Raw genomic sequence first — 144,179 nt, forward strand, 5'->3', positions numbered from 1 at the left:
AATGATCATGGGTTCATGATTTTTCAAGAATGGATGGCATATCACATGTAGCTCTTTAGCTGAGGTTTCCACCCGTTTTTCAGAAAGCTTCACTTAAGTCTGTCAGAACAAATGATAGTCTTTCCAGAAAAAAAACACAGGGAACTCTTTATAATCAATGAGCAAATAGATATTATTCTTTGGTACCTATACTTACTAGCTGTGTGACCTTGGGCAACTTACTTAACCTCTCTGTGCCTCAGCTTCCTAATCAGTAATGGTGATAATTATGTGATGTAGCTCATAGGGATATAAAAGGCTTAATTGATTTAAGGCCTGATGTGAAGTAAGCACTTGATAAATATTAGATATTACTTGGCCCAGCACTGTGCTAAGGAAGCTATAAAATAAAGTCCTTACTTTACAAGGGTCTAAAAATCTAATAATAGCTATCACATTTGAAATGATGGTAGAACCCAACCTAGAGGAATGTCAAGTAAATACAAGTTCTTAGAATTTTTTGATGGGGTGGGTACAATCAGGGGTGTTTAGAATCTAAGGTCAGGTTTTGTTTTTGTTTTTTCAAATTTTCTACTTTTATTTTTAAGGTCAGATTTAACCTGTGGGCTTGGAACTAGAAGGCTAGACACAAAAATGCACACTTACCCAAGGATTCTGTCCCAGGGGATGGCTAAGGAAATACAAGAAACAGCCAAAAGATCAAAGTTGCCGAGAGCACATTCTTTGGAGACTGAGGGGCCCTGTCTTTAGCTTTGGAAGCTTTCTTTAACCTTTCTGAGGCTCCCTTTCTTGCTGGGTTGTTGCAAAGATCAGTGTTCATTTCTGCAGGACATGAAGCATGAACCCTGACCAACCATTAGGGTTTGCCTAGGACTGTCCCACTTTTAACACTGAACATCCTGTGTCCCAGGAAACCCTTCAGTCCCAGACAAACTCAGATGATCAGCCTAGAACTACTCCCTCCCTTGGGGTCCATTTTTAAGGAACTACGTTGACATGGCAGCTGTTGAGAATATACGGAGGGCGGGGGGGGAGCATGTGAAAGGACACCCGAGACCTTGGAGGAAGATGTCTCAGGAAGTGCCCACCTTTGATGTGCTTGATTTCCCACACACCCCCCCCAGGCTAATCTGGCTGCTATCTCAGCCTGACACATAGTAGGTGCTCAATAATGGTTGGGTCAATGATGGCTCTCCTTATGGGGATTGTCCTCAATACTGGGATTTACTTTTGTAATATGATGGCCTCTTCCACCTGCCAGTTTGAAGTGAGGGTCTGTTACAAGGGAGCAGGTAGTGTGGGGTGGAAAGCATCCACATTGAACAAGAGGCTTTGACAGCATCTGTGGATGAATAGGTTGGGGTGGGGGGAGGTTTGGGGAAACATCTGGAATACTTTTCATTTTCTTGTTTTAAAAACTTTAAATGATGTGACCCTCAGCTCCCAATGATCCCTGCCTCTTGGTATTCATGCCCCTTTATGATCTTCTCCCCTTGTGTTTGGGCTGGATCTAGTGACTTGCTTCTGAACAGAATACAGCACAAGTGACAGGACGCCTCTTCTGAGATTAGGCTATAAAAGACTGTGACTTCTCTCTTCCTTGCATCATTTCTCTCTGGCTCTTCTCATATGCTTGCTCTGATGAAGCGAGCTCTAAATCACAAACTGTTCTATGGAGAGGGCCACTTGGCAAGCTGAGCACAGCCACTGAGGAACTGAATCCTGAGAAGATCATATGAATGAACTTATAAGTGGGCCCTTCCCTAGTCCAACTTTCAGAAGAGACTGCAGCCCCTGCTGGCATCTTTTTTTTTTTTTTTTTTTTTTGCGGCACGCGGGCCTCTCACTGTTGTGGCCTCTCCCGTTTTGGAGCACAGGCTCCAGACGCGCAGGCTCAGCGGCCATGGCTCACGGGCCCAGCCACTCCACGGCATGTGGGATCTTCCCGGACCGGGGCACGAACCCGTTTCCCCCACATCGGCAGGCAGACTCTCAACCACTGCGCCACCAGGGAAGCCCGCTGCTGGCATCTTGATTATAGCCTGGAGAGAGACCCTAAATAGAGGACCCAGCTAAGCCATGCCTGGATTTCTGCCCCCAGACACTATAAAATAAATATATGTTGTTTAAGACACTTAGCAGTAAAAGATAACTAATACAAAACTATACACAGAAAAGCACATATGTACACAGCTTGATGAATTTTTATAAGCTGAACCTTCCTGTATAACTAGTGAGTAGATGAAAAACAGAAAATTATCAGAATCCCAGAAAACTCCACTCATATTCCCTTTTAGTCACTCCCTGTACTGCCCCCCTCCCCCTGCCAAGAATAACCTCTATCTTGACTTCTAACAGCATAAATTTGTTTTGCTTGTTTTCGTATTTTATATAAATGTGATCACACAGTATGTAAAACATAGCTTTTTAGTGGATTCTCAGAGAGATCCCTCAATACATTGAGAACTGCTGAGACACATGGAGAGACAGCCAGGGATTGACATGTCTGTTAGTAGTTATCTATCACAATCTTGGTCTGGAAGTGGGCGATCTGATTTTAGAAGAGAAATATCGGTTACTTGGACAAAAATAGGCCTAGAACAGGAGGAGCGATTTCTTGGCACTGTGGCTTCTCAGCCATGTGCTGTCAGTTAGTTCCTTTTGTCCTGAGTCTCCACCACCCATGCTCTGTCTGTCGGTAATTTGATTTCCTGAGAGGCCAGGCCCACAAAACAAAACCAAAAACTACTAAGCCATAAGTAGCCATTTATTTCTCTCCATGTCACCCCAGTGTCTGGGTTTTTACTTAGTCTCTCACAAGTTTGGTTATTGGGAGTCAGAGCCCCTGGAGTATGATCAACCCCAGATGCAATGATAATTCTGCATTTCTTATTTTTGTGGCCATGCTGCACAGCATGTGGGATCTTAGTTTCCAGACCAGGGATTGAACCCCCATGCCCCACAGTGGAAGCACCGAGTCTTAACCACTGGACCACCAGGGAAGTCCTAATTCTGCATTTCTAGATCTAGGTGCTAACAATTATTGAGCTATGCTCACTATGCTTTTGGTTCTATGTTAAACACTTCATATACGTTACATAATTTAAAAAACAAGCCCTAGAGGAAGGTAGTTATTATTATTATTAAATTTTATTTATTTATTTTTGGCTGCATTGGGTCCTTGTTGCTGCGCACGGGCTTTCTCTAGTTGCAGTGAGCGGGGGCTACTCTTCGTTTCAGTGTGTGGGCTTCTCATTGCAGTGGCTTCTCTTGTTGCGGAGCACAGGCTCTAGGCGTGCGGGCTTCAGTAGTTGTGGCACGCGGGCTCAGTAGTTGTGGCTCACGGGCTCTAGAGCCCAGGTTCAGTCGTTGTTGCACACAGGCTTACTTGCTCCGCGGCATGTGGGATCTTCCCGGACCAGGGCTTGAACCCGTGTCCCCTGCATTGGCAGGCGGACTCTTAACCACTGTGCTACCAGGGAAGTCCCGGAAGGTAGTTATTATTAAGACATTTTATAAATGAAGTTAAGCCACTTGCCTAAGAGGCAACTGAGGAGTCACATACAGGTTCCTTCGTTCCACTTTCTGAGTTTTTAGCCACCAAACTGTAGTACCCACAGAGCTCAGAGATCAAAGTCGGCTTGTGACAGTGAGGATGCACTTGGGTAGTCAGCTGGATTCCTTATCCCTGCCATTCATCTATCCACCCCTCCATCCACCCATCCATCCATTCAACGATTTGTCCAATCAACCAACTATTCATCTGTTACAGTCTGAATGTTTGTCCCTCCAAAATTAATTTGCTGAAATCTTAACCATCCAGGTGTTTATTAGGAGGTGGGGCTTTTGGGAGGTGATTAGGTCATGAGGACAGGGCCTTTATGAAAGAGATTAATGCACTTATTTATTTATTTTTATTTTTTATTTTTATTTATTTATTTTTTTTGTGGTACGCGGGCCTCTCACTGCCGTGGCCTCTCCCGTTGCGGAGCACAGGCTCCAGACGCGCAGGCTCAGCAGCCATGGCTCACGGGCCCAGCCGCTCCGTGGCATGTGGGATCTTCCCGGACCGGGGCACGAACCAGTGTCCCCTGCATCGGCAGGCGGACTCTCAACCACTGCGCCACCAGGGAAGCCCAAGAGACTAATGCACTTATAAAAGAGGTCCAAGAGAGCGCCCTTGCCTCCTTCTGCCAATGAGCATACAACAAGAATTGTGCAGCCTGGAAGAGGGCCCTCACCTGACTGTGCTGGCACCCTGATCTTGTACTTCCAGGCTCCAGAGCTGTAAGAAATAAATTTCTGTTGTTTATAAGCCACTCAGTCTGTGGCATTTTGTTCTAACAGTATGAATGGACTAAGACATCATCCAACCTTCCAACCATTCATGAAAACCTCTATCCATTCAGCACCAAATACCATGTGGCTATCCATTCCACAAATACCAGGGGCCTCTTCTATGCTGATCCTATGCCAGGAGGAGACAGAAGGCAGGGGAGACTAGGATACAACAGCACATGTAAAAGCTGGGGTCCCAGTATATATGGAACCCCCCCCCGAGGGCAGAATCTCATTTTTGTATTTGCCGTACATAAAATATGATTTGACTCCTGTCTTCCTTTCCAAACTTAGCTACTTATCTTCTTGCTTATTCCTATTGGTCTCTTCCTGTTTCTAGAGTAAGCCAAGCCCTCTTTGGCCACAGGACTTTAGCAATTGCTGCTCCTTTTGACCCAAGTGTTCATTCAGCAATGTCAATAGCTGGCTCCTTCTTATCCTTTGCATTTTAGTTAAAATGTCTTGTCTTCAGAGAGGTCTTTTTTTTTTTTTTTTGCGGCACGCAGGCCTCTCACTGTTGTGGCCTCTCCCGTTGCAGAGCACAGGCTCCGGACACGCAGGCTCAGCGGCCATGGCTCACGGGCCCAGCTACTCCGCGGCATGTGGGATCCTCCCAGACCGGGGCACGAACCCGCGTCCCCTGCATGAGCAGGCGGACTCTCAACCACTGTGCCACCAAGGAAGCCCCAGAGAGGTCTTTTCTGATCACCTTATCTAAATGAGACACTCTCTGCCCCTCCCCCAGCTATTCCCTATCACCTCACCCTGTTGATTTCTTTTATGGCATTGCTCATAATCTGTGAATCATGTTATTTATTCACTGCTTATTTTCTAGCTCCCTAACTAGAAAAATAACTCCAAGGAGGCTTTCATGTTCTTTCTGCATGGCTTCTGACTGCCTAGCCCAGTAACTGACATATAGTAGGCCTTGAATATTTATCTGTGGAATAAATCGATGAAAGATCTTCCCAGTATTAGAAAGCTTGAAGAATAGTAGAGAACAGACCTTGAAAGATAAAGTAGGAACAGAGAGGGCCTTGAATGACAAGCAGAAAAGGATACACTTGATGTGAACATAGGGAACCAGTAGAGGATCTTGAGTTGCAGGCTGAAAATGGTGATTTAGAAGGGTGACTTGATATGCCACCATCTGCTATAAATCCTTAATTTAAATGATTTACTGCAGCGTCTTGCAATGAATTACTGCAAGAGGTAATCAGGTCGTAGGACCTGAACTGTATTTTTCTCCATGTGGGATACTATACAATGTGGGAACTCAGTGTGGGTCTACAAGTTTCATAGGACTAAGTGTTATGTTTAATTAATTGATTATGTTGAAATATAGAAAATTGATCATGGCAAAAACTCTGTAAGGTGGGATCCATGCCTGTTTTCTGCAGACATCTAGCCTGCAGGGGATAAATTATTTGTTCAGTGGATGAGTGAAACAATCATGCACTTGGAAACACCTGGGTTCTATAGGATCTGCTGCTAGCTATCTGTGTGACTGCTAAGAAGACCTTTAACCTGGCTAAGGATCAGTTTCCTCACCTGTAAAAGAGGAAGACAACTCACAGGATTTTAAATGAGAGCTTATGGGAAAATCTCTGGTACAGAGTGGACACTCAGTAAATTTATTTCCTTCTGTTACTTTGCAGATGCTGATCCTGCCCTGACTGGGATTTCCTACGTGCCTTTCCCAAGAGCCCCAGGGCTTGAAATAGAGCATATGCTGATATTTACTTTTTCCCATTTTCAGTCCTATCAATGTAAAACTAGAATTTTTTTTCTTTTTTCTATTTTATTTTTTTAATTGAAGTATAGTTGATTTATGTGTTAGTTATAGGTGTATAGCAAAGTGATTCAGATATATATATAGAGAGATATATTCTTTTTCAGATTCTTTTCCATTATAGGTTATTACAAGATATTGAGTATAGTTCCCTGTGCTGTACAGTAGGTCCTTGCTGTTTATCTGTTTTATATATACTAGTGTGTATCTGTTAATCCCAATCTCCTAATTTATCTCCACCCCCCAAAAAAAACAAAACTGGAATTCTGACTATGCAACTTACTAGCTGAGTGACCTTGAGCACCCTTTTTGTGCCTCAATTTCTTTATTTATAAGACAGGTATAATAACAGTACCTGCCTTATAGGAGTATTGTAAGGATTAAATGAGGTGTTATACTAAATATTTGTACTAGTGCTTGGCACATAGGGGGTGCCCAATAAATGCTGGCTGTAATTAGTCTTTAGAATTTCATGTTTTACTCCCCCTCATGTTGGCAACTTTCCTCTCCTCGCTCCTGCAGGCATTCTCAGTGCTTACAGTCTCTTCTGGAGAAAAGGCTCACTCTGAGCCTTTTGAAAGAAATAGGTTCAGTAGATTCTTCCAGACAAATCAAGAAACTTAAAGTGGGAATAGAGAAGTAGAGGCATTAGGACGCTGGAGAGGCTTTTTGCACCTGTGGCATACGAGTGGCAAGGAAAGATAAAGGCTGAAGCAAGTAACCAGGTGCGACCACTTTCCAGTGAATTTGGGTTGAAAATTGGTGTTCACGTGGAAGTTCAGCAGTGCCTCTGTACTGCTCTCTGGAACATTCATCAGCTTAATCCAGTGTGCATGGTATCCTTCCTGTTTTCATTAGCATTTTCCTACTTTGAAATAAGTAGGTGCATTGTTCCTAGAAAGTGGAGAGAACTCAAGGAAACACCCCTTGTGTGGGAGCTGAAGTGGCTGCCATGAGGTTATGGAGAACGTCTTGCACATCATTCTATCCCCAGCACCTAGCACAGTTTCTAGCATAGGAGGAGCTCAAAAACTGTTTGTAGAATTATCTTCAAACTTTAGTTGTCCTTCCCAAAGAAGCCTGTCGTGCCCACACGCGGCTGCAAGCAGGTCCGCACCTAGAAATAACATTTATTCTAAGGACCTCTGCGCAGAGATTCTTGGGAAGCGGTTCCCCTCCCTCGTTACCTCGTTACTCCTCCCCTCCGTAGCCTTTGAAAGAACAGGCACGCCACGTGATTCCCTCCTTTATCCCACCTCTGAAACCCTGGCTGATAATGGGCAGGAGCATAGTCCAACCATAAGACTATATTTTCTCTTCCATCCAATAGAAAGAGGCAATAAGTATAAGGCTCAGCTTTTTGACTTCCCCCCGCCCCCTTTGAGCCCGCCCCCCACTCCTCCTCTAAGATTCTCCATTTGACAACTAGTCCGGCCAATGAGAAGTTCCTACTCTGTATGGGAGGGATGGACTGACTGGATGATAGACGTCCCCACCTGGCCAATGGAATATTGCAAGTGCGGGAGGGCTGTAGGACAGAACCAATGGCGCGGTGCCAATAACAAGCATCGGGGTAAGGGCGGGACAAAACTGTTCGCTGGAGGGAGGGGAAGGCCTAGGGAACCAAGCAGCGCTGCCGCCGCCGCCGTAGACTGAGTTGGAGGAGGCAGAAGCCAGGGAGAAAATGGCGGCCGTGGCTGCAGAGGCGGCAGCGACTGCAGCGTCCCCCGGGGAGGGGGGCGCCGGCGAGGCCGAGCCGGAGATGGAGCCCATTCCCGGCAGCGAGGCCGGCACTGACCCCCTCCCGGTCACGGCAACTGAAGCATCTGTGCCGGACGGCGAGGCCGACGGGCAGCAGTCCTCTCCTCAGGCCGACGAGCCGCCGTTCCCGCCGCCGCCGCCGCCGCCGCCGGGGGAGCTAGCCCGCAGCCCGGAGGCGGCGGGGCCGGAGCTGCAGCCTGAGGAGAAGCTGCCCGCCCGGGTGGTGGAGCCGGCGGCAGTCGCGCCACAGGAAGGGCCTGGCCTTTCACCTTCCCCTGCATCGCCGCCCGAGGAGCCCGCGGCTCCCGAGGAGCGCCAGGAACCGCCACTGCCCCAGCCCTCAGCCCCGGCGCTCGTGCCACCGGCGGGCGGGGACTCCGCGGTGTCGCAACTGATCCCCGGCTCGGAGGTGCGGGTCACGCTGGACCACATCATTGAGGACGCGCTCGTCGTGTCGTTCCGCCTCGGGGAGAAGCTTTTCTCCGGGGTCCTCATGGATCTGTCCAAAAGGTACCGCGCCCGCCCCCAGCACGCCCCGGCCCGCTCGGTCCCCGGGGAGGGAGCGAGCCCGGGCGGCCCCTTCACGCCGGGCTCCCGCCTCTCCGGCGCCCAGCCGCCTGCGCCGCCCTCGGGTCCCGCGCGGCGCGTGGCGCGCGCTCCGAGTGGGGCAGGCGCGCGAGGCTGTCAGAGGGCGGTCCCTGCCCCAGGTGGGCGCCTGCGAGGCAGGTGTGCCGCCGGGTGGGGGGGGGCGCGGGTGCTTGACGGGCTCGCGGGTCTCACCGCCCTCCAACCCCGGCCTCCTTCCGTGACCTGGCACTGGCTCACCCACACTGCGGCGGGTGGGTCAGTGCAAAACGCAGAAGGATTTTCGCAGAGAACGCGGTGCTGGGTAGGGGAGATTGCGCTGTTCTCAAATTAACCTTTAACTTTAATGAGGTCGGAGAAAGGGGTGTGTGCATTGGGGTTCCCAAAAGGTTAACTGCCACTCCTTATAAAGGGAAGAACATTTATTAAAAATGAGCTCTTCGACTGTTATTCTTACGGTTAGAACTAATTCCCCCTGGCACATTTGGCTAATTGGCTAATGATAACTTTAAGAAAGGTCTAAAGAAGAGATGGGATTTTTTTTTTTAAACCTTTAATTTCAAGATGGTGTGGTATAAAAGTGTTAAGATACTGACTTCTAAAACTGTAGATTCAGTTTAAATGGTTGAGTTCACCCACAGACCTCTTGTTTTAGCACATTTTCATTTTTTAATTTAACTTGTTTATGGGCATTGCTTTAAACAGATGAAGATACTGTGTTCTAAGTCTAGAGTTAAGTTAACCTTTTTATTCTCTTTTGCAGATATGAAGTTCAGAGGTTCCCATTCACGGCTCTCCATTCTGTTTCCTGCAACAGCACACACTCTGATGGTATCTCACCTGTTTAGAAATGGCTTATTTTAGTATGTTTTACTTGTAACTGCTTCCCCTCCCATCAAGACACAAGAATTGTCTCATTTGGGGAAGAAAGCCATTTAAAATACATAATTGAAGTATGGGAAAAGATGGGAGCCTTTACAGTTACTTCAAACATTGTTAAATCTCAAAAAATTTTTTTTAATTAGTTTTTTTTTTTTTAAAGAATTTTGGGTTAGGACTTTTGCACTTTTGTTTTCGGAATTAGAAAGCAGAATAAGACCAGTACTGATGTATTTAATAATAGCAAGAGACAGAATGTGTATGTTCAGTAGTGTGTATGCTATTGAATCAAACAGAAGCGAAGGCCAGTGATTGTGTGAGAATCTGGATTTCAAATCTGCAAAAGGAAGGTGCAAAAAGGTAAGTTGTTTCTGGAAATGGAATGGACAGTGCTGTCCTGTTTTGAGGTGCTCATTGTCTTGGTGTTTTGTTTTTTAAAATTTTCTTTCATAGGGAGAGCCATTCGTTTTTTGAGTTTTGGTCTGTTTTACCTACAGTGCTTATAAACAGCAGCTTCTTTTGTTGGGGGTGCTACTCTTATTATGAACCTTTTACAATTTAATGTTTTGAAGTGAAAGGATCCTGTCATTAAAGTATTTTTTAAAACGCCATTAAGGGAACCATATCAACTTTTCATTCAACAAATATTTATTGACCACATCTGTATAAGGCACCCTCCTAGCTATTCTGAATATTATATGTATGAGACAGTCTGTGCCTTCTAGAAGCTTATATGGGAGTCACACACATTGTGGAAGTGGTGAGGAAATAAAGCAGTGTTTTTAAAATTTAGCACTTCAAGGAATTATTATTGGACCAGTGATTGACTAGTTGAGTATCTTTTTTTTCATAATTTAATATAATTTGGAAAAATATATCTGCCAATATGTTTTGTAATCTGTGCTTACGTTGATTGCATACTTTCATGCACAGTTTTGGGGTTAACCGATGATCCAGGAGATAACTCTTTACAGACTTCACCAAGACCGTGACTGTAGTCATCAGTTGCTTTAAAAATAGTTTGTATCAGGAATTCCCTGGCGGTCCAGTGGTTAGCACTCAGTACTCTCTGCCCGGACCCAGGTTCCATCCCTGGTTGGGGAACTAAGACCCCGCAAGGCGGCACAGCCAAAAAAAAAAAAAAAAAGTTTGTATCCTATTTGAATTGGCCATTGAATGAAACCATTAGGTAGAAATAACGAGAGCTTCCTCTTATGGGAGATGAATATGAAAAAGAATAGACATATGTATATGTATAACTAAATCACTTTGCTGTACACCTGAAACTAACACAATATTGTATATCAACTATACTCCAATATAAAATAAAAATTAAAGCAAGAGCTTCCTATTGAGTGCCTGTTAAGCACCAGGCTTTGTACCACATGCTTTAACCTCCATAACTCTGGTGGTATTTTTCATTTATATAGGAGGAAATTGAAGTTCCTTCAATTTGGCTAGCTTGTAAATGGCAAAGTAAGGGCTCAAATGTAGGTTGATCTGATTCTAAAGTCTGTGCTTTTTCTAATTTCATATTAGGAAGGTAGTTGGGCTGGCAGATTTCCTGTTAAGCAGTAAGTAAAGAATTGCATATTTCTGAAATATAGTGCTTATCTTGATGTTAATAGCTATATGGGATAATCAGAGGTTGTGTATGGGTGTTGGAGGCAAAGAGATTCTTTAGTCAGCTCATAGCCATAGAAGCTGCTCTGGAGACTCCCCATTTCCTTAGCTGTCTACTGGGAATGTAGTAGGCTCTGAGGTCTTGGTTCTTGCCTCTTCAGTGAGATCATCAGGAAAGAATTAACATTTGGGAGGCTACTAGGGGCATCAATGTATGTGTGCTTTTCTCCGGTCTTCCAAGGGTCCAGTTATTGCTTTTATTTTTTTATTCTGACATGCACGATACAGAAATGTCTTAGGGTTGTCCAGCATGTAGAAAAAGTGTTTGATCTTAGAGTACAGGAGTTCATATACATGTGGATTGATCAAGAGTCTGCTTTTGTAAGCATTTGTTGGACATTCTTCACCTTCCTGTTAATTGTATTATTTTTTTGCCTTATTTTTAGAATTATTTGATTGAAGAACACATTTTGAAGAGACTCTTTTTGTGGAAAAAAGGAGCAGGACACATGTAATTAAAAAAAACCAAAACCTAAAGAGAAGAAAATGGTACTAAATAGTAGATTGATCTGGACAGTGTCAGGGTACTGGGTGCTGACTTCTAGTACCTGCCTCTTCAATTAACACCATGACTTTGAGCAAATCTCTGTGCCTCGCTGGGCTTCAGTCTCTAGTGTGTATGAAGCTAATTCATTTTGAGTTTAGGCAGTTCACTTTAAACACAAACAAACAAACTTAATGCCTCAGTTTATATAGATAAAGTGAATAGGGTGACCAGGTGGTCTGGTTTTCCTGTACCATCCTGGTTTGATTCTTACCTCCTCCTTTCTTTATTCAAAGTAGCTTGCTTTGGCAAATAAATGACTTGGTCACCCTAAAAATGAGGATATTTGAATATCTGGTTAAAAATGGATTTTATATAGTGGAGTATTTATTTGAATGCCTTTAAGTTGAGGTATGCGTTCTCTAGCTTATTCTAGGCCTCTCCACTATAGTTTTATACGCAGCCCTCTTAGGTAGTTTAAATTACCTGCCTACTCCTGAATTCATTAGCAATGTCTAATGACAGTAGTCTAATACTAGTAGATAAAGTAGATAATCAACTAACTCACAAATTCAGTTTGGTCTTCCTATTCTCTTTTCTTCCTTAACCTTTTTTGAAATTTTGACATAGGTACATTTGTTTCTTCATTTAGCATTATATAATAAGCATTCCTTCAGGTTGCTAAACTGTCTTATTTTAGACAGAATAATCAGTGGTTGTATCATATTTGTTTAATTTTCTTATGGTAAATGAACATCCATGTATTATATATTATGGTAAATGAATGTCCCTTGCTGCGACATTTATCAGCTGTTAGCCAAATGTGTTTCATCATATGCCCACCTCCAATGGATTATTTTGAAGCAAATCCTAAACATATAATTTTACCATAAGTATTTCAGTAGAGATCTGTAAAATGATAAGAACTTTAAAAATTTAATTGTACTACTGTTGTTACACCGAAATTAATAGCAACAATTCATCTACATCATCATGTACAGTGTCTCAAAATTAACATCTAAGTTTTGTTCAAATTAGAAATCAAGTAAAGTTTATACATTGCAATTGGTTGAGAAGTTTCCTAAGTTTTTCATCTGTAGTTCTCCTGCCATTACTTTTATTTCCTTGCAGTTGATTTGTTAATCCATAGACTTTTTTTGGTAGAATTTTCCACATTCTGGATTTTTTTCCGATTGCATCCCCTTGGATGCATTTCCATAACGTTTTAAAAATAGGCCTTTTCCCTCAAGAGCAAACAGAAGGGACAACTGTAGTCCCCTAAGGGCCTTGTTTTGGGTCAGTAGAAATGATACAATATCTCTTGCCTGCCTGCAAACTTCTAGGCCTATCCCTTAAACACACCTCCAACTTAAGTAATTCCAAACGTAGAAAAATTTAACCAGCCTTCAGCCCAGTCCTCTGAAATGGTAGTTTCTCAGTCTTCTCAATCTATTCTTGAAGGGACATATTTAATGGGACCTGTGGTTTCTTCCTACAAGAGGGATCATTTAAACTGTTTGTTACTGTTCTCCACATCTTTAAAGTTATAAAGCTGCTTTGAAATCCTGAAAAACCTTTCTGATTCCATTTTTTTGGTACGTGATACGAATTAAGGGATCATGAAGTAAATGCTTATGCTTAAAAACCCTTGTGCATTTTAATTTTGTGGTACATGCTTATTAAATGTTGTAGCTGGTTGTATTTCAGAATTGATCTTTCACAAATACTGCCTTTTCTGTGTGTGCATGCGGGTTGCATTAAAAAGAATTGAGGTGATTTCTTTAGAAATCTTCAGATTTCACTAAGTTCTTAAGACAAGTTGTAGATTTACTTGTTTTTTAAGGAAATATAAACCAAGACAATGATTTTTTTTCTTTACAGAGATCATGAAACGTATGGTGCAATAGCCCTACTTTTGGTGGGAAAAATATACAGCCATTCTGGTGAAGCAGTGAGTAGTGGTATGAGTAGCTTATACTAAGTGTCCAGGTTGAGAATTTAGGCCCTCAAGTAGTATGCTTGAATGATTGTGTTGAGTTGTACCTATTTAAAACACTTTTAATATTTTTTGATGATTATTCTGCTTATACCCCAAGGTGTTGATAAAAGGTTTCCACAGTGAAATAGCACTGAGACAAGTGCTAATCACCTTCTGACCCAGGCAGCTTTAGGACACCTACTGCTGTACTTGTATATACAGTATTGAGAGTGAGCTGTTGATCACTTGTTGGACTGCAGTGATTTATTTTTTTTGGAAATGATTAGTTGTTGGACATTAAAAGTCTAGTTTGAATGTAAAGAATCTGTGTAACATCACAGTATTAAATAAATTTCATGAACTAGGTAAGTAGATGTGTTACAAACAAATTATGCCAGGCATGTTTTATTGGAGTTGGGTCTCTAATGAGGTTAATTTTCAGCCTTTTATGTGTAAATAAGACCATACTTCACAGTGTACTGTTTTAAAGCAAAGCTGATGAAACTAGGTTTAATCTTCCTAAGATCAGTTTTTCTGTGGGGGCCATTAAAGAATTTGTGTATTATGTGTTCATCTTCTCTGTTATGGCTGAGTTAATTTCACATTGATTAAAAATGAAAGATGTTCTTAGTAGTTATTTGTGCCTCTGAAGTGCATCCTTATTTCTTGATATTTATTCATCCTGTTCTACCTTAATTCCCAAATTAATTCAGGCACACCAGCAGAACAGAGCTTGCTTTCGTGGCAGATCTTGCAGGAAAGTGGAGGTTAAGTTATACTCTGGGTGGATTTAATATAGAATGTTTTGGCTAAAAATCTTTTGGGCAGTTGTTCTCAAAACAAATGTGCTTAAGATTTCTGAGCTCCACTCCACCAGTTTTTTTTGGGGGGGGCATTGGTATTCTTGTTTTTAATTAATTTATTTTTGCTGTGTTGGGTCTTCGTTTCTGTGGGAGGGCTTTCTCTAGTTGTGGCAAGTGGGGGCCACTCTTCATTGCGGTGCGTGGGCCTTTCACCATTGCGGCCTCTTCCGTTGCGGAGCACAGGCTCCAGACGCCCAGGCTCAGTAGTTGTGGCTCACGGGCCTTGTTGCTCCATGGCATGTGGGATCCTCCCAGACCAGGGCTCGAACCCGTGTCCCCTGCATTAGCAGGCAGACTCTCAACCACTGCGCCACCAGGGAAGCCCCCACCAGTTTGTTTTTAACAAGGTGATTCCGATGCAGATGATTCTTAGAGCATATTTGGAGATAACTGACTTTTAGGGGATAGTTTTGCCAAAATAGTGGGACCGTAAATTTGTTAAACCTGTTTGTTTTTTGCAGTACTCGGGCCTGTCACTGTTGTGGCCTGGCTCAGTGGCCATGGCTCACGGGCCCAGCCGCTCCGCGGCATGTGGGATCTTCCCCGACCGGGGCACGAACCCGCGTCCCCTGCATTGGCAGGCGGACTCTCAACCACTGCGCCACCAGGGAAGCCCATTAAACCCGTTTTTTAAGTTATTGGGTAATTTGATTGGAATGTAATTGTAAAGTAAACAGTACATATGGGGATGGGCCACTTGGGTGGCAGATCCAGATACTTTTTGTAGAACTGGTAATTAGACTTGCAAATTGTTTCTTAAATCCAGCTGCCCACTAGAAATTTAAGTAGTCCATAATTTTTGTCTCTCTCCCTTTGTACCAAGTGGCCTTAAAACAGAATAATGTTTTTTTAGCTTTTTAAAACACATACCTTCCATAGTATTTGACTTCACTTTTCTGCCTATTCCCATCATCTAGGAAGGTTGCCAAGTTTTACTTTGTAACTAATAATACCTACTATGTATTTCCCACTCCTGTTTTAGGCACTGTGCACTTTGTGTACATTGTTTCATTTTACTCTAGAAAATCGAATGAAGTAAATTCTATTAATACCCATTTCACAGATAAAGACAGGAAGGCTCAGAGAGATTAAATTGCCTAAAACTATAAGTGGTAGATATTAGTAGGTGTATCGAGATGCCTTTTTGCCTATGGAATAAGATGAACAGCTGGGAGTCACAGCAGTTTGTGAGAGTTACATTTTGTGATTTGAAGAGGAAAGCACTGAGAAATTGAAGATGCTTTTCTGAATGATATACAATTCTCTAAGGTTTGAAAACAACCCTGTTCTAATACATTTCTGTATTTTGCCATTACCACGTAGCTTATGATTTTGGTGGGGAATTACCCTGGTAGGTAGAAATGGCAGAGCGCTCTATTCCTCACTCAACCAGGAATAGCTGCTTGGTTTTAAAATAAGAATTGCTCTTCAGTTCAATTTAGTGAATTCTTCAGGCATTTTTGAAAATGGGGTTTCTTCTTCATATATGGTCCTAGGTCTTAAATGTTTTGCCTTGGTTGGCCTGGCCCTGGCAACAGTGGAGTCCACTTCATCATGGGAGGAATCACAAAATGTCAGATTTGAATCTTGTTGAGCACGAGATCAGCATTAAGTGCTGGATGATTGAATTGGAAAATAATTTAAAGACTAACATATAGTAAGTTGTTGGACAACCTGTTTTTGGTAAAATAGAAATAGTGAAATAAATCGAATAATTTGCCTTTTAGAAAAAGTCCATCTGTTGAGAAATCACTTAGACCTCTGTGTGGTAGACTCTATTGGACATAATACAAAAGAAATATGAAAAGTACATAGAAATCATAATGGAAACATAGAGAACTTAAAACTGCTTATTGGTGTCTTAGGGCCAGGACCAAGGGAATTCTTTTCAAGTGTTTGAAAGCTGTGATGAGTATTTATTCTAATAATTTAAAAGATTCTTTTATATCAGTGTTCATTTTCTTGGGAAAATGTCCAGTATCTTTCTGTAAGTGATGTTGTACAAAAGTGAAGTCGAGATCTGTCTGCTCTTAAAAGTATTTTGCCACTTTGTGGTCATTATCATTTTCTTGGATGGTTATTTTAAAAGAAGAATTTACTGTTAGGGAGTTAAATAATATGAGTACCATACAGATGTTGTGACTATTTTTGCTTTTATAAAGGCTGAAGCGTCAGTGTTTTCTCTGTAGTTGTTTCCATCTTTATTTCCAAAATATCCAGGTAAGTTGTTTTTAGAGGATTGTTTGAAGGTACGTGAGTGGGAGCTTAAAATCTGAATTAATTCGGGTTTAACTTCTTTTTTCCCTCCCTCCAAAAGCAAAGCTATATTTATAAAAGGGGATTGCATAGACTTTTTAAAAGATTGAGTAAATTCTTACGGTTACAGAGATATTCTTTTAAGACTTTTATGCAGCCCACCCTCAGTTAATTTTGAAAGATACTTCCTGGCATTCTTGTTCATAATTGGTGGATGTTTTGTTTGTATGTTGATAAAGTCATCCTCCCTCCCTCCTCGCCCATTTGGGTACCCACAGTCCCTGCAGATTGCCCTTGTAATACTTGGGGCTTTTAATTAAAAACACCATCCATTCACTTAGTTAACGAAATTGAGTATGTTTTAATTTTACTCTAATAATAGTTACCATGTATCATGCCTACTTACTGTGTACTAGGCTGTATGGTAAGCAATTATGTATATTCTTAATTAATCTTGACAATTCTGTCAAGTTACTTAACCACAATTCCGATATCCAGAAAGCTCTGAAAACTGAACGTCCTGTTAATTTTTTGGTGGCAGACCCTAACCTGGCTGAAATTATGTGAGCATATTGTATTTATCCCATTTAGTGTGAATGTTCTTTCATTTCACTTTACTGCTGAAATAGTAACATGCTTGATCATAGGGTGCTTATTATCTTTGAAAACTGGGAAAATTCTGAATTCTGAAGCCTGTTCACCTCCATGGGGTTCAGAAGAGAGTATGTGTACCTGTCAGCTCCTCCACTTCCTCGGTGGGGCGTGGAGGTGGAGGGAGGGGCGTTAAGTGACTTGAAGTGAGGGGAAACAGTAATAGTAGTAGTAGTGGTTAAGAACCTGACTTTGGGCCGACTGCCTGGGTTCATGTCTTGGTTCTGCTGCTCACTAGCTGTGTGATCTTGGGAAGGCCATTACACTCTGTGTGCTTTAGTTTCATCAGCTACAAATTGTGATGATTAAATCATCTGATGCAAATAAGTACATATTTAGAATAGTGCCTGGCACATAGTAAGTGCTATATAGTTGTTAACTAATAATACTTGTATGAAGTAGCTACTAAGTGGCAGCACGAAGGTGACAGCAGCTATTATTGTCACTTCAATGGGTTTGCTTGAATAGCCACCCAACCTAAATGAATTGTGGCCTACAGTAGAATCTGCATCTTCAGAATACCTTGAAAAAGTCAGGTAATACTGGTGAAGTATAACTTTCCCCTTTTAATAAGGAAGGGTGACATTTATATTTTAGGAGGGAATGAGATAACTAGGAGTTTTGTGATGGATGGTAGGGGATGTGTCTCAATCTTTTCTTCCCAATACCCTTTGGGGGCAGATGGCTTATGAGGAAATTTTGGGCTTTGTCACGACGAGAAAGTTATAGTCTCATTAGGGCAATTTAGTCCTTACAGTCTCTGCTTCTTACATGCTTCTAAAACATAATTGAGGGACTTCCCTGGTGGTCCACTGGTTAAGAATCCAACTTCCAATGGAGGGGACTAGGGTTCTATCTCTGGTCGGGGAACTGAGATCCCACATGCCGCAGAGCAACTAAGCCCACACACGAACACTCTAGAGCCTGCTGGTCACGCCACAATTAGAAGCCCTTGTGCCGCAACGAGAGATCCCACAAGCCACAACTAAGACCCGATGCATCCAAATAAATAAATATTAAAAAAAAAACCCATAATTGAGAAGGGCTCACATTTGAGAATGACATACTTCAAAGTTAGGGAAAGGAAGATGTTTTTGTGTTCTTTGTACTTATTAAATGGTGGGAACAGACTAGTAGCTAAACTTTTTAACGAAGTGATGTACACTTTTGGTCTCATCGCTATATTTAATCAGAAGCCTTCACTGGTCTTGTCTTTTTAAGAGACTAGTAATTTTTTTTTAACATCTTTATTGGAGTATAATTGCTTTACAATGGTGTGTTAGTTTCTGCTTTATAACAAAGTGAATCAGCTATACATATACATATGTCCCCATATCTCCTCCCTCTTGCGTCTCCCTCCCACCCTCCCTTTCCCACCCCTCTAGGTGGTCACAAAGCACCGAGCTGATCTCCCTGTGCTATGTGGCTGCTTCCCACTAGCTATCTATTTTATATTTGGTAGTGTGTATATGTCCAAGCCACTCTCTCACTTCGTCCCAGCTTACCCTTCCCCCTCCCCGTGTCCTCAAGTCCGTCTCTATTCCTGTCCTGTCCCTAGGTTCTTCAGAACCATTTTTATTTATTTATTTATTTATTTTTGAGACTAGTATTCTTCATCCATCACACTCTTACCTACCCCTCCCTTATACACTCACCAACATGCCCTCTTTTTCCACCAGATGGTTATCTGTATTTTATTGCTTGTTTAAGCCTCTGAATCCTTACCTGTCTCCTATGGAGGGGGGCTGTTTGCTGACTGGTAATTCCTATGCTGCATCTTTTCACCTGTTGGCTTTTCTGCACCTGCTCAGTGTTTCACTTTTTTAAACTAACTTAAGTTGGTTACCAACATTCAGAAGTGGGCAACCACTCTCTGCCTCTACCGTTTTGCTCTTAATATGCTTGGACCCTTCCAGGTGTAGTCAGTTTCCTGCAAAGCTCATTGCCTAATCACTAATCCTCAGTGATTTCTTTCCCTCTAGTCTATAGCCTCTTTTGGCAGTGACTGGTCTCACCTACTACTACAGTTAGGTCCTAGGGTTGGGACCTAGTTTTATACTATATGACTAATTAGCATACTTGTATTTGAATAGATTTTGTGCTTAGTGGTACTTCAGGTGAGTTTGCTGGCATTTATGCTTAAGTAGAACAAATCTTTTTTTATATACTTTCTTTGCTTGAAAGTTTTTTTTTTCTTGGCCATGCCACAGCATGTGGGATCTTAGTTCCCCAACCAGGGATCAAACCTGTGCTCCCTGCAGTAGACACCCGGAGTCTTAACCACTGGACAACCAGAGAAGTCCCTTCTTGAAAGTTTTGGTGGAACTGAGGTGTAAATTAAATTTAAGATTATACTTTTTAAAATAATTTTTAAACTTTATTATGAAATAATTTCAAAGCAGAGAACTCACTCTTTATCTAGATGCACTGATTTTTAACATTTTGTCACATTTGCTTTATCATTCTTTATATAAACATGTTTTTCACTTGAACTATTTGAGAGTAGGTTGCATACATCATTCTCCTCACCCCTTAATACTTGAGTATTTATTTCCCAGGATCAAAGATATTCTCGTACATAACCACAATATAGTCTTCAAATTCAGGAAACATTGATAAGAGAAATTTTATCTGTTTTGTAGCCCATATTTCATTACTCTGTCAATTTTCTCAAAAATGTCCTTTAAAACTTTTTTCGTCCAGTAAAAGATCATGTATTGCATTTAGTTGCAATATAATATAGAATATATGTAATGGGGACTGTTTCTCAATTTAGGGTTGTCTGATACTTGCTTAGGAGAGGCTCAGGTTATACACACAATGTTGTGTGCTCAGGGCACCACATCTGTGGGCATGTGACCTTCATGTGCCCTCACTGGTGAATGTTCACTTGAGTCCTTCCTCAGGTCAGGGTGTTGTCCTGTTATTCTCCAGTGTAATTACTATTTCCCCTGGACTAATAATTCCTTTACTACCATGGAAATATACTGCTTCTCGTCAAACTTACCCCTCTTCATTAGGTAGATAGACAATTAAAAACATTTTTTAATTGTGGTAAAAAACACATAAAATATACCATTTTAATCTTTTTTTTTTTTTTTGCGGTACGTGAGCCTCTCACTGTTGTGGCTTCTCCCGTTGCGGAGCACAGGCTCCGGACGTGCAGGCTCAGCGGCCATGGCTCACGGGCCCAGCCGCTCCACGGCATGTGGGATCTTCCCGGACCAGGGCACGAACCCGTGTCCCCTGCATTGGCAGGCAGACTCTCAACCACTGCGCCACCAGGGAAGCCCCCATTTTAATAATTTTTAAGTGTATACAGTTCAGCAGTGTTAAGTACATTCTCATTGTTGTGAAGCAGATCTCCAGAACTTTTTTTTTTTTTTTTTAAAGGGATGTTGTTGGTTAGTTACAGACCCAGCCAAAGCTATTTAGCAAAGTATGTGATTGTCCTGCCTGATGGAGATTTTTTTTTTTGATGTTGGGGGTAGGAGTTTATTAATTTATTATTTTTGCTGTGTTGGGTCTTCCTTTCTGTGTGAGGGCTTTCTCTAGTTGTGGCAAGCGGGGGCCACTCTTCATCGCGGTGTGCGGGCCTCTCACTATCGCGGCCTCTCTTGTTGTGGAGCTCAGGCTCAGTAGTTGTGGCTTACGGGCCTAGTTGCTCCGCGGCATGTGGGATCCTCCCAGACCAGGGCTTGAACCCGTGTCCCCTGCATTAGCAGGCAGATTCTCAACCACTGTGCCACCAGGGATGCCCATCCAGAACTTTTTATCTTGCAAAACTAAAACTCTATACCCCTTAAACAAGTCCTGATTTTTCCCTCCCCCAAGTCCCTGGCAACCATTCTACTTTTTCTTTCTATAAATTTGACTACTTCAGATATCTTATATAAATGGAATCATACACTATCTTTTTGTGATGGACTTATTTCACTTAGCGTAATGTTTTCAAGGTTCATACATGTTGTAGCATGTGACAGGATTTCTTTTTGAAGGCTGAATAATGTTGCATTGTATGTATGTACCACATTTTGTTTATCAGTTTGTCTGTTAAGAGGCATTTGGGCTGTTTCTACCTTTTAGCTATGGTGAGTGCTACTATGTACATGGGTGTGCATATATCTCTTTGAGATCCTTTTTTCTCAATTATTTTGGCTGTATACCCAGAAGTGGATGTGCTGGCTTGTATTTTTAATTTTTTGAGGCATAGATATACATTTTATTTTGTAAAATTTTCTATTGCGTGTAGCTGACTATTGAACTAATTTCATTTGTCTTGAGATTAAACTCTGCCATAATAACCAATCTTGCAGATGCAATGTGAACCAGGATAAGCTTGCTTCACAGTTTTCCCTCCTTTATGATTGAACCTGTTGCTAATTTAAGGAGGGAGGGAGTTTCTGAAAACATCTGCTTGAAATGAAATACATCTAGATATTTTTTAAAATGAGTTAGTTGCATGTAATTTTTTCCTACTGTAGCTTCTTTAAGAGAAAAGAATTAAGAGAGGGAAAGCTTTCTTTTTGTCTTTCCTTGATATATTTAGTGGAGGGAGCTTTGGTCCAGAAAGAACACTGGGGCCTGTCTCAACTAACACGCCTGAACTTTTTTTCTGAGCATTTGTTTTCCATTTACATTAGCTGAAGATTCTTTTTCACAGTGATTTTCTCTTGCTTTGACACAAAATAACTAGTAAGCCTCAGTATTCTCCCTCCTCAGAATTTTGACACTCATTACTCCTAAATTATTAAGATGATAGCTAGTTTTAAAACTTTATAGATTCACAGGAATTTGCAAAGATAGTGCAGAGAGGTCTCTTGTATATTTTACCTAGTTTTCCCCAAAAGCTATTTTAAATTAAGCCATAATACCTGAGTAATTTTCCTTTAGAATTTTTGGGTACAAAAAATTGTAAATGGGTAAGGGTTAGAATGAGTCACTAATACATTAATAAATACCCTCTTGCTTCACAAAGAAGGGGAGGGGAAGGAGCAGAGATAGTTTGAGTCTTATTATTCAACTCATGGAGTATTTGTAAAAAGTTCTTTTAGGAAAAGCTCAAGCAAGGGACACTAGTCAGCTTTCCACATCTCCACTGATCATTAAAATCTTCCTCTGCTGAGGTCACTCTTTGGTGAGCATTCATATGGGACACAGATATCTTCACCTTAGAAAAAGCTAAAGCAGACATGCCTGCTAAAAATTTAGATCCTGGGTTCCACCCTAGGCGAGTCTTACCATTCAGTCTTGGGGCAGGGCTTAAGAATCTCCATTTTCAAACACCACCGAGTGTTGTTGTGTTGCAGATTTCCCCGACTATATTTGAGAAATTAGATTTTAGGGGTTTTAGGAGACCATAATTTTGTTGCTACTTTATATTCTTATTAAGGTAATAGTTTCATAAGTCAGTGGCTTTCAAACTTTTGAGCATAGTTACAAATATATTTTATCTGTAGACCCCTGTATATACATATATACATGAAACAGATTCATTGCAGTTACATATACTTACACTGTTTTTTAATTTAAATCATAGCTGTGACCCATGAAATTTGATTTTGCAACCAACCTCTCCACACTCAGTTTGAAAACATGGCCATGGTATTAAATGTTGTCCATGGAAGGGTAACAGAATGATTACTAAGATGGAGTAGGACACTGATTCCCCTTTTCCTCTTACAATAATTTATCCTTCTGGTCTTTGAGGAAGTTTTATTATTAGTTAAAAATATTTTTCTACCTAGAGTCTGTCATACAGAGTGAAGTAAGTCAGAAAAACAAATACCGTATGCTAACACATATATATGGAATCTTTAAAAAAAAATGGTTCTGATGAACCTAGGGGCAGGACAGGCATAAAGACGTAGACATAGAGAATGGGCTTGAGGACACGGTGGGGAGGGGGAAGCTGGGGCGAAGGGAGAGTAGCATCGACATACACACACGACCAGCTGTGAAATAGACAGTGGGAAGCAGCCACGTAGCACAGGGAGGTCAGCTCGGTGCTTTGTGACCCCCTGGAGGGGTGGGACAGGGAGGGTGGGAGGGAGGCTCAAGAGGGAGGAGATATGGGGATGTATGTATACGAACAGCTGATTCACTCTGGTAAATTATTAGTTGAAAGTAAGATCATATTACTTAAATGAAGTAAATTAAATGAAGTTTAGCCAAGAAAAATGGCTAATATTTGTTGACATATTAATCCTCCCCTGAATTCTCTAAGGTAGGAAATAGTGTTACTCCCTTTTACATATGCAAAAACTGAATTTAGAGAGGTTTAGTTACTCCTAATAAAAGGAGGAAATTTGTTCTCTCAGTTACGGAAACAAGTGAAAGTGTAATGGGGCAAAATGATGGCTTCTTATACAAGTTAGAAAATTTTATTGTTAATACAAATAGTTGTCTCACCTCATAAGTTATATTGTTTTATGTAGCTCTAGATTAAAACACAAGAATAACCTCTGTCTTCCTGTCACCTTGAAAAAGTGGTTGTTGAGCACCTCCATATAAGCAAGCTAAGGCCAGATGCTCAAAGTGCCTTGCAGTTAAGTAGTCAGGAAGCAAACACTTGGTTATGAAATACTATGCTAGAATAGAAAGCTGCTTATTTATTTGTTTGTTTGTTTGTTTTTAATTGAAGTATAGTTGAATTGAAAGCTACTTTTTGCAAAGTTTGATATAGTGAGGAATGTGTTCTTCCTTTGTGGATTAGCCCAGACCCAAACTTGTCCCACTCTAGGTAAAAAAGGCTTTCCTCTTCCTTTGTGGTTTGTATTTGATAAAAGTTGTTGGTTTGTGGTAGCCAAGCTAACAAGACTTCAGGAAAAAAACCATTTAGGTGTTGGAACCAGATATCCTGGTGTTGGCTCTTCCTATATCCCTGCCCAAGTTTAGGTGTATCTGCAGCCCTAAGAACTTAATCTCAAGATTTCTTTCCAACAAAGAATTCTGTACCTTTTTGGGGACATAAAGACATTTTCGAGAATCTGAGAACCAAGACTCATTCTCCAGAAAAAGAGATCTGTACAAAACATTTGCATCTAATAATGTCAGGGGTTCTACCTGACTACTTGAAGCCAGTCCTTAGGTTCTAATCACCTCTGCTTTAGAGGATTGGTGTTAGAATTGTATTGTGTTCAGTACTGTTTGGCCCAGTGAGTGCCTAAAATTAGCATGTTAGCATGTACATGATGAAATCATTTGGTAGTGTGATTTTATTTTTATATGCAGGAATCTGAGTATAGCAAGTTTAGATTTAAGGGTTCTTGATGTTTAGCCCAGGCAGATTAAACCAGTTATTTCTAAGTCTACATGAGAAACAAGGTTATTTGACCCCTGTTTTATTAGAAACTGATAATTGTAGAGATTTGTGTTCTATACCAGGGCTTTGCAAACTGGGTCTGGACCTGTAAGGGAGTTTTGAAATCCATTTAATGCATCTGACTAGCATCAAAACAAATGAAAATAGACCAGAGTAGAAAAAAATATAATTATGTGTCACATAATATAAGGTCAAGTATTTAATGAAACTTTTGCTTAAGTGTGTGTATTTATGTGCATGCATGTATACATGCATAAACATTTTATTGGATTGCAATGTGAAAATATTTCTTAATGTATGATGTGATTTTTAAAAGCTAGAAAGCTATAGCTTTATACCTGTCTGCTTTTGAGGCTATTTGAGTATCTGAATTTCTAGTATTTTTGAGGTTTTTTTCTTGGGGGGGAGTGGCTGGGTTGGATGAAGGCCTTAAGAGTTAGGGTAGAACAGTAGAGAAGCAAATGCCTTTGAATCTTTATAGTGTTTAAACAATAAAGTTGAGTTGGGATTTTACTGATTCAATATTTTGAGGTAGTTAGGGCTGAATTTGTTTTGTGAAGCTTTTGAAAGCCGTTATAACCAGAGGAAGATACGTATGTTACAAATTTATAGTTGCATTTACTAGACACGTTATCTATAGTTGAGTGAACGTTGTATCAAATGATATTAACTATTAAGCTATCTGATAGAACATCCTTACTGATTCAAGACTGGAAAGATCTATTTTAAATAACATCAGCTATTACGGCATTGCTTAGAGCAACTATTGAGTATTTCTTTTTGAGTGTAGACCTAAAATGTAAGCCCCCCAAAAATGGAGGACTTTGGGACCCGGGGAGGTTGTCTTTAGGTTTTTGGTTTTGTTTTTTAAAGTGAAATAGTTTTCAGGAAAGGTCATATAAATAAACATTAGGTGGTGTTTCAAGAAACTGAATTATAGACACTAACTTAATGGCTTCTTCTCTCCTTTCATTTCTTTCAAAGGTTTGGGCCCCATGGGATCCCTGTGACAGTATTTCCCAAAAGGGAATATAAGGATAAACCTGAAGCCATGCAGCTCCAAAATAATACATTCCAAGAAGGGACCGATGTCAAGCGTGAAGTGAATGGTGCTGTTCCTGAAGACCCTTCTCCTGTCCCGCCTCCTGAGCTGAGCTTGGCCGAAAGCCTGTGGACTTCCAAACCACCACCTCTCTTCCATGAAGGAGCACCTTATCCTCCCCCTTTGTTTATCAGGGACACATATAACCAATCAATACCTCAGCCACCTCCTCGGAAAATTAAGCGACCCAAACGAAAAATGTACAGGGAAGAACCTACTTCAATAATGAATGCTATTAAACTACGACCCAGGCAAGTCTTGTGTGACAAGTGTAAAAACACCGTCGTTGCTGAAAAAAAAGAAATGAGAAAAGGTAGTAGTGCAAGTGACTCTTCTAAATATGAAGATAAAAAACGGAGAAATGAAAGTGTAACTACTGTGAACAAAAAATTGAAAACTGACCATAAGGTGGATGGGAAAAACCAAAATGAAAGCCAGAAAAGAAATGCTGTGGTTAAGGTTTCAAATATTGCTCACAGCAGAGGCAGAGTAGTCAAAGTTTCTGCTCAGGCAAATACATCAAAAGCTCAGTTAAGTACTAAAAAAGTGCTCCAGAATAAGAACATGGATCATGCAAAAGCTCGGGAAGTGCTGAAAATTGCCAAAGAAAAGGCACAGAAGAAGCAAAGTGAAACCTCTACGTCCAAAAATGCACATTCAAAAGTCCACTTCACACGTCGATACCAGAATCCTAGCTCAGGTTCCCTTCCACCCCGGGTTCGTTTAAAACCACAGAGGTACAGGAATGAAGAAAATGACTCTTCTCTGAAGACAGGACTGGAGAAAATGCGGAGCAGCAAGATGGCACCAAAGCCCCAGTCCCGCTGCACCTCCACCCGCTCAGCAGGTGAGGCCCCTTCAGAAAATCAGAGTCCCTCCAAAGGCCCTGAAGAGGCCAGCAGTGAGGTTCAGGACACAACTGAAGTGCTTGTGCCTGGTGAGCAGGATGAACCACAGACACTGGGCAAAAAGGGCAGCAAAAGCAATGTCTCTGTTTACATGACCCTAAATCAAAAGAAATCTGACTCTTCCAGTGCTTCAGTGTGTAGCATTGATAGCACAGATGATTTGAAATCCTCCAACTCTGAGTGTAGTTCTTCTGAAAGCTTTGATTTTCCTCCAGGCTGTATGCATGCACCTTCCACATCCTCTACTTCCTCCTCTTCAAAGGAAGAGAAAAAGCTCAGTAATTCCTTGAAAATGAAAGTCTTTTCCAAAAACGTCTCTAAGTGCGTCACACCAGATGGCAGGACCGTATGTGTAGGGGACATTGTTTGGGCCAAGATATATGGCTTCCCCTGGTGGCCAGCCCGTATTCTTACTATAACTGTGAGCCGGAAAGATAACGGCCTTTTAGTCCGGCAGGAGGCCCGTATTTCATGGTTCGGGTCTCCAACAACATCTTTCCTGGCTCTTTCACAGCTCTCCCCCTTTTTAGAAAACTTCCAGTCACGCTTTAATAAGAAGAGAAAGGGCCTGTATCGCAAGGCTATCACAGAGGCAGCTAAGGCTGCCAAACAGCTGACCCCTGAAGTGCGGGCTCTGTTGACACAGTTTGAAACGTGAACATGGACAGTAAGGTAGGCAAGAACCTTTGGAAGGCGCCACAGATTTTCTAGTCTAGTTAGGGGTAACTTCTATGAGATAGGTTGGCCAAATTGGAGAGAGAACTTGCACTCAGTTGGCTGCTTTTTTATACTTAACCTTACAGCCATTTTTAGACTGAGAAGCTTAAACTGAACAAGCAATCAAATTTTGTCTTAAGGAAGTGAGATTTTAGTATTTTTCAGTTTTGCAGTCTAAAACCACCCCAAGGCATAGGAGCCATAGCCTCAACTGAAAATGAATTTTTGCAGGGACTGTTAATTGCCATTTGTACCTAGTACTGTGTGTATGTGTATACGTATATACACACATGTAAAATATATGTGTGTGTGTATGCATAGATACATACATGTATCAAATATAGCCTGTCACTATGTGACACAGGTTGCATATCTGGAATCATAGTAAGGGCTGGTGAGCTAGGGGGAATAGTGAGGATATTTAATGACTACTTGTTTTTTAATTAATGAACACTTAACCTTTCCATGTGCATAATGGCACGGGAGTTTGATAGTTAGATGTTTGACAAACTGAGATACTTGCTGTTGAATTGCACACTGGGGAAATAGCCCAGTATTTGGGATTAAGACTGTCAAGGCTGGCTAGGTCTGAATCAATCTCTCTCTCTCTTGTCCAGTGGGGACTTAACAAAAACTTTCAGACTTCTGGTTTGGGAGGTTAGGTAGGTTTGTCTTTGGATATGTAAATAGGTGATTGCTAAATTTGGTCAGATTTCTCCTGACTGGCTCTTCCTAAATTCTTAGGATACGTCGTGGTAAATTACACTTTGTGAATTAATTGTCATATATGTAATTGTTGCATTTTGGATGTACCTAGTTTGATAATTTTTAAAAAATATTTCCATTTAAGGTATCTGTTTGCAGGTCAGAAAATGAGAAAATGTAATTGTGTAATGCTCTGAAATGTAAAAAAAACAAGCTGTAAATAAAATCGACTAAATCCAAATTATTTGTGTGTGTTTCTCAAAAAGCTTTGAAAAATTTCAAGATGGTAGAAAATTATTCTTTGTAATAGTGTATAGAGGAGATGAAAAAATCACTTATTTTCCTATTTGCCCTATCAGGGAATATATAATCTGAGCATGATAAAATTCAAATAAGTGACTAATCAATATATTCTTAAAATGAGGTTTTGTAGTATAGAGGTCTGATATGCTTCTAGACTTGAGACCCTCCTTCAGCCAATTTCTCATAAGTGTATGGATTTTAATTATTTCGTTTTTAGCTTTAATATTTCATCACATGCTTTTTCTTCTTTTTCTTTTTTTACATTTGTGTAATTAAAATCAATCTCTTTTCTGCTTGATCTTCTGCCTCAGGTATCATTGCTTTTGGGGCTTGTAACTTAGCTCACTATTTTTCTACATGGTCCATCTGTCCCTAAGATTTGATTTCTTATTTTCCATTTTTAGCTTTGTATTGTTAGTGAAAAATCTGATTGATTGCCTGTGGAGGCAAGTTTGTCCCAAGATTTTTTAAGTTGCTTTCATATTTTAGGCATCCAACTTAGCTTTTAAATGTGATACAATGTCAGTTTGACACTTTTGGAAACTTGGAACTTTTAAAGAGAGCAACTTCTTGTGGATTTCTAAGTAATGCAGTTTGAAATATCTTAGTTACTATGGAATTAATTATGAAAAGATTAATGGAGGTTGAAAATCAGTAGTCTTCGGTCAGCTTCCTTAAGGTAATGTACCGATTTCTGCAAAAGCAAGTGGAATTTCTTCTGGGGAACTCAGTCAATGCTTTTTGATTATAATAAACACACAATTTAAAAAAATGTTTCACTTGAATAGAACATATTCTTTCCTGCAAACAGAAATAATTATAGTATTTTAAAAATTCTTTGATTATAACAGGTTGAAAGAAGTTCATAGTGTGATTGAGGGGTTTTAAGGAAGTATCTTAAAAGATTTTCAGAGTATTTGTTTCAGATTAGTGAATTTGTTCATTCAGACACTTTTGAAAGTTTGAAATCTAAGGTTCAGGAAGATTTAAACCAGGCAAAGCAAAGAGTCACCTAAGTTATGTAATTCTAAGGCTTTGAGTAATGATCCAGGTGAGTTTTATCCTAACATAGAAATGGTTTTGACAGTGGATACTGCTGATGTAGTTAAGTGCTTGGGCAAATGTGCTCTTGTGGGATAAACTAAATTTGATTTGTTTCAGAAGCCATGGAGAAAAGGAAGAAAGAAAAAGATAAAATCATGATGAGTATAAAAGTAACACCTAATTTGATATAGTCCATACCTTTAAAGAAAAGGTTGAAGCATAATCACAAATGTGCATGATCTCCTATTATGCCAAATAATCCCTCTGTTTTAAACCAGCAGTCTGGCATATTTCATCTGAAGTTTCAATAGGGAAACAAGTTTGAAAGAATTTCTGTAATCTTTAAGATGTACTCTGTGTTCTAAACACTAAACCAATAGCTGCATACTAAACTGTTTTCAAACAGGAATTTCTTAAGCAGCTAAGATATATTAGTCCAGTATCCACTGTAGATGGAGATAGAGTTGAATTGGGTAATTGTAGCCATTTTTCTCTTACATTTCTCTTTTACAACAACAAAAAAGGAGACACTGAACTCTTTATATGGAGACAACCAAATGGGTATTTGTTTTCCCCTTGCAGAGAGAAAACTAGGCTTAGGCCAGATCTCTAGTGGTCTAAGAAAAGTGGTTAGAATAGGATTAGCAAGGGGGAGAAACTAAGGGAAGTAAGAGCTGTGAAAGCAAAAGATGTCTTTATTTCTAGAAATCTTTGGAAATGTAAAGCATCAGAGTGTTTTTATCTTTCGGTTTTCTAGAATTTATAGACCAGAAAAGGTCTCTTCTGTAAGTTTGGAAGGGACTCTTTATAGATGTGGAACCAGAGACCTGAGATATCAGTGAGACCAAGAAAGTAGAATTCACTAGTCTGAAGCCTATTTACAGAACTAGATGGTGTGACCCTACTTGGTTTTCATGGGGAAAACCTATAAATAGTAATTTTAGATTGGTACTAAGTAGAAAGGACAACAGACAGGAATATCGATATGAAGATGGACTGTAGGCAAAGGATATGGAACTTACTAAAATCAGCTAAATGAATATCTCCTTTAGCGGGTCTGAATTTCTAATTTAAAATTAGAGTTGCACCCCTATTTGAGCAGGTTGTACTTACTATTGGTTATGTTGAAGATACACATTTATATTCTTTTATATACATACACATTCTTTAATATAAAATAACTGAATTGAGAATTGGAAATACCTTAAGAAACCTATAATTTGGATCTAAAATTAGATTTTTCCTTTTAAGTTGTGAATTTTTCTATAGCTTGTGCTGCACTGGTTCACATTTGGTAGTACTCAGAGAAGAGATTGGCAAATGTCTAGAAAAGTTGGTAATGTTTAAATTCAGGACAATGTTTTGCTCTGTATCCGGTGATGGCCTCCAATAGGGAAGTTGCCAGAGAGAATTCTGAAGACCCTGTTTCTAAGTTGGGACAAATTTAGTGTGCTTTGGAATTGTATTAATATGGTTGCTATTAAAACAATTAAAATGCCTGATAGAGGGAATTCAGAAATAGAACAGGAGGCTGGTGCCGTGCCAATAGCCTGGAGAAATAAAACAGCTAAGCTGCCTTAATTACCTTTACCTGGTTCTGACTTAGTTACTAGGCTCTTAATATTCTGTATTTACAGTTTGTGTACATTTACTGTACTCCATCCAACAAAGAGTGAATAGAAATAAAAAAATGAAAGCTTCAGTAATTTAAGTCATATAGGTGATCTATATATTTTTAGTTTTCCAGGATATCTTGGTGTTTTTACCATGGATAGTTGATACTGAGATCAGAGGAGAAACAGCTCAACTCTTTTGTTTATTCTTTACTCAAGTAAGAGATTTAACCTTTATAGACTCAAACAGGGTTTTTTTCCGGTTTACTTTCTTTGGGACTTTAGGTGGAAATCATTTTTTCCTTCATATTAATAGAGCATTGTAATTTGCTGGGTTGTTTTTTTTTTGGTATTTAAAAAATTATTAAATATACCTAACATACAGTTTACCATTTTTACCATTTTTTAAAGTACAGTTCTGTCGCACTAAGTACATCCATGTTGTTGTGTAGTCATCACTACCATCCATCTGTAATTTGTTTTTTGATAGAAATCTTTTAAGTTTGGATGGTATTGTTCTGGCAGCGTGGCTTCCAGCCTTCCTTCCTAATCAACCTGCAGTCCTGCATAGGGCTAATGGTGCCCCTATTTTTAACAACTATCCCTACCTCTTGGTAAAATTTTTAGGTCAATTAGTATGACGGCATTTACCTATTAAATACTCTTTAACAGTAGGTTTTAAGTTAAAACCATCACCTCCTAATGACAAAAACAATTTTGTGAATATGGAAACCATTTAAATGATTTTAGTAATGGAGTTAATTAAATTAGTTTCCAAAACTTTAATTATTTACATACCATCACACTCTTTACCATATTTTCATATGTGTACCGTTTTTCCACTTTTTATGTCAGTACTACCAGTGGAAAACAAATATGCCTTGACATGTAGATAATTTTATTAAAATTCTAAGATCATCTTGTATACTACACTTTGGTAGGAAATACTGAATTTTTGTATCCTGCCTTAAAATCCATCATGGATAGAATCAAATTTTAATGTATCTAATTAATCTCTGAAAAAACTAATTGCCAAACTTGAATTTTTTCTTATAGATTCCTATGTTAGCATAAATTAAAGATTGATTGTGGGGATATGTAAAGGAAATGAAGAAAATAGACTCAAATGTTACCAGGATTTATCATAATAGTGAATTTCTGAGTCAAATTCTCATTTTCAACTGAATAAATTACATGGCTGTAGTATATGGTCTAAGCTGTGGGCCTTCTTCCGTTAGACACTTTGGTTTGTAAAACAATTTCATAAAACTTTGATGTTGAAAACTGGCCAGTTCTAAAATTACTTGTCTTAAAAGTTGGTTTAAAAGTGCATGAAATATTTCTTCTTTAAATTCCTGATATTTGTAAGCTCTCGTTAAAAATAAGTTGAAAACACAGCCATTATTTAAATATGGAATTTTCCTTGTATCATAAGAATGTGACAGTTAACCTTTTGCTGCCTTGGAAGTCTTAGTGCCAGAAACCTCCTTATAATTTTTTCTATCCAGTGTGGTTATCTAGAAGGAATACCAGATACCCCATAGCCAAAGTGTTAAGGCTGTGTTATAATCACTTTTTCCTTTTCATGTAAACTAAAAAACTTGTAATTATAACACATATCAAGTTTTAGCAAGAGCTTGTTTTTTATTTTTTAAATATTTAAGATAATTTTGTAACCCTCAGTATCCCTCACTTAGTTCTCTGCAGCACAAAGATTCACTTAAAAGCTACTGAAAAGTCCTGGAAGGAATACGTTTTTTCCCCCCAGGTAAAGTATAATAGGGTTTTTTTTGGCTTGCCTGGGGAGACTTTTTTCTTTCAATAGAACTGTGAGAGGATCATCCTGTTCAGTGTAAATGATAGAAATACTTATGAGAATGTAACTTGCCAGTGATGCAGGTGAGTTGGAGTGTCCGTTAACATTTTTGCACTAATAGTGCTCGGTATCAGTCTTTTTATTGAGCAAAGGATCATTTTTTTTTTCACTTTTCAGGCACGTGGTTGAAAGTACAGGCTCTTGAGCCAGATTTCCTAGGCAAAGCCTGACTTGGATCTGCCACTTACAAGCTCTGTGATCCTAGGCAGGTTACCTCAGTGTCATGATCTGTGAGATGGGGGAGAGAAATAGTACCTCTTCAGAAGGTAATTGTGAGAATTTAAATGTTTAAAGCAATAAAGTGCCTGGCACAAGACTTACGTAAATACTTGCTGTCATTACCACAACTAGCGCTCTCTGTATGTGGCATAGAAATTTCATTCTGGTAGCTTTTGATAGTATCTTTCTTCAACATACAGGCAGTATAAATTTTAAAAATGTTACAGCGACGTTATTCTTACCTGAAAATTCCAATAATCATAGTATGATGATCATCCACAGATATCTAGAAGTAGGCATGGTCTGACTAGTCCCAACAGGCATTTGTGGAGGGCAACTGGGTTGGAGGTCATGGGGAATATGGTGAGGGGAGAAGTCCACTGACATTTGAACTCTTGAATGAGGAAAAGGAATTATGATTCAGACACTTTTGTACTAATGATCAGTAACCATCTGAAAAGCCCAGCACACCCCAGATCCTTTCAAAGGCCTGAGAAGTATCTGAGCTGGTGGGGCTCAGTGGAGTAGACGTCCTCTCAGGACTTTCCAAAGGTATTAGGACCACAGAGCTGGACTTGTCAGCTTGTCAGTAGTGTAAATTAGCTTTTTTGTACAGATACTGTGTTTTCCTGGAACCCTGGTGTTTTATTATTTTAATATCTTGCCAAATGGTGAAAAAGTGGACATTAATTTGAACATCCCCTTTTATTGCCACTGGTATGATTAAGTAGATTGTTTCCCATTTCTAGGAGGGAAATACCTCACATTCCAAGGCCTTGATCTGTGTGCGTCGTGGCCATATTTTCCAGAGGGTAGTCATTTCTACCCATGGCTCATGTTTGAGATGCTGTTGATTACAAACGTATGATTTCCCCACACCGTTTAGTTTTTAGCAGGGAATCCGGCTGGGAGTGGCACATCTTGGTGTTTATCCTGGTATGCTGGGAAGAGCTATGTGCAGTTTGTCTAAAACCCTAACGAAATAACTGGTTAGAAACATAGCATTAGGGCTGGAAAACCAGAACGTCTATTGTAAAATGAGGCACTATGTATTCTTTTCCTGGTTGTTCATGTTGCATCACGCTACATTGTATTAAGAGAAAATTTATATTGAGTGTTCAGGAAGATAGTAATCTTAATTCTTTAGTTTTTAATTCTGGGCTTTGCTCTAAGAGTGTGACCTCTACTTCCCTCTTTCATGCACTCTACAAAGAAGACTGAAAGTTCTTACCGCGTTCTGATTTGCCCTTTTATATCTCTGCTGCCTCCCAGGAGTAGTTGCCATTGTTGAATGTAAGCTTTCTCTTCAAGGACAAAACAAGTAATTTCCAATGAAATCTCTGCCTTTCATGAGGGTCTCCTTCCATTTACTGCCTCACTGCTGGGGCTTCCTGGCACTTCCTCATGGATCCTGCAAGTGTGGTCAGTTTCTAAAGAAAAACCTTGAGACCCTAAAAAGCATTGACGGGATACTCATCTTAAACATGAGCACAGGAGACTCACGGGCCAGGCTCTGTGGACTGGGGTCTTGCATGTTACTATTTTACACGGCATTTCTGGGCACTGGAGGGGTAAATGCACAGGAATAAGATCATTCTTTGATTTGACTTTCCTCTTGCCTAGAATTGAAAAGGAGATTCTTTAGAATGATTGTTGAAACCTAAGTTTTACCCACGGAGGGAGAGGTTCAAAAGATAAATTCTTTGTGCGTTCATATTTCTGTTTTTCTTGTGTGACTGCTGTTGCGTTGTAGCTAATAGTATATTTACGTTTTCCCATGAACAAAAGGGTAAATAACCTCATTATTAAACCACATTTAAGAAAATTGTTCCCCTCTGAGTTAAAATTCAGAAGTAATCATGTTTCTTTATAGATCAGCTGTATAAAGTTTCTCCTTTTCAGTGTCAGAAAAGCCTTTTTTAAGGTTTTGATTATATGCTACTGCTTCTGATTCAGCATTAAAAAAATATTACAGGGACTGGACATTATCTAAATCAGTGATACCAGAGTTGCTACACTGATATGATACATGAGTTTTTTCTTATTTATACTGTACTTAAAGTAGGGAAAGTAAGGAAACAAGCAAATAGGTTAATAAGAAATAAGCCTTAAAATAGTAATCCTTCATTTGCTTAGTATTTGAAGTCTCTGTTCTGAAAGCCTAAGAGAAAGCGTACCTTGTCAAACTTATTTCAAGTAGGTGTTACCTCACTAAGTTCAGGTGCTGAATAGTATGCACAGGTGCCATTGGCATTAAGGAGAAAGGGAAGGCATTCAGGCAGTTTTGGTGATTCTTCAAAACGGTGTCTCTGAGCTCATTAATGATATGATACAGATAGGGATGACAACTTTGGCCCTTATTGAATACTGAGAAGGTCAGGACTACTCCATCACTAGGCTAGTAAAAATTTTTTGTCAGGAGCATTAAATTGTGAGTTAGCATTGGAGGGCAACATCTTCATGAGCCTTAAGGCATTTTGCAGCTCAACTGACTTGGGCTGGAGAGTGCCCTCTCCTGGACAAGACTGGTGTGTACACACCTCAAGTCTTTCCCTTTGGTACCAGAGCTTCACATTGTGTGAAGCCAGCAAGTTATCTAGAATAAATTCATTATAAAAATTCACCTGAATTTTGGTCTTATTTTTAAATTTTTTTTTTGGTAAAATGGGTGAAAAAGAACTCAAATGCTCTATTTTTGTTAACTTGGTTTTTTCTACCATAGGTCTCAACAAATGGCAGCTATTACATCAGACAGTGACGAGTGCTGCTGCTCCCTTACAGTGTCTGACAGACCACTGTGGATTCAGACTGGGAGCATTGAAGTTAACAGTGAAACGGGCAGGTCTGTCTGTGTTAAGCCCTGCCACAAAGTGAAGAGGGCATCATGTCATCACTTACCATTCCCAAAGTAGATTAGGCTAGACGTAAAAGAATGCACTAGTTCTTTTTCCTTTGTTTTCACTGACCTTGGTAGCTGGGTGTACCTCATGTTGGTGATAGTTTTCATGAGTGAAAATAGCTTTCAGTCAATATTACCTGCTGTGTGTTTTTTTTTAAAAAAAGGTAGAGCCGGCCTCCTGAGAGCTTCCATAAATCCAGAGGAATTTCTCGTAGGGTGGTAGAAGTTGGGTGTCAGACTGCAGAATTATGTCAAGTAGCAACTGAGTCTCCATGGAAAGTCAGCTAGTGGATTTCTTTATCTTTTCACTATCTCAGTCTTCCTTTGTCACTTTTATATTCATTACTTTAACTTCTCAGATAGTCATTACTTAAGAATATATATATATATATATCCGTATAGGAACATATATATATATTCTTAATTAAACCAACCTCAAAACCATTGTCATTTACATAAGGCAAGTCAAAACTTAGAGGGTGGCGAGAGATAATGCTGAGGTGTAGTTGTAATCTATTTAAGTACCTTTATTAAAACCTCCTTAGATAATGCTCAGAATCCTTATTTGGGGCTCTTATATGGCAGGAAGGGTTCAGGGATTTTTGTTGTGCTGCTTTTTGAACTTAGGATCTTGGCTTTGCTTTCTTGAATTAAGGCTATTTAACTCTGGTGTTTGAAGCCAGTGAAGAGCTGTAATTGGACTGTATCATTGTGTATGAGCTATAATTTGCAAACCGGGTCAGAATGGCACATTTTGGATCAGAGATTAAGGCTGGGGTATTTTGGGCTCTTAGCTGTATAGGGGTTGTAGCTACCTGGTGACCCCTTGAGGGAACAGCATTTTCAATTTTCTGCACCCCCCACGGGAGTAGTAGTAAGATCTGCTTCAATCTTTGGCTTTCCTGCCAACTGGAATAGGCCTCACTAAGGTTGAAGCCAAATATTGAGAGTCATAAGCAGAAGGAAATGGACTTGTACATGGAACTGGCTGTTTACCTTTTCTTCTCTTTCAGTTTGTAAAATGGGGATATTTACTTGCACATTTCCATGAGTCTAAATTTATTAGTATTATCATATATCTTATTTTTAGAAAATAAAACCTTTTCTTAGCTCAATGTCAAATTTTAAAACCATGTTAATGATTCTTTTGCTTTAGTAAGCAGGGACTGCTGTTGTTTTGATGTGTGCAGTATTTATGGCTAGAAGCAATTTTTCATTGCTTGAGAAGAAATGTGATAGAATGCCCTGTGAAATTTATTTTATAGGCCTTGATCCAATAAGTGAATGAAGTATGGCAGCACTGGGAAGTTAATATAAGATCAAGAGTTCTATCAAAGAATGAGAAATACATCTACTTTGGAGTGTTTCATAGTCAAATATTGGGAAGAATGGGGTGGTTTTTCTTTTTTCCTTTTTGCATTTTTGTTTTGTCTGTTGTTATTCCACTGAAGATACCATATCTTTGGTTTAAAAATACATTTGACCAAAAGTAATCATTATTATTTCCACGGCTCACCTCTTATGGAATTCAAACTCTTATTGGTACTTAGGCTCCCAGGTTTGAGAGGCATAACCAGGGATTGTAGAGCATTTCAATGGGATTCTACTACTTCTTGATAGCAAAGGGAGGTCGGTAATGTTGGGCATTCTGGTCATGCTACTTAGCAGTAATTTCTGTAAGCCTTGCCCTTTATAAATGTTCTGCTCAGAGCCCGGCTTTTTGTTGGAGGTATGGTGCTGATAACTTGGTTTGCTGTTGTAACGAGGGACACCGGTCAATGGAACCAGTGTACCTAAGTTCTCTTCCAGTAGCAAAATGGTGCTCTTGATGCCTTCTGATGTGCTGTGTGTGTCTACCTCTGGGGAGGCACCCTCCACCCCCCTCTGTTGTGCTCTTGCACATATGTAGACAGTGTCATCTGCAGCTGTTTTTTCCATAGTCTGGTTTTGTATATAAATTTGCTTCTTAAGCCTGTGCTAGAGGAAGGCTCCTGGTGTCTCATAGTCCACAGCGGCGAAGCTGACTTGCAAACTTTTATATTGTTACTTACTTGTGAAATGGGAGCATAAAGAACAAAGCTAAAATTCCCTTTATTAGGCAAATATTCATAAATAAGTATTTAAAAAAATACACTCAAGTGCAGATTGACTACGTGAAGGTGGAAACCATTTTATTTGTGTTGGAATTTGGCCAGATATACTTCAGAAAGAACATGAATGCTTCTGCTGGTTTACAGTGGCAGTAAGTTGTTGTTTTCTCAAAAAACCTACACTGGTCAGGTTTAACTGATTTAAAGTAAAAAATCAGGTGTGATCCCACAGTCTGTATAGGGCTTAATTTAAACAGGGACATCATTTTTCTCATATAATTACTTGTGCTTAACTACATTTTCTTCCTTTTCTTTACTATATTTCAGCGCAAAGACATTAGCAGGCTGCTGGTTTCATGGACCTGTACCACAATGACCGAGAACACCAGAGCATCGGGACTGAGTGAAATTGGAGACTCAGATTTTTAAAGCTGCACTAAGAAGTACATATGCAGGCAGTGGTTAAAACCAACAGTCTATAAAGGGGCACTTGCAAATTGTGCTATATTAAACCGAAGAAAAGGTATTAGGGGAATATTTTATAAAAAAAAACTATTGCAATAAATTATGCACGAGATGAGGAGAAAAGTGATGTGAAATACGCAAAGGACTCTCTTGAATTTTATGTGTGAAGAATCACTGACAGTACCTTCTTTTGAACATGACGTTCTTCTCAGTACAGTTTGGACACGCCTGAAAGGCATGTGATGATGACAGAAATGCTGAATTATTTTTCATATTAAAACTTTGTGCTTTCTCCAAGGTTTATGTTAATCAGCTCAGACATGAACAAAGGTATTTCTAAAATGGCTCTTCTAATGAAACAGCAATAGTCACAAATGCCGAGGCCAATGTTTCCTTCAGGATGCCAATGGAAACAAAAGATTATCTAACAAACACATCCTACTAAAAGGATGGCAAAAAGTGTCCCCAACCCACTAAGAAAATTTGGATCTTTAGTTAAAGCAGGGCTATATTATCTTAAGTATACATTTGCTTGTTAGAACATATTAAGATGTATTTATTTGCCACCAGTATTTAATATTTTGTGCACATTTTCATAACTACATTCTTATCTTTCAAATTCTGACTCAAAGTGGATCAGGCTAGTGTTGATCTTGGAGTGAAAATGCACTCTTAAGAGCCAGTTCGTCATTCTGCTGAGCTGGAAAGGCTTGTACTATTCTCCCTATCCTTACTGATTTCTGAACTAGTTCAGAAAAGGTGATAATATCTGAATTTTGATGTTGACCTCTCTCCACAGAGAGCCTCTCTTTCTAAGTGCAAGAAATCCTCACAGGTGTCAGATGGGACTTGACCCTGGGGAACAAGCAGCAGGAACAGATGCATAAAGATGGTGAACTTTTCATGCATAAAGTACGAATTCTTATTAATGGAGACTGTAATGTTCTTGTCTATGAAAAATACATATTATGAAAAACCTTAATTTTTCTTTTTTAATGAATGGAGAAAAAAACATTAACGAGAAAACCAGATGGACCTGTTAGTACTACATTTTTAAGGCATTTTATATTTGACGGTGCCGTACTTTTAATAAACCTGAAGTTTTTTAGTGGCAATACTGATTTGATTTTTAAACCAGAAAGATAATCCATATTGATTACTTAATACAAAAAAAGGAAAAAAACAGAAAATTCATTTGAAGCAACATAACTTAAGCATTTGGCTCAAGTGTTCAAGCTTTGCATAATCTTACAGTATAGGTTTGGAATTACTTATTAACCCCACACTCAAGATTAACAAAAAGTTCTGGGAGAGTTTTAGAATATTTACTATACCTGACTAGGATTTGTTCTACAACTCAAGAAAAGGTAGGCAGTCTTGCTTCTGGCAAGTTAATGCAAATCCTAATTACACTGTAAGTAACTAAAAGTCTAGATTGCATTCTAAAATTGTCTTTACGGAAAATCATTGATCATGAAGTCATTATACATTTGATCAAGTCTGAAAAAGTCAGCTCAGGAATTGTAGCAGCAGGGCATTCTGAAGATGATGCACACTTCAGTGGCGCCCTGCTCTCTGGCCCCAGAGCTTAGGCTCGGGTCCCTCTTGTTCTTTCAGATATGTAACCCAGCAGGTACCTTTCAGGCTCACTTCAAGAACCAGATAACTCCCAGGTCATAGCAGATTTTGTGTAATCAAAAATTCTAATTGCAGAGTGATGGAAATGACCAAGAAGTAATATAAAGGCAAAAGAACTGGGAGAGATCAGGTTGTAAGTATCTAAATATTTTTTAAGACAATTCTCAGTGTTATAAACCAGATTTTCATTTTTTTTAAAAATGAAACTTGGTGGTATTTAAAATCTAGACATACCATGTTGCTATTTCACTTTCACTGCTTTAGTTGCTTAATATTTAAGCTTTGCTTCATGCTTCCTTTGTCTGTATTTCAAATCTTCACAAGCCTATTTCATTTTGTAGACTTGAATGACAAAAATTGTTTCTCATCTAAACTATGCTGAGACCTAAATGTTAAAGAATGTTGTGTAACATTTATCCAATAAAGTCTTGATTTTTTTAAAAATTTAGTTATTTAAAAACTATTATTTACTTTTTAGGAGTTAGTTAGTTAGTTAGGTTTTAAAGGTTATTTTTTAAATTGTTAAAATTCAACCACATGTCCTCGAGGGACCTGTTTTAACTAGCACTGCTTCCTTAGGAGAACAACCTGTAGTTTTTAATCACTGGGAGATTCAATGGGATGTCTTTATGAAGATAGAGAATAGAGGAAAGGAGAATAGTTTAATTAGGAACCTGTGCACCAACATTACTGTTTTCTTTTCTGATGGAAACGAATAACCCATCATTCAGAGTTGGATGTAATTAAACACAAAGCAACTTTACAGAAGATGGTGATGGGGGTGATTCACATGTTTAAACGCATCTACTGCTGGGCTTGTCCTAATTTTAATTAGCCTTGACCTTATGGATAAATGGTTGCTTCTTTAAAAGCCCAGTACATCCAACGTTAGGTCAAGTGTTTGACCAGAAACACTCAGTTGTCAGGAAAAATTAGCCTCTTGATACCTACCAGACAGTTGAGATTTTTTTAGGGCTGACCCAGAAACTTCAGTCAGTGTACGTTTTTGGTTTTTTTTTTCTTTCCCCATTTGAGTAAAGCAGTCCTTTAGAAGGCTTCCTGTTATTCCAGAGTATCATGGAGTCTTTAATAGCAAACATTCTCCCATTTCAGTTTATCTAAATGAGTGTAAGAAGGAGGCCACTGGAATCTGGCTCCATTATCTTTTTTTTCCCCTCATGTTTCCCACAAATGAAAATGGGACGAGAGAACCAGGGAAGGTAAACAAGTCATGTGCATATCATCTGGGAAGGCCTTAGAAGAGACCCCCTGCAATACCATTCCTAATCATCTTGTATACATGTCAGTATATTTGTAGATACAACTCCTACAAGATAGAGGGAATGAGTAACAAAAGCCGCAGATGGCAACTTCGGGTGCTGTCTTCAGATAACAGCATAATTTAGATCCATGCCCTCAAATCACGTTAAGGCTGTATCAGTGTCTCCCTGCACACGCTGGGTGTGTCACTGCACGTAAAAGTTAGCCGTTTTCTTGCTTTTATACCTGACAGCTCGTCTCCACTCTTTCAAGTAATGAGTCTTCCCTCAGAGCTTTGAATAGAGCATACTATGTGTTTTTTAAGCATACTTTCTTCTAGTGATGAGCATCCTGCCAAATCTTTGCTTACTCACAAAGAACTTTCACGGCCTAACTCCTTTGCTTTGATATCAAGAAGGCGATGACCCTGGGATGAAAGAGAATACAACTAAGGCATCCTGTGCCTGAGAAAGAAAGAAAGAGCTGGCCAAACTGAATGCTAGGTCACTGACCTGGAGAGTTAATACTTCTAGGGTTAGCCCTTTCTTCATTCCCTCCTGAAGCCCATTTGTAGAAGCAACTTTCTAACATAAAGGAGGGAAAGAGAGTGGGTGATACTAAGATGACGCTTTTATTTGAATAACCTGCTTTATTTAGTCTAAGAGACATAGACTCTAATCTTAGTTCTATCAGTTACCAACAGAAGAATCACTTAGTGGCCACACTGGCCAAAATGGGGTATGGAAAGTAAGTGTCTCACTCAACTAGCTCTTAAGTTCCTACTCAGCCAAGGCCAAAAACATGGGCAACATCAGGGAACCTTCTTCCCTGAGTGAAATATTCTATAATCTTAGGTTTCTGAACTCTGTCTGCGCTCAGTGCCTGACTCCTTTGGACACTGAGCAGACCGCTCAAACCTGTGATCTAAAGGAGGTGAATGAATTCCGAAATGGGAAGTGCCCTGAGGTAAAGGGGAGCCTGATGTGTCACAGCCCTAGGAAGGCACAGCCAGGGGCTTCAGTGAGACACAAAGCAACTTTACAGAAGATGGTGATGGGGGTGATTCACATGTTCAAACGCACCTTGCTTTAATGCCTGTAGAAAGGGAGCGGCTGGAAAAGCACAAGCTGAAGCTGTAACTCCTGGTCTGATGCCAACCAGCCAGTGGCAGAATCCAGTCAGTGTCACAGAGCTCTAGGAAATTATCAGACCTTTTCTTCCAGTTAACTTCCTGAGGCAAAGTTGCAGGCAGCGTATTCTCTTTTGGGGCAGTCAAACCATCCCTACACAACAGTCTAGTGCACTTGAGAACAAGTACCATAGCGTCCACCAAAGCCTGTATCCTTTGAAATTTATCAATAAACACTTCCCACCTCACTCCGTTCCCTTGCTCCCCCATCCCTGGCCTCCTTCTGTCTTCAGTTTGCTTGACAACTTTCACGTTTGTGGATTTCCGACTTGCTGAGTTTGGGGAGCTGGAGGGCACCTGTGTGCCTGGCGGCACAGGGCACCTGCCTGGTGTGAGTCGGTGGGGTGTCTGATACAGACATCAGCCTGGCAAAGCACCACACCAAGAACAATGAGGTTCCACTATCTGCAGATCTAGCTCCTCACGTTTGGAACGAAGGGCTTCCCGAGGAGCCTCTGGGTTGACTCCCTTCACATCTCTCATGATGCCTGATGGCTGAGGAGTCCCAGTGCCTGATAGGAGTTGCCATCTGGGTAGGCTGTATTCTTCAGCAAGCCGGAACTAGCAGCCGGGACTGACTCATGGCCAGATTATTAGCTGTGGGCTTCCTTGGCAGTGGGGCAGCAGGCTCTGCCATGCTTCAGCGAAGGGGAAAGTGGGAGCTTACAAGGTCCCCCTGAGTGAAAGGCAACAGTGTGGGGAGTCGTATTTCTAGTCTGGCTGAACTAACTTCTGTGTGATAGAGCTTATTCCTAGCTGATAGCCCTTAGAGGGTTGAGAAATTAGAAGAAAATGGAATATTTTTATCATAGACTATTTCAAACATTTGTAAAGTTAGAGTATAACAAACCCCATATACCCATCCCTCCCTCCAACAATTACCAACTCTTAGCCAGGAAGATTGAAATTTTTGATACTTTGAAACATGAGGACATCCTCACTAGTTTTCATAAACTGATTTTATCATTAGTTTCTTTGATTGCCCTTTGAAGGGTCTTAAGCAGTCACTCTGATGCTCTATGGTTTATTTTAGCCCCACCTCTTGGACTAGCTGGTAGCAAGTAGACCATTTCTCATTTTCAGCAGTATTAATGGACTTGGTCTAGTGTGGGCTCAAGGCTGCTCTCCAGACAACAGAAAGTGACTGGAAACCTCCCTTCTCTGCGTAGCTGTGCACCTCCCTGAAGGAACAGAGTTTCCAGCCACTTCTGGAAGTATGTGGTGGAACGTCCACATACTTCCTTTTTTAAAGGAAATCCAGGTGATGGAAGGACTAAGCTTGTTACTACTGAAGTGCAGAGGGGGCAGGCTGAAAAGGATCATGAACATCTCACTGAAATTGCTTCCAGGAGATCTTACTAGGGTGTGGGGTGTGTATCGAGTACACAGTATACACCCACAAGAGCAGAAGAGGAAGAGTACAGCGTCTTAAGGAATAATGGAGGGACGAGGCAGGGAGGCGAAAGGCAGGGTCAAAAGCGGAAGTGATCAGAGCAACACCGAGAGAACAGTGGGCTGGTGGCGACCGCTGGGCTGCAGGCTCAGTCCACCAAGGAGACAGCTCGGGCAGCCGCAGGCTTTCCCTTCACACAGCGGGAACACACAGAGCCGAGAGGGAAAGGGCAGGCACTTAATTTTAAGCTGCTGATTTCTCCTGTCCTGTGCCGTCGGTTTGGAGGGTTATTGGGCCCTTCCCTTTAAAGATCTTTCTCAAGAAGATTAAAGCAGCCATTAACTTGCATGGCTGTTCCCATCCTCCTTAGCCTCCTATCACAGCCTTCTCTTCTGACATTCCAAGTTTTGCTAAACCAGTTGTAAAAGACAGAATTTGCAGGTCTGCTTAGCTCTTGGGAACAGACAACCTTCCAAATACACCTTCCAATCAGGTTCACATTTAACAGCCGCTGCTGGCTCCCCATTCCACAGCAGTCCAGTCAGACCGGAACACGCCTCTGTAAAGTCCCTGTGCCTGGTCTTCCTAAAGCGGTCTGGATTCTAGCTTGAGAGCTGTGTGAGATGTAACTCAGCGATAGGCTTGGAAACCACCACAGAGACCTGAGGAGCACCAGAAATAAAGCACCTAAAGGAGCACCTAAAGCAGTTCCCTACCTTCCACTACACAAAGTGTTGTAGGATTCAACAAACATTCACACCTTTGACTGTACCTGAGTAACTCTGGAGGTCCAGTGTGTGAAGTCTTGTCAGTTTACTGAAGCTCACATGCGGCCCCTGGCTGCTCTGTTCAGGTCATTAGCTAGCAGGCTTGGCCACTCCCAGCCTCCACATCTCGGCATGGTGTTAACATTCTCTAGGCCTATAAGCACAACAACTCAATAAGAGACGGCGTTTGGGCGGGGTGGGGGTGGGGTGGGGGAGCACAAAGAGCTAAAGGGCAGGGGAACGAGAAACCAGCTGCAGTACCTGTGATGGAAGGAAGACGCGTGTGGAAAGTCAGAGTTCTTAGAAAAAGAGGTTGGATTTTAAGACTAGGATTCAACCATACTTCCATGATGTGTGGAAAATGAACTCATCCACAGTACAGTCTGCACAGAAAAACTACCATTCAAGTGTGAATTTGTTGTAGTGACAGTGCCATTTCCTGGGCAAGCCTTCTGCAGAGGCTCCCATGAACGGAAAAGCAGCTCATGTGAGAACTGGGAGACGGTGTGGAAACATATACGGAGAACACAAGATGACCTGGGAGGAGGGGAGCCTGAAACTAGAGGAAAAGTTGGGGATTTCTGAAAGTCTCAACACAAATCCTTGTAAATATACAAGATGCAAAAATGAAAATTTAAAAACCAGGAGGCAGGGCTTCCCTGGTGGCGCAGTGGTTAAGAATCCGCCTACCAATGCAGGGGACACAGGCTCGAGCCCTGGTCTGGGAAGATCCCACATGCCGTGGAGCAACTAAGCCCGTGCGCCACAACTACTGAGCCTGCGCTCTACAGCCCGTGCTCCGCAACAAGCCACCACAGTGAAGAGTAGCACCCGCTCCCCACAACTAGAGAAAGCCCGTGCAGCAACGAAGACCCAACGCAGCCAAAAATAAACAAAAACAAACAAAAAAACAGGAGGCATACGTTTACAGGCCAGGTTGAATGATCACCATCTGAGGACATTCTACGTGGCTGCACAAGATGCGGTCGACCAGCTTAAAGGGACTCTTTACGAATGTCTTTTTAAGCGTCAAAAAAACAGGTACTAAATAAAGGCCACAGAATCTAGAGACGTTCGGATAGAATGGTTCACTTTGAGACCACTTCTCGTGGAACATCCTTTAATACCAATTTACTAAATTTCTAGTAAAGCAGTAGCTGCTGGTGCTATTAAGAATATAAATATGGCCCTTACCTTCCGGAAGCTCTTGGTCTATTCATGGAGGGAGATAGGGAATAGATCATAGTATTTTTAAACATGTGTTTGAGGCTTCAGGGAAATTCTAGAAGGAGATCCAAAATTATTTTGATCCATTGCAATGTCACTGGCGTAAGTATATATATGATGTCACAGTGTGATTACCTTAAAAGTAAATTCTTGTATACCTTTTTTTTTTTTTTTTGTGAGGGGAGGAAGGCATCACAGAATTTTAAATCATACATCTTAGCAACAGGCCACCTTCCTCCCTCGTACGTACACTCTTCCTACTTTTCAACCCTTTCAGGATTTTTCTGTAGGTTTGAACAAACATTTTCAAAAGGTTTGAATCTATCTTTTCTGCCAGATTTTGGAAGCAGAAAAGTAACAGTGATAGATAAACTCCTTGGCTTAAGCAAACTCACACCTACTTAGGTTTCCTTCCTTTCCTCTCCAGGTATAGTACTTGCTTGGCCCAATCACTAGAAGCACTTAATACTGGCCTTGTTTAGCCTCCTTTAAGATTTCAGGGAGGAAGGGGGGAGGAGGAGGAAGGATGCCTAAGAAGCAAAGCCTCTACCCCCTGCAGCAATGGGATTGGGTTAAGAAAGGCTGTTTCTAGGCAAAGAAGTTAATTTCCTATTCCTTGGAAACTCAGATAGCCTTCAGGAATCTCAGCCCTGACCATTGCTTAGTCTCAGCAACTGAGCTCCAAAGTCATAATCTGACAAAGTGGTTTTTTCAAGGTGGTCCAAGGCTCCCCAGGGGTTCCTGAGACGCTTTCGTAAGAGGTTATTTGCATCATTCTGTCACAAGTACACAGGTATGCAGAATTTTCCAGGCTACATGTGATATTGTGACAAAAGGAGTCCATAAGCAGATGTGAGAATCCTTCTATATTCTATCAAGCCACACGTTTCTTAACACTGGGAGATTTGCAAAAATGTAAAACGATGTCTCTCTTCTTACTAAAATGTGATTTCGTTTTAGATTTTTTCTAAAATACTTGTATTAACATGAAATGTATTTTGTTGTTTTTAAAGGAATTAATATTTAAGAAATTTGTTTTAATTTCGAATACGGTAAGTATGAAGAGGTGTAATCCACATAAACCAAAGCGCTCTTTAAATTGTTTTGAGTGTGGAGGGGTCCTGAGATCAAGAGGTCTGAGAAGGGCTGCTCCTGCTGGAGCAGCAGTGCACAGCACCGGCTGCACAGGATGCATTCATCACCGTTGGGTGGGCCACACGGCTTTCAGCAAAGCTTTCTGTACAACTTGTACGACTTCTCACACACACCTTTCGGGAAAAATCAGATGCCAGATTTATCATAAAGATAGCAAAGCAAAATTAAAAACCACCTTCTCCTTCTCCCTTTCCCCTTATAAAGTGTATGAGGAATTCCATTGCAATCTGGGAGAAAGGCTTCGCAAATCACGAAGTGTGGATATAGCATATGATGCCACTGCCTGCCAACACACGCTGAGGGGCTTTGAGGAACAAAGCAAAACAGCAGCACAATTGTTAACACTGGGAGCACACCTACTGCATGTCACTCACAGAATTATACGTGTACTTCATGTCTAAGATGAAACCTGCATGTCACTGCCCTTGACACTCGAACCATAACAATTAAAAGCTTTTCACCAGCACTGATGACTAGGAAAAAAAAACCTACCTTTGAAACTTCTGGGTTCATGGAGTCCAGAAGAATATGGTTTTGTTCTGGGATTCACATACCACCATTCCTGAATGAAGCTACTTTAAGTTGAAATTACTAAGTTTGATTGATACTTGATCAAAAACACTGATTTCATAATTATCTGCACAAACCTGGAGAGGCCCGGGACAGCTTGTAAGGTGGAGTTTCTGAATCCTAATACGTGGTAGGATGGTCAGCTCTTCAAGATCATCTTCAAGGTGGCAACTAAGACTCTGGGCAGATTTGTGGAATCCAGTAACACTGCTCGAAACCAGCACTGCTTTAGCTGTTGTTATGGGGACAAAATTCACAACCCAGCTCAGACTGTCACAGAAAGCGTTTATTACCACAGAGGAAATTAGGAGATGTTGGAGCCCACGCAAGGCAGCCTGGGCAGTGCGTGTGATCGGGGCGAGGGAACAGCAGGTGGGGACCCCATCGATCGTGGTTGGGCAGTCTCCAACCAGCAGGTTTGCTCGGCCCAGGAGACACCAGCTGGGCTTGTTTTTGTGGAGCTCGGGGCGGTGAGCCTTGACAAGCAGGCTTTCTCCCCGACAAAACAAAGAACAGCCAGAACCAAGGCAACAGCTGCACAGACACCACCTTAAAATGGAAATCAAATTAAATTAGGCTCATTACATCAGGAACTGCGTTTCACCCTGATCATAAAACAAGGGGGAGAAGGGAGCACTGGCCTCTACTAGATAGCCCGTCTTTGAGATAAGAAGCTGTTAAACGTTAAACACTGGCAGGGCCTTTCCCCTTGCTAACACAGGCAGCATACAATTTCCAAGCCAGCTTTAAAAGCCATTATCTTTGTTATCTGTTATTATTTGGATTTTGAACAAAATTGATGGAGTAGGAGCCAGTAGAGGAATCCTGTTTGATCTGGAAATTCTCTGTGGAGAGTCCAAAAGGCCGAAGAACCAAGTTCCCAAGATCTTTTAGTTTACCTGCAATGTAAAAGCAAAAAGTCCAGTGAATACAGGGAGTCAGCAGAAGCAGGAAGACCCCAGGTGCCTCACTATCTGATTGCAAAATAACAAGAGAGTCTCTGCAGTTAAAAAGAAACTCCTGCTTTTACAATCATGAAACCCTCAGCCCCCAGTGTACAGCAGAGCAATCACTTGGGCGCCGTCCACCCTGAGCCGTGGCTGCGTAGAGGAGCACGAGGGAGCCCTGTTGTGACAGCAAAGCTCCTGTCCAGACTGGCCAGAGCCCCCAGGGAACAGGCTCTGGGACGAGCGAGGGGCTGCCCTTCCTGGGGCCTGAAGGCCAAGCCTGGCGGAGAGGGCCAAGCACCCCCCGCCCCAAGTCTGTCCTCCATGAAACAGCAGAGCGACTCTGCGGGTTTCTACTGAACCCGGGTTCAAACTCAAGAGCCTCCTCCTTTTCCAAGTCTCAGCTTCCACACCGAACTCATCATTTCGCAGGAAACGGGAGATCTTGTTCTCTTGCACAGCACCATGACCTCAACAGCCCAGTCTCCCTCCCCAAGTTTCAGCTTCCCTTATTAATCACCAGGTGAGTTCATGTCATAAAGACAAAATGAAGACACACAGTATAACCATGGATTTTTATGCTGATTCTCCACGCAAGAGGGCCATGGAGTTTATACAGAAGTTGGAGTTTCCAGGACATCTGAGAGATTTACAGGGATATGTGGGCAACAGGATGGAATATCTGAAGCTAGGAGTGTTTTGGAAAATCTTGGTGAGGATGGGTGAATACGTATTTCGACCATTTCTACACTGTTCTAATTTTTCTTGCAGGTCTGCTTCCAATGGAGATGAGGACGAGGGTAAAAGGGAAAGAAACCCCAGATCATCAGAGGTACAGGCTCCTTCCCACATTGCCCTTGTCAGCAGCTTTGTCCCTCTGAGGTCTCCCACCTTGAAATAAACCCCAGGTAAAGAACTTAAAGGTGCATGGCCTTTAAATGTCAAGGCCTTTTCTAGTAACTCTTGGAAACTTCTGGACTCAGTCTAAGATTTAGCCCCCTGGCAGCTCACCATATTTACAGTAAGTTCCCAAAACCCAGACTGACCACTCTCCAGGCAGGCTTCCCAAACTTAAACCTGGAACACATATGCTCAGTGCTGCTGATTAAGGAGAATCACCGGCACAGGCCTTGTCCCTGCGCACAGGTGGCAGCACAGAGAGGCCCAGAGCACTGCTGCAGGTAGATGGATGCATGAACAGGGGATCGCAACAAGCCAAGGAAACGGAGGGCCCCCCGCCCCAGGAGAGCGTGAGTTAGCCAGAACTTCGGCAGTCTGTCTTGGGGCTGAGGAGAGAGGAGAGAGGAGAGAGGACAGGGAGGAAACAAACATTTAAAGAAGCCCAATAAAATGTCACTGCTGGCACCATTCTTGGCTCTTCTGACACGGAGTGAGTAAAAAGTAAGGAGCCTCAAGGGCCACTCACGTCACAGTCCCCAGGAAGAGCCTGTCCCAGGGCCACTGTGGACTGTCGACCAAGCCAGGGGCCACCACCTGGGCTGGAGGGATCACTGCAAGTCCACCTCGACTGCCAGAACAACCATTTGAAGCGCAAATGTACATATGACTTGGTATCTACTATAGGAGGCACTGGGATCTAAAGAATACAAGTTATTCTTGGCTTCTGAGATGCTCACAGCCTAGTGGGCAGCCAGACACAAGACTGAGGCGAGAGCAGGATTCGCAGGCCTGTTCAGGGTGTGAGGAAGTCGTTTCGGGAGACACAAGGCTCTGAAGGACGGGGAGCAGTTAGAGACGGCGGCAAAGCACGGGCACAAGTACTCAAACTGCAGATGGAGAGGGGGCAGGGGGCCTTGCGCAGGCCCGGACTTTGCCTAACTGGCTGGAGGACCTGCCCGCCACGAGGAGCCCTGGACCTTAGCTTGGCTGATTCCGTGCAGTGGCAGCCGTGAACACATGCTTCTCCAGATGCAGGGAGCGCAGGTCCCTCCATGCAGAGGTCGAGGGTCCCACGGCTGTCAACAGTCAGTGACGGAGCGGGGCAGGCACAGAGCGGGGGCCCCCGTGACAGTGGCTTTGCTGACACGTCCCTGGCACCAGCCTGCAGTGCGGGCCTTCCCCGCACCAGGTCCCCCCTCCTCCCAGGGGCCTGGCGCGGCTCCGCCCACAGCCCGCTCCTGCCCCTCTGCCTCACTGTCCCTCGCAGGCGTTTCCTGCAATAAATCTCGTGTTTCTTTTCTTTTCCTTTTTTTTAAAAATTTATTTTATTTATTTTTGGCTGTGCTTGGTCTTCGTTGCTACGCGTGGGCTTTCTTTAGTTGAGGCAAGCGGGGGCTACTCTTTGTTGCAGCGCATGTGCTTCTCATTGCGGTGGCTTGTCTCTGTTACGGAGCACAGGCTCTAGCTGCGTGGGCTTCAGTAGTTGTAGCTCACTGGGCTCAGCAGTTGTGGCTCGCGGGCTCTAGAGCACAGGCTCGGTAGTTGTGGTGCACAGGCTTCGTTGCTCTGTGGCTTGTGAGATCTTCCCGGAGCAGGGCTCGAACCCATGTCCCCTGCATTGGCAGGCAGATTCTTAACCACTGTGCCACCAGGGAAGTCCTCTCTTGTGTTTCTAATCAAATCTTGCCTTCTGTTTCTCCAAGGACCCAACCTAACACATATGGCATCATTCTTTTTTCCTTTTATTCTCGTATCTCTGCCTTTATAACATTCCACAACAGCTTGACTATTATCGCCAGAACAGTAGAACAGGAGATGGGAAGTCTGCTTGCTAAATAGACAACGTACATGAAGTCCCTGGAAGGTAGCAGACACGTAAAAAAGACACATGATTAAATAGTCTCCCCATCAGAGAAGACCTGAGGTTAACCTGACTTGAACTAATTCAACCAACATGTACCAAGTACATATGTGTGGCGGGGAAGCAAAGATACAGGACACTGTCTTTACACCAAAATAAGCTTAGATATGATGGAAGATAAGACACACACAGAAGCCAGTTCATATGTAGCTGAGATATAAAATGCTATGAGAGTCAGTAAGAAGAAGATGCCCTCCAGCTTGGGCAGGGAGGAGGGAGATCTGGCAGAGCTTTGTGTGTGAGAGCCTGCATTTCAATCACCACCAAAGGACAGGCAGGACTGCAACCATTTGAGATAGAGGGAGTGGGCAGTGCAGGCAAAAATGGTAGGATCAAATGTATGGAGACAGGCAGGCAAGGGTGGGCAGTGTGTCCAAAGGGCTGAAAGGGAGGTGGGAGGACGCGGCAAAGGCCACTGATGGTTTGAGAACAGCTTTCAGGGTTAATAATGCTACGGGGCAAAGTGAAGAATAAACCACAAGAGGAGAGCCTGGAGGTGGTTCTGACAGAAAGCTGGTGAGACATAAGGGAAAAGAGGCCGTTTATTCACTGAACAAACATCTGATGTTTACACTGTCGGGTGAAGAAGCTCTGAAATTAGGGGTATGGAAATAACAGACACAAACTGTATATATAAAATAGATAAGCAACAAGGATATACCGGGAATTATACCCATTATCGTGTAATAACCTCAAATGGTGTATAAACTGCAAAAGTACTGAATCGCTACGCTGTGCACCTGAAACTAACACAATATTGTAAATCAACTACACTTCAATTAAAAAAAGCTCTGAAGTTAGTGTAGGGCCAATGGGAACATGAGGAAAGAGAGCACAACATTGAGGTACAACCAACAAGTTTCGGTGTCTGCAAGATTCACCTTTTACTGTTGATGACGGTGGCAGAGAAGCACCTCCAGCAGAGATCATGCTCCTTCCTAGCTCTGTACACCCACCATCTTCCTGCTGCTGTTCAGTCAGGTTGGGCGCTCAGAGACAAGGGCAGGATCATCTGCCAAACTAGCCCATCTGCCACACTTTCCACGGGCTGCCAAATCCCACCCCTCCCCTGATCTGGGCAGTATTGGGTTCCTTTATTTCCACTTGTAGCAAATCTGACACCATGACTCAGCGTGAACGTGTCCACACGTCCCTGTTAGCATCTCATCTATAAGAGATCCCATGGCAAGGAGAAGAGTCCAACACTGCTTGTGCTCAGACAAGAACATTTATGACTAGAGATCAAGGCTTGGCACTGGATCCGGTTCTGATAAATACTAATTTCTGTGTCTCCAAGCAACACTGTATTATAAAAACCCAACTGACTCATTACACATAATTTCTCTTCGGAGATACTGACTGTGCAGTACTCAGTTTACCATCAGGAGAGCCCGGAAGGCTATTTGTTTTCACCTCCTTAAGATCACTGAGGTTGGGCCCAGTGGAATAGATCCTTTAGGACTTTCTCCTATTAGGAGAACCAAACTGCATCCAAGTGAATCCTGACACTGCATTTCCTCTTATGAGGCAGAAAACTAAGCCATGAAGCTGTGACGCTTGCTCTCCTCTGAGCAAAACACAAATTAAGAGAGCACAGGATAGAGAAAATAAAATTCACACTCAGTTCAGATGCTTACGTATTAGTCAGCTCTTGGGTGAAAGGAAGTGGAAAGAAGCCTTACCGAGAACTATCAAAGAGGAGAAGCTACAGGAGCAGCAACTAGGTAACGAAGCAAGAAGCAGGGCATCGAACACCCAGAACCGACATTCCCTACTGAGGGGGTGACAGCGACACGGAACTGGCTGAGAGATTCTCCAGGGGCCAGAGCACACGGCATGGCAAGCGTACAGTCCGTAATGAGTATCAGGCAGGGCAGCAGGAAGAGAAGTGTGAAAAAAGAGCCTGGATTTCCATACCCACATGTCTGGCTTCAGCAGTTTTAAGGGACAGTAACAATCTCAAGGCTCTCTTGTGATATTTGGCAAGGCAGCTGATTCTAGGCCCCTCTGTCACTTGCAGAGAGGCACACAACGCGCAGGAAGAGCCAAAAAAGATCTGCTGCGTCCTCACAATGACAATGAACAAGTGACTTCCGGCTCCAAATCTAGCTTTTGAACATGGAACATACAAGGTGGTGTTCTTAATTCAGTTCACAACTACACACTCATTAGGATGCTAATGGCCGGGAGTGAACACCTGAGTAACTGCAGGAATCAGGAGACCAGCAACATGTTCCAAGAAGGTGGAAGGAGGGCACGGTACAAGTGGAAAACCTGGGCCGGAGGCGGAACAAGGCCCCTGTGTGTGCCGAGCAGCTGGGTGCCAGGGAAAGGAAGGTAGGGTTTCTGGGGCAGTGCCTCACCCACGTCTCTTGATCCTTTGGGGGAATCAAAGAGTTTCATGTCACAGCTCTAGGTTTTCCAGGTCAGGACGGCCTCTCGACTGAGGTAGGAAGAGCAGATCCCCCGGAATGGTTGGAACAGAAGCTAATGCTCTGAGCCTCCTGGGGTGCTCGGTCCAGGACATCCTTCCCGCCTCATCACACCACTGACTATACCCTTAAGGCATTCCCTGGCTGTAACAGCCACCAGGCTACCTTCCCAGAGAAAAGGACAAAAGGAAACACTCCAGTTACTGACCCCTTTCCTCAAATCTAAAGTCAGCATGATCGTCCCTCTCTGGCAAGGACTGTGGCACTATCAGTGACTGCCACCCTGGGTCTCTACTCCTGCTCTAAGGATGACATTTATAAATGACAGACTAAGAAGAGAGGAGCAAGTATGTTCCACCCATTCATAATTCCAATTAGAATTTTTTTTTCCCAAGAAGGGGGGTATGTAGCTCTTCTTTCTAACAAAAAGGAAGTCAAGTTACAGAGAGAAAAGGAAAAGCAAGTCAAGATTATCGAACAAACTTAAAGACAATCTCATTTTGTTAAATAATCACATAACGTAGTAAATGCCAGTGACAAATGGTGTTAAGCAGTTTTAAAAATCTTTAACTGCCAACCTTCCAGCAGAAGCCATCATTCCCAGAGAAACTTAGCACTCAAAATCGTGCAGTCCACTGCAAAAAGCTTGCTCAGAACTTCTAAGCAAGTGACGTTACTCTGCGCTTCTAGAGGGACCAGCCTCCAAAAATCTCAAAGCACACAAATCAAAGCTGGTTCATCTGTAACAAGGAAGGAAGAACACCAGAAAGCTCTTGTGGGGCTGAGAGAGATTTCTCCCTTTAAGGCTCTCCTACGGGAGGTGACACCCAGAACCAATATTTTATTCATGATCCTTATATTCATTAAGAATATAAAGGAAGGGGCTTCCCTGGTGGTGCAGTGGTTAAGAATCTGCCTGCCAATGCAGGGGACATGGGTTCAAGTCCTGGTCCGGGAAGATCCCACATACCGTGGAGCAACTAAGCCCGTGCGCCAGAACTACTGAGCCTGCGCTCCAGAGCCCGTGAGCCACAACTACTGAGCCCATGTGCCACAACTACTGGAGGCCATGCGCTGAGCCCATGTTCCACAACAAGAGAAGCCACTGCAATGAAGAGCAGCCCCTGCTCACTGCAACTAGAGAAAACCTGCGTGCAGCAAGGAAGACCCAACGCAGACAAAATAAAAAAAAAAAGAAAAAAGAAAAAAAGAATATAAAAGAGTCCAGCCATTCAGACTACTGATGTGTAACAACAAACTGACATATTACTTACCAAGCAACTTAAGTTGTTTATGAAGGGAACAACATAAGTAAAAGCCAAAGACACAAGACAGGAAACATCAGCTCATTAGAATTGAGTGACAAGGACAGATGGAAGTTTTGATTCCATCTGGAACTGACAATGGCAGTAGGATTCAATTTATACCGATCCCTTTATTTTTCCATATTGGTTCAAAACAAATGGACCCAGAGACCAGTGCCTAAGTGTCTTTTCCAAATCCACTGTGCTCATTCACCAAGTCATCTCTTTCAGCATGAAATCCAGCTCAGCTAAATGCAAATTCTTTCCTTCCTTTTTTTGCTAAAATAAAGCATCATTGTGAATAGGTAAGAAAATGCTCTCTTCCCTCTTCTTTGAAGAAAAAGTACCTCCAAAGTAACTTTTCTGCTCAAACATGGTGTCAAATTTAATTAAATATGTAAATTAGGGAAAGAGCCAATTTTGGAAAAACTGAGGAAGGCTCCAGAAATCTCCCCAAGTCTGAAGCATCTCCCCTTGGAGTCTGAGTCTATCCAGCAGGGGCCGGAGGGCTTTGGATCAACTAGGTTAGTGGCTTCTTCTCAATCAACTTCGCTATCAGAGTGATCTTTGGGGAAATTTGTCTCATTCTCTGGATACTGATGCCTAAAGGCCATAAATAGCCAGGCCCAATTTATTTTAAATGATTTTCCTTTAGTCCCATGTGATTGCAATTCACAATAGAGATTTAGAAAATATTCATAACGAAAAATATATAGGAGACCTTAAGAGAGAGCTATCAGACAGGTTATATAAGCAGACTATGCTGGGCAGGTTCCTGTCCAGGGACATTTACCCACCTTCGTCAAGCAGGCTGTTCACGAGAGGAACTCTGTAATTCCAACTATAAACATGCTTTGGCAAATACAAGAAGTGACTAAAACATGGGTCAAATGAAACCATTTCCCCGACCCCCCAGCCCACAGTCTTTTCCCCCTTCCTAGTTACTACTAATTCTTGCCCGTGCACGTGTTCTCAAACACTAAAGGGACTCTGAACGCCATTTTCAAAACAAAAGTCCCCTTGGTTTTGACATGGTATTGGTTTGTACTGATTGCATCCTAATGAACTTAAAACCTGAAGGTGGGACTTCCCTGGTGGGGCAGTGGTTAAGAATCCGCCTGCCAATGCAGGGGACACGGGTTCTATCCCTGGTCCAGGAAGATCCCACATGCCACGGAGCAACTAAGCCCATGCGCCACAACTACTGAGCCCATGTTCCACAACTACTGAAGCCCAGGCGCCTAGAGCACATGCTCCATAAGAGGGGTCACCGCAATGAGAAGCCCACACACCACAATGAGGAGTAGCCCCAGCTCGCCACAACTAGGGAAAGCGCACACACAGCAACGAAGACCCAATGCAGCCAAATATAAATAAATAGATAGATAAAAACCCCCAAAACCTGAAGTTGTTTACTCAAATGAAGAAATTCAACTGTTTTTATGAAATTCATGATCTGAAATAGAGGTTGGTGGCAGCCCAGGTTGGGAGTTAATTATGTTTGCATTCTTGAAGGGAGGAAAATTTTCCAAAAAAAAAAAAAAAAAAAAACCCCACCCCACAAAATGGAAGTTTAGTTTTTGAAAAGCTGCTATCCACCCTAAACCACACTGCTCCTTCTAGAGTTAAAAATGGCTAAGAACTCACTAGCCCCACGGTACTGGTGCCCACAACAAACAAAGGGTCCCACAGCTATTTCTAACGGCTGTATTCTCCTCTAATGAATAAAAGTACTGATGGCCCCATCCCCGGCTTCCTAGCTATTTATGGTCAAGAGAAGGTAAGGGAAGCAGACTTACCTAACATATCTTCCTTTAGTCTTTCATTACGTTCCTCAATTTGCTTAGGTAACCTCTGAGGGAAAAAGCACCAAAACGTGGGTTGTGAAAATCTTTTGGCTTTATTTTGAATTTGAGAAACATTAAAAACCTCATGTGAAAGTGAGACCAGGTTAAGTACATATACACGAGCCTATTAAACACAGAGAAGAACAAATGTCTGTCTGCGGGGGAGCTACAGAGACAGGAATTCAGTTTGGTTCAATGCTATAATCCCAGTTCTTAGCAGAGTGGCCCAAGGAGGACCTCAATAAAAACTTGGTGAAACACACACACACACACACACACACAGAGAAAATGTCTGAAAGGATACAAACCAGATGTTTACAGGGGTATGTTTAGGTGGTGGGATTACAGGTGATATTTATAGTATAAATTTTTTTGCTCATTTGTATTTTTTAACTTGAAGTCCTTTCTTTATATAATCTAATTTGTTGAGAAAGCATCAGATCGTTTCAACCTTGGCACTACTGATATTTTGGACTGGGTAACTGCTGTAGGGCTGTCCTGTGCATCGTAGAATGTTTAGAGCATCCCTGGCCTCCACCCACCAGATGCCAACAGTACCCTCCCAGTCATGACAGAGTGCCTCCCCACACTGCCAAATGCCCCCTGGAACCAAATCACCTCCGGCTGCTCTAGATTAGAGTCTTCGATGGTCTCTTTTAGCTCTGTAATTGCCCCCAAGTACTCTGGGAGTCCAGTATTAACTCAGCTGTAATAATTCAAGATAAAATAAATTCTTTATGCATATAACAGCTAGCTTTAAGACAAGGCTCCCTTTCACGGAACTCTTTTTTTTTTTTTTTTTTTTTTGTGGTATGCGGGCCTCTCACTGCTCTGGCCTCTCCCACTGCAGAGCACAGGCTCCGGACGCACAGGCCCAGCCGCTCCGCGGCATGTGGGATCTTCCCGGCCTGGGGCACGAACCCGTGTCCCCTGCATCGGCAGACGGACTCTCAACCACTGCGCCACCAGGGAAGCCCTCACGGAACTCTTAAAACTAATTTGACAAGGATAAAGGCTACCAAGAATTTAGCCAAGATTTTAAGAACTCTATTCCCTTTCCTCATGTCAAATTTAAGTTAATCCTAACACCATTCAGAGATATGTTAAAAGTCAGATAAAGGATTAAAACTGCTTTCAAACTGCTTATGTATTTTAATTACCCAAATGAGCCCTTCTCCCATTATTCAAAAGATCTGTTATTACTGAAGGAATTCACCTCAAGTGGGTATAAAAACAAAGCAAAACAAAACCCAAACCACCTAGAATATTAGTGCAGGGAGATGAGTCAACATTTCTCAGGTCCGCTTGGTGGAATAACAGTCCCGTGAACTAGACGGGAACCTGTCTAGCAGGGGCTCAGATGCCCTCAGGGGCCAGAGGGGAAAGGTAGTAAGTAACGGACCAGGTGTAAGGCAAGAGTACGGGCATGCTCAGCATGGAATCGAGAGCGCCAGCACGTCCGCATCTTCCAATTTCAAGAGGAGCCCGACTTAGATTTTCTTCTTGTAAAATCTTTCCATTTGTAAATGTTGGCAAGTGCCCTCAATTCCAAAAACAAAACCGAGAAGTCTGGCTTAAATAAAAGACTCCTGTAGCTCCCCGGCTCCTGCCACCTCTGCGGCATACTGGGTTCAGAACGGACCTCTCCATCCTAATGGCCCTCTGAAAAGTCTGGCAGCGAAGAAACCTGTTTGGTTAAAGCCAGTGTTTGTCGAACTTACTTGAACACGCATTATTTTGGGGCAATAAGATATACACATCCAATACTGCGGTATATCCTTCAGAGTGTATGTTGCTCTGTGCGTTAGAGATAATCAAAGAGTGGTGCTAAAGGTAAGAGCACAAATCTGGAGTTATTTTTAAAGGGAGGAAAACCAGTAACATTTAGTTAACTTACAACTGGCATAAAAAATATTATGTCATTTAGAAGCAAAAGGATTTTTAGTGCCAAGGACAAGAACTAGAGTCATTTTAAGAGAGATAAGAAAGTTAGTTTAGGATATATTAAATTGGAAATGTGCTGGCCAAATAACAACGAATAGAAACTTGGTGACTGAGTAAGGAAAAGGATGACAAGAAAACCAGAAATTTGTTACCTATAATATTAAGACTCACTTTCAACTAAACCAGGCACCTACAAGTAGACAAGATTTCCCTAGTCCAACAGTGAAATAAAGTTCTTGTTAACCCTAGAGGTTAGAGGTTTACACAGATAACACTTTTAGAATGAAGATTAAACAGTACATGGTACAGTGGGTGTGTGGCCACCACTTCAAAGTTCTATCTCCCATATATTCTGATAAGCTTCTCAAAAGCTTAGAAATGGCATACAGTTGTGTCTCTAAGGATCATTTAACATTCACTGAGTAGCAACACAAGGAATAGAAAATATTTCTGTAAAAAAATTAGGTTTACCATACAAGCTTCTCTTGCTTGATGTACTGACGGATCTTTTTCTAGTATGGATTTATAGTCTTCCAGGGCTTCATCCAGCTTGTCAGTCTTCTCGTACAACTCCGCTCTCCTCAATATTGCCCTGATATAGCTGGGGTTTAACTGAATTGCTATAAAAAGAGAAGAAATCATTGTCACCATGAGGAAAAAGGGCCTATACATCCTCAGCTATATCAAGTTTCTTTATTATTCTCCATGGGTCCCTAAGGAAAAGTTATTTGTCAAAGGACATACCTACAGTTGGCAAACTTCTTCTGTAAAGGGCAGATAGTAAAAATTTTAGACTTTGTGGGATAGACTGTCTGTTACAACTACTGAACTCTGCTATTGTAGCACGAAAGCAAGCACAGACGATGCATAAGCAAGTAAGGTTAGCTGTATTACAATAAGCCTTTATTTATGAATACTGAAATTTGAAGTTCACATAATTTTTATGTGTCTTGAAATATTACTGCTCTTTTATTTCCAACCATTTAATGTAAAAAGCATTCTTAGCTTGTAGGCTGTACAACAGCAGGCGGCAATGCAGGCTGGATGTGGCCTGTGACTGTAGCTTACCAAGCCCTGGTCCACGCCCAAGCCGTGCGTACCACCTACTTGCCCTTCACCCACTCCAGAACAGGCCAAAACACAGAGCTCAAGGCACAGTGAGAAAATAAGAGGCAATCTGAAGGCATGTATTAAAAAATTGAGGGAGAACGTTGGTGGCAGACTCTGCTATCCTTCTCTCTTTTCTAGGCCTCAGCTACTGCGGTCGTGCCTTGACTCCTGAGGTTACATTTTTAGCTAAATCCTCACTGTTCCTTCAAACTCCCGATCGAACACCCTTAGATCACTGGCACGTAACATCCTCTCCTTTTTCCAACAACAACCCTTCCGATAATCCAGGGCCCGCGTTTTGGTTCAAGTATACTACATTCATGTATTCTTTTTTGAGTTGTTTCTTTCCCTGTTAGAAAGCAATATCACGGCTCTAGAACTTTTTTTCTTTTCAAGTGATATACCCATTTTTAAATTCACTCATGCTTTCAGTAATTATTTATTTAGTACCTAACATAGGCACCGAGTGCCGTGTATCTCTGGAGTATAGTAGTGGCAAACAGAACAGACTATGTCCACGTTCTCATGAAGCTTTAAGCTATTCTAGGAGGCAAGAGAAGATGGCATACAAATAATTTCAGATAGTTTTGTGCTGTAGAGGAAAATAAAACGAGGTGATGTAAATTCAGGTGAAGAGGGGAATAAGTAACTTTAGAGAGTGGTCAAATACGAAAAAGGATTATTTGAGGGAGGCCAGCCGTTTGAAAAGCTGAGGAAGAGCATACAGGAAAAAGGACTAACAAGAGTAAAGGCTCTAAAGCAAGAATAACTTTGACGTGTTTGTTGGTGACTAGGTAAGGGCTGCGGAGGAGATGAGGTTGAAGATATGCAACAAGCAGGTCATGGATGCCTTGGTGGCCAGGGAAAGGAGCTTGGACTTTTTCTTAAGTGTGATACGAAGCCACTGGAATGTTTTCAAGCAGATTAAGACATAATCTGGTTTACAGTTTTAAAGGATCACTTTGGCTACAGTGTGGAGGGGACGAGGGGAAGCAGAGACAGCTGGGTCGTCACTGCAATGGTCCAGATGAGAGAGGATGCTGACTAAGCTGCTAACAGTGGAGATGGAAAGGAGAGGCCAGATTAAGGAAATGTCTTTGAATCAGAGCCCAAAGGATTTGCTAATTAATTAAGCCATGGGGAATGAAAGAAAGAGTAATCAGGGATGACTCCAAAGGTTTTAGTTTCAGCAAGTAAATAATGGATAATAATGCCATTCATTAGAATGAAAAAAACTAACCTCAAGTTGTATTCACGCATGCATGCATGGGGACTGCGGAGGCACCAGAGTCTGCTCTGGGCACGTTAAATCTGCAATGCCTACTAGACATCCCAGAGGAGATGTCAACTTTGCAATGTGATACAGGGCTCCAGACTACAGGGCAGAGCCAGAAATATAAACTATAGCATAGAGATGGGTTATTTAAAGTTGCAGAACTAGATGAGATCCCATAGGGAGAAAATACAGAGGGGAAAAAAAAGAAGAGGGCCCTATAGATGAAGAAATAGGGACTTCCAAAGTGATGAGGCTGACAGAGAAACCAGCAAGAGAGACTAAAAAGGAATAGCCAATGAAACAGAAGAAAATGAAGAATGACACACTGTGTTAAAAGCTTTTGGGAAGTCAAGTAAGATGAGGGTAGGGAAGCAACTACTGAACAAGAGGAAGGTGCTGGTGACCTTTACAAGATGGGTTTCAGGGGCGTGAATGAAACAGAAGTCCAGTGGATGTGTGAGGAGAGAATGGGAGAAGACAAAGGAGACACAGGAGGTATAGACAATCTTTCAATGAAGCAGACCAGAGAAATGGGAGAGGGGTTGGAGGGGGATATTGGTTCAGGAGAAGGTTTTCTGAAAGAACCCAAACCTCAACATTTCAACTTTACATGCTGTCAACCTCCCCTTAGTCCAGCACATCAGTCTCTTAAAATATTCCCAACTACGTAATACTCACAGGGAAAAAAAAAAATACTCCAATGACCTCTACTACATCTTTTAAAAAACTGAACCCCCTAATTTACATTTTAACTCAGATACTGCCCCCTTCTCAACTAGTGGATAGCTTCTAACAATGCAAATATGTATTGAAGAGAAAGAATTCTTCCCATGATTACTTTTTTTGGCCACGCCTCAAAGCTTACAGGATCTCAGTTCCTTGACCAGAGATTGAACCCGGGCCCCGGCAGTGAAAGCACCGAGTCCTAACCACTGGACAGCCAGGGAATTCCCCATGATTACTTTATAAAAACCTCAAATGTCAACTTTTCACTCTAACTTGTGATTTTCTTTCTCAATCCATATAAACAGAATTAACTTAAACTTTATTTATGCCAAGGCTAAAAGACCAAAGGTGACTAGCATTAAATACTGTTCCATATAACTGGTAGTAATGAGCTCCAAATATGACCTCAGAAATAAGTTAAGTCCTTTGTCAGGGTTTATGCACTGAGTGGGAATGTGTTTGGGGGGTTAGTGGGAGGAGAAGGGTCCTTAATACAAATAAACCATACTAGTGTCAACGTATTTGGCCTATGGGTTCAACAACTCATATGCAGCCCATAACAACTAAGTATAAGCACACGAATACTGATTTAACCAAATCCAAAAACAAATCTGGAACACTTTGGTTGGAAACACTTTCCTCCCCCTTCCTCTCATTTTCTTGGCTCCTACACTGAGGGTTACTGCTGGAAATGAATTCTCTTTCCTAGTGTATACCCTGCTAATCAGGCTTATAAGGCATTTTCTCACCATTTGGTTACAGAGAAAAGACTGGAAATCAGAATCTTCTTCCTAATTTAAACTCTTCAAACCCACACATCTCACAGATTAAGGTTGAACACCTTCTTCCAAACAAAACAGTACATTCAGAATTAGTTGCAGCTCAAGATAAATAGATCAGAAGAAGTTTGCTAGATTCTAATGTAGTAACAGGTTCATTCAGATACTCTATAGAAATATCAAGGATAAAGAAAAGAAATCCAGTAGAGAGGGTGACTAATTCACGTTAAAAAAAAAACCTAAAAAACAAAACAGAAGAGGGAATTCATGCTTGGTCTGAGAGTGGGATTAGATAATATATAAGGTTCTTTCTAACTTTATGATTCTCTCAGAGAAAATATTATCCAAAGGAGGAAAATGGAAAAAACAACAACAACCCACAAATTACAAGAGTAGTAAAGAAAGACTAGAAAGACTAGTCTCCACACCAAGACAAGACAACCGTCTGGCCTATCAGGAAATTTGTGGAAAAAACAATGGTGATCCTATGTCTGGGGCTGTCTCTATCAGTTGGTAGAATGAAAAGACCATGATGGAACTCAGATAGCAGAGGCTTGATTCACTGTGTGGAATCTGAAAGGATAATGAAAATGACGGCAAGGAGGTCTGGATTAAGCAGTACACCTGAAGAGAGTACCCATTCCCTAACAGCAACGGCCCTTCCAAACACACAGTCAGCTGCCCCAAGAGCAGCTAACTAAGATCTTCAACTTCAGTTTCAAAGGAGAGTAATTTGGACATACAGGGAATAAACTCTGTTTCTGTGGCCAAGGTAGCTTGGAATTATTCTCCATATATTTACCAATACAGGATAAACGGACAACTATCCATTCAAAAGCATGCTTACACTAAGACAACTACTGGGCAGTACCTCTAAGAAAGGCCGAGAGCTTCTTCTTTAACTGCCTCAGAAGAAGAGTACATGTGTACAAGTACACACCTGACTGAGAGCCTCCTTATTTGCTTGTCTAGCTGAGGTAATGCTTTTGTATGTTAACATGCAACAAGACCAAAAAGCTGTACCTTTGCTGCAGTCACTGATGGCCACCTCTTTCTTGTCCTAAAAGGAAATAGATCATTAATATGTCACCCTAATTCTGTCTCAATAGCCCAAAGGTTCAATGACATATGCTGATCATTAATAATTGCTTATGGAGATGCAGAATGCTTTTCAAGGAAATAACACCAAAACACACGTGTTACTTCCAAGCTAAAATTCAAACTATGCTCACAGCTCTAACTTGAAAGCCTCCTGGTGACAAATTATTCAAGTAGCTTCTTCCTAAAGTATCTTTAAAGACTGTTGCAATTGACTTGTTATATTTGCAAGACGCTTTACATTAGAATGTTGACAGTGAGAAAACTCTGTGATCAATGAACAGGGCACATGACTGATAGATGAATACATGAATTAATAAGCCTCCTCTTTGGCTACAGCTGTTATACATCGCACCCAAAGTGGTATCTTGAAAATGTATACAGATGGTCCATCTACAGACACTGTATGGCTTCTCGCGTAGTCTCAGTTATGAACCTTAATTTATCCACTGATGAAACAAAAATACAAAACATGGGCTTCCCTGGTGGCGCGGTGGTTGAGTCCACCTGCCGATGCAGGGGACGCGGGTTCGTGCCCCAGTCTGGGAAGACCCCACATGCCGCGGAGTGGCTGGGCCCGTGAGCCATAGCCGCTGAGCCTGCGCGTCCAGAGCCTGTGCTCTGCAATGGGAGAGGCCACGGCAGTGAGAGGCCCGTGTACCGCAAAAAACAAACAAACAAACAAAAAACAAAACAATTCACTAAATAAGATATCTAACTAATATAACTTGCTGAATTGAGAAGCATGGCACAGTGGAAAGAACACAGGATATCAAAAGAACTAGATTCTAGTTTCAGCTCTGACACTAATCTGCTATTTAACTTTTCTAAGCTCTAAATGTCTATTTTCCCCAAATTAGAAATTTTCTACAATGTTAGAGAAATGTTAGTTCAAATAAACGTTCAATACTTCCATAATGTCTACTGTAGCAAATGCCAAATATTTTGCAGAACATTTTAGAGCAACGTCTACCAAATGGAGTTTCAGGATTGAATCAGAAACAGTTCCAGGATGGGGAGTGACTGCTTAATGGGTTTCCTTTTCGGGCCATAAAAAAAATTTTGGAACCAGACAGTGGTGACGGCTGCCTAACACTGTGAATGTATCCAGTGCCACTGTGAATGGCACTGAATTGTATACTTTAAAATGGTTAAAATGGTCAATTTTGTAGCATGTGTATTTTACCCACAATAAGCAAAAAAGGTTCCAGAGTCATTTGGGAAACACTAACTATATTATCTCTTCCAATGTTCATCATAGCAATTCACATATTAAAAACTCTAACAAGAAGTCCTGTAGTAAAGAAATCTGTAAGTCAGTATTTCCCCAACTTATTAGATTTCTATAAATCTAAGATACAACTTCATATTTTAAACTGAAATAGGAGTAAATCTTTATAACTTTTTATATTTATTTACTTATTTATTTATTTATTTATTTATGGCTGCATTGGGTCTTCGTTGCTATGCACGGGCTTTCTCTAGTTGCAGTGAGCGGGGGCTACTCTTTGTTGTGGTGCGCAGGCTCTATGCACATGGACTTCAGTAGTTGTGGAATGCAGGCTCAGTAGTTGTGGCTCACAGGCTCTAGAGCGCAGGCTCAGTAGTTGTGGCTCATGGGCTCTAGAGCGCAGGCTCAGTAGTTGTGGCACACGGGCTTAGTTGCTCTGCGGCCTGTGGGATCTTCCCTTACCAGGGCTTGAACCCATGTCCCCTGCATTGGCAGGCAGATTCTTAACCACTGCACCACCGGGGAAGTCCCAAATCTTTATAACTTATGTTTACAACTGCTGTGGTGGTATTCTTTGTGCCCCCCAGTAACTACTTTTAGAGCCTATTTTTTTAGGGCTTTGTCTGCTCTTGTGTAGTCAGGCCTAGAGCTGAAACTCTGTCCTAACTCCAGCATGCCTTTTCCCTCTCCAGACATGAAACATAAAGCTTGCCCAGGCACACCCAGTCAGGGATGCTGAGCCTGCAAACTTGCCTTTCAGAAATTCTTCTTAAAGCAGTTAACCCATCACTTCCTTAAACTCAGAACATGCTCCTTAAATCACTTCAGTACATTAATCCTGAAAGTCTCCAAGTCTATAATTTTAGGATCTTTTAAAAATATTAGGAATGCAAGTTAAAAGAACAAAACAAACAAAAACCCCACTAACAAACCTATTCTTTGTTCAGGCAAGAGTCACAGAGCAACTCTCTTTTGAGTCCTCCTCAGCTGTGACAGACAGAAGACTAGCAAGGCCATACATTTTCCTAATTCAAGAACCAGTTGATCATACCAGCCCAACACTAGCAATGCCAGTAACTTGGCAATTGTGGGAACAAAGAATCCCCAAACCCAGGAGCCAAGTGGGTATGGTACAGAGTTTTCTCCGACACTGAAGGTATACTTGATCTCACTTCACAATGACAATTTCCAGTCTAAGAATGTGGCTAGATGTCTCCAAGAGGCAAAAGTGAAAGACCGGAATTTTCGAGCTAAGTGTAAAAACTATTAGGTGTGAATTCTGATCGATGGTAGAATATATTAATGACTGTTGTTTTAAATAAACTTAAAACAGTTGTTTTATTTCCCCTAATACAAAATGTCTGTTTGTATACTCTAGAATTATTCCTTCTCTCGTGCCACATGAATCACTCTAAAAAACTTCACCTTGGACACTGAATCCAATAATAAAACATACGCGTCTGGGTTGAAATAAAACTTTTTGCATGTCCAAATATTCAAGCACACCCCCACTCCCCTTTAAAAACCCTGGCCATCCAAAGTGACTTTGGTAGAAGCACTAGAGAATTCCAGTCAACATCAAAAAAGAGAGTGATGTAGATACCTGATCTAAACGAACAGAAAACCACTCCACCCAGTCTTGGGCCTGCTTCGTAGCTGCTTAGAGGTGTGTTAAAAAACCTACCCTTTGTGCTTGGAATACAAGTAGTCACAGTTAAACAAGTGGTATTGTTTTTTTCAAGCTCTTGTCATTTCAATCTGGCCAGATTTACTATGTTGACTAAATAGGAATATCAGACAAATCACAAATCTAACTTTTGGTATCCAGCACGATACCAAACAAGTATATTTATACCCTCATCTATTCTAAATTCACCCTGTTACACCAGGTTCTCAATCCTTTGGAAATACAAAATACCTTTGAACTTTCCCTGACACCTACTTTGCATTTAAGCGTACCTCTCACCCCAACTCTTGGACGTTTCTCCCTATGTCCACAGTTTTAACAGAAAATCAGAATCTCAGGGATAAGCATCTTGAAGCCCAGTTTTAAGCACTGTTTCCTATCCCTTTGGGTCTTTATCTAGAGTTCCAGAGGCCTAAAATAAGCAGCTGTAGCTATTCTAGGAGATGCACTAGGCTCTTTGCTTCATTAACCTGCCCTAGTTTGGCGGAAACTTTGCCAGGCTTCCTTCCATGGAAGTGTTCACTCAGCCTCTTTAATGAGGAATGTGAACAGTAATCTGACTGAAGTTTTTCAAAATATTTTTTTCTATCTTCCCCGTGCCCTTTAAATCAGGGAGATATATGGGTAGGAAAAGAGAGGCAGCAACTTTAGAGCCCCTGTGCTAGTTTCTGGAGAGAAGCTATCGTACAAAAACACTAAGTTCATGTGCTTCTTAAAAAGAAAAGGTCAAAGAGACATACCTGTTTCATCCTTGCGGCAGCTCTATTTGAAAACAGAATAGACCTGTCTTTCTGGAAGGAGGATGGACACATCTGAAGGGCTCGACTGTAAGTACTTTCAGCTTCTATATAATCTGAGGATAAGGTAAAGTATGAGAGGTCGTTATGATTTTACACCTGATATCACTGTATTCCAGAAGATCTCAGAACGCACAGCTTTCCATTCACGGGACAAAGGTCTCCAACAGAATGCTCTCTGTATGTTCACCTTTCATTTGGCTTATCAATTTAGTAAAGAGTTTTGAAAGGGGATTAGGGAACTGGACAGATGAAAGAGACTGAAATCTGGGATTAATGGCCCCGGATGAAGAAAAAAATTCTATGTATATATTTTCATTAAAGACATTGTGCTTTCATGGAGTCAACCCGGCTAAAACTGCTTCCATGAAATGTTTGGAGAGACATTTTATAGAGCCAGAAGCAACAATGTAAAAATCAGCAGTTGACTAAACACCTTAAAAGAGAAAATGGTGATAAATTTATATAGTCATTGCCACACAAAGAATTACGGTCAGGGTACTAAAAGAAAAATTGCGTACTCACTCCTTTCTCAGGTTTGAAATATTTAATACTAAAATACAAGGAGATACGCTTTCAGAGAACCTTTAGTTTTCTTAGAAAAAAGAAGTGATGATTGCTAAACCAGGATGTAAGAAAAAAAGATTTTTTTAACCTAAAAATAACTAGGGGAAGATGTTACTACTCCTAGATTTGTAAAGCATGCACACTCTGAGATGTGATACAATTTGATCATAAGATCAAACAGTTCCCCCAAATTATAAGAACGAACCCCACTTATTCCTAAGCAAATATAGGAAATGCAGAAGGAACATCTCGCTACTTAAGGCATCCACAGAAAAAGGCACATGAAAGAGCAACCAAAATACAAGCAAAATCCTTCCCTCGGCCACACCGGATGCACTGGGCCAGTATTCACAGCACTGTCACAAGTGAGTAACGGGGACCCTGTTTTTACAGCAATGTAGCAAAATAGCCTTTTAACATTCCAGTTTAGAGTTTCCCAAAGCAAAAACGCAAGAGTTTTTCCTTCTAATCTCTGGGTTTATAGACAGTAGATTACAGAAAAGAAAAACTATGCCTGTGCCTAGAGACACATGGTAACTGGTCACTGTCACTTGAGAATAATTTGGACCTGGTAAAAAAATAAAATTCCAAGGTGTTGGGAGGCAACAGGGTATTATTAGCAGTTTAGGTCTGCTAGTTGTTTCCAAATGTTCTTTGGTGTTTCTTCACAGAATCTACAAAAGAATCAGGAGTCAAGACGTCCAGCATCAGTGCTGAAGTAGGTACCTTACCTCCTTTTTTAAACTGCTCATTTCCCTCCTCCTTTAGTCTAGAGCTCTCTTCTCTCCTTTTCTGAAAGAGATCAGAGAATGACATAAATTCTCACCATATTATGATAAATGAACAAAAAGGTCAGCTTTCATTACACATTATGCTATTCAATAGGCAGCAGCTTGACTTTTGAGAACTGGGTCAGTTTTATCTAAATCTCAAACATACAGAAAAAAACACATGACCATCTGGCTAATCATCAAGTGAATTCTTGATGTTTAAAAGATAAAACCCAGGTTTTCTATGTTTCTAGCTTTTGCATGGAACAGTAATTTCTATTTACTAAAAGTGAAACTAAGTATACCCACTGGTAGGCTCACCATTATAAATTCAAATTCTAGATCTGCTACTTGTTAATTATAGAAGATCCTGGACAAGTTCCAGATCGTTCTGAGCCTAGTTTCTTCATCTAAAAATTAAGGCTTTAATAGATTTATTGATTAATGTGATAATTTATGTAAAACTCCCAATACACCGACTGGCAAATAAGGGCTCAATAAATATGAGCTATTATTTTTCTGTAAAATAAATAATGTAATACTTACTTAGCTACAATTGCAGTTTGTATCATAAAGGAGACATACAGTAGCCAGCAGAGCGCATTATGGAGGACAAGTCTTATTTGCAGGGTCAGGCAGTATGCAGTTAGCAGGCTAACACAGGGGAATCTGAAGAAACCCAGAGGAACCTCTCTTTTCTTAGCTTCTTCTAACAACTCAGAAATTAACACAGATGGCCAAGCACTCTTTGAACTCAAAGGCAGAGGGAATGTTATTCTGTAGAGCAAAGATGACACGTGTCGAGTCCCTATGTGCCTTCAGCCCTGAACATCTTAGCAATATGGTCGGCAGAAGCAGAACTAGCAGCAGTGTCTGCCGGCCACCTTTTGACAGCATTTTTTAAAAAGAGGGAATCTCCAAAAATCTCTTCCTTCATTCTTGAAGCTTCTGACTAAATAAAAACTTCACAGGGAGGAAATAAAGTGAGCAGGGTTTTTCACCCACAATACAAACTGCGAGCCTAAACAACTGGTGCTCTTAAGATTAGGAACTAAGCTAAAAATGTTACGTCTCTGGAGAAGATTTGTAAATGAGCTGTTGCGACCAGGGTGCTTTCCAAATACCTTATTACTATACTCTGGAGGAAACAGAACACTTGAGGAATCTCAATAAAGAAACTAAAAGGTAGGTATAAACTGAATTTAGTTTTTATGACATCTATTAATGTTCAGCAGACACAATAATAATTCATTTTAAGATATAGCACATCTGAAGAAGGACTACTCTAAGGGAATACAGGAAAAAATAAAATGGGTGGTGGTGATGGCAATCAAAACACAAAAATGGGGCCACATTTACCTAGTACTACCCAGGAAGGAGGTGCTTGAATTATAATATCCTCTATTGTACTGGTTACGATTTTTGGATGCTAGCAAAAGGACTATCTTAGGCAAAAAAAAAAAAAAAAAAAAAAAATTTTAAGGGAATATTTACTGGAAAGCTACTGTGGGGCTCACACAATCAAAGGGAGGCCTAAAATATAGGCTTAGAAAACAGGCAGGACTCAAGGCAGCTCTGTTAAGTCAAAAAGCAAGAAAACATTAAGTGTCTTTTAGTGGAAGAATCTGGCCAAGATAGGACTGTTATAGCAGCCAATAAATCCTAACCATTCCCCTTTCCTTGTCCTGATCCAGATTTAAAGTTTTGGTCAGAAACATGCAATCAGCCAAGCGTAGGTCACATGCCTTGGCTGCCAGAAAACAGAGTGAGGGAATCGGGGGATTGACTGGCACTCAACATGGTTACAGCACAGGGGAATTTCCTTCACATGAGAAAGGGGATTTGATGCTGGAGGCCAAGAAAACCCCATAACAAATCCAGTTAAAAGTTATTTCAACCCCAAATAGATAAAGCAATCTTGAGAAAGAAAAACAAAGCTGCAGGCATCATGCTCCCTGATTTCAACCTATATTACAAAACTATAGTAATTAGAATAGTATGGTATTGGCATAAAAACAGACACATTGATCAATGAAACAGAACAGAGAGCCCAGAAATAAACCCACACACATGGTCAATTAATTTATGATAAAGGAGCCAAGAATATACAATGAGGAAAGGACAGTCTCTTCGATAAGTGGCGCTGGGAAAACTGGACAACCACATGCAAAAGAATGAAAATGAACCATTATGTTATACTAGACACAAAAATTAATTCAAAATGGATTAAAGACTTGAACGTAAGACCTGAAACCATAATACTCTTAGAAGAAAACTAAGGCACTAAGCTCCTTGACATAGGTCTTGGTAATGATTTTCTGAATCTGACACCAAAAGCAAAGGCAACAAAAGCAAAAATAAACAAGTGGGACTGCATCAAACTAAACAGCTTCTGGACAGCAAAGGAAACCATCAACAAAATGAATGGAAGAAAATATTTACAAATCATATACCTGATAAGGCATTAATATCTAAAATACATAAAGAACTCATACAACTTAACAGCAAAAAAACCTCAAACAATCTTATTAAAAAGTGGGTGAAGATCTGAACGGACATTTTTCCAAAGAAGACATACATGGCAAACAGGTACATGAAAAGACGTTCAACATCATTAATCAGCAAGGAAATGCAAATCAAAACCACAATGAGATATCACTTCACACCTGTTAGAATGGCTATTATCCGGCTTCCCTGGTGGCGCAGTGGTTGAGAGTCCGCCTGCCAATGCAGGGGACACAGGTTCGTGCCCCGGTCCGGGAAGATCCCACATGCCGCGGAGCGGCTGGGCCCGTGAGCCATGGCCGCTGAGCCTGCGCATCCGGAGCCTGTGCTCCGCAACGGGAGAGGCCACAACAGTAAGAGGCCCACGTACCGCAAAAAAAAAAAAAAAAAAGAATGGCTATTATCAAAAAGACAAGAAATAACAAGCGTTGGCAAGACTGTGGAGAAAAGAAATCCCTTGTGCATTGCTGGTGGGAATGTAAACTGGTACAGCCACTATGGAAAACAGTATGGACGTTCCTTAAAAACTTAAAAATAGAACTACCATATGATCCAGCAATTCCACTTCTGGGTATTTATTTGAAGAAAATGAAAATACTAACTCAAAAAGATATCTGCACCCCCATGTTCACTGCAGTGTTGTTTACAATAACCAAAATATGGAAACAACCTAAGTGGCAGTCAATGGATGAATGGATAAAGAAACTGTGGTGTTACACACACACACACACACACACACACACACACACACACATATACATACATACAACGGAGTATTATTTAGCCATAAAAGAGAATGAACTCTTCCCATTTGCGACAACATGGATGAACCTAGAGGGCATTATGCTAAATGAAATAAATCAGTCAGAGAAAAACAAGCACCATATGATCTCTCTTATATGTGGAATCTAAACAAAACAAAACAAAAAACACCAGGCTCATAGGTTGGGGCCGGGGTGGGGTGGGGTGGGTGTGGGAGAATGGGTGAAGGGGTTTAAGAAAAACTAAAAAAAATCTTTTAATTCTAAAACAACTTCAATTAGGGTAAAATCAAAACCCTATAAATATTAGGGAATTCATTCGATCAATTTTAAATTCACTCAAAACCACACACACACCCATGTATCACTGGCTAATAAAGTTGTAACCATGAAATGAAAAGTGGTTTTCACATTAGAAAATATATTAATGCAAGGTGACATGTTAATAAGTTAAAAGAAGAAATTATAAGATCATATGAATAAATGCATCACAGGTCTTAAAGGTCTGGAATATATTTTTTTAAAAAACAGTTATATCAAAAAAATTCTTTAGAGAAGGGCAACTCATCAAGTTATTAGAGTTTAATGTCCATACATTAACAATTTCAATCTATTTTAACTCTAATTTCGAGCTACTTTCTGGTCTATCATCTGTTCTCCAGTGTCAACTTATCAGGAATGCTCTATGAACACAGATGAGTCTTTCAGACTGCCAGATCAGGCTCTTGTGAAGCTCACGTGAGCGCGTGCGTGCACGCGTGCGTGCCTGCATGCGTGCATTTGTGTGTGTGTGTGTGTGAGTGTGTGTTTTAAGAGTTTAATCATTATTTGGTAAATTTAGAACATTAACATTTCAATGAGAAAAGCCTAGATCCAAGGTACACCCAGAAGGAATTACTGATAAGGGCCAGCCTGAGCAGGCAGCCTGAGAAAAGCTCACGGTGTCTTTATAACTAGGCCTGAAAGTTGAACTGGCCAAGAGGTGAGCTCCAGAACGTACTTCAGAGGCCAATTATTCTAAGGAAGGAATTTTATTTTGTGGTCTGATAAATCACAACTCAGTGATCCATTAAGCAGTAAACCCTGGAAAAAGAGCTGCTGCTTCCACAGATTGTGTAAATTGAGGAGTAATTCCAGTATCAATATCATGCTGAATATCTCCTTGGCAACAGCTAAAAATAGCACTTTGAAGAGAAAGCTGCACTATCTCCCAGCTGTGCCAGGAGACTAACTTGATCCCAGTACAAAGACTAGGATTTATTCTGCTGCCGGAACATACTCTTTTTTCCAAAGGATGGCACGCACACTGTGTAATGTTTTGGAATCCAAGGACAGATTTCATCGTGTATAAGTCTTACTTAGCATGCTAAGTGCCGGCAGTATTCACACATAAGTGAACTGGCATTACTGGGTGCAAATCTTCCAGGTTCTCGTCTAACGTGGTCAGGAGCCCTCTCACATGCCTCCACAATGCCTTTTAACACATTGCAGAGACCCCACAGGGTAACATCTGTTCTGGAATTGTATTTCCATAAGAATGGGGACAATTCTTACAGGGCTCTTAACTCAGTAGTCCTCCCCATCACTAAAAACTCAGGGAGAAATAGTGACTTTACCTTGCACTGGAAATCATCGCAGGAACTGCCAAGGAAAACCTCAAAAAGACAACGCCCTTGACGAATGGAGTTTATTTCAACAGTTACTACCACAAGTGCAAACTTTTCAGCCTGGCACTCAGAGTTCACTAGAACTTATACCAGTGTAGCATTTCATTGCTTAACATCTGCTGCCACGTACATTAGCTCAGCTCACCTGCTTCCCAAGACAATTCTGAGAGATGGGCATGGAGGTATCTACCTATTTTACAGGTTAAAAAAAAAAATGAAGATTCAGAAATCTTTTATTCTTTGCAACAAACTTCTATTCCAACCTACCCAACCTAATCTCCCATTACTACACAAGTCCTCTCTTCTAGACAGCTGGCTCTCTTATTCTTCACTCCATTCTTTTGCTTACCTACCCATCTTGGAATGCCACTGTTTTTCTTCTAGATTTCCCTTCCAGCTGCCCAAACCATATTTTCCTGTTTTCAAAGTCTAGCACAACCATATCTCCTCCCCAGGACTACCTTTCACTTCCTTCCCCACATGGTTTTCCTTTGAATGTAGACTGTACATAATGCCTCTAATTGGGCAACTCAATTCTACCTCACAGGTTATTTTTTAAAATTGTAAGAGGACTTCCCTGGTGGCACAGTGGTTAAGAATCCGCCTGCCAATGCAGGGGACACGGGTTGGAGCCTGGTCCGGGAAGATCCCACATGCCGCGGAGCAACTAACCTTGTGTGCCACAACTACTGAGCCTGTGCTAGAGTCCACGAGCCACAACTACGGAAGCCTGTGCACCTAGAACCCGTGCTCAACAAGAGAAGCCACTGCAATGAGAAGCCCGTGCACCACAACAAAGAGTAGCCCCCGCTCGCCGCAACTAGAGAAAGCTGGCATGCAGCAACAAGGACCCAATGCAGCCAAATAAATAAATAAATAAATAAATAAATAAATAAATAAATAAATAAGAGAATTTAAAAAAGCACTGCAAACGTCTGGAATGTTATAAAATGCTCAGATGGTTTCATGGGTTGAAGAACACTGTACATTCCTTAGGCCTGGGCAAGAGGGGCCCGTCAAGGTCCTCTTCTGACCGCACCCTTCCTCCTGTGGGGCCCCTTTAGACCATGCTCCAGATTTCTTACCTAAGTTTTCTTAGCCCACTTCTAGGATCTGCGTAAACCTTTGCTTGGATCTATCCCTCAAGGGTGAACTTTGCTGCAGGTGTACATTATATCCCAGGTGCAAGACTTTGTACCCTGCCTTCCCCATACCTGGAATCAGCCATTTCTCCAAGGAGTCCTGGATTCTTTTAGTGGGGAATGGCATTTAGAAACCAAGATCTAGATGTTACTAGGGAGTCACTGCTTTTAGGCCCTCTCAATGAAGATACCCATGAAAATACATCTTAAATAAAATAAAAATCCCAGGAGTCAGAGAATACATACAAGTGAAATCTTCTATGTATGTATTCAAGTAAGTGAATAACACACCAACTCCCACAGTGAAAACTCTAGTTCCCAGTAACAGCAATATATTTACTCATTTGCTCTATCCTACAATAAACAAAAAGGTTCAAAATTAGTATATGACTATCACTACCTATAACCTACTACGTAAAGTTCAAGATTTCATTGCAGTTCTTTCCGACTTTAGGATACATTCTACTAAGGGTATATAACCAGAATATTATGTCCAAAGTTATTGGAATTATCTTCTCTATGTAATCAATTCGATATAGTTATGTTAACATGTAATCAATTTGATATAGTTACATTAATTTGTTCCTGCTTGTAATACATTTATGCTTAATTTTCCTTATACTTTCTGATTTAATTTTAACATTTGAATGTGTAAAATGTTTAAACAGTTTAAAACTCAATACTAGGTGGGACTTTTATTTTTTTAAAGACAAGCTTTTTTTTTTTTTTTAATTAAAAAAATTTTTTGCTTGTGTTGGGTCTTCGTAGCTGTGTGTGGCTTTTCTCTAGTTGTGGCGAGCCGGGGCTACTCTTTGTTGCGGTGCACAGGCTCCTCACTGCAGTGGCTTTTCTTGTTGTGGAGCACAGGCTCTAGGCACGCGGGCTTCAGTATTTGTGGAGCACGGGCTCAGTAGTTGTGGTGCATGGGCTTAGTTGCTCTGTGTCATGTGGGATCTTCCCAGACCAGGGATCGAACCCGTGTCCCCTGCATTGGCAGGCAGATTCTTAATCACTGTGCCACCAGGGAAGTCCCTAGGTGGGACTTCTGATGTGTCTAAATGAGGAGGTTTCCAAACCCTCTAACCCAAAAGCAACTACAAAACTGGAAAGATAAAAAAACATTTCAGTGTCCTGGAAATTGATTACAAGATTAACAACAAAGTGAATAACACTTATTTCAGGAAAAACTCATTTAGGAAATAACCATGAAAATCTGTGGCATACTTGCTAGAGACTGCTCCCCTTTTTCTCCCATCATTCAATGTGGTAAATCTAACACCGCAAGGTAGGTTGTGAATAACCAGCAGTTTCACTGCTGGAGGACTGACTTGATTCAAAGAAGGAGAAATAATCCATGCCCAGTGGTGTTGCAATCTGAGTGGCAAGCAAACAAGGAAGGCCAGGGGTTCTACTAATCTGTGGTAGCAGTCCTGGTTGGGCAAACAAGGGACCCATGGGTCAGACAAATGTAACAGGAAGATACAAAGAGACGGTCATAGAGGCACTTGACAAGCTCTTCAAGTATCCTGGCTGACTGGAGTTGGTGTGCACACTTGAGAGGGCTGAAACTATTCATGCATCCTTGTTCTATTAGAAGCCTGTGCACATGTGCTGAGGAAATGCAAGAGGGTCCAATGGGGCAGACCTGAAAACTATCTGAACTTGGAACACACTTTTAAATCCACACATAGATCCAATGACTGCAGGTGGAAGCCATATTGATTTGATGTGTTTGAACATCATCTCTGACCAGTACTGCATGGCCACTAAACTGTGTGGAAACAGAAGCAAACTCAAGAAAGCCAGACTTAAAAATAAAAACAGGAACAAAACCAAAAACCAACTGAGCAGAGCCATCGTCAGTGGCCACACATCCCAGAGGAAATGAATCACACAGCTAGGCCCAGGTAAATTACTAAACAAATAAGCAGACAGGCAAAATAGCAACAACAAAAATAATTGGGGGGTTGGGGAAGGTCAGACTTTAGAGTTGCTACAATATTACTTAAAATGCCCAGATTCAACAACAAAAAAAAATTGTAAGACATGCAAAGAGACAAGAAAGTTTGACCCACAATCAGGGGGAAAAAGCAGTCAACAGGAACACGAGTATATACAGATCATCCGGGGAAGCCCCCTCCCCAGTGGGGAGGTCAGCTGGGACAGAAGGGGAGCTTTGGGGGCTCGGAGGTAGAGCCCAGCACCCCGTCTGTGGCAGGCAGGACAGAGTGAGACCCACACAGATGGCGCCTGCCACAACCCTGAGCTCCCCAGCCTGAGACGTGTGTCTGCTGGTGCAGATGGGGGCTGAGGGCTGGAACCTGGGGTCTGCAGAGCAGACCCCGGTAGCGGACTGCTGTTGGCTGCGAAGAGACAGCCTGAGGGATGGGAGTGAGGAGCTCCGCAACCCAGAATGTTCCTGGAAGAAACCTGGGCCGCCACAGATATGCAGCTCCATGGCTGAGTGGTGCATGAAGGGTGGGGCTGCCACTGCAGCCTTTCCCCATGCACCGGCCCCTGCCTCCACAGGCACTAGGAGGGGCTCCCACTTGGGTGGACTTGCTGCCCTGGTTGCCACCTTGGCCCCGTCCCGCCTGGGCAGGCTCATGTGCCCCCGGGGCAGCCTCAGGAGCAGACACAGGTGGGTGGGTAGCCCAAATGCAGAGGTGGGGCTGAAACCACAGCTGAGCCCCAGAGGCCTTGCAACTAAGAAAGAAGAGCTGAAATCTCTCCTCACGGCTGTGTGAACCACGGATTTACACCCCCGCTGCCAGCTTTGTAAATTCAGTGCCTGCAGAACATCCAAACAGACGAGGGCTCCTGCAGCTGAGCCAGGTCTAGCTTTAGCAGCCGTGGGCTTTGTGGGCACATACACACAAGGGGTCGGGCCAGGCCAGAGTCTGAGCTGCTTCCATAGCTCCCACAGTGGGTCCAGGTGCACGATGACTGCAGTCCTACGACCTGACTTCAGGGGATCTCTGCGGGTGTCCTGGTGAAAACAATGCCTCACAGACACCAGAGCCAATTGCCAGCATACCCACAGTTAAGGCGGGGCCGAGAGCAGTGCCAACAACGGTGTAATTTTGTGAGTGCGCACAACTGGTGAAGGGTGACGCAGCAGAGCACGCTCACGGGTGAACAGCTGCAGAGGAGGAATACTCAGTGGCTTCTCTCCCAGTGGGAGCGCTCCAATCCTGCCTATCTTGCACCACAGATCAGAAACGCACCTCAGAAATGGATCTGGGGGCTTCTACTCCAACAACTGGCTAGCAGACCCTGCCCCTGACAGGGCAGTGACAACCACAGAGCCAAGGGGAGGCCCTGCTCAGTATCCAGTGCAGGCTCTGGTCACCACGACATCAGTCACACCTCCTATCAAGGGGATAACAGCCAGCATACACTGAGGAAAGAGGTGGCAGACATTCATACAAAAAAAAGCCCTTGCACCTAAAAATATTAAACCCACACAGGCTACACAGGGATGCTCCTACATAAAAATAGCCCTCTAAGACAGTCTGAGGGTCTGGCACCAGGAGGAAGAACCCCAGGGCATTTGGCATTGAACGCCAGTGGGGCTTGAGCGCAGGAGCTCCACAGGGCCAGGAGCTCTTGGAGGGTGCACACAAGGTCTCACATGCGCTGGGACCCAGCACAAAGCAAGGAATATTGATTGGCAGCCCCACCCAATAGCCTGCAGGTTCCAGTGCTGGGATGCCTCACACCAAACAACCAGCAGGATAGGAACACAGTCCCACCCAGCAGCAGACAGGCTGCTCGAAGCCACCTCAAAACACACCCCTTCACACGGCCCTGACCAACAGAGGGACAAGATCCAGCTTCACCCACCAGGGTGCAGTCACCAGAAGCAAGAGGAACTACTATCCTGCACCCTGTGGAAACAAGACCACAAACACAGAAGGTCAGACAAAATGACATGACAGACGAATATGTTTCAGGCAAAGGAACAAGATAAAAACCCACAAGAACAACTAAATGAAGAGGAGATAGGCAATCTATCTGAAAAGGAAATCAGAGTAATGATAGTAAAGATGATCCGAAATCTCGGGGAAAAAACGGAGGCACAGACCAAGAATCTACAAGAAATGTTTACCAAGGAACTAGAAGAACCGAAGAGCAAACAAACAGAGATGAACAATACAATAACTGAAATGAAAACTACACTAGAAGGAATCAATAGCAGAAAACTAAGGCAGAAGAACAGATAAGTGACCTGGAAGACAGAATGGTAGAATTCAATGCTGCGGAACAGAATAAATAAAAAAGAATGAAAAGAAATGAAGACAGCCTAAGAGACCTCTGGGACAACAGTAAATGCAACAACATTCACATTATAGGGGAGAAGGACCAGAAGGAGAAGACGAGAGAAAGGACCAGAGGAAATATTTGAAGAGATTATAGTAGAAAACTTCCCGAACATGAGAAAGGAAATAGCCACCCAAGTCCAGGAAGCACAAAGAGTTCCATACAGGAGAAACCCAAGGAGAAACACACCAGAAAACACAGTTATCAAATTGGCAAAAATTAAAGACAAAGAAAAATTATTGAAAGCAGCAAGGGAAAAACGACAAATAACATACAATGGAACTCCCATAAGGTTAACAGCTGATTTCTCAGCAGAAACTCTACAAGCCAGAAGGGAGTGGCAATGATATACTTAAAGTGATGAAAGGGAAAAACCTACAACCAAGATTACTCTACCCGGCAAGGATCTCATTCAGATTCGATGGAGAAATCAGAAGCTTTACAGACAAGCAAAAGCTAAGCGAATTCAGCAGCACAAAACCAGCTCTACAACAAATGCTAAAGGAACTTCTCTAAGTGGGAAACACAAGAGAAGAAAAGGACCTACAAAAACAACCCCCCCAAATTAAGGAAATGGTAATAGGAACATACATATCAATAATTACCTTAAACATGAATGGATTAAATGCTCCAACCAAAAGACACAGGCTTGCTGAATGGATACAAAAATAAGACCCATATATATGCTGTCTACAAGAGACTCACTTCAGACCTAGGGGCACATACAGACTGAAAGTGAGGGGATGGAAAAAGATATTCCATGGAAATGGAAATCAAAAGAAAGCTGGAGTAGCAATACTCATATCAGATAAAATAGACTTTAAAATAAAGAATGTTACAAGAGACAAGGTAGGACACTATACAGTGATCAAGGGATCAATCCAAGAAGAAGATATAACAATTATATATGCACCCAACATAGAGGCACCTCAATACATAAGGCAACTGCTAACAGCTGTAAAAGAGGCAATCAACACTTTAACACCTCACTTACACCAATGGACAGATCATCCAAAATGAAAATAAATAAGGAAACACAAGCTTTAAATGACACAATAGACCAGATAGAGTTAACTGATATTTATAGGACATTCCATCCAAAAACAGCAGATTACACTTCCTTCTCAAGTGTGCACGGAACATTCTCCAGGATAGACCGTATCTTGGGTCACAAATCATGCCTCAGTAAATTTAAGAAAATTGAAATCATATCAAGCTTCTTTTCTGACCACAACGCTATGAGATTAGAAATGAATTACAGGGAAAAAAACGTAAAAAACACAAACACATGGAGACTAAACAATACGTTACTAAATAACCAAGAGATCACTGAAGAAATCAAAGAGGAAATCAAAAAATACCTAGAGACAAATGGCAATGAAAACACGACGATCCAAACCTATGGGATGCAGCAAAAGCAGTTTGAGGAGGGAAGTTTATAGCAATAAAAGCTTACCTCAAGAAACAAGAAAAATCTCAAATAAACAACCTAACCTTACACCTAAAGGAACTAGAGAAAGAAGAATAAACAAAACCCAAAGTTAGCAGAAGGAAAGAAATCATAAACATCAGAGCAGAAATAAGTGAAATAGAAACAAAGAAAACAATAGCAAAGATCAATAAAACTAAAAGCTGGTTCTTTGAGAAGATAAACAAAATTGATAAACCATTAGCCAGACTCATCAAGAAAAAGAGGGAGAGGACTCCAATCAATAAAATCAGATGAAAAAGGAGAAGTTACAACAGACACTGCAGAAATACAAAGCATCCTAAGAGATTACTACAAGCACTCTATACCAATAAAATGGACAACCTGGAAGAAATGGACAAATTCGTAGAAAGGTAACACCTTCCAAGACTGAACCAGGAAGAAATAGAAAATATGAACAGACCAATCACAAGTAATTAAATTGAAATTGTGATTAAAAATCTTCCAACAAACAAAAGTCCAGGACCAGATGGCTTCACAGGTGAATTCTATCAAACATTTAGAGAAGAGCTAACTTCCATCCTTCTCAAACTCTTCCAAAAAATTGCCGAGGAAGGAACACTCCAAAACTCATTCTATGAGGCCACCATCGCCCTGATACCAAAACCAGACAAAGATACTACAAAAAAAGAAAATTACAGACCAATATCACTGATGAATATAGGTGCAAAAATCCTCAACAAAATATTAGCAAACAGAATCCAACAACACATTAAAAGGATCATACACTATGATCACGTGAGATTTACCCCAGGGATCCAAGAATTCTTCGATATACACAAATCAATCAATGTGATACACCATATTAACCAATTGAAGAGTAAAAACCATATGACCATCTCAATAGATGCAGAAAAGGCTTTTGACAAAATTCAACACCCATTTATGATAAAAACTCTCCAGAAAGTGGGCATACAGGGAACCTACCTCAACACAATAAAGGCCATATATGACAAACCCACAGCAAACATCATTCTCAATGGTGAAAAACCGAAAGCATTTCCTCTAACATCAGGAACAAGACAAGGATGTCCACTCTCACCACTATTATTCAACATCGTTTTGGAAGTCCTAGCCACAGCAATCAGAGAAGAAAAAGAAATAAAAGGAATACAAATTGGAAAAGAAGAAGTAAAACTGTCACTGTTTGCAGATGACATGATACTATACATAGAGAATCCTAAAGATGCCACCAGAAAACTACTAGAGCTAATCAGTGAATTTGGTAAAGTTGCAGGATACAAAATTAATGCACAGAAATCTCTTGCTTCCTATACACTAATGATGAAAAATCTGAAAGAGAAATGAAGGAAACACTCCCATTTACCATTGCAACAAAAAGAATAAAATACCTAGGAATAAACCTACCTAGGGAGACAAAAGACCTGTATGCAGAAAACTTTAAGACACTGATGAAAGAAATTAAAGATGATACCAACAGATGGAGAGATATGCCATGTTCTTGGATTGGAAGAATCAATATTGTGAAAATGACTATATTACCCAAAGCAATCTTCAGATTAAATGCAATCCCCATCAAATTACCAATGGCATTTTTTACAGAACTAGAACAAAAAATCTTAAAATTTGTATGGAGACACAAAAGACCCTGAATAGCCAAAGCAGTCTTGAGGGAAAAAAACGCAGCTGGAGGAATCAGACTCCCTGACTTCAGACTATACTACAAAGCTACAGTAATCAAGACAGTATAGTACTGGCACAGAAAAAGAAACATAGATCAATGGAACAAGATAGAAAGCTCAGAGATAAACCCACGCATCTATGGTCAACTAATCTATGACAAAGGAGGCAAGGATATACAATGGAGAAAAGACAGTCTCTTCAAAAAGTGGTGCTGGGAAAACTGGACAGCTACATGTAAAAGAATGAAATTAGAATACTCCCTAACATCATACACAAAAATCAACTCAAAATGGATTAGAGACCTAAATGTAAGACCGGAGAGTATAAAACTCTTAGAGGAAAACATAGGAAGAACACTCTTTGACATAAATCACAGCAAGATCTTTTTTGATCCACTTCCTATAGTAACGGAAACAAAAATAAACAAAGGGGACCTAATGAAACTTAAAAGCTTTTGCACAGCAAAGGAAACCATAAACAAGACCTAAAGACAAACCTCAGAATGGGAGAAAATATTTACAAACGAATCAACGGACAAAAGATTAATCTCCAAAATATATAAACAGCTTATGTAGCTCAATATTAAAAAAACAAACAACCCAATTCAAAAGTTGGCAGAAGACCTAAATAGACATTTCTCCAAAGAAGACATACAGATGGCAAGAAGCACATGAAAAGCTGCTCAACATCACTGATTATTAGAGAAATGCAAATCAATACTACAATGAGGTATCACCTCATTGTATACACTGGAATATTACTCAGCCATAAAAAGGAGATAAATTGGGTCATTTGTACAGACATAGATGGATCTAGAGAGTGTCATACAGAGTGAAGTAAGTCAGAAAGAGAAAAACAAATATCGTATATTAATGCATGTATGTGGAACCTAGAAAAATGGTACAGATGAACCAGTTTGCAGGGCAGAAGTTGAGATACAGATGTAGAGAACAAACGTATGGACACCAAGTGGGGAAAGCCACGGGTGGGTGGGGATGGTGGTGTGATGATTGGGCAATTGGGACTGACATGTATACACTGATGTGTATAAAAAGAATACTCTACCCAGGGACTTCCCTGGTGGTGCAGTGGTTAAGAACCTGTCTTGCAATGCAGGGGACGCTGGTTCAATCCCTGGTTGGGGAACTAAGAGCCCACATGCCAGCATGCCACAACTAGAGAGCCCATGTGCCACAACTACAGAGCCCACGTGCTCTGGAGCCCACAAACAACTAGAGAGAAGCCCGTGTGCCACAACGAAAGATCCCGTGTGCCACAGCTAAGACCTGATGCAGCCAAAAATAAATAAATATAAATTTAAAAGTAATAATAATAAAAAAAAGAATACTCAGCAAGGCTCTCATTCAGATTTGACAGAGATATCAAAATCTTTAGAGACAAGCAGAAGCTAAGAGAATTTAGCACTACCAATCCGGCTTTACAGCAAATGCTAAAGAAATTTCTCTACGTAGGGGGAAAAAAAACAACAAAAAATGGCCATAACTAGAAACAAGAAAATCACAAATGGGAAAGCTCACTGGTAAAGGTAAACACATAGTAACAGCAGGAAATCATCCACACACAAATAGGATATCAAAACCAGCAACCATGAGAAGATGAGAGTACAAATGCAGAAAATGGGAACTGCATTTGAAAATAAGAGCCCAACAACTTAAAACAATCTTTTATGTATATAGACTGCTATATCAAAACCTCATGGGAACTGCAAACCAAAAAACTACGATACACACACAAAAAAGAAAAAGCAACCCAAACACAACACTAAAGATAGTCATCAAATCACAAGAGACCTACAAAAACAAAAAGACCTGCAAAAATCAAAAACAATTAAGAAAACGGCAATACAAATGTACATATCAATAATTACCTTAAATATATATAAAAAAATTAGAAATGAAAAAGGAGAAGTTACAACTGATACCACCGACTATACTACAAAGCTACAGTCATCAAAACAGTATGGTACTGGCACAAAAACAGAAATATATATCAATAGAACACGAAAGAAAGCCCAGAGATAAACCCATGCACCTATGGTCACCTAATCTATGACAAAGGAGGTAAGAATACACAATGGAGAAAAGATAGTCTCTTCAGTAAGTGGTGCTGGGAAAGCTGGACAGCTACGTGTAAAAGAATGAAATTAGGACACTCCCTAACACCATACACAAAAGTAAACTCAAAATGGATTAAAGACCTAAATATAAGGCCAGACACTATAAAAAACTAAGGAGGAAAACACAGGCAGAACACTCTTTGACACAAATCACAGCAAGATCTTTTTTGATCCACCTCCTAGAGGAATGAAAATAAAAACAAAAATAAAGAAATGGGACCTAATGAAACTCAAAAGCTTTTGCACAGAAGGAAACCATAAACAAAATGAAAAGACAACCCACAGAATGGGAGAAAATATTTGCAATCAATGTGACCAACAAGGGATTTATCTCCAAAATATACAAACAACTTCTGCAGCTCACTGTCAAAAAAACCCCAAACAACCCAATCAAAAAATGGGTGGAATATATAAATAGATATTTCTCCAAAGAAGACATACAGATAGCCATACTAAGTGAAGTAAGTCAGAGAAAGACAAGTATCATACGATATCACTTATATGTGAAATCTAATAAAAAATGATACAAATGAACTTATTTACAAAACAGAAACAGACTCATAGACATAGAAAACAAACTTATGGTTACCAAAGGGAAAAAGGGGGTAGGACGGGATAAATTAGGAGTTTGGGATTAACATATACACACTACTATATATAAAATAGGTAACTAATAAGGACTGACTGTATATCACAGGGAACTCTACTCAATATTCTGTGGTGACCTATATGGGAAAAGAATCTGAAAAAGAATGGATATCTATATCTATATCTATCTATCTCTCTCTATATATATTTATATATATATATAAATATATATATATATAAATAACCGATTCACTTTGCTGTACACCTGAAACTAACACAACATTATAAATCAACTAAACTCCATAAAAATTTTTAAGAATTAAGATGCTGATGTTAAAAAAAAGCAGCTATAAACAATTTGTTGAAAAACTAAAAGGAATGTGCTTAAAGACTTAAATGAGCATGATGACAATGATTAAAAAAGAGAATCATGAAAAAGGGACAGAAATTATTTTTAAAAAACAGAACAAGAAAACAAAGACGAAAAGTTCAATAACTGAAATAAAAAATTCACAGATGGGCTCCAACAGGTTTGAATTGGCATGAGAAATAAGTAAACTTGAAGTTAGAGCAACAGACATCCAATGTGAAGAACTAAAGGCAGAAAAAAAGATGGAAAAAAACGAAGAGACCCTTCATAATATATGTGATAAGAGTCCCAGAAGAAGAGAGACAGAACAGATATTTGAAAAACAACGACTGAAAATCTCAAAACCGTGATGAAAAATGTTATCTAAAGATCCAAGAAGCTCAGCAAACCCCAAGTACGTAGATCCGTATCTAGAGACATCAGAGTCAAATTATTCAAAGACAAAGAGAAAATCTGAACACAATGAAATTAAAAACAACTTATCAGGTATAGGCGAACAGCAAAACTATTAATACCTGATTTCTTACCAAAAACAATGAAGGCCAGAGGCAGTGTAAGGACACATTCAAAATGGTAAAAGAAAAAAGACTGTCAATCAACAATGAGATATTTAGCAAGACCATACCTCAAAACAAAAGCAAAATAAAGACATTCACAGATAAAGACAGAGAGAATTTGCTGCTACCATACCTGCCTTACAAGACATACTAAAGAAGTCCCTTGGACTGAAAGGAGATGATAAATTTTCATGAAGAAATGAAGATCATTAGAAATGGTAAATACATCAAAGGCTCTATAAATATGTTGTTTTCTTTCTTCTTTTAATTTCTTTAAAAGGCAGAAAGATTTATAAGATAGTAATTATAACACTATATGGTTGGGTTTACAAAATATATTGATATATGATGATGGTAGCACAAAGGAGGGGGGAGGAAATGGAGCTATACTGAAGCAAAGTTTCTATTTTTTATTGGAATTACGTAGCATTAAAGTAGACTGTAATAAGATGCGTAATGTAAACCATAGAGCAACCACTAGGAAACTGTGGCTAAGAAACAGATGGTTAAAAAATCAGAAGTATTAAAATGATACACTAAAAAAATCAACACAAAAGAAGGCAGTGAAAGAAACAGGAATAAAAAAGACAAGAGACATGCAGAAGACAAAATGGCTGATATAAATATAACCATGTCACTAGCACAATGTGAATGGACTAAACACTCTAACCAAACAGCAGAGACTGTCAGACTGGAATCAAGAAGATCCAACCATATGCTATCTATAAGACGCACTTTAGATTCAAAGGCACAAATAGGGTGAAAATAAAAGGATGTATAAAATATATCATGCAAACAGTTAACCATAAAAGAAAGAGTGGCTGTCTTAGTCAGTTTGGGCTGCTATCAACAAAAGTACCAAAGATTGGTGGCTTATAACCAACAAACATTCTGGAGGCTGGAAGTCTAAGATCAAGGGACTGGCAGATTCACTGTCTGGTGAAGGCCTGCTTCCTGGATCATAGGGGTATTCTCACCATAGCCTCACATGGCAGAATGGTCAAGGGAGCTCTCTTTGATCTCTTATTAGGGCACTAATCCCATTTATGCGTGCTCTACCCTCATGACCTAATAATTTCCCAAAGGCTCCATCTCTTAATACCATCACATTGGGAGTTAGCTTTTTTTTTTTTTTTAGAGACGGGGTCTCGCTATGTTGCCCAGGCTGGAGTGCAGTGGCTATTCACAGGCGCGATCCCACTACTGATCAGCACGGGAGTTTTGACCTGCTCCGTTTCCGACCTGGGCCGGTTCACCCCTCCTTAGGCAACCTGGTGGTCGCCCGCTCCCGGGAGGTCACCATATTGATGCCGAACTTAGTGCGGACACCCGATCGGCATAGCGCACTACAGCCCAGAACTCCTGGGCTCAAGCGATCCTCCTGCGATCCTCCTGCCTCAGCCTCCCAAGTAGCTGGGACTACAGGCGCGCGCCACCGCGCCCGGCGGGAGTTAGTTTTTAAGATGTAAACTTTGGGAGGATTAAAACATTTACTCTATAGCAATGCCTATAGAAGTATGAGACAAAATAGTTTTTAAAAAGAGAGATATTGCTAGAGACAAAAAAGGAACATTTCATGATGATAAACGAGTCAATAACCCAAGAAAATATAACAGATATAAATGTATATGCACTTAATGGCAGTTACAAAATACACAAAGAGAACAAATTGCCAGAACCTCAGAAACTTCCCATGTGCCCCTTCCAAATCTGTAATACCCTCTCTCTCACCCCAAGCTCATATCCCCAGGCAAACACTCAATTTGTTCTTCATAAATTAACTTGAAGGATAATTTATGGATTATTGACTGAGGTTAGCATAATTCTAAAAATTTGTAATATTCATTTATGCTTGCCACCTTGGGGGAAATGTGTCCAAAAATGACTCTTAAGAGATCTTAGAGGTTCCAGACCCCTAAGCATTTTGCAGTCTACACTCACCATTGAATTCTGACTTAGCTACAACTAACACTTTCTGAGTGCTTTTATGTGCTAGTCATTTAATCCTTACCACAACTTTGTGAGACAGGTACTATTATTATCCCACTTTACATCAAGTTAAATGATGGAGCTAGGACAGATCTGTCTAACCTTTTATGCTTTTAACCACAAGACTATATTGTCTTCCACAGGTATGGAAATAAAGAATTGTTCGCAGGAGGAAGTAAGAGCAAGACACAGAAACTGCTGCAAAAAGGTAATAAGCACAGAGCTTATATGTTTCACTGTCCTAAAGAAAAAGTGACTTTAAATTCCCTTGCTACCAAGAATTAGGGCACTTGAAAAGAAGATGACACTGCTCTAGAACATGTCATCAAGTCCTAGAGATCTGATGTTTAGTCATTCTGGGGTAGATGTTTATGTTAAAAATAAACCTCTACCTCACTGAATCAGGGACTTGCACCACAGGTCTTGGGTTTTTCTTCTATAGTTAATCCAAGGACATTTTCCACTGAGTTAGCAAAATGGATTCCTTGCAGAGGGATGAATTCAATCTGCAAGTGTTTAAAACTTATTCTTTGCCTTTACAAATACAGGGATGCTCGGGATCTTTTATTTTATTCTGTTTTCCAGGAAATTATTTTCTTGCTTCATCGGGTAAAAGAAATTCACATGTTTTCCCAGGCGGCTACTGAAGGTGGCGGAGGGGCGGGTCCTGCTGCTCGATGGCCGAGGCCATCTCCTGGGCCGCCTGGCGACCATCGTGGCCGAGCAGGTGCTTCTGGGTCAAAAGGTGGTGGTTGTGCACTGTGAGGGCATCAACATTTCTGGCAATCTCTACAGAAACAAGTGGAAGTACCTGGCCTTCCTCCGCAAGTGCATGAACACCAACCCCTCCCGCGGCCCCTACCACTTCTGAGCCCCCAGCCGCATCTTCGGGCGGACAGTGCGAGGCATGCTGCCCCACAAGACCAAGCGAGGCCAGCCCGCTCTGGACCGCCTCAAGATGTTTGAAGGGATCCCGCCACCCTATGACATGAAAAAGCGGCTGGTGGTTCCTGCTGGCCTCAAGGTTGTGCGCCTGAAGCCCACGCGGAAGTTTGCCTACCTAGGGCGCCTGGCTCATGAGGTTGGCTGGAAGTACCAGGCAGTAACAGCCGCCCTGGGGGAGAAGAGAAAGGAGAAGGCCACGATCCATTACCAGAAAAAGAAACAGCTCACGAGGCTACGGAAGCAGGCCGAAAAGAACAGAGAGAAGAAAACTGACAAATTCACAGAGGTGCTCAAGACCCATGGATTCCTAGTCTGAGCCCAATAAAAAATGACTGTTTATTCTTCATGCTTGGCCTGGCCTGTCCTTCCTCCATCACCACCCTAGGATGTGGGGGACCCCCAGGGGCTGCCATCCAGGTGCCACAGGCAGCCTGGGGCTTAGAAGACTGGATATAGCGAAGGGGCCTTAGCCACTGCTGTTAAAGAAAGGCCTTTTAAAAAACTTTTAAAAAGTTATAAGGGCTGTGCAGGCGTAATTTGCCTGTGACCTGTTCATTCATGAGACTTTTAGGACATGGGCAGCTGGTACAACCAGTGCTGTCCTAATACCGGCAAAAGTGAGCTGGAAGACCTAATTGGAAGGGACCCCCGCATCGCTTACAGGGAGTCTGTTTAAGCTTCCCACGTGGTCGGATGCTATACTCTGCAGCTGTTAGGATGTGAGAATGCTTTGGCAGCATGAGTCTGGGGTTCTAAAAGGTGTTTATGGAAGCGAAGTACAGCCCAAGGGGTCACAGGCATAGCCCTTGTGTTAGTCTTCCCTATGTTTTGTGAGCCAAAACTAATAATTTATTTTTAAAGGAAAAAAAAAAGAAATTCATATGACATGGGGAACAGTACTTTCTTAAAGATGAAAGAGTTGAAATATATCGCAGAAAACCATCTCAACAGCATGCTTCTTACTTCTATACTAATCAATTCTCCAGTTATTTTGAAATTTTATTACCACACAAATCTCTGGTGTCCCAGTCTGAGTCTAAATGAGGTTCTCTGTTTTGACAAATAATGCCACTATAAACTAAGTTAGGTTTTAAATGATTATCTGACAAACAGGAAGAAGGTAAGCGTTTCGGAAAGGATACAAACTTGGTCTTAGTTGATACTAAAATTTAACTAGATCACTGAGGCAAAGATGGACTTTTAAAAACAGTGCTGGGAGAAGTTGGTAGTCATTTGTAAAAAGATAAAATTAGATTGCTATGTCACACCATACACAAGAATAAACTCCAAGTGGATTGCAGACCTAAATGTAAAAAGAGAACCCATATAAGTACTAGCAAAAAACAGGTGAATTCCTTTTTAAGCTCAGTTGTTGGAATGGCTTTCTATGACTCAAAATCCTAGAGAACTCCAACTGATATAACTTTAAATACTGGCGTAACCTGGCAAAAATGTCAGAAGGTGTTCAACCATTCCCTTATCAATCATAAAACAACCACTCTCCACCAGAGACCCACTCAATGAAGTGGCTGGCTAGGGATATTCCCTATACTTTAGGTCAGTGAACACAACATAAACACACTTGACTTGGAACTTAAAAGTGTATATCCCTTCTATCATTATTTCATTATTAAATGATCAAAATTTGCACTTGCAAAAAATTTTTTATATTAAAAAAATCTTCTCTTAACACGTTACTGACCGGGGGATTTTTGCAGAAACTAACGCCTGTGGCCAGCAATTTGTTATGTAAGTGAACACTGAACAGCCGCATTTGAGTAAGTATCAACAAACTTTTTTTGCACTTTATTTGAAACTTTGTACATGTCTCACTAAAGCATTCTAATATTTCGTTAGAGTGTGATAGGCAGTACAGCAGGCACCTCTGTGCAGGGGAACAGAACATCTATTACAAATATACTGGGTTTCACTGCACTTTCCCCTGGAAGAGCAGACTCTACACTTTCTGGCAGCATTTTTTTTTTTTTTTAGTCCTGTGGGTATTATTTCCTCTAGAATATGTTCTTTTATTTTACCTGATAGTCGGCAAGGTGGATCTTTGCGGGGGACTCTTTTAGAAATGCCAAAAGAAGGACTAGGCGCGGGACTACCACTACATTCACCAGCATGGTCAGTTACCCATTCCCTAGCTACTGCTAACAAAAATTGCTTGTAAGTCATTTTATTCTGTGCATTAAAGCTATAATAAATCTTAAATGCACTGAATAAACCGCAATTACTCAAATAGAAACCCACTTTCTTATACCATTTTCGAGTTTTCTGGAAGATACTGAAGTTTGCCAGATATTGATCAGACTGATCAACTCCTTTCATATATCTATTATACTTTGATATACAAGTGGGCTTAGTTATCTGATGGCCAGTCCTCCTGTCTTCCTTTCCTGTAGATGCCAGGGAGGCGTCATGAATAGCTGTCACCATGTAGACTAGCCTCTTGTCTTTCCATAGAAGAATCACTTCTCCCTTCCGTAAGAATGTCATTTCTCCCCTCTGTAGGTTTTTAGATTTCTCCTTTAATTGGTTTGGTAGACCACACTTCTCTCTTATAGCCCCACAAACTCTGGTTTTATTTTTCAACAATATTTCAGATGTGGACACACTGTTGTAAATCCCTGTTGTAAATCACACTGTTGTAAAACGTTGCATATATATCCAGTTTCACTTTCCCTAACCATGCTGACCAGAATTCCATATTTTGTAAGTTTTCTGGGATTATAGGTTTTGAATCTGCATCATCCTCTCCACTTTCATTGCCTCATCAAGTGATAGCTCTTGTTTGGGTACATAGATTGACTGGAACTTTGGTAGAAAATAATCCAAAAGAGGTTTAACTTTTGAAATTCTGTCTGCAGGAAGTGGAGTTTCCGAGTTATCGTTAAAGTGAAGAAACATCATTATTTGTTCGAACCTTCTTCTCGTCATAACCTTTGGAAAGACAGGTGTTTCATGTAAGGGATCAGTCGACCAATATTCTTTCCAGTGTGACTTTCTTATTTGTCCCATCAAAATTATTAATTCAAGAAACTTCTTCACGGGCTTCCCTGGTGGCGCAGTGTTTGAGAGTCCGTCTGCCGATGCAGGGGACATGGGTTTGTGCCCCGGTCTGGGAGGATCCCACATGCCGCGGAGCGGCTGGGCCCGTGAGCCATGGCCACTGAGCCTGTGCGTCCGGAGCCTGTGCTCCGCAACGGGAGAGGCCAGGGCGGTGAGAGGCCTGCGTATCGCAAAAAAAAATAAATAAATAAAATAAAAAAATAAACTTCTTCATGTCACTATTGGTCACATCAGTCCATTTTAAAGCCTCATCATACTTTTTATATGATTTTTCATTCTGTTGGTGATTCAAGTTTGAGAAGCGACCAACTCGAAAAAGTCATTACCAAAAATTGTTATTTCACTAACACTTTGTGGGTGATTATATTCAACAGTTACACCTGACACACCTGTAAAGTCTTCTAATTTTTGTGAAATGTTGTCTTCAATCCACTCCTCTGTAGAAGTAAAGGAGCATTCTCCAGCACCGTAAGTTTCTTTTTCACGTTCCGTGTTAGAATCAATCACTAAGGTTTTTTTCTCTTTCTAGTGGTCTAATACTCACATCATCTGAATCAGAACTATACTCTGAAGAACTATCATCTTCTGAGACACTAGTATATATGTCGCTCGGACAATCAGAGAAAATATCTGCATAAAATTAACTGAAAAATTCTTCTTCATTCAAAACTTCACGATGTGTCATTTCTGAAAACCTTATGGTAATAAACTTGCATTTATAATATACACAAGGTTGGAACAAAAAACTAACGGAGCAAAATGTGAATGATAACGGCAATCAAAAGTTGTGTAATGAACCCTTGATCAACTTAAGCTCTAACAACTTAGCATGGTGATATTAATTAACTGTATCATTCTCTAAAAACATATTGATACGTCTCTGGTCAATAACATTCAGGTAACAGAAACATATTAGTATGTCCCTGGTCAATAATGTGTTAATTAAATAATTCTACAGTGAGCATGTGTTTAATAGACAACAGGGAGAAAAACAAGAGGTTCACATCAGCAAGTTAATTTCCATACTGTAACTCTATCAGCAGCTATCTGCTTCCCCCTGCAGCTTTGTAAAGTAACTGCTACAAAATAAAACGGCACAAACTTAAAGTCAAGCACAGTAAGCAGAGATCAATCACATCTGGGTAAAAAGGATGATTAAAAAAAGCTACACACTTGCTAAAAGGCTGGAAAGTGGAAGCATATGCAACAAAGCTTTCTGTTTCAGTCCTATTTAGGCGGGATAAGGAAACCTCAAACTGAAAGGGCTAGGGACACCAGTCCTACAAATTATTCTGAAGGGAATTCTTTATCATTAAAAAGGGAACAAAAGCTTCAGTTTTGTTTTCTTTGAAATCAGACATCACTTGCTTTACAGATATAGACACACTTGCTCTTTCCACAAGTCATTTTTACCAGTCCACTAGGAGTTTGGAGGGAGAATCTCTAGATTGCAGTCGTAGTTAGAACCTGACTCTCATTAAGTCTTACCCTTCTGAGGAAAGATGACTGATCTTGGAAATACTTCGTCGTTTCTTAACTCAGAAAATCCCATCTCCCAAAACTCAATTTAACAGAAATAAATTTTCTTATTTTGGTACTGCTTAAATTCTGCCCCCAAACTCTTTCTTTAAGTTTTTTAGACCTTGGGCACAGATCAGGGTAAAAGAAAATATCCTATTATTGAGCTCTTCTGATGCTAGATGGAGTCACTATACAGGCTAATCAATACTTCTTGTTTTGGAAGCTTAGTCATCTGTGTTCATCTCGCCCTCTGTCTCCCGAAGTGTGGCCACAGTTCTACCTGAACCAAAACGATCTGGGAGATAAGCAACAAGGATTTACTGTATAGCACAGGAAATTATATTCAATATCTTGTAATAACCTATAATGGAATATAATCAAGAAAAAATATAACTGAAACATTTTGCTGTATACCTGAAACTAACACAATACGTAAACCAACTATACTTCAATTAAAAAAAAACAAAACACCTGAAGATGCTTATTAAAGTAGATTCCTGGCTGCCACCTCACAAGTCTCACAAGATACCACCTCACAAGTGGTATCAAACACTTCTGAGGGCTTTGCATGTTTAGTAAGTTTCCTGTGATTCTTAGACACAATTAAGTTTGAGAACCACTGATCTACACAAAGAGATCTTCCTTAATAAACACCGGAAACACTGAATGCCACGTTAACTTTTCCATCAGCAGATAACTTCCAAATGTTTTAGGGTAAAACAACCCTTATTTCCCCTGGTTTAAACTCAGAATCAGAAATCTAAGGTCCCTTCCTTAGAGACTGTCACACAGAGTGAAGTCAGAAAGAGAAAAACAAATATTGTATATTAACGCATATATGTGGAATCTAGAAAAATGGTACAGACGAACCTGTTTGCAAGGTAGAAATAGAGACACAGATGTAGAGAACAAACATATGGACACCAAGGGGGGAAAGCTGTGGGGGGGAGGTGGTGGTGGTGGTGGGATGAATTGGGAGATTGGGATTGACATATATACACTAATATGTATAAAGCAGATAACTGATAAGAACCTGCTGTATAAAAAAAAAAATCTAAGGTCCCTTCCAGTTCTTAAATTCTAGGATTTTATTTAATCACTTGCCAATAGCATTCATTAAACTCAATACTGGTAAACTCTAAGAAATTGGTAAATATGGCAACCTCAGTTCAAAAGGATGCCCATTAGAAATGAAATAAAAGGGAAACAACAAATCAGAAAGGGTTTTCTCATGAGGTTAACAGAATATGCAGGCCACTATAGAAAAGTTACTGAAAACTTTCTGGAAGCAACCAAGAGAATTGTTCCCTGCAAACATGTCCATTGTTACAATAACACTGATAAGATTATGAAAATATTGCAATGAGGCAGGAGAAACATGGAAATCAAAAGGATTAAGTAATGTGGGATTTAAGAAAAATGAGAGCGACGGGGGAAAGACTGATATAGAACTTTGGCACTAAACCAATACTTCAATAATGGCTCCTGTTTAAAGACTAAACAGCCTTAAAGGAAAAAACAATCCTTTACAGTTTCAGAACCTAAGGAAAACATTTTAAAATCCCAGAAACCATATGTTGTGAGCCCATGTTCACCAAGCAACAGACTTTTGTATCCATTACTTAACTGGATCTATATATTTGTAAATGAACACTATGTGCCCGCACCAGGGAGCAAATCCATTAAAAGGATGAAATCTGCATTTGGGCTTACAAATAAAAAAACTTTTTCATTTGCAAGCAAGAATTAAATCACCAGAGCCCTGACGAACTCCAAGTCCCTCCATCATCTCCCTATTTGTAAAGGGCATCACCACCTACCCAGTAGCCAAAGCCAAGGAATCAAGCTTATTTCTCACTCCAGCCCTCCCAACTGAATCCAGTATGTCTCGTCAACTCCACTTCCAAAATGTAGCCTGAAATCATTCACTTACCTTCACTCGATCCACAGCTCAAGCTACCATCATCTTCGCCCAGCCCGCCATGTTAGGCCCTAGCTGGTCCCCATGCTCCACTCTGCCCCCACCCCCTGCGTTCTCTGCACCACCACCAGAATACTCTTAATAAGACGGAAATAACTTTCATCTTTCCGCTGGCTTAACTACCCATCTGTTTCCTACTGCACTTGGAAAAAACTTCATATCCCTTACCATGGCTCACAAAGTGTTCTATCATCAGACCCTCTCTTACTTCAACCCCCGATTCTCTTCCTTAATCACTATGCTCCCACTAATGGCCCTTCCACTCCTCGCATGCCAAGAATACAGCCAAACCTGCAGGGCCTTTTTACTAACTGCTCCCCTTCTATGGAATAGTTTCCTCTCAGATACACATCTGACTCCTTTTCCCCTCCAAGTCTTTCCTGAAATGGCACCTCCCCAGAGAGGCCTTTCCTGACCAACCAATTTTAAGTAGTCCTGCCCATGCTTCCAACTCCCATGCCTTCTTCACTTCATCTTATCATTCCCCCCACCCCACCCATACCAACTAGAATATACATATGAGAGATGTGTGTCTTATTCACCACTGTATTCCTAAGTGCCTCAAACAAGGCCTGGCATGTGGAAGAAATGCAAACATTTCTTGAATAAATGAATGATAAAATCTCTGTAATTTGTAAGACCAATTACTGGCCCTCATGGGAGAGAGAAAACATTATTCAGCTATTTAATGAAGGAAGACTATGTGCAAGGCCCCATGACAGTGGTCCTCAAACTTTAGTGTGTGCACAAGAACAACCAGAGAATTTATACGTGAGGCGTAAGAACCCCATTTTGACAGGCAGCCCACAAAAGATGATTCTCTTACATCAATATCACCACAATGCAGTATATTCTGTAGGTCCCCAAACTATAAGCATCTTTGTATCAGAATATTATTATAGCAATAATTCTCATCTGCTACCAGATATGTCTTCCTCAGCCAAGCCTTTAAGAATCACTTATTTGGGGCTTCCCTGGTGGCGCAGTGGTTGAGAATCTGCCTGCCAATGCAGGGGACATGGGTTCGAGCCCTGGTTTGGGAAGATCCGACATGCCACGGAGCAACTTGGTCCGTGAGCCACAACTACTGAGCCTGCGTGTCTGGAGCCTGTGCTCCGCAACAAGAGAGGCTGCGACAGTGAGAGACCCGCGCACCGTGATGAAGAGTGGCCCCTGCTTGCCACAACTAGAGAAAGCCCTCGTACAGAAACGAAGACCCAACACAGCCAAAAAAAAAAAAAAAAAAGAATCACTTATTTGCTTTGCAGATCTAGTACATCTCAAATGTAAGCTAAAATCCTATTTTTCTGGGTAGTCATAGCTACATTTAAGGTTTCACAAATAGTTAAGATAGCTGCTGAAACAAACACACACATAGTGCTTTCCTTAAGAGATTTTGCCAGTTTTAACTGAATCTTAACTGCCTTCCTCCTCTGTTACTCTTGAACTGCTGAGAACTGGCACCCTCTTGAGCCTGGATCATCTTCTCAGCCACAGGGCAAGTCAAGTCAGCTTGAATAACAGACTTTAGCTATTAATACTTGATACATTCAGTAATACATATACCCTATGATAGCATATCTTTCCCAAATCCTCAAAGGTCAGCTTTTGTGCTTTTTTCTTTAGTAGAAAGTCCACCCTGGGTGTAAAGAATCAAATTTTTATTTATTTATATCCTCAAATTGGAATAACTTTTATTGTTGTTGATCATAAGTGTAATACATGCTTACCATAAAAAAGCAAACATTACAAAATTATATTAAATATAAATGAAAACTTCCCAATAATCACACCCTTTAGAGCTACTCACTTTTTATAATTTGGTGTATATCCTGCCAAACTTTCATGTATAAACATATTTTCACACAGGTTTTTGACGTAAAAGGAATCATCACTGACTGTTCCATAACCTGCTATAAAGAGAAAACACCTGGGTGTCTCCTCTCCTCTCAACACTCACTCTGAACACTTCTGTGACCAAACGTGTAGGAGTTTCTCCCACACCAAGCAACTCCAGCTCTGCAGTGGACTCCAGCCAACGTCCCACACTTTAACTCAATTCTGACACTATCTACCCAGAGATAGGGTCAGACCCCACAGGTTAAGCGCTGAGTTCCACAAGACTGGCTCCATCCTCACTTCAGATACCAACTGCAAGTCCAGGTTGTCATTTGTGCTTTTTCTGGTCTGTTTATATATATTTTCTTTTTTTCCTGAAGTATAGTGGATGTACAGTATTATATAAGTTATATAAAAGGTGTACAACATAGTGATCCACAATTTTTAAAGATTATACCCCATTTATAATTATAAAATTTTGGCTATATTCCCTGTGTTGCACAAGATATCCCCGTAGCTTACTTATTTTGCATGTAATAGTTTGTACCTCTTAATCCACTACTCCTATCTTGCTCCTCCCTCCTTACCCTCCCCGGTGGTAACCACTAATTTGTTTCCTGTATCTGTGAGTCTGTTTCTTTTTTGTTATATTCACTAGTTTGTTTTACTTTTTAGATGCCACATATAAGCGATATCATACAGTATTTGTCTCTGACTTCTTTCACTTAGCATAATGCCCTCCAAGTCCATCCATGTTGTTGCGGTCACCTCTGCTTTTGACCCACGGGATATACGTTGGCGGCTTCCACGATCACCTCCTCAGGTTCAATTAATTTGCTAGAGGGGCTCACAGAACTCAGGAAAGCAGTTTACTTATTAGATTACCACTTTACTATAAAGGACATAACTCAGGTACAGCCAGATGGAAGAGATGCATAAGGCAAGGTATGTGGGAAGGGGCACTGAGCCTCCATGCCCTATGGACATGCACCCTCCCACCACCTATAGGTGTTCAGCAACTATGAAGCTCTCTGAACCCGATCCTTTTGGATTTTTATGGAGGCTTCATTAAGTAAGCATGATTGATTAATCACTGGTCATTAGTGATTACTGGTCATTAGTGATTAACTCAACCTTCAGCCCCTCTCCCTTCCCCAGAGATGGGAGTGGAGTGGGGTGAGGCTGAGAGCTCCAAACTCTGACAACTAGACCTCATCCTTAGGGGCTTTCCAAAAGTCATCGCATTAACATTAACTCAGGTGTGGTTGAAAGAGGCTTGTTATGAGTAACAAAACGAACCTTTATCTCTTTCCACCTAGGAAATCCCAAAGGTTTTAGGAACTCTGTGCCAGGAACTGGACAAACACCAAATACATATTTATTATAAATCATATTATCACACCTGCTTCTTAATACATTTAACATTCAGGCATTACTCCGTGCCAATACTAATATTTATCTCTTTAATGACTACATTGTACACTACCACATAAATATGCCAAAAATGTTTAAAGTAATACACTCTGTTCAACATTAGTTCTAGTTTTCTAAAATTTCTAAAATTATGAATGATCCTGCAATGTATCTTTATATATACACCTATACATATTTTTAATAACTTCCTTAAAATAAGTGATTAGAAGAGAATCAGGTTTAAAGCTGTACTGTCTAATATGGTACTCACTAGCCACGTGTGACCACTTAAATTAACTAAAATAAAAAATTTAAAAATTCATTTTATCATCTGTACTAGCCACATTTCAACTGCTCAACAGCCAGATGACTGTTAAAATGTGGCAGCCAATGGCCAGTGGCTAGCATATTGGACAGTGTAGATACAGAACATTCCCATCATTGCAAAAGGTTCCACTGGTAGCCCTGATCTAGAGAAATGTTCATATAAAAGTTTGATATCTGTACCCCATAGAAATGATGTAGCAATCCAAACTCCCAATGTTAGTACACGAATTCCTACCTCCTCTTCTTGTCAACATCAGATCAATGTTCTGATCTGAGAGATGAGACATAATGTTTTAATTTGCATTTAAAAATTATTAGTGAGGCTGAAAGTCTGCACATTTTGTGGCCATTTGTGTTTATTTTTGTTGTTGAATTATCTGAACTTTGTCTACTTTAAAAGAAGCAAGCTTAAACATATCCGTTTCCCAATGACCCATAAAACCAAACCTTATGTGCAGCAAAGAGACATTTCTTCATCTGTTTTGCTGGTTTCCTATTATTAATTTCATAAAGATATTTATTAAAGCAGCATAAAAATAGCTAATACTACAATTGGGGTGAGTTACCCAAGTGTACACAGTTGTCAGAACTCACTGAGCGGGACTTCCCTTGTGGCATAGTGGTTAAGAATCCACCTGCCAATGCAGAGGACATGGGCTCGAGCCCTGGTCCGGGAAGATCCCACATACCACGGAGCAACTAAGTCCGTGTGCCACAACTACTGAGCCTGCGCGCCTAGAACCCGTGCTCCGCAACAAAAGAAGCCACCACAATGAGAAGCCTGCGCACCGCAACGAAGAGTAGCTCCCACTCACCAAAACAAGAGAAAGCCTGCATGCAGTAACAAAAGACCCAACGCAGAGCCCCCCCACCGCAATAAAAAAAAAAAAAACCAACTCACTGAGCTATACACATCAGAGCTTAAACAATTTCACAACATGTAAATTATACCTTAATTTTTATCATGGGAACGGAGAGCAGAGTATGTAACATTTTGAGGCAAACCACTCAATTGTCAAACCGATGGCCACCCACTGTATCAGGGCAAAACGTATTAAAGTATTAGAAAAGCATTGCTAACATTTTAACATAGACGTTTAGTCAATGTTTCTAAAAAGCCTGCGCCAGTGATGTAAAAGGTGAACCAAACACTCCCTTTCTGAAGAACCATTGCCCTGCTGTTACTGTACGGTACTTGATTTAATTTTCTGAGCCATTTCTGGTGAGGCCGTTCATGAACTTGGCTCATTTTTGCCCTTTATCCTTCTCCTCTGGCAGCACACACTAACACAAAAGCTAACATATGCATGTTAAAACCAACAGATTTGATGAAAAGTGCCTAAGGAAGGACACAGACAAGATGCTTTTCCTCACCTCCCACTACCTCCCCACTCCCATTCTTACACTGCACATTTACCATCTCAGTCCAGCACCAATCCATCGTAACCTGTTCAGTGAGTGAGCTCTTCAGAGGCATAAGCCACAAGTCTCATTCACGTTCTTTGCAAACTCAGATATTACAGTAACTCTTCAGGAGACCTTGCTTATGGGATCAGACTGAAGGATATATGGAGGACACTAAGCCTCTTTCCCAAAGTGAAGGCTTGCTCAGTTACTAGCCCAGGGCAAAGTAGCAGGAAATTGTGCCTTTTATTAGGACTTCTGCTTTGTAGGAAGACAGCTGTTTTTGTTATTAAATTCTACATATTTTGGCTTTGGAATCAAGGAGATCTGGGTTTGAGAATCAGTTCTGCTATTTATTAGATATGTGATTTCAGGCAAGTTACTGTACTACTCTAAGCTGTTCTCTTACGGGGATGTTAACAGTATATGTCATAGGCATGTTGAGAAGATTAAATGAAAACACAAGTAACATTTTAAGCTCAGTGGTTGGCACATTACTGGTGCTTAACAAATGACAGATACCAGCACACACAATTCTGTTCCTCAAGAACGAAATGTAAATGACACAGGTCCCAGTCACTGCTCTCTGTAGCCAAATCACCACCACCAGGAAATTCAGGCAGTCTTTTTGCTAACAATGGATTAGCATAAACAAGCAGCATACTATAATTCTAGAAAGTCTGGCCAAAAAAATAGCCATTACGGGAATTTCAGCAGCCAACCATAGATCATTAAAAAAAGCTAAAAGGTATACATATGTTAGAAACAATTACACAAGATGAACATAAGAACTCAAAGTTCACAGGAAAAAAAGGAAATTTCTTTGCTAAGCAGACACACTCAATGCTCCCCCACCGTGCCACTGATTTATCTCAGATCCATCACTACTAAAACAATAATCATATAGATGGGCAAGTCACTCTTTACCACAAATGAAGCAGTCTATGATAGAGCATCAGTCACATTCATTCACTTTAAAAAGCAGTTTACATGGCAGATCATGCACAATAAACAAAATAGTTACCTTTTTCTCTTCATCTGGCATGTTTTTTTCCAGTTCCATTAGGTATTCTTCATCTAGTTCAGAGGAATTCACATCACGATCAGGTTTGTTCTCAACCTCGTCCACTCCTGGCTCCTCCTTTTCAAATGAGGCACTTGCATCGTGAAAGCACTCCTCTTCTTGGTCCTCCTGGGGATGGGCCTCAACATCACTGAGCAGCTTGCTCTGGGAATGGTGATCTTTGGCATTAGACACTGGGGGGTCAACACGCTCTGCTTCCTGGAGCTCTGTTACTTTCAAACCACTGAACAGATCCTCTGGAACCCCACAGTTTTCTGACTTCTCCCCCATGCTGAATCAGTGAGGGAGGTGAAGCTGAAACCCTGGGAAAGAGAAAACATGTTAGGTAATGGTATCTATCTATCAAATCCTACCTATCACACCTAAACAAACTTCTGCATCAAAGCCCAAATCACACCCTAACTTCCTTTCACTGGAATTAATTCATTTATATATTCATACATAAAGGTTATCATACGCTCATAAATAATGCCAAATGTAATTTTAACTGATACCCTTTTCAGACTTCTTATAAGCAACGAGACACCGATTTTAATGTGAGTCTTCCACTTTCCACTGCTCCCAGTTTGTCGGGGTAGCAAAAAATAGGCAGAAGCGAAAACAATGCCAAGAAAAATGAAGCGTCTCTAATTTTATTCAGAGCGAATAGCCAGATCGTAAATAAGGAACTATGGCCTGTCTTTCCAGCACCACCACACGAAGCTCAAAAATAAGTTTCTGGTGGAGCTAAAAATACAATCCGTGCCAAAAGAATAATCATCAACTTCCCCCACATGCGTGTGGTAGAGCCAACGCAGGTTATAGTGGGCGGCCCTGGCTCAGGTGGCCCTAATCAGCATTCCCGAGGGGGTCAGAATCAGCCACGAAAAGCGTGGTTCTCAACCCTGGCTGCACAACGTTAACACCTGGGACGCTTTATTAAGTTCTGCTGCCCAGATCTTATACTCCACAGATTCTGATTCTCACGTGCAGCCAATTGAGAACCAGTGCTGTAGAAGCTGAGTCAGATCGTCAGCACCGCCGCCCCTCTGGTCGCAGTAAAATCACGCCAACGACCCTTGTGTTGCGACAAGAACCCGAATTCGCTCCAGCTCGTCCCAAGAAAACTTAAAACAGCACGATTTTATTACGGAGACTTTGCCTCCACAGCAACGTTTTGTTTCTCCCCGCTCCCAAGTCTAGTGGAAGAACACAGGGGTTTGAGGCCTCAGAGTTAAGGAGGTCCACCCCACCCTTCCCAAAGGTTCGTCCCGTAGCTGTATCCCTCACCGCCAAGAAAAGAGACCCGTGGGGCTACTCACAGCTTCACAGCTCCTCTCGTCCTCACCTTCTTCTCCTCTGAGATCCTCTACTTCCGCTCAGTCAGATGCTCTTCCGTCGGCGCTGACCAATAGCGTCACTGTTGCCGAAGCATCCTGGGAAATGTAGTAAAATCTCAGGGTGACAGGGCGTTGCTGTCGCTGTGTGACGTCATTGTACGGGCTTAAATATGAGCGACGGTTACCGTCTTGGGTTACGGCAACAGTCCGCGCTACTACGCACTGCAGGAAAAAAAGGAAAAGAGAAAGGCTGTCTCTATGGTGTTCCTTTTACATCTCCGATATGACCTCTTTCATGTCAGCTATGCTGTGTATAGTAGCATGAACCTGAAGCATGAACCTTGTCCAGAAATAAAGTTTTCCCTCTTATGTTTCTCAAAATGTGTCTTTCAAGGGGTCTACCGCTAGATCAAAACAGTGTTGACAATAATACTAAGTTGTTATCTGCCTTTTCCATACTCCTTCTTTCATGAACGTACAATGGATTTTTCCAAAGGTTATGTGTCCTGTGATAGTGCAATGAACTGAACGCAGAAGGAGTGGTAAGACTCCAGATGTCTTCTATTAAGGCAGAGGTTTGTAAAAATGTAAAACAATGCCACTCTTCTCACTATATATATATTTTTTGTTTTGGAAAACATAGTATCTATAAAAAGATTATTTTTGTTGCATATAATGGGTGTATTGTTATCTTAATTGACAAATTAACATTAGAATGTTTTCATTTCTACTAGTAAGTATTGACAGGTATAACTCACACAAACAAAAGCTTTTCGTGGTCCTCAGTAATATTCGAGAGTGTTAAGTGGTCCTGGAACCAGAAGTGAACGGTTGGCCTATACATTCATTCAAGAAATGTTTACTGAATGTTTATTAGACCCCAAGCATTGCCCACTAGGAATACAGAATTGAGATATCCCTTAAGGTAGCCAGACATGTTACCAGCAAGAACAGCAAGGTATTAGTTTTCTATAATTCACAGAATCTATTGCAGAGATAGCTGGGAGGGACTTTTTACGAAGGATATCAAATTTATTTCTTCAATTTATGTCTAAATGAGGTTATGCATAGTTATATTTTTGTGTAAATCAAAAGCTTTAATATACTGAATGTAAACATTAAAAATATATCCGAATTTTGGAAACCTTTTAATATTTCTTAATTTTCTAAATACAGCAAGAACTATAAAAAGGTAAGTGGTTAGGTCTTATGATCTTTAAGAAGTCCTGTTAATAAATTCTGGTGTGATAGAAAGGCTACAAATTTTAGAGCAAACTAAATAAGTAAATAAATAAGTTAAATAAATGCATTACCACGTCAGCTTCTTTACTAGCTGTCCAAATTTGGACAATAATTCTAGTAGCTAACCTTGATTGATTATGTGCTTATTAGGTGCTACATGCTGTGAAAAATGCTTTAGATGGATTATTTGATTATTTGAATTCTAATTCTGGCTCCGCCACTTGACTAGCTGTGTGACATTGGGACAAATTACTTACTGCTTCTAAGCTTAATATATACATTTACCTCATATGTAAAAATTGGGATGGGTAACAATGGTTCCTCCCTCTTTAGTTTTTTGGCAGAAAGAAATGATATAATCTAGAAGACAAGGACCCACAGGACTCGGCACATAATATTTAATTAATGTGAGAGACCATAATAATATGTGACAGGGCTTGTGACAATAGCTGTGTACCGGAAACCTAATAAGAAACAGTCCCTGCCCTCCCCCATCCCAAGGAACTCACAGGCTAGTGGGGGAGGGGAAGGGGGGATAAAGGCACTACTGAGCCTAAAGGAAGAAGCAATCCATTCTTTTCTTTTAACATCAAGAAGAACAAACATCCAGTTGGACCAGCTTGGTAGATCTTCACTAATAAGATATTTGAGTTAGTTTGTTGAAAGAGGAATAATTCATTAAGAGGACAAAAACTGGAGAGGCTGAAGGACATCTTGAAAATATTAGGAGCATTCTGGGGAATGATAAGCAGTCGGATGTTGCTGAGGTAGACAGCACAAAGCAAGAAACATTTTTAGAGATGCAAGCCCACCAATCAATTCTGGAAACCATGGAGATTTTGTCTCTGTGCTTACAACCCCTCTGTAAAAGGAAAAGAAATGTTTTTCATCTAGAGGGCAGTTCTGTTATTTTCCCAGCGCAAAGACCATGTCTGTCTTGTTTACAGTTGTAAGGGGTCAGTGAACATCCTGTTATCACATGGGTGAATGATCCTCTTTCAGGAATTTATGGCCAAAACACTGAGTAACTCAGTGCTCTGATGGGTTGCGTAAGAAGATTTTGAGACTTCTGGAACTTCCTTATACCACTGTTGTAAGAATTAAACACAGAAAGTAAAGGGCTTAAGATAGAAAAAAATACTTTGATATTAATAGCACGTAGCGTGGCAAGTGCCCAATAAATATTCGCTATTATTAGAATCATTATTAACGAAGGTGTTATAGTATTACCACTAGTATGACCCATGACTAATAGCAATAGCAATTTAATTATTACTTGTGTTACTAATGATAACCAACAATATTACTAATAGTGATAATATGTGTGAAGTTTTCATTCACCGCCCCCCCCAGACAAGGGACTGAACACCTAAGTTTGTTGAAAGAATGGAAGCTGAACATGAATGAATGAATAATGAATGAATGATATGAATGAATGCTAGGCAGCATACTAGACCCTATGGTGGGTGCAGCCATAGATCTGGAGAGTAGCAACATCATCATTTACTCTTTGCTTTTCTCCCTGGGGGGAGCAGCTGGGTGGTTTCTTCGTGGCACATGCCCACCTCTCAATCATAAGGAGTTGCCCACTTGGTCTGGGCCAGCTAGCTCTGGGCTGGGAGCAGAGTAGGGACTAGGAAGGGGGTGAGCAAGTCTCAGCAATGGGGAGAAGTGATGGAAGGTATTAGAGAAGGAGTCTTATACTCAAGGGGGCTCCCCTGGGTCACTGGCATGGCAATGGGACTGTTGCCCAGTATGGTGGTTAAGAGTGTAAGTTCTAGTGTCAGACGGCCTGGCTTTGAATCCCTGCTCTCCCTCTTAGCAGCTGTGTGACATGACCTTGGACAAGTCACTAAACCTACCTCGGAAAGTTTCATGAAGCTTAAATGGGATAACGAACCTAAAACACTTTGTACAGACCCCGGCTCAAACGTTAACTGTATTTTAAATTAAAGCAATTTAGTTTAATTGCTTTGTGGAGAATCTGCAGGCAGAGATGGAAATCACTCCTGCCTCTCCCAGTGACTTATTAGGTACACACTGTCCTAAAACTTTAGGAGGCTCTGTGCATCTATGCTCCCTGGAGCTAGAGATTTAAGTCTATGCTACACTGATTCAGTCCTTTTTGTGCTCAATGGGAATATATTAATACCACAAGGCTACTGAGCCCAGCTTTGGGGACAAGGCTTTACACTCTGGTATCCTCTAAGTCCTGGGCTCCTTCTCCCAGAGTTGGGGTGCTTGAATTTGCTAAAGCAGGGTCCAATATCCAGGAATAGTCAGGGATGTATATAAAAATATATAATTAACAGGTAGATCCTGTATTCTTATAGTGTTTCCAAGGGATGCTAAGGCTTTTTATTTTTTCCCAGTTCTAATTTTCAAATTGAGATTTCTTGATAGGACACATAATCAAGAGTTAACAGCCTGTGCATTTAAATTTCTAGAATTCTGTTTCCCTGTGATCAGCATGTCCAATAGTGATAGACGTGAGACATGTATGTGTAACAGAGAAGAACAAACCTGACCCCATGTTAGATCTATTCCTTTAGCTCTAACCCTCGTGCTCTGTCGCCTGTGCTTAGTCATGCTGGCCCTGTACCTTTGTAAAAGAATGTTGCCTAGAGCCTGCAACAGACCAGACAGCTCGTTCTCAAGGCTCTGACCTGTAAAGGTATAACACTTTCCCATTAAAAAGTTGCAGAACAGAGAATACCATTTGGCTTGTTGGAGGTTTATAGGAACATTGTGGCCACATCTATGTGGACAGCTGCAAGAATAAAGGATTTCTGGCATCAAGAAGTTTGCAACAACTAGCCACACCCCCTCCCCTTTTAGTACGAAAGAAGCCTGAATTCTAACTCAGGTGAGATGGTTTTTTGGATACACTAGTCCACCATCTTCTTGGTCTGCTGGCTTTCTGAATTAAGTCACTATTCCTTGCCCCAACACCTCACCTCCCGATTTATTGGCCTGTCGTGTGGTGAGCAGTACAAGCTTGGACTTGGTAATGTATGCAATTTTTAAAGTTCTGGCAGGGTGCTTCCTTGGTGGCGCAGTGGTTAGAAATCTGCCTGCCAATGCAGGGGACACGGCTTCAAGCCCTGGTCCAGGAAGATCCCAAGTGCTGCATAGCAAGTAAGCCTGCGAGCCACAACTACTGGGCCCACGTGCCACAACTACTGAAGCCCACGCGCCTACAGCCCTGCTCCACAACTGGAGAAGCCACGGCAATGAGAAACCCGCGCACTGCAATGAAGAGTAGCCCCCGCTCACCACAATTAGAGAAAAGCCCGCTCACAGCAACGGAGACCCAACGCAGCCAAAACAAATAAATTAATTAATTAAAAAGAAAAACTTGAATCTGTACTCAGATTTCATAAAATTTACAGTTAAAAAATAGATTCATATATCCAAAAATACTTCCCAAATGACTGAGTCAAATACTAGTTTTTTAATTTAAATTTAATTAATATGAAATAAAACCATTAATATGGTTGCACTAGTCACATTTCAAATGCTCAACAGCCACATGAAGCTAACGTCTACAGTAACAGATAAGAGAGGCTTAGATCTTCCAGAAAAACAGCTAACTAACATTCATAGAGAACTTAGGTGTGTCGGGGGTGTGCGCATTATTTTACATTTGTAATTGTAGGTAATCCTTACAACAACCCTGGCCTCCCTACTTTCACCCTTTCTTCCTATGATCCCATCACCATGCAGTAGTAACCAGACTGATCTTTTAAACACACGAGTCCTGGTCAAGTCTTAACCATTTTCACTGGCTTCTCAGTCTGATTAGAATAAAATCTAAAATTCCTTGTCATGACCCATAAGGCCCATGTAAGCTGGCCTCTACCTGCCTCTCTGACCTCATCTTGTACCACTGTCCCTCTTGGATGCTGACGACTCTCTTCCTTCCTAAAACACAATATTTTCCCCATCTCAAGACCTTTCTGTTCCACAGTCCCTCTGCCTGATGCCATTAACAGCTCTTCCCATGGCTTGCTCATTCTCATTCTGCAGGTCTTGCCTAAATATCACTTAAGTAGCTCACTCTATTACATCACCCCGTCTCCTTCATACCATTTATCACATCTGTAACAATCTTGAGTATTTATTTACTTGATTATCATAACTCCTTCTACTAGACTGTAAGAGCCACAAGGATTGAGTTCTTGTCTGTCTTCTTTGCTGTGAAATCCACACAGCCCAGCACAATGCCTGGCGCACGGTAGACACTCAAATATTGTATAAATGGATGACATTGATAGGTATTATTATTACAAATGATAAGACTGAGGCTCAGAGAGGTTAAAAGTTTTCCCCAAGGTCACACAGCTAGTCGAACAGAACAAGGACATAAAGCTGGGTCTAACCACAAAGTCTGTGTTTTTCTAAAGAACAAAAGGGGTGGGCAGATATAGTCACCTTAACTGTTAAAGGAGAAGTGGCTTTGAAGGTGATTTATATCTATAAAAATAATATGGATGTATACTTGGCAGGAAAACTCAGCAGTTTTTCATTGTCAAGCTAATGGCTCAGAGCCTGGTTAAAGATGAGGCCTTTAATGCTAGTAATGGATGGATGAAGGTACCATATAAAATGGAGTCTGACAGTCTTGGAGGAAGTCATGCAGAAGACTGCCAAGGCAAGCACCCTGCACCCACTTGCCCTACTGCCCAACCCCCCTCTGCCCTCAACCTTGGTCATTTGGATCAAGAAAGGGAATTCGTGCCCCAACCACAAATGGAATGACTGAGCTAGGACATTTTTTTCCCCTGGGACTCATCCGCTGGACCAAACAATTTATTCTGAGTTAGGACACAGACTTCCAACCCTCACTTTACTATATTAAATGTCAATGCCCATTTTAAAGCATAAAGCATTGTGTTCAAGATGTATAAACCTTTGCAAGTTCAGGCAGCAGGCCAGTTTGGGTCCAGCAGGTGTCCAGGACGGGAGTCAGAGGGAAGAAGGGATTGTTTGCTGAGTGTCAACTGGTTGTCAAGCACTGTGCTCAACATGTTCATCTGTCACTCCCCTCACTGAATCCTCCCAGGCTCCCATTTAAAGGGGGAGGAAATCTTTTCACTCCAGAAAGGAGACTGGTTTCTTTGTCATCCTTCGTTCAGGTCAAAGCAGAGGCAGTGGATATTGGGGGAGCTAAATAACCTACAAATTCCACAGCAAGAAGCTCTGTCCCAGGTTTCAGATCTCAGCTTGGAGGTCCCCTCTCTGGAGGCTCACAATTTAAAGAGAATGCCTCTAACCACACCCCACCACTCCAGTGATTCTCTTTCACAGGGCTCCATTTCGTGAATCATGGCACGTTAAAAAATTATTTTCAATTATTTTACTTACTTCTTGTCTTTTCTGCTACAGAGAAAGCATAGCAGTTTTAGAGCAAGAGTTGGCAAACATTTCCTGTAAAGGGACAGGTAGTAAATATTTTAGGGCCTGTGGGCCATGTGGTCTCTGCTGCAACTGCTAGACTGCTATTATCACCTGAAAGCTGCCAAAGGCACCATGTAAATGAATGAGAACATGTGTGTTCCAATAAAACTTTATTTACAAAAGCAGACATTGGGCTGGACTTGACCAGTGACCGTAGTTTGCCAACCCGTTTTAGAGCACGGATTGTGGCATCAGACTGGCTGAGACTGAATCCCAGCTCAGCCCCCGACTAGTCCTGTAAACTTGGACAAGTTCCTTAACTTTAATAAACTTCCCATTCCTTATCTATAATGTAACATGGGGTAACAGTATTTTCCTTCTAGGGTGATTGGGAAGCATAAATGAATTAACATAAGTAAAATACTAGAACAGAGCCTGTCTCTTAAAATTCTTAATGTTATCGACATTAGTCTTAAGTGTCAGGAGGGCAAAGGCCACATCAGTTGTGCTTGGCACAGTGCCTTGCAAAATGTAAGCAGTCAAGGAACACTTGTAAACAAATGAATGAGTAAATGAATGAATGAATGAATGATCCTCACTAGGATCATAAGAAAACCAGGGTTTATTTTCTGTTTTTATTTATATATATATAAAAGTAGGCTTTTCTTTTTCGTTTTTAGTAGCATAAAAATTTCCCCTAATCCTAACTTTTAGCTGGGTTCTTCTCTATGAGGCTCAGACACCAGAATCAGACTGACATTTTCTTGAAGCCAGAAAAAAAGGGCAGCTTCCATTGTGCAAACCAGACATCCTCCGCAACAAAAACATCCCAAAGTATTTCCATAAATCCTTGGGGAAACCAATCAAAATACCAGCTTGTTTAGGAACCATCTTCCTTGGCCAAGCTGACTACCTCCCAGTATCCTGTGTCTTTGAGTTTAAGACTGTGAAAGCACTAAGTAACACCCCAAACATAATTTGAGGTCATTTCTAATATATGATTTAGCAAGTTAAGATATTTGTAGATATTTACTTTGCTATTTAAAACATTAATTATGGTCACCTCAGCAGATTTCTTGGATGAATAAATATTTGATAAATATTCACAGATATTTTAAAGGCACAGATTATGAAACAAACCAACTTTCTCAATTTTCCTGTCATTTGTCCAATTATCCCTGTATTTAGAGATTACAGAGGAAATGACTGGCTGATCTATGATTTTTTTCTTCTAACCATGGTACATTGGCTTAAGTTTTTCAGAGCCTTAAGATAACTGGAGTTATATGACCCATTGGAGAAATCTCATTTTATCTCCTTGTGTTCATAAGTAGTTCCATCCAAGTGCATTTAAGGTACAACTTCCCCTTTATTATTGAATTTTATACTAGTTCAATCCCACTCTGGCACTAGGAAAATATATGGCTGTCTCAGGACACTTATCTAGAAGTGATAGAAAAACATCAGCATCTCTGGGAAATAGGTTTAAGGTTGGATAATTTAATAACCCTTATCATTTACTTAGTACTTCAGAAGCTGACTCTGCGTAATTGAAAAGGCATAAGCTCTGCATCTGTGTGTGCTCACGTGCAGATTTCTCTGGTTCTCCTAGCAGTTCTGAATTAGATAAGGCAAGTATTATTCTCATTTTACAGAAGAGAAAACTAAGGAAATGGAGAGCTGAAGGGTCTTGTTCAGGATGACCATGATAGCTAGTGGCATAGTTTCATTTACAGCCAGAGGGGCAAAGAGATCTCATATTTCAGAAGCTTTGTCTCATTTGTTCCATGGACTCCTTGGTAGTCTGCTGAAGGCTATGGACCCCTTCTTAGAAAATGTTTTTAAAGGCATAGAGTAAAATACACAGGATTATGAAGAAAATAAATTATTTTGAAATATAGTTACTAAAATATGAGAAAAAATGTGTACGGTAGATCTATATAAATATATGTCTCTTTATTAACACATTAAATATGGCAGGTCTAATAAGTACCATAATTTTGAGGTAGTGATGAACATAAATGATAACATATCTGAAACAACTATAATATGCTCCAAAATATCTGTGATTTCTTTTGGTGAAAAAGTCACAGATTCTGCTAATATTACTGTGGTCCATTGCCTACAGTCTTAATAGAAGGAAATGCTAAATTTCAACTAGAGGTTAGGGAAAACAGGAATGAAATAGTTTTCCCCATCCAAATTCACACCCCTTCTCCCTGAATTTTATCCATGGTCCCGACAAGGGTCTGCAGACCTTAAGTTAAGAACGCCTTCTCTAGTCTGGTCCTTCATAAAGCAGATGAGAAAACTGGGGGCCAGAGAGAGAAAGTGATTATTTAGGATTGCTTAGCTATGTAATAGCAGGGATAAAACTAGAACCCAGGGGTTGAAAAGGCCTTCCTTACAGGGCTATTATGAAGAGTAAATACAATAATATATGTAAATGCTGGCACAATATCAGGCACACAATAGCCATCTTGCAAAAAAACATGGCCACCTGATGCGGTGGAAGCACACAGAGATGGGACTTTCTGGAAATCTCCTTAAATAAAAGGGGGACAGAGTCAGCTGTTATGTGCCTTTTGCCCGTGTCCCTTTCCTTTTCCTGCCTGGAAGGGAGACGTTGTGACCACATTAGAAGGACAGTACAGGCAAATGCTAGTAGGGACACGGGGCTCTCCTCATGGTATGGAGCGGCCGCATTAACCCTGGGTCACCTACCCCCAGACTTCTCACACGACAGAAAAAAAAATCTTCTGACTTGCTCAAGCCACTGCTACTTGTGTTTTGTTATGTGCAGCCAACTCCCTCACTGACACACAGCTCTTGCTGGCTGGGTGGCTGACTGTCTCTGAGCTTCTCAGTTTTCTGGTGAGGATCAGAGGATGCAGAGAACTTAACACAGTGCCTGGCCCAATTCCAAGTGCGCAGTTAAAGGCAACTGTTGTTACTATTACTGTTTCAGTGCCTCGCAGTTCAGTGCTCTTTCTTCCGTATTGGCTCACAGCTTCAAAACCACACTCACAATTCCTATCTACCCCCCACCTACCCCCAGCACCCCTCTCCCCTCCCTCTGGTACACATGCCTCTAATTCAGCCTTGATTAAATGCTTATCATGTCTCACAGAAAGGAACAGTTTATGAAAATGCTGACAGGCAGAACACCTAATAATTAGTGGCTAACAACCACAGACATGGAAGCAGTTAGGAGGTTTATATAAATTCAGGGGATGAAAGCAACTTCTCATTTATTCCTCAGAAATCTTGCATAAGCCCTTGAGATGTTATTTCTGCCAGCAATGCTGACGTCACAGGAAGAATGTGGGATGAGAAGTGAGTGGTTGTAGGGGGCTGTGAATACCCCTTCCACCCCGCTCCAAACACTCCTTCAACCCCGCTCCTAACACTCCTTCAACCCCGCTCCTGTGGTCACTCTGCTGGACCTTTACCATCACAGCTGGGGCCCTACGGGTGGTACTCTTGGCCTATGGTCTTGTCAACAGGACGGTGCTATTTCCCCACCTGGTCCTTTCCTTCCTTGGACATCCCTTTCCCCAGCACTGATGGATTGGGATGCTAATGCCTTCCAAAGTAGGCTTCCTGAGCCATGGGGCTTAGAAGCGAGGCACATGGCTCTCTACACTCAGGGCTGCCTGGGCCTCGGTGCGTGTACTGGGCAGGCTAAAATTTGGCACCCCTTCCAATTAATATCCTCTTATCATCATCTGTTAAAATAATATCACTAAAAAAATTCAGGTAGGAGGAAAAAAATGCCAGTAGAAGAAATAAGACTAAACTGGAATCCCAGCACCACTCCCCAGAAGTGGTATGAACAAGTTTGCTGCATATCCTTCCAGAAAATGTTCATACACTGTAATGGACTGAATTGTGTTTCCCCCCTAATTCATATGTTAAAACCCTAACTCCCAATGTGACTATATTTGGAGATAGAGCCTATAAGGAGGTAATAAAGGTTAAATGAGATCATAAGGGTAGGGTCCTACTCCAATAAGACAGATGACCTTATAAGCAGAAGGAGAGACACCAGGGATGCGTAGGCCAGAGAAAAGGCCATGTCAGGACATGGTGAGAAGGCAGTCATCTGTAAGCCAAGGAGAGAGGTGTTGGAGAAACCTGCATTGCCAACACCTTGAGCTTAGACTTCCAGCCTCTGGAACTGCGAGAAAATAAGTTTCTGTTATTTAAGCCACCCAGACTGTGGTATGTTGTTATGGCCGCCTGGGGTGACTAATACTCTGACTTCATTATGTAAGTATATGGGCAGGACAATTTATCAAAATATTTCATTGTGCTTAAACTCTCTATTTCTTCCTTCCCCCTCTTACTAAGGAGGCAGTCGGCATCTGCAATTCCTTAGCTCAGGGGTGGCTGAAGTGTCTTCCTCCTTAAGAGGTTTTCTTCACTTCCATTCCCAGGAGTACTATACATGTTTGCCAACATTCTCTCCAAAAGTATATCGTCAAACTTTGCCCTTCAGATTTTGTTTAGTGAGGATGAGGATGAACAGATTTTCTACAAATACAAATGCATAGGGAATTCCCTGGCAGTCCAATGGTTAGGACTCTGCACTACCACTGCAGGGGGCATGAGTTCAATCCCTGGTCAGGGAACTAAGATCCCGCAAGCCACGCGGCACAGCCAAAAAAAAAAACCCCAAAACAAAACACATAGAAATAGATTAACCACCCAGTAGGGCCTATTAATGTTCTAAGAAAAAAATCCAGGGGAGCATCTCTTATTGTTCCATGTACTTAGTCTCTTGTTAACTCTCTTTTGTGATTTTCCTGAATCAGACAACTTTTGGGGAGGTAGGTTAAAGGGTACAAAATTAAGATTATTTAACAAATGATCCAGTCCTCATAAACAGGTGCATTATTTCGTTTCAACATTTAACCTCTGGTGAGGTGCCCCCTGATTTTGTGAGGCTAACTTCAATTATTTTCAGCACCTGCAGGGTTCACATGAATTAATCACTCTTTACCACCAGGCACTTAGGAAGAAAACAAATTAATTATTTTCTGGTGTGGGCAAAAAGGAACAGCAAGAAGCAACATCAACTGTCTACCTTCCACTCCTCTTTCGCCTGACTTCAGGGCAGAAGACACCCACAGACTGAGACTTCTTTTCTAGGTGGAAGTCTCTTACCGAAAGTTTAACACTCTTTCTGGATTAGTGCGTAGAACTCGGGTCTCCCCCTCCTGTGTCTGGGAGAATCCCAGGACAGGGCTGCTTGTGAGGCCATGTGCTGATGGTGACATACAAACAGTCCTGGGGTTCAACAAGGACCCCTCCCATGCCTGACTGTCCAGTCTTGTCCCTTAGCTTCCTACCACCCATCTCTTCCAAGTTTGTAAACAGGACTATTCTACTCTAGGAGCTGAGTTCAGTTAAGGAGGCTCTTCTTTTGTCTGGGTTCTGCTGGGGAGTTGTACAAAGTTATATCTTGATTTGTGATACCTTTTGAGCCAAAACATAATCACCATTTGAATACCTTTTTTTTTTTAACTCTGTTTTTAAAGGGAGAAGAAACATTTGTATGAGAATGTTCCCAGGCACAAGCAGAACTAGAGCTTTAAGAAACATACTCTTTGCCATGATTACCAATGTTCTGTTGACTCTGACCAAACACGTGCACGGTACAGAGTTAGGTCTATGTTAGGAAAGAGTGGATTCTAAAAAAAATCTCCCCATCGAGAACTGCCTTTTAGAGCAGGAATGAGACCAATTAACTTGTCCACTCATTTATCCCAGTGATGTTTTAGCATTTCTTAAAGATTCTCCCTCCCCTCAGGAAGCTACAGAGCTGGTTTGCTATTTAACCCAGCTGTCTACGCTCAAGTCCTGGGGCTCTCAAGGCATCAGTTTGAAGGACATTGGAAACTCCTCAAAATGTTTTATCTAGGAAGATTTTTCTAAGAACTAAAGCACAGAGAGCTGCTTTTATTATATCTTAAAATGAACAGCCCTTTAGATCTTAGATTTAGAAACAGTACTTCTTTGGGGGCTTCTCAGTAATCCCTGCTCTGAGGGGCTCGAGATGAGAAGTCTGAGTGCTTGTGGAGGCTGCTTGGAGAGCTATTATGACCTCTTCTCCCAGGAATGGACTCTGCCAGTAGCATCCTCTTGGGAGGGTAACTGGGGCCAGCAGGGTGAGCACAACTCATGAAGTTTCTAACAGATCCTCTCACTTCGGGAGGATGAGGTGGGGTTTGAGAAGCAGTGAGTCTGATCAGGTTGATTGAATCTTTTCACCATTCATCCATCCCTTCCCCTGCTGAGGATTTCTGTGAGGGAGTCACAGCTGAGTCCCCAGTTACCCTCAAGGTCAGCTTCAAGGGCCTTGGATGAGAAGCCAGTTCCTGTCTCCTCAGCTTTAATTTCCAAGCCGCAGGCCTCCCTGGCTCACTCCCCTTGCTCCATCATACTGACACAGTGACAGGGTGGGGGAGAGGGCTGGTACTAGCTGAGTCTTAGCCAGAACTTTGTCCACAGCCCATAATTTCCACAGGTTTGATGGCCTCTAGATCCTGAGAAGTAGCAGCAGTAATTGAACAGCGTACTGTTTCCCAGACTTCAGTCATTAGCATAGTCACACCATGATTTTTGCTATTTCTGTGGTCCTCTATTATTTTAAAATATATATTTAAAAATAATTTACCCACTTAATAAAATCTATTTTAAAAGAAAAATTTTATGTCATCTGCATAGTTGAAATACTAGTGCCACTTGCTCTAAAGAGAAGTTTTCAGCAAAAGTAAATACAATGAAAACAAAACAATATGATTAAAATTGAGCTCTGAGGCTGCCTGCCTAAAGGGCTGCACCTGAGGTGGGCTTTCTCTGTACTTAAACAAGAGAGGGAGGGAGAAAGAGAGAGAGAGAGGTTGAGAGAAAGTGTTAGAGGGGTGTTAGGGCTTTACTAGTATCAAAGTCAGACTTTCAATCTGACGTAATGGGAAGGACTAAAAGACACTGAAAAGAGTACTTCCTCATTTTATGGCCTAATATTATTGCCTATTCAGTGTTTTACTTAAGTCATCCTGCGGGTGGTCAGAGTGCAAAGTACACTAGCTGAGCAGTTATGGCATCTTAAAAAGTTAGGACCAGAAGCATGTAATGAAATCAACTTCCTTTTTGCATAGATGAGGGGATATGAGGACAAACTAAAATTTTTTATTATAGTAAAATACACATAACATGAAATTTACTATTAGTGACGTTTAGTATATTCACAGTTTTGTGCAACCATCACCGCTATCTAGTTCCAGAACACTTTCATCACCCCAAAGGCCTCCCTGTACCCATGATCAGTCACTCCCCATTTCCCCCTCTCCTAGCCCTGGCAACCACTAATCTGATTTCTGTCTCTATGGATTTGCTGACTCTAGCTATTTTATATAAATGGAATCATACATCTGGCCTTTTGTATCTGGCTTCTTTCACTTAGCATGATGTTTTTAAGGTTCATCCATGTTGCAGCATGTATTAGTAGTTTTCATTCCTTTTTATGGCTGAATAATATTCCATTGTATGGATATACCACATTTTGTTTATCCATTCATCAGCTGATACACATTTGGGTTACACTTCCACCTTTTGGCTATTGTGAATAGTGCTGCTAGGAACATTCACGTACAAGTTTTTGTTTGAGTCCCCGTTTTCAGTTCTTTTGGGTATATACCTAGGAGTGGAATTGTCAGGTCAAATGGTCATTCTATGTTTAAGTTACTGAGTAACTGCCAATCTGTTTTCCTTAGGGGCTGTACCATTTTACATTCCCACCAGCAATGTACAAAGGTTCCAGTTTCTCCATATCATTGTCATCACATGTTACTTTCTGGGCTTTTTGTTGTTGTTGTTATTGTTGTTGTTGTTGTTGTTTTAATTATGGCCATTTTAGAGAGATGGACTAACTAACTAGCTTTGATGGAGCATTAACTCTCCGTTTCTTCTCTAATTAATTCTCCACTCAGCAGCCAAATTAATCTTTCCAAAATGCACATCTGATCACATCACCCACTTTTTTGATCCCAATCTCTTAGGATGAAGACAAAAAAACCCACCTGAAGTCCTCCAGACCCTGCATGGTCTGGTCCCTGTCTGCCTTTCAATCAGCACCATCCACCCTGGCCTTTCAGAAAGCATCCTCTTGCCAGAGCATGGGCTGTTCCCTCTGCCTGGAATGCTCCCTTCCCACCCTCTCAAAGCTTAGCTCAGGCTTCATTTCCTCAGGAAAGCCACCCCCCACCAGGCCAGGGGGCTGGTCCTCAGTTGTCAGAGCACTGTGCATCTTGCCTTTTTAACACTTACCCCTGTCTGCAGTTATACATTTATTCATGTCATTATTTGATCCCGTCGGGGAGCTCCACCTTCACTCTGCTTGCAGAGCAGAGTCAGCCAACGAAGCTTTGGACGGTGCTTGAACCTGGAGCAATTGTCTTTTCTCTTTTCCATTCAGTCCTCCCAATGAAGAAGGACAAGTTTTTCCTTTCTCTGCATTCCTTTGCTCAAAGACCAACTTTTCCTCCCCAAAAGCCTCATCAAGCATGCAGCGTTGTCTGCCGGGTTTGCTTGATTCTTAAATTCAAAATTTACTTATAGGACAATAAAAAGCATGAACACTGTTAAGGAAATGAAAAGACAAGACAAACTGGAGGAAAATATTTGCAAAGCACATACATATTAAAAGAATTGGGCCTAAGATATATAAAGGACTCTTAAAAATGAATAAGAAGATTTAAAAAAGCAATAAGAATGAGCAAAAGGTTTGGACACATGACCGAAGAAGATGTATGAAGGGCAAATAACACAAAAAAGATGTTCAATATCATTAGTCATTAGGGAAATGCAAATTAAAGCCACAAGGGAAACTATACACCTACTAGAATGACTAAATTTGAAAGGACTAACAATACTAGATGTTGGTGAGGATGTGGAGCTTCTAGAAATCTCACATATTCTTGGCAGGAATGCAAATGGTACAGCAATTTTGGAAAACAGTTTGGCAGTTTTGATAAAGTTACCATACAATTCAGCAATCTCACTGCTAGGTATCTACCCAAAAGAAAGGAAAACAGACATACATTCACACACAAAGACCTGTAGGCAAGTGTTTACACTAGTTTTATTAATAATACTCCCAAACTGGAAACAACCCAATGTCCATAAACTGGGGAATTAATAAACAAATTGTGGTATATCCATACAATGGAATGCCAATCATCAATAAAAAAGAAATGAATTACTGATACATGCAAAACATAAATGAAAAGCACAATGCTAAGTGGACAAAGCCAGATACAGAAGGTTATATACATACGAAAAAGTTTTGTGTTTCAGATGCTAGAAAGACCTCCAAGCAGCTCACAAGATCCCACTGTGAGAGACAGGGGGTCTGGACACCAAAGTGGGGGGAGCGGGGTGTGGTGGTGTGATGAATTGGGAGATGGGGATTGACATATATACACTAATATGTATAAAATAGATAACTAATAAGAACCTGCTGTATAAAAAATAAATAAATAAAATTCAAAAAAAAGAGACACGGGGTCTGATGAGGGGAATAAGACTCAGGTTTCCCATATTTAGTTCCTCCAGGGAGGATTTCATCTATATGACACTGGGGAAAACTGTAGGGAAGATCAGCGGTTTCTAGGACTGAAAGTGGCAAGAGATTGACCACATAGGCGCATGAGAGAAATTTGGGGAGTGTTGAAAATCTTCTACATCTTGATTTTGGTATTGGTTACACGAATGCATACATTTGTCAAAATTTATCAGACAATACTCTTAAAAAAAGAGTTAAAAATTTTTTAAACCATTTTTAAAAAATTGAAGTATAGTTAATTTACAATGTTGTGTTAGCTTCAGGTGCACAACAAAGTGACTCAGATATATATATATATATATATATATATATATATATATATATACACACACATATATATATACACATATATATATATGTATATATATATTCCTTTCCAGACTCTGTTCCATTATAGGTTATTACAAGGCATTGAATATAGTTCCCTGTGCTATACAGTAGGTCCTTGTTATCTATTTTATACATAGGTAGTGTGTATGTTAATCCCAAACTCCTAGTTTATCTCCCCCAAGAGTGAGTTTTATTTTATATAAATTATACCCCAATAAAACTGACTTAAAAACTTACTTGAGGGGCTTCCCTGGTGGCGCAGTGGTTAAGAATCCGCCTGCCAATGCAGGGGACACGGGTTCAAGCCCTGGTCTGGGAAGATCCCACATGCCGCGGAGCAACTAATCCTGTGCGCCACAACTACCGAGCCTGTGCTCTAGAACCTGTGAGACACAACTACTGAGCCCACATGCCGCAACTAATGAAGTCCGCGCTCCTAGAGCCCATGCTCTGCAACAAGAGAAGCCACCGCCATGAGAAGCCTGTGCACCGCAACAAAGAGTAGCCCTCACTTACCACAACTAGAGAGAAAGCCCGTGCGCAGCAACTAAGACCCAACGCAGCCAAAAATAAGTAAATTAAAAAAAAATTTATATTAAAAAAAACTTACTTGAAACTCAACAATAAAAAATAATTTAATTTAAAAATGGGCAAAGGACTTGAATAGACATTTCTCCAAAGAAGATATACAAATGGATAACAAGCGTGTGAAAAGATCCTCAGCATCACTAACCATTAGGAAAATGCAAATCAAAACCACAATGAGATATCACCTCATACCCATTCAGATGTTACTATTTAAAAAAAAAAAACAGAATATAACAACTGTTGGTGAAGATGTGGAGAAATTGGAACCCTTGGGCACTGTTAGTGGGAATGTAAAATGGTGCAGTCGCTATGGAAAACAGTATGGCAGTTCTTCAAAAAATTAGAATTACCAGATGATTCAGCAATTCCATTTATGGATATATATATATATGTAAAAGAATTGAAAGCTGGGTCTTGAAGAGGTATTTATACACCCATGTCCATAGCAGCATTATTCACAAAAGCCAAAAGATGGAAGCAACCCACATGTTCATCAATGAATGAATGGATAAACAAATTGTGGTATATACATACAAAGGAGTATTATTCAGCCTTAAAAAAGGAAACTCTGACATATGCTACAAAATGAACATTATGGTAGGTGAAATGAGCCAATCACAAAAAGACAAATACTGTACATGAGGTATCTAGACTAGTCAAACTCACGGAAACAGAAAGTAGAATGGTGGTTGCCAGGGGCAGGGGCGGGGAGGTGGAGGGTGGATGAACTGTTGTTGAACGAGTTGCAGTTTTGCAAGATGAAAAAGTTCTGGAGATTGGTGCACAACAGTGTGAAATGTAAATATATTTAACACCACTGAACTGTACACTTAAAAACAGGTAAGATGGTAAATTTTATGTTATGTGTATTTGACCACAATTAAAAAAAAAACCTTAGAGTACTTTAGGAATATATGTATATATTTTCTGTATACAAAAAAGCCAAGATAGGGAATATATGAAATAAAAGGAGAAGACCTTCTCTGTTCCTCTTTTTTCCCTAGTACATACTCTCATTCCCATTTCCGGCTGAGAATCATACACTCAAACATACAGCTTTAAAATGTACGTAAATAGAATGAAACTATATGTATGGTCATGTAATCTGCCTTTTCCATAGTGTCCACCTCATTTTAGAGATTTTCTATGTCATTATACAGCCAGGGACCTCAGTCTTGCTAACCACCGCTTTGCATTTCACAGCGGGGACGTGCGTCATCTATCTAAGCGTTTTTCTCTGGATGGACAGTTACATCATTTCCATTTTTCCCTTCTACAGACAAAGCTGCAGTAAACATCCTTGTACATCCCCGTGGGCTTGTAAGAGTCTCCCTGTGGGTCAGAGGCCTACAAGTACTCTGCTGAAGGAATGTTTACTTGAAATGTTTCAAATATTGCCAACCTGTCCTCCAAAATGTCTGCACTAAGATCACCCCTTAGCACTGTATGAGGTTGCCTTTGTCTTCACACAGATTATTAACAGATTATCAATTTAAAAAATATTTCCTGCTGTGCTTTCAGAGGCCTCCAGAACACCACAGCCACGCCGCCCACTTTTTCCACTGACACAGTGGGGACCAGCTAGGTTGTGTTTCTGTTGTCTCTCCCTCTAGGAATACCCTCCCTTCCTCTCCCCTCACTCCCCACCCCCCACTTTGCCTTTCCAAATCCTTCCAGGTGGGCTGCAGCTCCCCGCCCTCAGCAGTCCTCCTGGACGCCCCTGCCTCACCTTCTCCCCGGAGGCCTCCATGTAGTCAAGGCTTACCTAACTGCACTTTCCACTGCTTCTTCAACAGCTCCTGTTTCTTTACCTAGAGCTTCTCAGATTTTCCCACTAAAAGATCCCTAACAGCAGGAGAGAGTGAATGCAGAACCCAGAATGTCTGGGGAGGTCAACTGCAAGTGGCTATAGGGAGAGGAAAATTTCTTTCAAGTCCCTTGTTTATCTTAAAATTCTAGTTTTATTTATTTTTATTATTATTATTTTTTAAGGTGCGCGGGCCTCTCACTGCTGTGGCCTCTCCCGTTGCGGAGCACAGGCTCCGGACGCGCAGGCTCATCGGCCATGGCTCACGGGCCCAGCCGCTCCGCGGCACGTGGGATCCTCCCGGACCGGGCACGAACCCATGTCCCGTGCAACGGCAGGCGGACTCTCAACCACTGCGCCACCAGGGAAGCCCTCTAGTTTTATATTAAAAGTGTTTTAATTCTTGTTTTACCCCATAAAACTGGCGCTCCAGGAGATGCCCCACATTTATCCCATAGTTTCGTGAAGTCCCTGGCACGTCTCTGTATATAGCCCAGGGAGAAAAATGCAGTCTGAATCTGATCTTCCTCACTAGTCCCAAAGCTCTCCAGAAAGGGACTCAGAGGTACACCTACCTGTCGGGTACCGGGAAGAAGTTCAGTAAATCCACTCCCTTGGTGTTTGGTGCACTTCCGTCTCTTTGACTTGAATCCTGGGGAGGCCAGGGAATTGCAAAGCAACTTGGTGCGTTCACACTCCCGTCGCTTAGGCGCGTTGGACGGCAGGTGGCGCCCGGGCCCGCCTCACCGCCGAGCTTGCCCCACTCCCAGCACCAGCTCGGGGGAAGGGGCCGTGGAGCGGTCTCGGTCACTGCGGGGTCTAAAGAACTGTTTCCCCGTCTCTGCACGTACAGAGGAAGGAAGCCCGGCTCTGGGCGGCAAGGAGAGGCCCCGGGGGGCTTCATTTCTGCTGCGCGCAGATGGAGACGCGGCAGCGGCGGCGGCGCCGGCCCCGGGCGCCCGCAGGAGAGCCCCGCGCACCTGGGTGTGCACTGCGCCCCCGCCCGGAATGGCGAAGGTAGCTTGCGGGAGTTGCAGAAAACACAGAAACCGAACGCCAAATGTTATGAGCCTGCAAGAGGCGGAAATGGAAACTTCCTGGTGTGACTGAAAAGGCATGAAAACAGCTACTGTTTGCTTTCTGGAAACCGTCTCCCCGAGCTTGTTACAGCATCGCCCTTTTACCCCCTGGCCTAGCTTCTTCCTCGCTGGAGGCAGGGGTGGGGAGGCCAACAATCTGGGGCAGAAGGGTCAGACGAGAGGTTTCCTTTCTCCGAAGCCACCTGGGCTTAAGGCAGGTGGCAGACAAAAGTCAGTGACTAGGGGAGAGACGAATGGCTCTTCCAACTCAGTGTTTACCCAAGTGGGTCCCCGAAGACAGTAGACCCTCTAGGGGATCTGGAGGGGAGTAAAATCTGATCCTTTTCCTGACGGGGTGCATGTTAAAGTACAGTGCTTCTTAACATGTTGTCTACAGACCACCTTAGGTCATTTGCTAAAAATGCAGTTTACGGAGCTTTACTAAATCAGATGGAGGCCAGAGGTGGTCGCGCTGAGTCTGTATTTCTAATAAGCCCCTGAGTAGCTCTTCTACCCTCTGAGTCCGAGAACCACAGCCCCAGCTCTGTGTACTAAAAGCTGGCAGCTCTGGGCTTCCCTGGTGGCGCAGTGGTTGAGAGTCCGCCTGCCGATGCAGGGGACACGGGTTCGTGCCCCGGTCCGGGAGGATCCTACATGCCGCGGAGCGGCTGGGCCCGTGAGCCATGGCCGCTGAGCCTGCGCGCCCGGAGTCTGTGCTCTGCAACGGGAGAGGCCACAACAGTGAGAGGCCCGCGTACCGCAAAAAATAAATAAATAAATAAATAAAAGCTGGCAGCTCAGATACAAGAACCAGCCTCTGAGTGCCCATATCCTTCCAAACTGGGCTAGCTCTAGTCCCACCCGTCAGAGGGTGCAAATTTGGTCATACGAATAAGCATAATCAATAATTTCTGCCTAGTAAACCTCCATCTATCAAGCCTCAGGCCCTCTGAGTCTCCCCCAATATTTCTGGAGCCCCTGTGAGTTCCTTTTCTCCCCCCACCTCTGTAATAACTGCTTCCTGCAAGTTGCATGAAAGAGTAGCCACAAGTGTGACCAGTGCAGCTCCTTCACCTGGTGCTTCCAGAGCTCACCCTCTCCTGTGGGGTTAAGTCCCCACCCGCCCAAAGCTGCAAACCCTCAAGGCCAGATGGAGGTGTCTTCCCTTTAGGTCTCACAGCGCCCAAACCAAGCTTTGTTCCAAACAGAATGCTTCCGTTTCTAACTCAGGATCAGATTTTGTCATCAGGGCCCAGAGGTAGCGCTGCTTGGGCTCCCAGTGTCCCAAAGTTCTTTGAGGAAAGAGCTTCTTCAGTGATTAAAAGTGGTATACTGGTAAACTGCTTTCCAAAAAAGAAAATTCAAAGCCCTGATTTGTCATGTTTACCAATTTCTGTGGTATAAATATTCCCATCACTGCAGATTTTAAGCAAAGTTGGAAAGAGATGCTCATCATCAGTCTCACAGCTGGGAAAAGGCAGCACTGGCACAACACTCCCTGAGGGCTGGCCAGGGACCAGATACCAAAACATCATTCATTCATTCAGCAACTATTTACTGAGTGCCTGCTATAGGCCAGTTGCTATTCTCTGATCTGGGGATCCAGAAGTAAATACACGGGATCAAGCTTTTGCCCAGGTAGAGTTCACCTTCTAATGGAGGAGACAGCCCATAAATAAATAAGCAAACAAACAGGTCAGCTCTTGATAAGTGCTATAAAATAAGGAAAGCCAGGTAAGGAGCTACAGTGATGGGTGATCTATTTTAGAACGAGTGATCAGCAAAGGCCTCTCTGAGGTGGTGACATCTGAATTGAGTCCCAAAGGGGTGAAAACTGTAAATATCTGGAGTAGCACAGGCAGAGGGAACAGCAAGGGCAGAGACCCTAAGAAAGGCATATCCCTGGTGTGTTCATCAAGGGGGCCAGCGTGTTTCTAGAGCAGAGGGAGGGGAGAGTACAGCAGAGGAGGTGGGAGAAGAAATGGGGGAGCGGAGCATTGCACGCAGTGTGGATTTCTTGTAGTGGGAACTCATTGGAGTGTTTGAGCAGGGCGTGGTCTCACTTACTTTTCAAACGGACCATTCTTGCAGCTGGGGAGGGTGGTAGAGATGGACAGTTTTCTAAGGGGGAAGCAGGGAGTTGAGTTGGGGGGCAACTGCTGGAGAAGGTGATGGTGGCGGTGGTGAGAAGTGGATGGATTCCAGATACATTTTGCAAAAGAGGCCATCAAACCTTTTGATGGTTGATGTGGGGTTTGAGATCCACAGGGAAGTCAAAGAGACTCTGGGATCTTTGGTTTGTGTAATCAGGTGAATGGTGATACAGTTACTGGGATTCGGCAGGAACCAAGAGGTCAGCTGGGAGCATGTGAAGTTTGAGCTGCCTATGAAAGGCCTGGGCTGGTGACATGACTTGGGAGTCATCACGGTGTGGATAGACTTTAACACCGCGGGAGTGGATAAAGTCACCAGGGAGGGAAGAGGAAGGTCCAAGGACGGAGCAGTGGGGACCTTCAACACCGAGAGGATGGGAAGATGAGAAGGCTCTCTGCTGAGAAGGAGTCGTCAGCGAGCTTGGCAACTGTGCAAGAGAAGTGCTTAAAGGTACAGAGCAGCCTGATCAGTTGTGCTAAATGCTGCTGAGAGGTGCGGGAAGATGAGGACTGAGAAAAGGCTTGGCTTTGGCAGCATCGAGGCCCTTCGTGACAAGCATGGTTCTCAGGAAGTGGTGGGGATGAAAGCCTGTTTACAAAGGATGGGAGAGGAAACGGGGGAGAGCAAGTGAAGACATGGAGTGTAAACATGAAGGGGGGTTCTGTCAAGGGAAATAAAGAAGTAGGTTGGCAGCGGGAGGGAAGGCACTGCAGGTCGGCAGAGGGAGAGTGGTAGAGACCAGTGATGCTGGGAAAAAGACAGTATTATCTCTCTGTCCCCTGATGCCCACCTACAAAATTGCCCTTGTAGACTCCTTTGATTTCCTGCATGTCAATTCATGCCCAGCAGATGCTGGGGAGGGCCCCTGGGCCACCGGCGCAGGAGGCACAGTCGGACTGTGGATTCCAGTTTCCATTCATCTGGCACTCCTGCCACATCCCCATCGCCGAGGCAGAGAGGCTGGCTGGCTCCGTCTGCTCACCACTGTGTCCTAAGCATGCCTGGCTTGGAGGAGGCCTCAGCAATATGTGGCAAATGGTTGAAAGAACACCGGTCCCTCAGAGACCTTAGGGACAATGCTCAAGGACAACTGTGCTGGAATAGCTGGGGCTTGAACCTTGCAGTGGGGATGATCCAGTGCCTTCTGACATCTCCGTCTAGGTGATTTCAAGTGGGGGGCGGGTAAGGGGGAGAATCCTGCCCAGGTGTTTCCTTGGGTGCATCACAGCCAGGGGTTGGCCAGCCTCTCGGGCTCTCTTGGGCAGCAGAGTGTTCCGGTTGGGAAGGGGAAGCTCTGCTGACTCTGCTGTATCAGGACAGCCACCAGTCTCTGCCCTGGGAGCCCCTTCCTGTGAAACCCGCTGGCTTGTCCTGGGGTCAGCTAGGGAGGGATGGAAGGAGGCTGCTTCAACCCTGATGCTGCAGCAGGTGCTTCCTCATCAATCCCTCCTTTGCGGACGCTCATAAGGGATGGTCTTGCGCTAGATTAGCTGTGTGGACTGGATTCCTCAGCCAGGTGTGGAGCCAGCGAGCTTCATCCTGACGTGTATCACACATGCGGAGCATCTAAGTGGCTGGATTCACCCTTTGGATGGGGATAGACTGGACATTTGGGTCGTGAGTGACTGGGTGATATTTGTGATTTTCATTCACGTTTCTGCCCCACGCCTTTCTGCCCTTTCCCTTCATTCAAGCAGACAGTAGGCTTTGTGCTTCATTCCTTCCAGCGAGGCATGGATGGCGGACACAGGAGAAGCTTGCAAGGTTTCCCGGCTTTTGTTTTCTAAAAGCTCAAGACCAGAGACAGGGCAGAATCAGAGGGAAGGAGGAGGGAGCTTGGAGAAGCGGAAGGTGAGAGGTGCTTCCTTCAACATACAAAGAAGATTGTTCCAGGTAAGGGGTGTGTAGAGCAAAGTCAGAGGGGCTGCTCAGTTCGAATTCTGGCTTTGCTACCTGGAAACCACCTAATCTTGGACTAGTTACTTAAACTACTCTAAGCCTAAAAATGAGACAATAATAATGTCTACCCCATTGATGTTTTCTAACATTTTGGCTTTAGTCCCAGGGTTCTTGGGGTACCTGTTAAGGACTGAAGTCTGTACTCCCCGCTGCTGCCCGCCCCCCTCCGCCAAGTTCATATATTGGAGTCCTAACCCCCACTACTTCAGAATGTGACTGTATGTGCAGATAGGGTCATTAAAGAGGTCAGCAATATAAAATGAGGTCATTAGAGGGGACCCTAATCCAATATGACTGGTGTCTGAGGACGTTTGGACACAGACAGGCACAGAGGAAAGACTGTGTGAGGACACAGGGAGAAGACAGCCATCTACAAGCCAAGGGGAGAGGCCGCAGAAGAAATCCACCCTGCTGACACCTTGATCTGACTTCTGGCTTCCAGAACAATGAGGAAAAAAATTTATACACACACCCAGGACTATTATTCAGCCTTGAAAGAGAAGGAAATCTGTTTGCAACCATATGGATGAACCTGGAGGTCATTATGCTAAGTGACATAAGCCAGACATAGAAGACAAATCCTGTATGATCTCACTTACATATGGAATCCCAAAACATTGAACTTACAAAAACAAAGAGTAGAATGGTAGTTGTCAGGGGCTGGGAGGTGTGGGAAATGGGGAGATGTTGGTCAAAGGATACAAAGTTTCAGTTATGCAGGATGAATAAGTTCTGGAGGTCTGATGTACACCATGGTGACTATAGTTAATAATACTGTATTGTACACTTGAAATTTGCTAAGAGAGTGTTCTTGCCACACACACAAAAAGGTAACATGTGAGGCGATAGATGTTAATTAGCTTGACTGTGGTACGCATGCTTATATCAAAACATCATGTTGTACACCTTAAGTATATACAATTTTAACTTGTCAATTATACCTCTATACAGCTGGGGGAAAAAATCAAACCACAAATGACAAACCCTTCCTGGCCCTAGGAGTAATGGTTGTAAGTGTGGGTTCCAGAGTCATACTGTCTAAGTAGAAATCTTAGGTCTTCCCTTATTTACGAGTTATCTGTTGCCGTAAAGCAAAATTGGTGGTGCAAAACAGCAATAGTCCTTCATTATTATCTATCATGATGCTGGGTGTTAATTGAGCTCAGCTGGGTGGTTCTCACTCAAGGGCCACTTACATGTCTGGTGGTCGAGGTTGGCTGTTGGCTAGGACCTCAGCTGGCAGGTACATCTACTGTGGCCTCTTCATGTGGCCTGGGCTTCCTCATAAAATGACAGGTGGGTTCCAAGGGCAAGCATCCCAAGAGAGAAAGACATGGGGATTGAATTATGTTACATGACTTTGGAAGTCCCACGGGGTCACTTCTGCTGCATTCTATTCAAGGAGTGAATAATTAGACTTCACCTCTTAATAAGAAGAACCTGCAGAACTATTTTAAAACCACCACATCTTCCAAAGTCTACATCCTTAGCTTCTCCAAGCTTCAGTTTCCTCATCTATAAAGTAATGGTAAACACAGTCCCTTGTTCAGAGAAATGCTATGAGAATTAAATGAGGAAATGTGTGTGTAAACCCCCTAGCACAGTGCCCAGCACACAGCAATTGCTCAGAGATAGTATAGTGCTTATTCTAGGGATTATCTCATTACTGTCCACCCAAGCCTTTGAGGTAGGCATTTGATCTCCATTTTACAGAGGGTGGGACAGAGATCCTAAGATGATATGTAACTTTCCCAACCCAAACATCTTCCCAATTCTCAATAAGGGTTCCCCTCTGGGAAGGACAGGTGACATTGGAAAACAGTTACAACTGAGTTTCTGAAGGCCAGGGATAAGCAGAAAGCCTCGCCTGGAACAGTGTTCCTCAAACTACGGTTCTTGCACTGTGAAATTAAGTTAGTGAGCCACAATTGGCACTTTTAAAAAAGTGACATCTAATAATACAAAATGAGAAATATCAGAGTACATTTTGTAAGTAAGGATAAAGTTTTTGAAACTTTTGTTCCGTATATCTGTGTGCATTAGTGGTTTTCAACTGTGGGCAATTTTGTCTCCCAGGAGACATTTGGAGATGTCTGGAGACAATTTTAATTGTCACAACTGAAGGGGGCAGGAAATGCTACAGACATCAAGTGGGTAGAGGCCAGGAATGCTGCTAAATATCCTACAATTCTCAAGACAGCCCCCTCCCCACTCCCTAGTGATGAATTATCCAACTCAAAATTTCAACAGTGAGGAGACGGAGAAACCTTGGTATCTGTATATCTATATCTACATGTACTGAGTTGCAATGTGCAGTGTTCCATCCTGTGGGTTGCAGTCAAAGAGTGTGAGAGCCCCTAGACTAGAAGACTCCTTGTGAGTCCAGCTTCTGAATCTAGTTCTGCCACCGAGATTTGCTCACCAGGCCCTGGTAGCATCTGCCCCTACTCAGATGATCTGAATATGCACCATTCGTTTTCTCCTGGTTTTCTTTTATTGTCAGCTCTCCCCCAGATAGGACTTCTCTCAGAAGAGTTGGAGTGTGGACATAATGCAGCTGTAGAAGAGAACCCTCTAACACCTGTGAACCCTGGTTCAGACAAAAGCTTTTAACTTTCCTGTTGGCCCTAGGTTTTCCCTGTTTCTTCACAGCGAGGATACTGACCTAACCACTATTACTAGTTGAGCATTTCCTATAGGCCCAACACTTCTCAGTTCCAAGCATTGGCTCATTTATTTCTCATAGCAACTGTGTGAAGAAGATTCTATCATGGCAGTCTTACTAGTGTGGGAACTGAGGCTCAGGGAGGTTAAATCACTCCACTGGGACCACACAGCTGATGAATAGCAGAGCCAGGGTTTGAACTCAGCCCTAAAGGACCAGGGTGTACCGCCACTTTCCAAGCTATGTTTTGATTGGAATCTAGGCTTGAAACACATCTATCACACAGACAGATCCAGTAGGAGAGAACAAATTCTAGGTTGGGGCCAGGCAGTGTGGAGTCTTGTTCTGACTCTCCCCTTCATCAGCCATGTGACCTGGGAAAGGAACTTTTAGTGGTTCAGCTTCCTGGTCTGTCAGGTGGGGATTCCCTTACCTGCTCAGCCTGTCGTAGGAAAACTGTGCTCTGGCATCACTTTGGACATGCAACTGCTTGGGCCATACCTTTACACACCCACCCTGTCACCTCTCACATCTCTCACCTCTTTTAGACCCCTCCTCATCCAGGTTCTCATCTCTGACCTCTTAGAGCCTCCTGTATTCGTCAGCTCGGGCTGCCAAACAAACTCCACAGACTGGGTGGCAGACATTTCTTTCTCACAGTTCTTGGGGCTAGAAGTCCAAGATCAAGGTGCCAGCAGACCCTGTCCTTGGTGAGGACCCTGTTCCTGACTTGCAAGTGGCTGTCTTCTCACCGTGTCCTCCCATGGTGGAGAGAGGAAGCACTGGCATCTCTCCCTCTTCTTATAAGGGCACCGATCCCATCATGGAGGCCCTACCCTCATGACCTCAGCTAAACTAATTACCTCCCAAAGGCCCCACCTCCTAACACCATCACATCGAAGGTTAGGGCTTCCACCTGCATCCTTTCTCCCTTGAATTCCCAAAGCCCTTTACTTACATGCCTCCAATGGCACTGATGATGTCTGTGTCCCTTCAGAATTCTTGTTTGGAGGGAATGTCCAATCTCCTCTTCCAGACTGAAATTTTCATGAGTGCAAAGGCTGCGTTTTATTTGCCTTTGTTTCTTTGCCTCCCAGATCAACAATCATTTGTAGACGAAATGAAAGAACAAATGGGGGCGTGACATACAGGTGTAAGTGGTTGCCGGATTTCAGGTGGTGTTTGGCAGAGACACAAACATGCTTTCAGCAGAAGCAGCTGGCACTATATGTGAGGGCAGTCACCAGCCCTTTAGCACTTTCCTCTGCTCCTGAGCAGTTCTGGAAGCTTCTTATATAGATGCTGCTTTTCTGAACGAGGCCATCAGCAAGGGCCAATGCTGTTTATCTTACTAATCACGATGACGTTGTCTCCAAAAATAGCTTGTCTATGAGGATTGTGCATTGAGGAGAGAACAAAAGTGGCCTCACAGATCGGCAGAGCTTAGGGGTTGTCTTTGGCTCAATGTTTCTGATTGTCAGACGGTAGACAGAAGCCTAAAGAGGGTGGAGACTTAGGAGCTGGGCTATGACCAGATACCTGGCCTTCAGACTCCCATCTCGACCAAGCTGGTGTATGAAAGCACTAACAATCGAACCACAGTGGGTGTTGGGTAGGCAGGGCCCAGCTGACATTCTTCAGATGCCACTTCCTACAGGAAGCCTTCCCTGACCAGAACTGCCCCTTGCCGCAGCTCCCATCATCAAGTTACAGGTAGGAGCCCCTGCCATGAGCTCCCCTAGCACTCTGTTCTACATTGATAGCACTCCCACACTCACGGTGAGGTAACATACACTCGTTCATTCAAAAATATTCGAACACTTAACCATGTGGCAAGCACTACTTTAGATGCTGAGGATACATCGGTGAACAAAACAGAAAAAAAATCCCCACCCTCATGGACCTTGTATTTCTAGTGTGCATGGGGAGACAAACAAAAAACATAAAAACAGATAAAATATAAAACATGCTAGGCAGCAATAAGTGCTATGGAGAAAATAAAAGTGGGAAAGGGCTATAGGAGGGACTAGATGATGTGGGCAGTGAGGAGGTCAGTTTTAAATAGGACAGTCAGAGGAATCAGATGACCCCTGAGAGGTGACCCTTGAGCAAAGATGCGAAGGAGGTGAGGGAGGAAGCCGTGTGGAGAGGATGGGATCTAGGTAGAGGGGCCAGCAAGTGCAAAGGCCCCGAGGAGGGAGCCAGGCTCCCCAGTTTGAGGAACAGCAGAGGCCAGCGTGGCTGGAGCAGAGTGGGGAAGGAGAGGGCTGAGAGGTTAGAGCAGGAATGGGAGCAGATTGAACATCTGTCTCCTCCCCACTTCCCAACACCCACACTTCAGCGAACTAACTCATACACTGAGGCTCTGACTGTAGCCAAGCCAGCCAGGAGCAAGCCACTCATTGACTAAGGGAAAGGTTTTCCAGGGGAAGCCAAAGAAAAACATGGCCAATTCTTGGTTCTTAAGTTTCAGAAGGCAGGTCCAGGTGTAATGTGGGAAGACTGTGGAAGGATGCAATTTCTTCTACATTGACCCAGCCATGCCTTTGTATCCTGACTCTCACCCTTAGCCAGACTAAATAAAGATTCCATGGACTGGGGGTGGGTAAGGTGAAGACGGTACTGAAGGAATCTGCTGAGAGGAGGTGGGGTAGCTAGAGGCTGCCATGTCTGTTTCCAGGGCTGGGTGGAAGTCAACCCCTAATTTGAGCTGAGGAGTGGTTGCTGTTCTACTTTTTGGCATCTGGTGAGGACTTCTTGGTGACAGCATGCAGAGGGAGGCCTGTCCTTCATCCGGAGCAGTGATGCTCAGTACTTTGCCTAGGTCCCATGCAGCCCGCTCCCAAGATCCCAGGGCACTGATCCATCACCTCCATGCCCCAAATGGAAGATGGAGCCTGACACTTGGGGTCTCACCAAGTGAGGGTGGTGGTAGATGCCCAACTCCTGTCACACACTCAAATTCCCTGGTGACCTGCCCACCTCTCATCCAGGCTGGGCTCCCTGAGGGCTAGCATGTCTCGTGTGTATATTTCTCTCTGGATTTGGCTACTTCTGTATATCAAGGGAGTAAAATCTGTTGAAAAGGTTATGGGTTCCATATGTCTGTTGGGAGATTTGGGGGGCATGAATTGTAGGTGACATTTGGGCTGTTATGCTTACTTTTCTTTGGTTTTCACCAGGTTCTTTTTTTTTTGGCTATGTTGGGTCTTCGTTGCTGCGCACGGGCTTTCTCCAGTTGCGGTTACTGGGGGCCACTCTTCATTGCGGTGGCTTCTCTCGTCGCGGAGCAAGGGCTCTAGAGCGCAGGCTTCAGTTGTTGTGGCTCGCAGGCTCTAGAGCGCAGGCTCAGCAGTTGTGGCGCACTGGCTCAGTTGCTCCGTGGCATGTGGGATCCTCCTGGACCAGGGCTCGAACCCGTGTCCCCTGCATTGGCAGGCGGACTCCTAACCACTGCGCCACCAGGGAAGCCCTCAGCAGATTCTTAAAGGAGCTTCTGGTTTAAGAAAGTTGAGAACTGCGAGAAAGGAGGATATGTAAGGTGGCCCACAGGTAATAAAAACAATGCCCAGTTTGGGCCAAGCTCTTTCATATTTTGTCTCATCCCAACCTTGTGAGGTCAGTGCTAACCACATCCCCTATTTCCACACAGGGCAATCAGCCTCAGGCCTAAGTAGCTGGTTCAGACAGTGGAGCTGGGCCTTGAACCCAGGTACATGCTCAGAGCAGCCCTGTGTCCCCTCCTCCCACTACTTCATCGCGGGATGCACTATCCCTAAGACACCCAGACTTCTCTCACATACCTATTCTGGCTTTGTCACTCTGGAATGTTCTATAACATTATTTTATTAAATTTCACTTTTCCTTTTAGTTTGGGCTGATCATCACCTTGAGTAATGTTTTTTCATGCTGTAAGACATAAAATTCTTTTACTCTGTCATAAACTTGTGTCTTTCTTCTTCAAGGTGGACCCTGAGTCCTAAAACCCTGATATCTCATGAATAGCACCAAATTTGTTTTCTTTGTCTTTTTACTCAGATTTTCTAAACTTCATATATCAAAGTAATGAATTAAATAACCAATACCTCTGCAAATAGCTACCACTTATTGGATGTTCTCCAGGTAACTGGCATGGTGTCATTTTTACCCTCATGATCTCATTTGATCCTCCTAATGCCCCTATGAAGTAAGTACTATTATTATCCCTATTTTACATTTAAGGAAACTGAGGTTTAGAACCCATGGCAGGAGTGGGATTTGAGCCCAGAGCTGCAGGATTAACTACTACCCTTGCCAAGCCACTTCCTTCTTTACTTCGGCTGGTGTAAAGATGTATCCCTGTGTGTGCCTCAGGGGTGACAAACGACCCAGCAGTATTTGGGTAGTTAGAGATGATAAAGTAGGCTGCTTTGTGGCCAATTGTGAGGTCAGAGCAGAGAGGACCTGTTCACCCCAAGGTGAACTCCTGATGAACTCGTGGCCTTCCTTGGGGTAGATAGACCACAGTGAGGCAGCCTGGAGAGGTCAGCATAATGCAGGCCCTGGCTGGGGGCACATATGGAACCTAGCACTCTCCAGGGATGTGAGCCACTGCTTGGCCAACCTTCCTTCTGGAAAGAGGTAGGAGGCTGCCACTGCTTCTTTGTGCTGCCTGGGTGGCCTCCAAGAACCAGTAAAGTGTGAGGTCATTGTAACTGAGCAGCTCAGGAAATACCTTTGGTGACTGTGGCTTCAGATATCTGAAGTCCAAATTATAACTTGCATTTGCCCAGTGATTCACAGTTCAGTATTTATACCACAGTGATCTCATCGAATCCTTTGTGCTTCCTGCTAGGCTGTGAAGATCACGTCCATTTGATAGATGGAGAAACAGATGAGAAGAGGCAGGTAAATTGCCCAAGGTCACCCAGAGCCAAGACTTGAACCCAGGTCCTACTGACTCCAAGTCCCATTCACCAGTGATTTTCAAACTTCACGCTGTGGAGCCCTCAGGTGCTTGAGGCAGGCAAGGGGAAAGGGCTGAAGATGTGGAGGAGGAGGCCAAGGGAGCGAGGCTCTGTGCCCTTTTCCTCACTTCACTGCAGACTGCACTTGTATCAGGATTCTGTGTCAGACTTGTTTGAAAGACTTGGGTTGCTAAGCAAATGTTTCCAGAGGACTACCCCAAACTGTTCCTTCTTCTCTGGGAATTGGGTGCAGGCTCTTCCTTCCCTAGGACTCCCTTTTCTCTATAGCAGCAAGAAGAAACCTACTCTCTGTTGGAGGATATACTCAACCCCAAGATGGCAGCACAAGGGAGGAGAAAATGTACTGCACAGGGATATAGCAGATCCAGGTCTTAGTCCTAGGTTAGTGTGACTTGGCAAGTTATTTACCTCAGTCTCTCCATCTGTAAAGATGAGAGGATTGGCCTAGATAATTCTGAACATCGTTTTTTCAAACAACTAGTGAATCTGGGATATCATGCTTAGTTCATAGGATCTTAAACAGAGGTGAGTCACTTGAAATTGTATGAAAATGTAATTTTTTTGTATGTGCATTTTTTTTCTGGAAGGTGTATCTATAGCTTTCATTAGAGTCTCAAAGGGGTCTGTGATACGGAACATCTAGCTTCTCTGGATTTTTTCTTTATTTTTCTTGTTTGGGCAGATATGCTGGGAAATCTTATTTCTCCTTGGGGAGGGGGCTCAAGTTGTAAGAATGGTGTGAGAAAGCTATTTGCAGAAAGGAAATAAGTGTAACATATAAAGATAAGCAGAGCTAAAAGATGGGAGCTAGATGAATGATAAGAGCCAGTGAGCAAGCTAACAATACTGTTTAAGCCCCTGGATCCAGCCATGCCTGATACTCCTACACTTTTCAGCTAAATGAATGACTGCCCCTCCCCCATTAAGGGATTTTCTATTTCAATCGCCCATAGAATAAATGACTGATGTGCTAATATTACTGGGAGAAGCTCTCACCATTTGAAAAATTAATGAATCTCAACTTAGAAAAAGCAAAGCAGGAAGAGAAAGGGACTGGGGTGGGGGTTTTCCTCTTAGGCTCTTTTTTTTTAATTTCAGGGAAGAAAAGTGCTCCCTGCTTTGTTCCCTATCCTTTATTCTTTTAGCAAACTAGTGGCTTTTAGAGGCAGAAAAGACCTTAGAATCAATCTTTTTTTTTTTTGGTACGCGAGCCTCTCACTGCTGTGGCCTCTCCCGTTGCGGAGCACAGGCTCCGGATGCGCAGGCTCAGCGGCCATGGCTCACGGGCCCAGCCGCTCCGCGGCACGTGGGATCCTCCCGGACCGGGGCACGAACCCGTGTTCCCTGCATCGGCAGGCGGACCCCCAACCACTGCGCCACCAGGGAAGCCCCTTAGAATCAATCTTGTCATTACATAGATGGGAAACCAAGATCCAGAAGAGATGTGACCTTCTCAAGGTCATAGAGTAAATTGGTAGCAGCACTGAGACTAGAACGGAAGTTACCTTCTTCAAGGTATGCTCCTCCTCTCTGCATGACTTTCCTCAGTGCTCTTTTCCCAGGCAGGCTTGCCAGTTAGCCGAGCTTAGGAGGGTTCCTGTGCCCATATGTGTTGCATTGACATATGGATCCTTATCTTGTCCAGAAAATTCTGCAGTCTGGCTCTCTTTTTCAGGTTCCATGGGCACAGGCAAATAATGCAGTGTTTGGTCAGAAGATGCTGGAGGAGGTAAGGGACCAGTCCCCTCACAGGTGACAGGCCCACCTAGGGTGCTGGCCTGGTAGCTCCAGCTAGGGTCGGGGTCCTGGAGATCAGGGCCAGGCCAGACATTGCCCAGTGTTGCCCACAGCAGGAAGATTTGGATATGGGAACGGTCAAAAGCAGGCAGGCAGGATTTATGGGACAAGTCCAGGGCGTCACTTTCGGCCACAGGGTCAGATTTGTTTAGCCCTGAAGGGCAGGAATGGCAAAGGCAGAAACGGGGTCAAGGGGGGCCGGTGGGAGAGACAGGGGCACACCTTAATGTGAACGAAAAGGCAACTCAAGATCTGCCTGCCGCCCCGTTCACAAACTACTCAAAGCCGCACAGGAGAAATGACCTTTAATGTCCGACTTTGCTTCCAACCCCGCCAAAGTGCCACCGTTCAGTGAAGTACAGGAGGGGCTTGCGAGGTACGAAGTCACGAGACAAACAACACCCTGGCTGCCTCCTGGGCACCCACTCGCTCTGCCCCCGCGCGGGTGGCCCCACACACGCACACACGCAGACCACACGTACACCGCACAAACACACGCACGTGCACCCACGGTTAAATACATGTACAGAGGGACTCACTTAGATATATACACAGAGAGAGAGACGGAAATCCCGGCTGGCGTCGGGTCCCCCAGGCTCTCAGCATGCTCGGCCCAGCTCTCCGCGCTGTACCTGGCACCCATGCCCCTGCCAGAAAAGCAGCTGCCCCTCTCCCCGCCCCCCTCCCCCCGCTTCCCCGTGGGGCCCGTGTCTACCGGGCGCCGACACTCCCCTCCCTCCCTCCGCCCGCCCGCCCCCCACGATGATTGGCTCCCCAGGGAAAGGAAGCGGTGCGCGGGGGCCCTAAAACTGCCCGGGCGCCAGCGGCATGTTGCTTTTGAAGCCGGGCTGCCCGTTGGCCACGTCGGCTGCGGCCTCGTGGCCCCTGTGGCTGGCGTCTCCGTCGGTCCCGGGGCTCTCGGGCTCCGCCAGCAGCTTGAAGGTGAAGAGCGGGCTCGAGTCGTGGCGGCCGCGGCGGCCCGGGGGCTCGGGCGCGGGCAGGCTCAGGAGGGCGCCGGGCGCCTTCCACTCCGGGAAGGCGCACAGCTCGACGGGCGGCGGCGCGCCGCGGCCCAGATAGCCGGGGCTCGGCGAGGCCGAGGGCAGGGTCCGCTGGCTGCCGCTCAGGCAGCTGCCGCTGTCATCCAGCGAGTCCTTGCGCGACTGCGAGCGCTCCAGCGAGCCGCCACGCGTCCACGGCCGGTAGGTGTAGGCGCAGCCGCCCAAGAGGCGGCGACGGCGGCGGCGGCGGCGGCCGCGGCACTGGCACCCGAGGATGCGCACGAAGGCGCGCTTGAACTCCTTGCTGGAGCACGGGTAGATGATGGGGTTGAGGCAGCTGTTGAAGTAGCCCAGCCAGAACACCACCTTGAACACGGCGTCGGGGGGCTTCAGGGTGGAGAACAGGGAGCCTGCAGGGGGAAGGGGTGGGGTGGGCATGGGCAGAAAGACAGACAGAGGTTGGTGAGTAGTCAGACCCCTCTCTTCGATGGGATCGGCCCAAACACTGTCAGCCTGTGGCATTCCTGCCTCCAGGCCTTTGCCCAGGCCAGTGCCTCTACCTGGAATACGGCCCTTTACATCTCAAAATAAATGACTCCTACATTCTGTTTTCAGGCCAATCTCCATCACTTAACCTTCGCCCATAAAATCCTTTCTGATCTAGCTAAAACAGCATTCAAACTCCCGTATCTCTAGATTTCCTAGGGCAGTGCTTACCACTTTCTACTCAAATGATAATAATAATCACCCACAATTGTACAGCTCTTGGGTCTGAGGCACTGTGTTGGCGCTTTACCTGTATTATTTTATCCTTCACAAAATGCCATGAAATATTTCCATGGCAAATATGAGATGTATTAAAGACCTAAAGGTGAAAGGTAAACCTTTATAAGGTAAAAGAAGACACGGTAAAGGATGATCTTTTTGATGGAGGGGTGAAGAAAAACAACTTAACACTTCAAAAAGATACACTATGGGGCAAGAATGGGAGAAGATTACTTACAATGTCTAAGACAGTCAAGGGGTTGATATTTAGAATATACAAGGACTCCTGAAAGTCAACAAGAAGAAGGCAGCATTCCTAGTAGATAGTGGGCAAAGAAAAGGAACAGGCAATTTACAACATAGGAAACCCGAGGTCTAATGAGCATATGCCAAGATGCTCAAAATATTAGGCAGTCAAATAAAGTGAAAACCACAGAGTGAGAGAACATCTGTCAGGTTGGCAAAAATTAGAAAACTCGATAGTGCCAAGTGCAGACAAGGGTGTGGAGACATGGGAAGTCTCCTGCTGGTGGGGGCAGAGGCTGTGAAGACCTTCTGATCCCATTAGGTACATAGATACCTCCTGACCCAGCAATTCTGTTCCAGGGCAGAGCTCTCAAAGAATTTTCACACAGGTCCATCGGGTCCCATGTATGACTATGCTCAGGGTGGTGTTTATGGTGACAGAGAGTTGAAAAACACCTGGGTGCCCCTCACTGGGAATTATGAAAAGGTAGAGTGGAGTACATGCATAGCACAGCAATTATGCAGTACTTAGAAGTCCTGGATGACATGTCCAAAAAGCAATATGGAAAGATCTTAAATACATTGTTCTCTGTGAAAAAAGTAGGAAACAATGAGATTTATAACATAATATCTTTTGTTATAAGATACAACCAACCACACACATTTTCAAAAACATTTTCAAGTTAAAGAATATTATACGTATCAAATACAAAATGGGTGCCTAAGGGTGAGGCAGAGGGAAAGGGGAATAAGGGATGGGAATAAAAGGAAATAAATCAATAAAGTAAGAGAGAGGCCTGGCTTAGATAGATGACAATGAGGTGCTGTGAATTGGGAAACATGATTAACTCATCTCTGTGAATTTGAGGTCCCAAAGCATTTCATGGCAATATTAAGTTAAAAACAATTCCATTTTAAATGCAAGGCAGTTGAGACTTGGAGAGGTTAAATGACTTGCCCCAGGCCACGCAGCATGTTTGTAATATAGCTGGAGTTTAAACTCAATTCTGTTTGAATATGAAACGTGTTTTCTTTGTTTTTAATGCTATTAATCATACCCTTTGTGGAAACATGAGAAACTATTAAAAAGCAAAAAGAAAAGAAAAAATATTTTAAAAGCACACATACCCATAATGCAGAGACATCACAGTTTGGTACATAACCTTTCAGATTTTTTTCCTGTTGTATATTCATATGTAAATGCTTTAAAAAATGCAAATATACTTTACAGAACATTTCGTAACTTCAAACCATGTCCCTAAGCCAGCCACTCCACCTGCAGTACAGTGACTTTTGTATTCCTGTCTTATCTCCTCTGTTACACTGTGAGCTTCCTGAGGGCCTGGTCTTTGGGATCACCTTTGAATCCATTTGTTGAAGGAAGAGCATCTGAATGGGAGAAATCTTAGCAAATCACGAAGTCCAACCTCCTCGCTTGGCAGATGGAGACACCGAGACCCAGAAAATGGCTGAAGTCCCCACAGTTGTGGCATAGATGCCACAAGAATCCCTATTTTGGATTGCACTTGAGTTTCCCCCCTGTAGCACTTGCCCTTCTTGATTATTTGAGCTTTGGCTTATTGTTACAGGGAGCCTCCAACTTCTCTGCTTGGCAATACAGGGGTGGTGGCTGGGGGGAGATGGCCAGAGTTCCTGGTGCAGGGTTAAACCAGAGAGGGGTTAACTTGGAAAGAAGGTTATCCATACTCCGGGTAAGTGCTAACTATACATACAAGTATGCCGACTCTTCTCAACTGTGGGTTAGCTCTAGGTGGGGGCCAATGAGGGCGCCACCTCGTGGTCTGATTTGTGACAAGGCTTGCACCATTAGGTTTTTGTCCCACTGTCCCAGATTATCCTTTGGAATAAAACACTGGACAGAAGGCCCCAGTGGAAATGCAAATATGACGTGTGAACACCTAGTACCCATGATGAGGTGAGTTGTTTTTGCCCAGGGGGATGGTCTTGTTTCTGTCACTGACTCTAAAGGGCACAGTTAAACTGGTCTTGACAAAAATGGGAAACTGGAGAATAAATTTGGGGAAGTGGAGAGAGGGAGGTAACACTTGGAAACCTTGTGAATTACCCTGGACGGTAAATGCTGGTGAGCGTGTGCACAGGTAGGCACAGCACCCATGAGGACATGTTAAGGCCTGGGATAGAGGCTGGGGAGGCACAGACAGCTGTGGCAAAGGTGGGCAGGATCCAGAGCAGGAAAGCATACTTGCTGAAGACAAACTTGTAACTCTGCTTGCCAATCCTGTTGAAGATGTTAGTAAAATGGTCAGTAAATGGCTTAAAGGGGGTGTATCCTGAGGGACCAGCTTTTAAAGGATACACAAATAACAATAGTGCTAATAGCTAATATCAGAACCGTCAGTCACATTGTGTGTGCTCTTGTACACATCTTACACTAAATCCTTTACACCATTTGCCCATTTAATGATCACAGTAATCCCTAGATGAAGGGACTATAGTTGGTCCTATTTTTTTTTTAAATATTGACATATGTTGTGAATTTTAAATTTTATTTATTTATTTATTTATGGCTGTGTTGGGTCTTCGTTTCTGTGCGAGGGCTTTCTCTAGTTGCAGCAAGCAGGGGCCACTCTTCGTTGCAGTGCGCGGGCCTCTCACTATCGCGGCCTCTCTTGTTGTGGAGCACAGGCTCCAGACGCGCAGGCTCAGTAATTGTGGCTTACGGGCCCAGTTGCTCCGTGGCACGTGGGATCTTCCCAGACCAGGGTTCGAACCCGTGTCCCCTGCATTGTCAGGCAGATTCTCAACCACTGCGCCACCAGGGAAGCCCCCAGTTGGTCCTATTTTATGGATCAGGACACCAGCATATAAGAGTCGTAGGTTTTTACATTTTTATACATTCATTCATTCATTCAACAAATACGGAGCTCTGCTAAGTGCCAGGCATGAGGCCAACCTGTGGGGATACAGACAAACAGGGGTGTGGTCTCTGCCCTGTGGCAGTCCACAGGCTTGTGGGAAGGCTGATGCATTCACAGTCCATTGCCACAGAACACATATGGCTTTATGATAGGGGCATAAATATCATTCTGTACCCCTGTGCCACGTGGCATTTCTTTCTAGGTTCTTCTTCACCTCCATCACAACGGAAGCACCTTGTCAGGGATAAAGACAGTCTGGATCTTTCTCTTTATTTTCTTACAAAGCACTCTCCAAGGACCATGGGGCTGAGATGTGCTCAGCCAAAGGGAAGGGGGTGATGCTGACTTTTCTTATGGCATTTACTTACAGCCACAATTTGAGTTTGGGCTCCCTGAGTTACTTGTTCCTCTGAGAAGAAGGTCATTCTTTGCCTTCAGCCGCTTTAGGCAATGTGGCCTGGTGACTTGAGCTCACAGTTTGGGATCACAGAGGCCTGGTTTTGCATCCTTTTGGTGTATTGGCTGTTTGACTTTTGAAAAGTTAATTGGCTCTTTCAGGCTAAATTTTCTTATCCATAAATTGGGGATAACATCTGCTTCATAGGGTTATTCTGAATACATGAAAAAATCCATGTAAACATACTTGACCCAGGGTCTGGCACCTTGAAAATTCATAAATGGTGGCCATTTTCCAAATATACTTTATATCCTGGCCCATTCATTGCCCTCTTGAAGGAACTCTGCTCTGATTAACCCTACCCGACTCAGACTGAATTCTTCATTCTGTACCCCACAGAATATATACAATCAGATCTTATTCTGTTATTTTATTGTTTGTCTGTGAATTAAGCCATCCCAGGGCTGGCTGAGTCCTTGTTTACCACCCAGACTCTAAATTCCTTCTGGGCAGAAACCATATTTTTATTTCTTTTCTTTTCCTTTCCAGATTTGTATATTTTTATTACAAAAGTGACACAATGGAGAATGAATAGGGGGAGCACAGGGAATTTTTAGGGGAGTGAAACTACTCGGTATGACGCTATATTGGTGGATATATGTCATTATACCTTTGTCAAAACCCATAAGATGTACAATACCAAGAGTGGTCCCTAATATAAACTGTGGACTTTGGGTGATTATATGTCAATATGGGTTCATCACAGTACCTTCCTGTCAATTTGAATGTGAACCTAAAACTGCTCTAAAAAATAAAGTCTATTAAAAAAAAACCTCACTGACCCTTAAAAAACTAAAAATAGAGTTACCTTATGATCCAGCAGTCCCACTCCTGGGCATATATCCGGAAAAGATGAAAACTATAATTCAAAAAGATACATGCACTCCAATGTTCATAGCGGCACTATTTATAATAGCCAAGACATGGAAGCAACTAAGTGTCCATCAACAGATGAATGGATAAAGAAAATGGGGTGTGTGTGTGTATACACACACACACACACACACACAGGAATATTACTCAGCCATAAAAGAGAAAGAAATAATGCCATTTGCAGCAACATGGATGGACCTAGAGATCATCATACTAAGTAAGTCAGAAAGAGAAAGACAAATACCATGTGGTATCACTTATATGTGGTATCTAAAATGTGGCACAAATGAACTTATTTACAAAACAAAACAGACTCACAGACATAGAAAACAAATTTATGGTTAACAAAGGGGAAGTGGGGGAGGGATAAATTGGGAGTAGGGGATTAACAGATGCATACCACCATATATAAAATAGATAAACAATAAGGATTTACTATATAGCACAGGAAAGTATATTCAATATCTTGTAATAAACTATAATGGAATCGAATTAAAAAAAGAATATATATATATATATCCGAATCACTTTGTTGTACACCTGAAACTAACACAATATGGTAAATCAAATATACTTCAACTAAAAAACCCCTCACTTACAAAAGTGACACCTGCTAAATTAAAAAATTACACATTACAAAAAAATCTATATAATATAGAGTGAAAATTCTTTCTTCATTCAAGTAGACAGGACCAGAGTTAACAGTTTTGTTTTGATCCTTTCAGACAGATTTTTTTTAATGGGGTCATACACATACCTTTCCCCAAATTTCTTTCTTCACTTAGAATACATAAAAGCTATTTCCCCATGTCAGAGCATTACATCCTGCCCTCTGGATATAAAGTAGTTCACTAAACTCTTTCCTGATGATAGTCAAGTAGGTGATTTCCAATTTTTGGCTATTACAAACTGCAGTAATGACAAGCCTCATGCATTTCGCTTTTTGCACGTTTGAGTGTTTCTGCAGGCTAACCTCCTTCACGAGCAATCACTGGGTCAATTCCACATTTAAGTCCTGACAACTAGCCAAATTGCCTTCTGAACTGGTTGTACCAATTTACCCTCCTCCCATCGACTGTGTATGAATGTGATATTTTCCCTACACCTCCACAACTCTGGGTGTGGTCAGTTCTTAATCCTCATGTGTTTGGAAGCTGAATAATGACCT

The 144,179-nt window shown here is 42.1% G+C and overlaps 4 protein-coding genes across 7 annotated transcripts in view; 2 read left to right on the forward strand and 2 right to left on the reverse strand.

The window, feature by feature from the left end:
• The first annotated feature begins 7,741 nt into the window (after positions 1 to 7,741).
• On the forward strand, positions 7,742 to 38,832 carry PWWP2A (PWWP domain containing 2A). 4 transcript variants are annotated; one of them, XM_081233124.1, is made up of 4 exons: positions 7,742 to 8,401; positions 25,579 to 26,543; positions 35,804 to 35,923; positions 38,398 to 38,832. In XM_081233124.1, the coding sequence occupies exons 1-4, from the start codon at positions 7,815 to 7,817 to the stop codon at positions 38,409 to 38,411; spliced, it is 1,686 nt and encodes a 561-aa protein (XP_081089250.1). In that variant the 5' UTR covers positions 7,742 to 7,814; the 3' UTR covers positions 38,412 to 38,832. The 4 variants fall into 4 exon arrangements, with proteins under 4 accessions (XP_081089250.1, XP_081089251.1, XP_081089249.1 ...); XM_081233125.1 differs by lacking the exon at positions 35,804 to 35,923; XM_081233123.1 differs by lacking the exons at positions 35,804 to 35,923; positions 38,398 to 38,832 and having other exon boundaries at positions 25,579 to 28,257.
• A 9,173-nt stretch (positions 38,833 to 48,005) lies between these two features.
• TTC1 (tetratricopeptide repeat domain 1) lies at positions 48,006 to 103,209 on the reverse strand. Its single transcript, XM_081232579.1, has 8 exons — positions 103,133 to 103,209; positions 101,772 to 102,133; positions 69,032 to 69,092; positions 67,677 to 67,789; positions 63,944 to 63,980; positions 59,501 to 59,649; positions 57,038 to 57,092; positions 48,006 to 48,633 (listed from the first exon to the last, which is right to left on the reverse strand). The coding sequence occupies exons 2-8, from the start codon at positions 102,099 to 102,101 to the stop codon at positions 48,500 to 48,502; spliced, it is 879 nt and encodes a 292-aa protein (XP_081088705.1). The 5' UTR covers positions 102,102 to 102,133; positions 103,133 to 103,209; the 3' UTR covers positions 48,006 to 48,499.
• On the forward strand, positions 88,696 to 89,508 carry LOC308616774 (large ribosomal subunit protein uL13-like). Its single transcript, XM_081233164.1, has one exon. The coding sequence runs from the start codon at positions 89,150 to 89,152 to the stop codon at positions 89,501 to 89,503; it is 354 nt and encodes a 117-aa protein (XP_081089290.1). The 5' UTR covers positions 88,696 to 89,149; the 3' UTR covers positions 89,504 to 89,508.
• Positions 103,210 to 137,572: 34,363 nt separating the features above from the next.
• ADRA1B (adrenoceptor alpha 1B) overlaps positions 137,573 to 144,179 on the reverse strand; it is a gene marked incomplete at its 3' end in the record, with an annotated part of 58,608 nt that continues 52,001 nt past the window's right edge. The window contains exon 2 of the mRNA XM_081233190.1: positions 137,573 to 138,180. Within this exon, the coding sequence (XP_081089316.1) occupies positions 137,573 to 138,180 (608 nt within the window). The remainder of the gene's footprint in view (positions 138,181 to 144,179) is intronic.

This window comes from Mesoplodon bidens (genome assembly GCF_964165515.1).
Source record: "Mesoplodon bidens genome assembly, chromosome: 4".
NCBI classification, from domain to species: Eukaryota; Metazoa; Chordata; class Mammalia; order Artiodactyla; family Ziphiidae; genus Mesoplodon; species Mesoplodon bidens.

Bases quoted from the DNA above. Each gene is read 5' to 3' on its own strand.
- PWWP2A (XM_081233123.1), top strand. From the start codon at position 7,815: ATGGCGGCCGTGGCTGCAGAGGCGGCAGCGACTGCAGCGTCCCCCGGG. The intron at 8,402-25,578 runs GTACCGCGCCCG...TTTCTTTCAAAG, and splicing joins CTCATGGATCTGTCCAAAAG to GTTTGGGCCCCATGGGATCC.
- LOC308616774 (XM_081233164.1), top strand. From the start codon at position 89,150: ATGCTGCCCCACAAGACCAAGCGAGGCCAGCCCGCTCTGGACCGCCTC.
- TTC1 (XM_081232579.1), bottom strand. From the start codon at position 102,101: ATGGGGGAGAAGTCAGAAAACTGTGGGGTTCCAGAGGATCTGTTCAGT. The intron at 69,093-101,771 runs GTAACTATTTTG...GATCTCTTTCAG, and splicing joins TGCCAGATGAAGAGAAAAAG to AAAAGGAGAGAAGAGAGCTC. The intron at 63,981-67,676 runs GTATGTCTCTTT...ATTTCCTTTTAG, and splicing joins CTGCCGCAAGGATGAAACAG to GACAAGAAAGAGGTGGCCAT.